We start from the raw sequence: 115,832 nt of genomic DNA, 5'->3' as shown, positions 1-115,832 counted from the left end.
TTTCTCGTTGGTGAACCTTCGCCCCTGCCCCGTTGTTAAACTGCAGCTTCCACCAGCCGCAGAACAACATAGCCTGCGATGGTCAGGGATAATGGGAGTTGTAGTCCAGGAACATCTGGGCTGAGTAAAGCTGGATTCGAATGGGGCAAGTCAATCCGCACAACCTGGCGCGGATTTCTCTCTCTGTGTGTGTGCTTGCCGTTGACTACTTTTGCCTGATGGGAAGCAGTGAAACTTGAAATCTCACGTTGTTTCAGTTTAGAATATCTGCCAATACAGATAGTGAGTCTGACTGGGTTTTGTCAAAATTGGCTCTGGAAGACATGCATGTTTCTGAAATTTTAGCTTTATTACGGCTAGTGGTAACCGAGGTTCAATATAAACACAGCTGCCACGGGTTTGGTGACAGATGTAAATCCAGGGTTGTGGAAAGTTTCTAGCCTTTCTGCCCAGAAACACTGAAATAGCAGAGAGGCTTTAAAAACAAATTTGTTCGCTGCTCACTATTATCATCTCCAGAAAATAAGGTGAAAAATAAGATTCATCTTCAGCTACCGTTTCAGTGTTTTGTTGTTGTTTTTTGCATCAGTGAATGTACAGAAGGCTTCAAGATGCTGGAGAAGATAGCAAAATTAGAAAAAAGGAAGCATATATACATTGACTCTAAAACAAAGAGTAACAGCACAATATAAAAACAATTTTAAAAACTGGCACAGGAAACTGCAGTGCCAAAGATCTAAGGTAAAGGTACCCCTGCCCGTATGGGCCAGTCTTGCCAGACTCTAGGGTTGTGCGCTCATCTCACTCTATAGGCCGGGAGCCAGCGCTGTCCGCAGACACTTCCGTGTCACGTGGCCAGCGTGACAAGCTGCATCTGGCGAGCCAGCGCAGCACACGGAATGTCGTTTACCTTCCCGGTGGTATGCGGTACCTATTTATCTACTTGCACCTGAAGGTGCTTTCGAACTGCTAGGTTGGCAGGCCCTGGGACTGAACGACGGGAGCGCACCCCGCCGCAGGGATTTGAACCGCCGACCATGCGATCGGCAAGTCTTAGGCGCTGAGGTTTTACCCACAGCGCCACCCGCGTCACCCGCCAAAGATCTAAAAACTACTAAAAAGACTTTCCTGGCTTTCCAGGGGTCTACCTGGCACTGAAAGCCCACAACATGAATCAGTGCCACGTGAGCCTCTCTGGGAATGGCACTCCAGAAACATGATTTGGTTGCAGAAACCTTACACAGAAGTTAGATTATATCCTGTCTTTATTGAACATTTACTTTGCTTGAAGGGTGGCTATATAACATTGAGCATTCTTCCTGATTTGCCGCTCTGGTGTCTTCCTGTTTCTTTTCAATGCATTTCCCTATCACTTTCCAAATCACAAAAAGTCCAGCTCTTTTTTAGAGTGGATTTGCTGCACTAGGGTGACTGAACCTTTTAATTAACTTTAATTGCAGAAACCTTTGGTATGCGCTCAACTCTTTCCCATGAAATACAGTCTGGAAGTGACCAGAATGACATTGTTGCTTCCTGGTCTGCAGAAAACCAGACTCAGTACAGCCGCTTGACTACAGCATTCTCAAGATAACTAGAAGCTTATTGTGGGGAGGGAGGTCGAACAGTTGAAGCAAGACCAAGAACATAACATTTAGGGGCTGAATCTGTGCTGAAGCTTAATTTTGCTTAACATTGTGAGAGACCACACAAGGCAAAAGCAGAGTAATTTAGAACCTACTGAGTTTCCACATGTAATCTTGCCAAGTGGACTGTATGTTTAGGTAGCAAGCAATATGTCACTTGGGTATGTGTAGGTTGGATATAATGAGTAAAATGGAAAGGAGTTATTTTAATGAGGAACAAAAAGACATACACACCCAAAAAAACCTGGTACCTAGGCATTAGAGGTTCCATGCATTGGCTCCCAAAGGATTAGAAGTTTGCCTCATTTCCTTCAGGGGCTCATGAAACCTAGCCTATGAAAGTTCAGAACCGGTTACTATCTTGGTGCTGCCCTTTAGTTTTAAGCAGATTACTCCAATAGCGCAAACATATCTTCTTGCCTGATGGAACGATCTGCCCTCTCCTCCCCCTGCATACTGTTCTTGGAGTTCTCCTGAGCCAATTTGGGAGGAAATGGGGATGCAGGGGGGAGATGTGGGGGGAAAGCACCATTGCGCTAGAGGAAGTCCTTGTGTGCTTCTACTTATGGGGCTTAGTCGCTGAATCCTGCCCATACTTTTGTGTTCTTACCTAGAGAGACTATAGATGGATTGTTTAAAGACTAAAATTAGGCAACAGAAGTAATTTTGAGGGATAGCCTCACATTCTGCAGTATATTTGCATGTAAATTTTAATATAGCCAATGGAAGTACTATAAATGGGGTTATTTTGTATTTATAACAGCAGTTTGGGCCTCATTGCTGAATGGTTTCGAGCTGTGGTCCCCGAGTGCCTTCTATATGGGAATGCAGAATGCTTATATATGCTCTGCAGTAATCACTTAATGTTTCCAAAAGTCATAACATAAAAAAGAGTCAAGCTATGATGTATGAACGAATCAAAAGTGTTGTGCTTCTGCTGATCCTATAGAACTGAATGTTTAAACAAAGAAATCAAAACATATGCAAACATGTTTTTCCATATTGTAAGATGTACATTAACGACAGAACTGACAACTTAAAAAAAAATCACCTTGTGTTTATCTGGGCCAAAATCAGGACTAAAGAACATTTAGGCAGGGCTTGTGCAAACATGATGAATAAATGGCAGTTAGGCAAGGCAGTCCATCTCCAGTATTTCTCCTGAGCGAGCTCTCACTGTTTTTGTTTAATACTTCATTTCTTCAAGGTTCCCCACATCTGGAAGCTCTCTGAACAATGTAAGTCTCCTGAGCATGTCTGTGCTAGAGTACAGCCAAAAATGGAATCCCCATCCCACATGAGAGTCTGATGTTTCAAAATTCATTTTCATCTCCATATGGAATGGTGGAAAATTTGAAATAGTAAACTTTCTTTAATTCAAAGACATTTGGGCTTGGTACATAACACGCATTTGGAAATTCAGAATCGTAGGGTACAATCCTACACTATAGCAGAGGTAAGGAAATGGATATGCCCAGTGGGTCAGGTCCAGATCTGGCTCACCCTCTAGGCCACCTTTTGACAGGTGGGTGGTAAAACATTAGCTCTAATCTAATCTAATGCATAACTGCACTGATTGTCTCCCATGATCCTACACCCCTTTGCCATGTGTGAATACTGTGTCTTTTCTGAACTGTATTGCTCCAACACTTTCCCAACAGCAGGGAGTGCTGTCTCCCCCAAATATGAGGCACTCCATTCCAGCCAATGGCATTGTTGACCAGTACAACTTTCGGGTTAGGGAGTCTTCCTAAAAAACAACTTTTGGGGTGCCCTGGTTTTACTTTTTGAAATATGGCAACCCTACTGACCAGTCATGAATACTTTTGCCTTGCAGGATCATATGGAACAGAACAAGCGATGGCTGGACACAGTGTTTCACTACAATCACCAAGAGGGAATAATAATAATAATAATAATAATAATAATAATAATAATAATAATTTATTTGTATCCCATCCTTCCCGGGCAAAGCCGGGCTCAGAGCAGCTAACAACAGGTAAAAATAGCACAGTGTACATAAAATCACACAATTAATTAAAATACACTCTAGAATCAATTCAGAATCAAATTAATGGCAACCATTGGATTAGAATTCTATGAAGATTACAGAAGGAGAGAGGGGGTCAGACTGTGCCTTGGCCAAAGGCCTGGTGGAACAGCTCCGTCTTGCAGGCCCTGCGGAAAGATGTCAAGTCCCACAGAGCCCTAGTCTCTTGTGACAAGAGCGTTCCACCAGATTGGGGCCAGGGCCAAAAAAGCCCTGGCTCTGGTCGAGGCCAGTCTAACCTCCCTGTGGCCCAGGATCTCCAAGATGTTTTTATTTGAAGACCGTAAGGTCCTCCACGGGACATACCAGGAGAGGCGGTCCCGTAGGTACGAGGGTCCTAGGCTGTATAGGGCTTTAAAGGTTAAAACCAGCACCTTAAACCTGATCCTGTACTCCACCGGGAGCCAGTGTAGCTGGTATGCCACTGGGTGAATGTGATCCCACGGCGAGGACCCCATACTCAAAGTGTACTCAAAGCAGACTCCTCACGCCTTCTGTGCATGCAAATTCAGGGGCTATATGCTCCAGCTACTTCCTGTTTCCCATTACTTTCTCAATGGGTTACTTTTCTCACAGGTACAGGATCTATCCTGTGACTGTTCTGTGCAGGTGAGGAGGCAGGCCACCTCTTGACCCACAGCAATGTCGAGGATGCTCCCAGCTGTTCCTATTTGGAATTGTTAAACTATCTGCTCTAGTCAGGTTCCTGTACCTCTGCAAGCTCCGTGACAGTTATGCAACAGACAAAGGTATCCTTAGCAAGCAGGTGGTGCTGTAAGGAATACTGCACCATCCATCTGTCAACCAAGCCACTGTTCAAGGCACAGGAGTCCTGCAGTCCTGACTGACTCACTCCCACATGGGCTTTTCCTTTTCAGGGATCTTCTCCATCCCAGATTTGACACTGCCATGTGTTTTTTGTGTTTCCTAAAGGTAAAGGTAAAGGTACCCCTGACCGTTAGGTCCAGTCGTGAACGACTCTGGGGTTGCAACGCTCATCTCGCTCCTTAGGCCGAGGGAGCTGGCGTTTGTCTGCAGACAGCTTCCAGGTCATGTGGCCAGTATGACTAAGCCACTTCTGGCGAAACCAGAGCAGCACACGGAAACGGTAAACGGAAGTGGTAAATAAGTGATCCCTCTCCCATACCCTAGTGTGATCTGGCTTCATCCAGCTTTACGATATGGCTCTCGATGGGAGGACAAGAAGCTTGATGGGCTGAGGGGCAGTGGTCTCTCCTCTTTCATGCACTTTTAGGTTCTTTGGACTTCAGCAGCAGGGCCCTAAGAGTGCCCAAGTGAAACAGGAGTTCCTGCCAGGATTAATGAGGCAGCCCCTACCACATTAGGACCAGAGATCCCCCTCAGCCACGAAGCTCACTGGGAAACAAAGCTACCTTATGATGGCATTGTGAGGTTAAAATGGGGTAAGTGGGGAGAACTCTGTATGGGACCCTGAGGGTGGGATTAAAACAAATGTAATGTGGGTTGTAGAGAAAATAGCCTGAGATACCACCAGCAGCCACCACTCCATTAATTTTTTTATAAACTTTCTGGGCAGATGAAAATGCCTGGTAGCAATCAACCAGATGTAATTCTGGGAATGATGCGAATTTGAGGCACTCTGCCCTATACTAATATTATCCCTGGGCTCCTTTCCTAAACCATTGTCCCTACTGCTATTTGATTATTTTCAAACTCCAGAGACTTGTCCAAAGTGGCAGGGACATAGTACGCAGTAATCAATCTTCTTTGGAATCTGCTGTGAGCATAATATTGAAAACCAGAAGCATTTATTGCTAGGTGCAGAAGTGACTATATGGGCAGTCTACAAGGGAAAGAAACCCCTAATTTTCTTACTCTTGGGTCTTGTACTAGGCCAGCCTTCGCCAACCTGGTACCCTCCAGATGTTTTTGCAGTGCTGATGGGAGTTGTAGTTCAAAACACCTGGAGGACACCAGGCTAGAGAAGGTTGTGCTAGGTGCATGCAATAAAATTTGCCTTTTGCCAAAGTTAAACAGCCATTGAAAGAGCTACATCCAGGATAGCGGGGATAAACAAGTAGAATAACAAGTACCAGATATTAAGCAATGTGCATTGAGTGAGACTGCACTAAGCACCTCTTGAGCATCTTGCCCCCAAAGGGGACATTCACCACTGAGTAATAGCTGCTTAGCACTTTAAAGTCCAGGGGGGACCTCTTAAGAAGGGGATGACCACCACCTCCTTCATGGAGAATGGTACTACCCCACCTCCAATGAAGCACTGATCACTCCCTGAACTCGCCCAGTCAACCCTCATTACTAGCTTTAAAAAGCTGAGATGGGCAAGGGGTGACAGTTTGTCAGTCACACTTTTTCAAGCAGTTTTTCTACATCCTCACATCACAACTGATCCAGTACAGATGAAGCAGACAGTTCACTGAATGCCTCAACTGGACTTGCTCTATTTTTTTAAATGAAACTGCACTATACAAGTATTTCAATAAATAAAGTAAAAATATCCAACTTTAATAAGAAGTTAGAGTAGCGCTCAAGGCAGCTACAACTGTCCCTTAAAAAAAAGGCAGACTTTCTGTGGTAAGAAGAAAGATAGAAGCAGCACAGGGAAAACACAGGAGGGTTACAATATTGGGCAATGTTGTGTGACCCCACTGTGAAATATAAGCACCTAAGGCAGGGCGATTCCACACTCAACACCTGTTGTGGAAGCAGACGAACTCCCAGCTACTCACTCCCTCAGCCAGAAAATTTTCTAAGATCGAAACATTTGCCAAGATCTCCATTTCATACGTTTTTGTTCTGAAGGACAAAAAACTATCAAACCAACTCCCAAGTGAGGGCACCAGAGGTTGGGCCCTTCCCCTTCCCAAGGCACATGGTTATTGATATTTGGTTCTTGCTTTGCCAGATCAAAACTGGTGCAGCCTCCTCAGACAATCCCTATTCCTAAATCAGGCCATCCTCTCTCCCATGGGGTGGTGGCAGGAGTGGCAGTTGAGCTGTATCAGGAAGGAGGGGGACCTGCACCCCTGCATGCTGACTCCATCCACCCCCAAAAGTCCTTTCTTCTCATTAACTCAGGGATCCTGTATACAGGAGAGAGAGAGAGAGAGAGAGAGAGAGAGAGAGAGAGAGAGAGAGAGAGAAGCCCCCTTTTCACTATTCTAATCCCCTTCCTTCTAATTAGGGCCTGCAGCCCCCTCCTCAAGTATGTTTCTCTTTTTATTAGGGAAACAGTTGCCAACTGAGGCAGGAAAACACCCGCCTACCCCTTTATCCCCTGGCTTGTTTGCCTCCAATTCATTCCTGGGGCCCGGTTGGCTGGGGGGAAACATTCCTATTTCCCTCAGTCTAAAGAAAAATGGCTGCTAATTAGTGGCATGAATAGCTTCAACCTCCCCACCCGCCCTTTACTCACCTGCTTGTGAGGAAGAAGCTTAGCAGGCATCTGACCATGAAGAATGCCGGGCAATGGCGGAGAAAGTGCATTAAAAAAAACCTGAGCGTAATAATACAAAAGGTTAGTGCAAATATCACTTCTGCAGCTTCATGCAGCCTGCTGGCATCCAAGGAATAAACTGGAGTGTCACACGACATCATTTTGATAACTTCCGACAAGCACTTTGGTATAATCATGTTACTTTAGGTATCCTATCCTCTTCTTAATACTGATAGCAAAATTAACAGGAAAATAAGATTAAAGGATAAAAGCTAGGGCACTGTAATCAGCAAGGAGACCAATGCAAAAAGTTATCCTTTTTATAATCTATATTATTTTTTACTCTTGTATTTTCTCGTGCTCATACCCCACCTTTCTTCCATCGTGGAAGCCAAGGCTGTGTCACTTGTGGATCTGAGAAGGTCACTCATCCAGCCCTCAGCAGAGCCAGGCCTACTTAGCCTTAGCAGGGTAGTACCCTGATGTGACTTCAGGCCGCACCCTGAACTATGTGGACGTTATAGCTACTTCAGAGCTACTTCCACAAGGAAACATCTCTGTGGAAAGTCTCGTTAGTTCCCAGCACATCATACTGTAGTAGCGTTATAAATATCCTATCTCTGTGTGTATGCCTCCTAGAGGACAAAGCAGTGTGTGCCTCTGAACACATGCACAGACGTGCAGGCATGCAGTTGCACACACAGACACGTCCCTGGGGCCACACAGTGGGTGGTTTTGGCCTGGGAGCGGAGAGCGCACGCACAAGCACACACGCACCCCTTGCCCCCAAAATTGCAACTCCACAGTTGCTTACTCACCACTCCCTGTCTGTACGGAGGAATTGGAAGTGTTACCTAAGCCAGACTCACTGGGGTGCCTCACCCACAAACCAGCTGACTTCCTCAGCAGCGCTTCAGTCTGCCAGATGGTTATCATGGGAATGCCTCACGCTGCAGACAGCAGGGTGTGTGGAGGGGGACTTGGAGCAGGAATCCATTCCAAAAATTCATAATAATCATTACCTTTTCTTAAAGCAGCTTCAGCATGACTGGACGAGCCAAGGGGGGTGGAGAAAGCATCCTGATCAGGGTGATTCATCCAGCTGGTTGGTACCCGCCTCTGCTCCCCCAGGCCCAATTGATGGCTAAGGGGCCATCAATCAATCAATCACTGATCAGCAGCTGAGATGCCTGTCTGTGCCAAGGAACCCAGTGAGGGACTGGATTTCTGATGTGAGCTTGTCTGGAACTACAGGAACAATCGCTTTCTCTCTTGCCCCATTACTGGGTGAGACTCCATCCTGGGAGGGAGGGGGCTGAAGAAAGCGGAGAGGGAGAAAGAAAAGATGTGCCCACTGTGTCTCATTTCCCAGCCAGACCCAAAATAGAGTGCTGTCCCAACATGTAGGAATCAGAATCCTGCTTTCAATAAATCTTGCCAGTCTTGGCAAGATTTGTGGATCCTTTAATGTGTAGACCCCACCCCCCACCTCGCTACTTGCCAAGAAGATTATTGGATTCACATGAAAAACATAATTAACACCAAAAATGGCTTGGGGAGAAAGAGAAAGAAAAGCATGCAGCGGTTGTAAGTACACTTATTTGGAAATAAATTCTATTGAGTTGAATGGGATGTGCTCCTAATGTTGAGGACTTAGGAGGGAGAGAAGGACTGGAACACACACACACACACACACACACACACACACACACCCCAGAAGTGGATGGGGAAAATAAAGTAACTCCCCAAACTCCATTTTGGTATATGGAGATTTATAATATAAAATAACATTTTGCACAAAAATTAATAGGAATTGCTACTTATCTATCCTAAAGTCAACAAAATTCAAGGTAGATGTTAAATTCAAAATGAATTCAATAAAAGATGGCTTCCTGCTAAGACTAATGGGCTTTTGGAACTCACTGCCCCAGGACATGAGCAACTGTTTAAACAAATGAGGTGAAGAGTAACTGGATGGTGGCAGCAGACGGAGAGAAAAATGCTTGCAGCCCAAAGAACACTAGAGGGCCTTATCCATGTACATATAAATATAACTTGCTTAAGTATTTTAATGTTAACTATGTTGGAGCTGTATACCTGCCAGAAAGCTATGTTACCTCGCACAAAATATGAGTAAGTTTTTAGTCATCTAAAGAAGTTTAGCGGACCATTATTTTCTTTCCACCTGCCATAATGCATAACAAAAAACTCCAAGGAAATTTTGAATTAAGCCTCTGTTTGGGGAGGGCCCCTCTCCCTGTTGCTAAAATGTTTCCATCTGACACATTGGACTAAATTATTATTATTGTGGAACGCCCTCCCACCAGATGTTAAAGAGATAAACAACTACCTGACATTCAGAAGACATCTGCAGGCAGCCCTGTTCAGGGAAGTTTTTAATGTGTGACATCTTAGTGTATTTTTGGTCTTTGTTGGAAGCTGCCCAGAGTGGCTGGGGAAACCCAGCAGATGGGCAGGGTAAAAAAACAAAATATATTATTATTATTATTATTATTATTATTATTATTATTATTATTACTTGAATCTAGCAGATAGATGATTCACACAACCAAACTAGGAAAGGGGGGGGGGGGCTCTCCTTGTTTGGTAGATTGACTTAGTATACATCCAAACCAGGGCCTTATATTACAAACAGTTTACATTGCAAACGTTTGTAAAGATCTGACTGTAATGTGTGCAAGTTTGGCACATTAACTCCTTCACATTCCTCTTTTTTAAGTCATGGATACTCGTTGCTATTCTCCTGCATGTAATCCACACCAGTTGGTGGAGCTTTTCTGCTCCTCCTCTCAATTCTCAGCCCTCCACTATATTTTCATGCTCTGGGCATCTGTGCAGGTATTTATGTACCTGTGTGCACACACCTTTAAAAAGAATAAATCCCTGGAAGTACACAAGAACAAACATCACTAGCCTTAATTACTATGTTTCATAATGTGCAAAATTGAGGCTTTGTTGTTGTGGTGGTTAATTGGGGGCGATATCCATTTTCATTTCCCCTTTCCATTTCCAATACTGAGATCTTGCATAAGAATATTTACCTGACTTGCATAAGGCTTGCATAAGAGTGATGAAGATGTCTTGCATAAGACCTCCCTATTAGGTTGTTTTTTTAAATGTATATGCCGCATACAGTCTCTAGAATAATCCCTCACACATGAGCAGTGTGGAGACAGTTCCTCCAAATCGGATTGTTTCAGTTTGGGATTTGCTTTCAGCATGCATCAATCAGTGGGAATAGACATGCTTGTATCATTTGGGCCACCTGAAACAAATGAGAAGCAAACAGAAATAGGAGTAGAGTGATAAGGGCCACCTACCAAAGTAAATGCACTAACAAGCATCCACAACAGTGGTGACTTTGGATGTACAACAGTGGTTTTTCCATGTTAAAAGTATGAGCTGACATTTTGATGCTGACAGCATCAGTGGCAGCTGTGAAAAGCATGCATGCACAAGCAGCACTGTTTCCTCAATACTCCTTACTTGGGAGCATGCCTGAGCTGTGAGGATTTGAGGTGAATGACAGACATCATTGTACACTATCGGATGCTGAGCCAGTCACCTAAGCATGGTGGGGCTGCCCTTGTCAGAGACCGAAGGCCTGGTTGTATGAAACATGGAGTTTCTCCACCCTGCTTGACGGTTCCTGCGGTGTCCTCATGGCATCAAGGAGCATGAACTCTGGAGCATGGATTCTGTGTCAAGGGAATCAAAAATGAATGTTAAATCTAAGACAGGAAGGAGGAGGAAGAGGAGCACAGATGCCTGCTGCAATGAGCTTACATTGAAGCAGCATGGAGAGTGGAGTGGGGCAGGTAGGGCTGGATAACAGAGGAAGGGGATGAAAGGGATAAATGTGAACACGTGCAAAAATACCCTGATTTTGAAGATCAGATTAGTGGGTTCAGCAGGGCTTCTAACTTTCAGCCCCCTTGCAAAAAGTGCTTCTGGCTGTGTTGCCATTCCCTCCACCAGCCCATGTGGATGGATTGCACAGCCAGCTTTCGCAGTGGGCTAACGGGAAGGACACTTCCTGCATTTGCATTTCTGTGTTGTGGTGGAACCAGGAGCACAGGAAACTGCTCCGGACAGGCCCTGAGGGAAGACTTCCACAAGGCTGTGTCTCCCTATTCACTGGGGGTGGGCATTCCCCTCACCCACCACACTCCACGCCTGATCTTTCCAGGCAGTCCATAGGCTAAGCCAGCTGTTTGATCTCTATGGGGGAACAAGGAAGGGCTGCTCTGCCTCCATGTGTGGCCCTCGCACTGGGCCAAATTACTTTAAGGTGGGTGAAAAATCAATTGACAATTTGTTTGGAAATAGTACTTAGTTGCTCCCTGCCAACTTGGGAGGCTGCACTGAGTGAGGCCGTGCGAGGGTTGGTCACTGACCAAAGCTTTTACCTAACTATGATTACAGAGCAACAGGAAGGGCAGTGATCAAAACGGCAAAACAAGGTTGTAATTGTGCAATTGCCAGCACTTTAAATAGGGCTGTAATTCAGGAGATGTTTGATAACATTTTGGCAACTGGGTAGATATTTTACAGATGGTGAGCATTTAAAAATCTATTGTAGAGAAAAACAGAGTAAAAACAAAATTCTATCATATAAAATATGAGCAGGCTGACTAAACTTTATTGCATAAGCTGCTCTGTGAATATTGATATTGAAAGGTGGCATAGAAATTTTAAAAATAAAATAAAGGTAAGGAAGGATCAGTGTGTGCGTATGTGTCTGGGGTGGTTGCAGCATGGATGCCTGAAGACAAAAATATGATGGGTGTATTGGTTCTGTCTCCAAGAAACAAAGAAGAAAACACTGAAAGGGTTTGTGGCAAATAGAGTGTGCCCAACACATTTTGGAGCCTTGCCTTTTTCAGAGAAAAAATATTTTGTTCCACTTATTGTGGTAATTTACAATAAGCTACCACAATGAATGGAGCAAAATCCTTTTGCCCCTGAAAAAGGAAGAATGTGTTGGGTACACTACATTACCCATAAATCTCATTTTGAGCAAAATTCCTGAGGAGGCTTTGAACTCTTTGGTGGTGGTTGCTTTCAATTCCCTTGGCATTACCCCAGCCTTTTTCCTGATCTGTGTCTTGCCTCTTCACAGGCACGCACTCACACATCTCGGGTTAATTATGTTTACTCAAATGGCAGAATAACTTTCTGCTCTGGACAAGTGGACAAGTGGTAAGAAGCTGGACTTTCTTATGGAGTGATAAGTGGTCAAAGAAGACGAAGAAACAGAGATCAGTAATAAACAGATAGTTCTTGCAATGTTAGTGAACTACCACATGTACATACCTGCCATGGACTCATGATAGGAAATTGTCAGGACAACACTTGAACATGCTTACTCAGAAGGAAGCCCCAATGCGTTCAGTGGTGTTTGCTGTCTGCTAATCAGAATACTTAGGATTCTTACTTTGCATCATAGATTAAAAGAGCATTGTCGTGACAGGCAGTGGAGGGCAGAGGGAAGAGCTACCTATGCCAGCCTGAGTTCCTTGGAGAACTCAGAGCAGGATAAAACTCTAGGTAGATAAACAGCATGGCCATGCAAAATCCCAGCCATGGTCACTTAGCCCAGTCTACAATGTCATGCATAGAATAAGGCTAAAAGAATTATATGCAGCATCAATTCCAAGGATCACAATACTGTATACACCAGAGGGATTAGGTCTTCTGTCACTCTTTTTTCAGAGCTGGTCAACTATTCTGAACATTTAAAATGTGGCCAAGCAGCACCACCTGCAGGTAAATCTGCAGTATAGTCGACGTCCCAAGCAATGAGAGTTTACTATGGTCCAAAGTGGATCTGCAACACTGAGGCCAGGGACACATCTGCACGTTTAAAGCACTATTATACCACTTTAACAGCCATGGCTTCCTCCAGAGAATTCTGGGAACTATAGTTCATCAAGGCTGCTGAGAGTTGTTAGAGGTCCCTATTCCCCGCCCCCCTGCCCAGAGCTACAATTCATAGAGTGGTTTAACAATCAATCCCTTTTCACAGCAGCTACTGCTTGCTTTATACAATAAATAGCAACTACTGCATGTGTACTGCTGTGAGTCATCCCCACCAGGATTTTCTTTATCACAGAAACCACTGATCAGTTTTAATCACTTAAGGCACTGTACCCTTTGGGAGATCTACCACTCTCCTCGGATCTGATGAAAAGGAGAAAATAGCATACTTGCATGTGGATGACCTCCACCAACAATTTCATTCTAGACAATAAAAAGCATGGGGGACAAAACTGAACCCCACAGAACACCTCTCATAGGAATGAAAAGTAGCCTCCTAGCACCTTCTGGAATCTGCTTTCCAAGAAGAAGTTGAAATACCACAAAGCAGTGTCCCTGATCCAAACTGGCAATCTAAAAGCAGGTTTGTCATCCTGAGTTGTCTGTCTTCTGCTCTCTAACCATTGTCCCAGACCCTTCATATGCAACACTTCCCACTAAAACTGGCTATCTATTCAGTGGGACAGGACACCTAGGAACAATTGTGTCAGCCATCCCAAGTCGATTCCAGATATCAACCAGGCCAAATCAGCTGGAATTTGGATCCCATTGGATCCAAAAGCCTCCAAGGGGGAAAATATTTGCATAGGTTCCCTGGCATTACAACATTTCAAAACTCTTGTTGCCACTTGTTGCCAATGGAAAAGGGGAATTCATCGTGGAGAAAAAGCTTGCCTTGCCCCAAACCCTCTTTTGTATGTTCCCCGCTCCTCTAGCCAATCCTGGTAACCCCACATTAGCCAGCCAGGCAGCTAGAGGAAGGAGATGAAACTCCAGGAAGCGTCTGAGGCACCAGAAGCAATTGTCAGCACTGGTTGCATCACTGCTCCTTTGACAAGACAGCCATCCCTGAGTACTGTCTTATTTTGCACAGGATAACATGTATGGGAAGCCAGCCAGTATAACCTGGAAGTTCTGTCAGTAGGCAGCTTGATGGAAGCAGGTGGCTTGTGGGTGCATTTATCAATTAACATTAAATGGTGAAGGACAAGAGGACTGGGCAAAGGCTGCAAGACTTCAGAAGAGTGAGGAGTAGCTACATAGGGTGACATTCACTGTGGTTGCTCTTTAGTGGCAGATGCCACTATATGTGCAGGGTATATAAGTACCATCCGCTTTCCCATTTTTAAACTGCCATAAGCCAAGCCACCTTTCAACTGATCTCTCTGAAATTTTGACAGCTTGCATCCTAAATCTTCCATTCTGACTTTTTTTATAGCAACAGGATGAATCATATCAGTTTCCCTAAGAAACAGCATGCTCGTGATTTAAAGAATAATGAAGCTTTTAATATAGAACCGTTTCCATGACTATATACTATATGGATGAACACTAGGATGCCCACACAGGCTTCCTATAGGGCTGGGAAGGCCTCACATCAACATTCAGCAAGTGATGCCAGTGTCCTAAAAATGTAAGGAGAGACCTGCTGGCCAGTGGCCCATCTACGTAGGCCACTTTTCCATTGTCTCTCGAGATAGACGGATGCCAACCAAGTTAGTAGCCAATGGTAGCCTTATCCTCCTACCTTCTATATTATTCCATATTTCACAGAACGAAATCATACCCCTTGAAGCTTCACTGGAACATAGGAAGCTGTCTTATACCAAGTCAATTTAGCTCAGTACAATCTATCTATACAGACTGGCAGTCTTTTCCATTCCTACCTGGGTATGACAGGGATTTTAACCTGGGACTGTCTGCATGCAACGCATATGTTCATATTGCCCTGTAGCCCTTCCCCATATGGTCTTCATCCCACCCTCTTCGCCTCCATGTGCCTGGAATCCTTCTGCCATCATACCTTCAACAATCTGTTCCAACATTCAACCTCCCCCCACCTCCCACTATAGAACTGATATTTAATACAATATTTCAGCAATCAACTCACTTATCACATTACAGAGAAACAAGCAGATTTACAAACAAAATTACAAACAGACTGAATGACAGGTGGGTGAGTTAACCCAAGAGCAAGGTGTGCATTTTGATTCTGGCAAAGCTTCAACATTGGCCTGAGCCTGGGAAAAACTAAATTGACCAACAAAAAATGAATGACTTCAAAATGCTTGGGAAACTTTGATGATGATAAAAATGATTCACTTCCAGAAGCTGTGGGAGAACTGACACTCCACACATAATCCAGTGGAAGTATTTTGGGTTACGTTGGACTAGAACTGAAATTCATGAAGGCATGTGTCAGGCATGTGCCGAATACTGTATTATTCTTGTTGTTTATTTAATTATTTTATAAATGAAAATAACCCCATGTATGTTCCCTTTTGGTTAATTCTTTTTGTTGCATTTTATAAGAATAAAAATATTGGTTTAAACCTGTATTATTTTCTTTTGATAAAATGCCTTAATTTATTGTCCTCTGTCATCCCCGGTGTTGAATATGGGAATTCCCCATATGCGCTCCCCTGAAAAGTAACAGATTAAATCCATACCCACCTCATTGCAGGTCCAAAATATGTTCCATGTCAAACCTGGAGCAAGACCATTTGCTTAGATCAGGGGGCACCAGTGTGACCACTGTGCTCATCAGTACCTCCTGTGACACCTGCAAATTGTCACAGTTAAAATATGCTCAAACACCCCCCTCCCCATGAATCCTATTGCCTTTCCTGCTCAGTTCCTGTCTGCACTGACTCATTCTCTCCTGCAATTCCTTAAACAGGCCCACATTTCTTTGGATGTCAGTACTGGACATCCACCTTCCTTTCCATTCGGAACAGAGGAGAGGTGCAAAGAGCTTATCTCTTTGAGTGAATGGGGTAGTGGCTGATGTAGGATTCTTTCTTCATTTCTCTGCTGATGGGGCTGTATGTACCCCAGCATCATTTTGTGGTTCTCTTTTTTTGGTTGTTGTTTTTTTGCCATGGCAACCTTTTTGCATTATGCCATGCCCCTCTAGGCAGTCATTTTGTGTTATGTTATTATCCTGTGGCAGCGTTTTCTGACTGGTACCATTTCTGACTGGCGCCTTTTCAAAAGACAGCACTTTTTCAAAATTCCAATTTGCCTATTTGTCCAAAAAGGTTGACTACTCCTTGGTTTAGATATGTGGCGGACCATAAATCAGTACCCTCTTACATCCCAGATGGTAACCTTTTGAATATTAAAAATGTTATTAATCACTCCTCTCTGCACCTACTTCTTTCTCATGCATATTCAGTTCCTTCAGCTTTTTCTCAACAACAAATAAACTGGAAAAGAACAAAGAAATTGGATTCAAACAGGCCTGGTCAACAGCATCATGTGTGCCAGAGATCTGTTTTCCCCACCAGAGGGCAGTACAGAAGTACCAAAGTGATTCCCTGCACCTAATTTTTACTAACTGAAGTTCTCTCTTTGCTTAGCTGAGTAATAAATTTGACTCTAGAATGGACAGTGATCAATGGGTGTGTCTGAGTGTGCCAAATATGTTCTTGGTAAAGGCTCATATAATTTGACATAGGATTCCTGTACAGTACTTTTTGAAACTTTGCTTACCACTCTACTTTCCCCCTTCTGCATCCCCATATGCCCGCCAACCCTCTTTAATTAGGGCAATGGCCAAGAAGCACAGTAGGTGATCTTGATCCCCCTATCTCAGCCTGTTCTACTTCATGGGCTTGTTGAGAGGATAAAAGAAACCCAGAGCTCTTCGAAGGAAAGGAGATTGTATCAGGTTGGTAGAGGTTGATATCCAATCAGACATGGAGTATATTTTTAATACACATTTTTCTCAGGGCTACTGAGTTTGGAAACAGAGCACATTCTGTGAAATTATATTTTGCCCACAGAGGGGTGTTTTTCAGGTCTGGCTTTTTGGCATAGTGCCACAACATGTCTGGGAATGAGATACAGGTCAATTCTATAAGCTGGTGATGAAACCAGTGTACATTTAACTTCGGGTATTGAATGGGTAGCCTCAGGTTTATTTGCTTGTTTTTAACTACATAAAATGGGTATTCCTAAAGTTTTGAGAAGGGTCATGGGACGGTTCTTGTGTTGGCATAAGCACAGATTTAAGAGTGCACCAGAATAGTTTACACAGTTCTGATTAACGGTTCTGTTCCCATGATGGTTGGCACATTTACCACAGTTTTGACAGCACCTCTCATCTGTTTGGTGGAGTGTGATGTCCTGAACCCGATGAAAACCCAGCAAGAGAATCCTTCTCCATGTGTGAAAGTGACAATCTTTGATTTGACTAATTGATCTTGGTGTAAGAATCCTAAGTATGCAAATTTTCAAATTAAACAGGACTCTCCTTCTTGCAGTCTGGGTGTATATACTGTTATAGAAATTGGGGGGAATCCCCCTAAACCCTAGAAATTAGTAAATGCTAGGATTATGGGTTTTTTGTGATATGCAGGGGAAATATAAGCTGCAAGGGGGTTCCCGGGCTGCCTTACACAACCCAGTCAACAACTCCTTGTCCCAGGTAAGACCAGAGACTGGGGATTTGGAAGGTTGCCAGGGTAACTGCTCTGGGGGAGGGCAAGGGGCTTCTGGGAAGAAGAAAGAGGAAGAAAAGGGGAGACAGATCATGGTGAGGGTGAAGGAAAAACTGCCTGCAATGATCTGGGTCATGCTGTAAGATCTGGACCCCCTCCACACAGACACCCAGGATGCAATTAGGCGAATAAACCCTATTTCTTAAAGCATGACAGCCTCCACTGTATCTTCTGTTCTCTAAAGGGACACAGACCCTGTGTGGGTGCCTGAGATCCCATGTGCTCTTGCCATGGACTTGGCAGAGAGAGGAAGAGGCACCTGACTGGTTACAAATGTAATTTAGCATCCTGTTTTCAAAGATTTTAGCACTTCAAATGCAAATTGTGCTGGCTCACAAGAATTAAATACAGTTGTAACAATCCCAAAATATCTCCATTCAACTTTCAAAAAGGTGTGGTAGGTAAACAACTCCTTGTATTATAAGTAGTTAGGTGTCAGAGGGAGTGGCCATGTTGGGAATTACTGAAATAGCTTCATTAGACAAAGCATTCCCAGAAAGAATTGCATTCCCAGCCTGACTAAGAGTTCTGTGTGAGAAAGAGGCTTACATACTCCAATGTAAGATGATCCAGTAGAAGATAACACTGTACCTGCTTTGTATTGTGGGTATGTCTACACAGCAGCCGCTACAGCCAGGCATATGACTGGTTGTCCAGGAAATCTCCCTGGAAAGGACAGGCACCATCATCCCAAAAATGCTGAGACGACGACAGTTTTTGCATACAGTGGGCTGGTTCCACTGTTCCCTCAGTCTCCCCCAGCCATGTAGACACACAAACGGCTGGCATAGGCAAAACCCTGCTACACATTTCTGTTATTTAGACCACATGAGCTCAACAGTCAATACTATTAAAAGAATAGCTTTGTGAGCACAATGACCTTACTCTCCAGATAAAGACAATAACATTTATACAAGACACATTCTCCTCATCCAGTTTCTGGCACCTCCCGGTTTCTGTGAGGCCCAAACAACAGCAGGGCCAACCCACCCAGCCCTGGGCCTTAAGATAAAGGTGCAGCATCTGGAACAAATTTCTGTCAAGTCTCCATAGGTTTTGTGGAGAAAATCTACCTGTCAGGGAATAGCTGTGAGTCAGGGCATGGCCAGTTTTGATGTTGCCCAATATGAGGAGGGTGGAGACCATTCCAAGGACTGTGCACCCTTATTTAAAATGATTTGACAGTCCTTATTTTTAATAGGCATATTCTTCTTTTTTTAAAAAAAACATTTCTTGTATACTAAAAAGAACAGATTAAATAACAGATTTGTAAGCATGAATGCAAAACAGTTTGCACACGTCTGCTGCCTTTGGACTGAACTACATGAGATGAAGCAGATTGGGGTCGATTTTTCTCAGCAGGGCAAATAGCATCAGGAGGGGATGACCGGTTTAGCTCAAGGAAAGGGATAAAAGAGGGAAATGGTTTAAAAAGGCCCCCCTTCATTCTAATTTGGGACTCCAAAGGTGGTTTTCATGAGAAACAGAAACATCAGGAAAACCAAAACACAAACCTCTTGTGTCTTGCGTAGTTTCGCACCAAGGCCCTGGGGTAAGTTCTAATGAATTCAGTGACGTTTACATTCATATGTTCAGGCTGCACAACACCTATTAGACAGTTAAAGATAGAGAATATTTTGCTGGAGCAGATGCTGTCTAATGCTAGAAGGATGTTTTGAAAATGGCTGCATGGTATGTAATTTGCTATGTTTTGCAGTAGATGATGTTTGTGTTGTTATACCTAAGGTGAAAAAGTGAACAAACTTTTCGTAACCTGATTTAAAATAATAATTATACCAGTCCTCACTCACTTGTGGGCTTTGAAAAAACAGGTACGTGGTTGAAAATGCAGGTTTATTTAAAAACCTTATCGTCCCACGCGACCAGAGAACACATCTCAGCTTCTTAAGCAGCAACTAGACAAGAAGAAGGGAGAGCTGTTACTGATTTCCCAACAGATTTAGAAAAACAGCAAATGCAACCATGGGAGAGAAGAAAATTGGGCCTGTGACACAGGAAGAAGAAGACAAAAGCAAAGCAGAGGAGGGAGTCCCCAGATGAAAGTAACCAAGTCACAAGAACTCAATGTAAAGTGATATGAATGTAAATATTATTTTGGAGATTTGTTTCACTGTCTACACATACCAATTTGTTCAGAGAATTATATTGTTGTTCACATAATGGCTTTGGCTTGTATCTTATATTTATGTTTATATTAATATCGCTTTAAACTGGGTTCCTGTGACTTCATCTTTTTGTTACAGGACGAAGGAGGACACCATATGTTTTAATCCATGAAGTGGCAACAGCAGCTGCGTAGGGGCAGAAGGAGGAGAATTTTAACAGGAAACCAGATGGAGATGGGAGAGTATTTCCCTTCTTCAGTGCCCCTCCTGATCTGAATCTCACCCCCCACCAGCTGCATTTATCATTTTTGAAAATCATGGGAGATCCAATTGTGAATCTCCCACCATCTCATTAAATCTAGCTCTTAGTTTTACTTCAGTGTTCAAAATGGTCGAACTCACTACTTTATTCCAGTGCACTTGTCTTGTACAATTCCCCCAAAGGGCTCACATCTTTGTCTGGGGTAGCTGTTCTTTTCCCACAACTGAGAAGCAAATAAAAGCAACTCCTGGACTTAGGTGACTCAGCACATTCCAATACAGTGAAAAGCAGGTTTTCTCTGGACTTCCTGGGCCATTTGCCTGCCTAGCAACCAGGTACTCAAACAAACAGTGCCAGACAGGACCTACCTGTGTCTGACCTGAAGCAGCTGGCTAGCAGGCCTCTTTTTGAAAGGAGTGGCCGGCCAACTGTGCCAGAGGCTACAGTACAGTCAAATCCCATTCATGGTGAGGTCTGGTTACACAATGACAGTATCCACCACACCTTGACCTAATAAGTTAATCTGAACCCCTAGCATCCACATGAAGACTGAGCTGTTCACCAGAGCCTGTGTTGTTAGGGGGGGAAACTGGCCCTTATAGTTTGATCCTTTGCTTCTTGGCCTTTAAAAATGAAGCTGTTACTACTTCTGCATAAGCCAGTCACTGGGGATACAGATTGATGGGTTCATTTCCATGTGTTCCACTCCTAGAATGTTGGGACTATTGGGGGGGAAAGTCCCTGGAATTTAGAATGAAGTTCTGGGAGCATCTGTTGGTTGAATATGCTGCATGAAAGAGGCCATTGAAGGTGAGGGAATTCCCCATGGCTCAGGGAGCTAACCTTTGATTTGTGTTGCATAGAAAGTAAGTTGTATATTGGATATAGCAAACTTCAACTGCTCCTGTCCAACTGATATTTTATTTACTCTGAATGTGTTGTTTTCTAAAAAGATTTTGAGGAGATATATAAAATAATGACAATGAAATTGAGCCTATTCCTCCCTGCCATCCAGCTTGTTCCACCAGTGGAGGTACAAAGCATTTATAAAAGCTTTCTGTAATTTATTACAGGAAAATATGATATATCAAGTACAACATCTGAGCGACAGTTCCGTTATCATCCCAAAAAATAAAAGTTGTTTCATACAAAGGAGACAGAGACAGTTATGGCATCTGTAGTTGCAATGTTGTTCTTTAAGTCCTGTTTGTTTCATTGGTGTATGAAATAAATTGCTACCATGTAGTATAAAAAACGGGGACGCGGGTGGCGCTGTGGGTAAAAGCCTCAGCGCCTAGGGCTTGCCGATCGAAAGGTCGGCGGTTCGAATCCCCGCGGCGGGGTGCGCTCCCGTTGTTCGGTCCCAGCGCTTGCCAACCTAGCAGTTCGAAAGCACCTCCGGGTGCAAGCAGATAAATAGGGACCGCTTACTAGCGGGAAGGTAAACGGCGTTTCCATGTGTGGCTCTGGCTCGCCAGAGCAGCGATGTCACGCTGGCCACGTGACCCGGAAGTGTCTCTGGACAGCGCTGGCCCCCGGCCTCTTGAGTGAGATGGGCGCACAACCCTAGAGTCTGGCAAGACTGGCCCGTACGGGCAGGGGTACCTTTACCTTTAGTATAAAAAACACACCTGGTGTTTCCTTACTGTTCAACACTTTAAACATACTGTCTCGCCAGAGTGGTACATGCTCTGGTTATCTCCCACTTGGATTACTGCAGTGTGCTCTGTGTGGGGCTACCTTTGAAGGTGACTCGGAAACTGCAACTAATCCAGAATGCAGCAGCTAGACTGATGACTGGGTGTGGCCGCCAGGACCATATAACTCTGGTCCTAAAGGATCTTCACTGGCTCCCAGTACGTTTCCGAGCACAATTCAATGTGTTGGTGCTGACCTTTAAAGCTCTAAATGACCTCAGCCCAGTATACCTGAAGGAACGTCTCCACCCCATCATTCAGCTCAGACACTGAGGTTGTCCCCCGAGGGTCTTCTGGCAGTTCCCTCAAGGCGAGAAGTGGCACCCTCCCTGTGGAATGCCCTCCCATCAGGTGGCAAGGAGATAAAGAACTACACAACTTCTGAAGGCAGCCCTTTTGTATTATTATTATTATTACTATTAGTATTAGCAATTTTTTCAGCTATAGCCCATCTCTATACATACCTATTCACCCTGGTTTTTGACACTTAGGTGTATATGTTTAGGACCCACCTTATTTCTGTTGTTTTATTGTTGTAACCTGCTGTGGGACCTTAGGCTGGAGACTGGGAAATTAGTAATTTATCATTATCATCATAATGCACCCCATAGTCGCCTTTGACTGGACTTAACCATCCAGGGTTCCTTTACCTTTAACTAACTCCACTGTTAAACCATGCAAATACATCCAAGTTTGGATGATGAGCAACCTTGCTGCTATCAGTATCCAAATGTGTTCTTTGGTTTGTTTGTTTCCTTCGTATTACTTATACTAGGGACTATTTGGAAAATGCTAAAGATCATAAGAAGTTGTTTGGATTACATTAAAGGGGAATGAGTTTTATTTATAATGCTTGCTGTTCTTATTATTCTAAGATGAGGTTCTATTTCCATTTAAAAGAAAAGACAACATTATTTGTGTAAGCGCAAAGGGATGATCCTGCCCACAGAACAGCCAGTTTCTATGAGGGCTTGGGTCATTACAGAACCATCTCCCACAACTTGACCAGCTTTTGAACCTGGCCCTTGTTACTTTTGCAATCTCCTAGCGGAAAAGTGACTCATATAGATGAGTATATTATACTAAGCAATGTTTCTGAGATAAGCGAGATAAGTGTCAAGGAGCCCTTAGCTGCCGTGCTTTGACACAGACTGACAAGCATGTATAAGCATTTCTCTGAGTAGATGCAATTATAACTTTCAGTAACGGGTGCAATTTAGAAGGTCGGTTGGAGTGGCAGTTTTCAAGTGATAAGCTGATTGCTTAACAGAAAGTGCATCGAAGTATTAAGAAAGCACTGTTTATGGTAGCTGATTATATGATAGTGCTCAGGATTTCCTATGACACACCCTATTGTCTACAATGAAAACATTCACTTCAATGTAGGAGCACCTTTCCATGACCAGTCCAAGTAAACACATCTCTCCTGCCCTTTGTCCCTTGTGGTAGGTGAGCCATGGTGAAGAATAAGGCAGCCAGACTGCTAGCTGGGGCAAGATAGTCTGAGCATATAACAACAATCTTGGCACAACTGCCCTGGCTACCAGCTAGTTTGGGGGCTCAATTCAAAGTGCTGGTTTTGATCTATAAAGCCTTATGCTGCTCAGGACCCCAGCACTTCAAGGACTGCCTCTGCCCACATGAACCTATCTGGACACTGTGTTCATTATCTGAGGCCCTTCTCTATGTGCCACCTTTGAGGGAAGTGCAAGGGATGGCAACATGAGAACGGGGCCTTTTCAGTGGTGGCTCTCTGCTTGTGGAGGAGTGCTTTCCCCAAGGAAGAATGCCTGGTGCCGTGTGAGAAAGATCAGGCTAAGAGAGTGTGACTTCAAGGGTAAGTGGAGATTTGAACCTGGGTCTCTCTCTCTCTCTCTCCCTGCTCAGTCTCAGTCTGACACACTCATCGCTACACTAAGAGCAGGTTGGGATTGGAAGAAACAAAAGAATCAAAAACCAGATATTAGATACAGTGGTACCTCTGGTTAAGAACAATTCGTTCTGGAGGTCCGTTCTTAACCTGAAACTGTTCTTAACCTGAGGTACCAATTTAGCTAATGGGGCCTCCCGCTGCAACTGCGCTGCCGCCACGTGATTTCTGTTCTCATCCTGAAGCAAAGTTTTTAACCCGAGGTACTATTTCTGGGTTAGCGGAGTCTGTAACCTGAAGTGTCTTTAACCTGAAGTGTCTGTAACCTGAGGTACCACTGTACAACCCTAGCCTGGATGGAACCTGTCTACCTCTGATGGAAACCAGGCCTTTCCCCCTCACACAATGGAACTCTCCCCTACCTCTCTCTGCCAATTGACTGTAAGGCTCAGGCTCCAGGCAGGGTGCCCCCAAGGCATTCAAAGCAGCAGCTGCAATTTCCCAGTGCCAACATGACCAAAGTTGGATGGGCTGGACATGGAGGTATTACCCCCTTCTTATTCAGGTGTCACCATGTCACTTGTGCTGTGGGTCAAGGGGGCGTTGATGTTCCCGGAACAGTGTTCCACGCCGGCGCTGGCACAAGGAGGATCTCATTCCACACCCCTTCCGTAGTGCATGCATCTTCCAGGCCTGAGCCAGGCTTTCCACCTAGGCAAGGGTAGAAACAAATCCATTATATTCAGGCCAGTGCTGGACAGGAGTGAAAATAAGTGGGATCCATACCCAGGTGGGTAATGCAGCAGAATGGTGTCTAAGCAGGAGAATTGAGGAGGACACAGTGGGAAGCAGATGGAAGAAGTAGAGATGGCCACTTCTCTTCCCTCAGGGGCCCTGAGGCCATCACCTAATAAACCAACAAACTCTCTTGGTCTCAGAACTCTACATGTGCTCTTGTCCAGGGTTCCACTGAGCCAGTGATGCTTTCTTTCAGGATATTCTATTCTGTTCCTGTATCCTCATCCCTTCCACAACTTCCCCAGTGAGTTAGTCAGTATTCTGTGGTCCGGCCACTGAGCATTCTCAGTCGTCACAGAGCTATTTTAGGTCCCACCTCCCTAAAGGTTCCCCACTCCCCTAAAAGTCTTATGTACTTCTGCAAACCACAGAAAAGGCGCTTCTTCTCTGCCACTAATTTTAGCTAATTAAATATGAAAAGAAGGATCAAGCGCTCTAAAGACAGGGAGAGACATGTGATCCATGCAAGCTGGTGCAAAAAGTTATGACTGAGGTGGGTAGCCTCTCTCACTGGAATCATTTGGTCCTTCTTGTTCTCCTCCTCCAGCGTGGTCAGCTCACTTGGTGACAGCAGATCCAGACGCAGCCCTGGCACCACTGTTGCCGCCACATCGTGCACAGTCCTGTCTAGAACAGCCTGCAAGAAGGGAGTTCAGGATCAGCACAGGCCAGGGGAGAGGGGCTGCTGACAGACCTGGATAAGCAATCATGCCACAAGCTGTCCTAGTTCTGAACTGCTGTGATGCAGCAGAAACTCTGGGGAAAGGGAAGGAAATAATTTTCAGTTCCAGGGAGTGGGTCACCAAACAATGGGAGATGTGGAGTATCAGAGAAAGGCACATCAGAATTCCTGGGATCTAGTGGGCCCTGCTCCATGCTCTTGCAGCTGGGTAGAAATAGGGAAAACCCATGTGATGGGGGCACCAGTGGGAAAATCCCCGTGTTCTCCTGGATGTGTCTCATCTCTCTTTCTTAGCTAAGCTGGAGCTACTTGCTTTGTAGGCAGCTTTTGATAAGAACATAGGGAAATTTGATGGCTGTCATTTCACTGGGGCAAGTGCATCATAGGAACATTGGAAGCGACCTTATGCTGAGTCAATAGTGTCTAGCTCAGTGGTGTCTACCACACGGACTTGCAAGGGCTTTCTAGTATTTCAGACAGCAGTATCTCCCAACCTTGCCTCAAGTTCTCAGGGACTGAATTTGGGACCATCTGCATGCAAAGCAGTTGCTCTATCCTACAACCCTTTCTTATCTGCTTGGAACACACTGTGGCCTAGATTCTGTTGGTTGCTAGGTGGTTGGCTCTAAGCAAATTTACTGAAGGAGAGCACTGGACTGGCTCAATAGGTTTAGAACATTGCAGCTGTGGTGCCTGATTGGCTGGTCTGAAAACCAAGATTCTTCTATCTTGGAGCCAGGCCTGGTGGTAGTTAAATGAGGGAGGTGGACTCAGTGTGGGTGAGAGAGAGAGTTAGAGCCCTAACACCAATGCTATGGAAAACCTGCAAATGACTGTAGATTAACATCTGCTATTAATGTGAAGTGGTTTGCTGGTTGTACATTTATTTTCCAACCACATAATTCTGTGGAAAACGTTTTATATACTCAAGAAAGGTGTAAGTTGCTGCCTTTGGCCAATGGGTTGCAGTTATTTTTATTATTTAGGTAATTTATATACTGTTTCATTCCTCCAAAAACTGTCTGAGTGGTTCCCAACATTATAAAAATATCGCCAAAAAATACGACACAGAACAATTAGATCCTCTTAAACATCAGTATAAACTAAAACAACTAACATATGGAGACAATAATAACTACTAGCTGACTGAAATACAGAAATACAGCAGAGACAACCAGCCCCACCCACCAACTGTGCAAGCCTGTATTTATATGGAGCATCAGCACTCTCACTTCTGTTGCTGCCTCTCCAACTTAAGAGGGGCAAAATTATGCACTCCCTACTTCCACAGCAACCTGCTATCACCAGGGAGCATCCACAATCATTCCTTCCCTACATGACTTTTTCAGCTCTATACATCTTCCAAGAGAACCCCGCGAGTGGGATCCTCAATCCCTGCTCCCTTTGTTCCCTTTTCTCACCACGTAATGAGCACTTACGGATCCAACATGAGCCCATTCCCGAACAGCACGAATCAGCTTCACCTCATCGATGGCCAAACAGTCACTGCGCAAGATAGTTTGCATTGCCAGTTCCGACAATTCCAAGAAGCCACGTGTCAGCACCACGTCCTGGGGGGAAATATGCAGCTCATCTGTGGAGTGGAGAGAACTCCTCTGTCATTAAAAAATGGTGGCCACAGCTAAGGAGTAAGGTACCCATGGTATGTCCATTGAGAGTTTAGGGTTGAAATAGTTACTGTAGGTCTGCCAGGTGAGATAAACTGCATTAGAGTCCTCTTCCTACCATGATGAAGCACAAAGACCACCACCCTTCCCAATTGCACCGAGGTACTGAGAGATGATGTAATCTGGAGGACAGGTCATGTCTGCCAGTGGCACCCTGTTCCCTCCATAACCAAATCATGATACTGAGCCAGTATGGTCTGAAAGCACATGACACAGCAACTCTGGACGCCCTATATATGCCACTGTAATGGAAGCAAGGTGGGATATAAATATATCAAATGCACAAACAACACACATGGTCCTATAGGGAAGAGGTCTGATTAGAATAGGACCTCCATATCTCATGGGAAAACCTCTGCACTTGTCCTGTGCTTAAAGGTAAAGGTAAAGGTACCCCTGCCCGTACAGGCCAGTCTTGACAGACTCTGGGGTTGTGCGCCCATCTCACTCAAGAGGCCGGGGGCCAGCGCTGTCCGGAGACACTTCCGGGTCACGTGGCCAGCGTGACAAGCTGCATCTGGTGAGCCAGCGCAGCACACGGAACGCCGTTTACCTTCCCGCTGGTAAGCGGTCCCTATTTATCTACTTGCACCCAGGGGTGCTTTCGAACTGCTAGGTTGGCAGGCGCTGGGACCGAGCAGCGGGAGCGCACCCCGCCACGGGGATTCGAACCGCCGACCTTTCGATCAGCAAGCCCTAGGCGCTGAGGCTTACCTGAGTACAACTCTCGATGAAAGCCAGGCAATGCATCTGCAAATCCACCTGCCCATATGCTACAGCTGCCTGCCATTAAGAGAGTGAGAAGAAAAAATGATAAAAGGCTGTGTTTAAAGAGACAAAGCTGAGAGAACATAAGAAGAGTTCTGCTGGATAAGGCCAAAGGTCCATCTAATCTACCACTGTTCTCACACAGACCAACCAGATGCCCATCCATGAAAGAATGTTGGGGCTTTAGGTAGAGGTGAAGCAGAAAAGGATCGTGGGTTGGGAGTGACAGAGTTGGCTGCAGTTTGCTTTTCATTTCATTCTAAGTATTTGAACCTGAAAGAAACACCATCAAAAGTCCTCCCCTCTCCCACAATGGAGATACTTATGGCAGACCCTCCAAGTGTCCCTATTTTCCAGGGATGTCCCTGACTTAGAGAAGCCATCCCAGTTTCTGATTTGATCATGGAATGTCCCGCTTTTCCTTAGGACATCCTATTTTTGTTGGAGAAATGTTGGAGGGCATGGTAGGATGTTCTTATTTTCACTGGGAGAAATGTTGGAGGGTATGGAGTTATTCGAGCCCCAAGCTGCCTGAAGGCAATCCTGTATAGGGAAGTTTTTTTAATGTTCAATGTTTTATTATTATTATTATATATGTTGGAAGCTGCCCAGAGTGGCTGGGGCAACCTAGTAAGATGTGTGGGGTTATAAATAGTAAAATTATCATTATGGAATGGGACGTCCCTATTTCCATCAGAGAATTGTTGGAGGGTATGTTATAGGTAAACTTGGGAAAGTCTCTGCAATCGATAGATCCTTTCCCAGAACCAAATGCAAGCCTGTGTGTTCTAGAATAGCAAGGTTCCTCTGGAAATCAAAGAGATGGGGCCGAGAGCTGTTTCATATGCCCATTCTATATAATGATGGGGATATCATAGGATTCCTACCTTCATTGTACTAGTCTGAATTACTCATTACAAACACAAAACCTGATTTTGCGCCCAACCACAAGCTGTCTTATAACGTAGTTTAAGTAACAGAGTTCAAAATGACCAAATGTGTTTGTGATTTGGTGTTCAGTGGGTTAATACTGCAGATGTAGAGTAGAAATTTTTCCACTACTACATTTTTCCATGGAATCTTTCTCATTTCTAAAAATGCATTGTATCATAAAATTAATTTGGAACGTAACAAAATGACTGGGCAGTTTCAAAGCTATAACATTTTTTTAACCCAGAAGTCTATACTTCGAAATATATATAGATCTAATCAGCACCTCTTGGGGGCAGGCTAAAATTAGTATATTAATGGTTTTCAATGCCTTCATTCTCTTTTAAAAATGTAAACAATGAAAGAGAAGCATATGCTAACTGAATTGTCATCTCTTAAAATATTTACACGTCTTCCATAAAAAAATGCAAAGCTTTGCTTGAAAAATATTTTTAAACGTAACATTTTAGGCTGCAATCCTATGCCCACTACTTGGGAGTAAGCCCCGCTGAACTTGGGGGCTTGCCTTGTACTGTGCTCTTAAGCTCTTGCCTTGTACTGTGCTCTCAATCAAGACCTGCCCTTCTCCTAAAGGCTAAAGTCCCCAGCCCTCCAAGACAGGGTCTCAATGCAGATTGGGGTCCCTGGGCCTGTAGTTTCCCTTTAAAAAGCCAGTCATGCTAAGTGTGTGAATGGCATTTCACCTAGTTTATTCCACAATAGGACTTACTTATAATGAAGCATGTGAAGGACTACACTGCAAATGACATTAAAGATATGTGATGGTACTGAGGAAATTGAAAATAAGCTGATTGAGGGGTAATAGGATGTGGTGGATAGCTCACTTCACCAGTGCAACACCAAACATGCCACCACAATGACAGAAAGGCTGCCACAATTCCCTGGATACACCCCAGGAAAAATCTACCAGCATATCTGGTATGGTGGAGAAAATGTGCTTGATAGCCTTCAGAAAAGCATTCTACGTGGTCTGTGTAAGGCTCAGGTATTAACAGGACATCAATGATAAACATAATGATAGCAGCCATATTATTTACTTTCTATAGTCCACATACATCTACATTGTACACTGCTTGAAGATAAGCATCCCATATGGCATTTGTCTAGCTACTAATGGAAATAGATGCTGCACCAGATGGACCTTTGATTGAATCCAGCAGGGCAATTCTTACATCCCTTCGAAGAGAACATATCCCAAGTAAACAAAGCAAGGAGTATCTACTTGCACTGAATGAGGCAAGCAAGCATGGTGGGTTAAGCTTATTCGGATTGCTTCTGCTAACATAAAGTAGGCAACCTGAAACTGTGAGATGAGATTAGTTATGATCTAATAACCTTTAAGCATTCAACTGAAGTCACAATCAGGATGGGTAATGAAAGACAAAATAGTGGATTTGTTCCACCTTTTCAATTGATGAATGTAAAGTGGGGGATGTAATGCTCACTAGTCATTCTAAGTTGGGAGAGACATGGGCCTCCAATCACTCAGGGTTTCTCTCCCTAATTCCACCTACCTTCTACATAATGTCTAGTTAAACACATTGTGTGATGTTATCAATATAGAAGTGTGACACTGTATACATGGTCTAAAACATAGGCCAAGTTCTGAATTAACGTCTGCAACAGGGTCACTTTTGTGTGTGTGTTGTGGTTTATTTTTACTTTCTACATGAACATTCATATTACTGAAAGGTCAAGCACGGCCATCTCTAAAGACAGAACTTGCAGGTATCGCCTCAGTAAAACCAGAAATGCATCTGTGGAATGTGCCCTTTGTATCACTATCTGAAAATCCAAATGATATCAATCTCCTGCAGAGCAATAGAAGCATCTGTGGATTCAATGCTACAAGGAAAATGATCAGTCCCCATAGAAAGTGATGATGTCTGCTTACTCTGCTGATTCCTATGGGGATAGAACTAGCGAATATTGTGTCAGACACATCCCAGGCTCAGTGAGCACAAACTACAGGTGGGAACTAGGAGGAGTAAGTTGTGCAGTTAAGCAAGAAATAAACAATTTCTGCTGTATGAAAACAATGTGTTTGTGGCAAACCACATTATCTTGCTGGTTGCTTTCAGGATACACCAGCCCCACCACATGGCCAAGCCTGCAGCTGGAAACTAACGATTCCAATTAACGGCACCAGCTGACCACTGTAAACAGCCGTCAAACCACATGTGACCAGAGTAGCAACATTGTTTTTCCACTATTATCAGACAGAGTAAAAGGGAGAATGCAGTAGAAACTATGAGTTCCAGTCAACCCAGCCTCCTAAAAAGGGGGAATTCTGACACATGGGTATGGCTAGCCCACTACATATGACACCACCAAATCTCATGTCTCCTACAGGAACTGATCCCTGTATCACATGGGAACTGCCAGAAGCAACACTTCACAGATATGGAATGCTTTCCCCACCAAGGGGCATAGGCAGGCATGGCCAAACTTGGCCCTCCAACTGTTTTGGGACTATAATTCCCATCTTCCCTGACCATTGGTCCTGTTAGCTAGGGATGGTGGAAGTTGTAGTTCCAAAACAGCTGGAGGCCAGGTTTGGCCATGCCCTTCTTAGAGATCAACTAGCTCAAGTTTGTACCCCCTACCCAATTTGGCAACATGATCCATTCCAGCCTTAGGGATTCCTATATTGGTAGAAATGCCTGGTTCTTCTAAACAGAAAATTGAAATGCAACTCAACTGAAAGAAGCCACTTATATACATAGAACAGGATGGAGAACAACTGGATGAGCTGTATCTTGAAAGCTGACACAATGGGGTGCAAATGTATTGTCCAGCTGTCTCTGGTGAAATTAACTGTGTCTCTCCTCATTCTGTAGCCATTACATGTCTAAGGGTTTTGCCTAGGGCTCATTAAGCTTTGGGTGTCAGGTCAATGAAATGCATTCTGTGAATACCACAGATGTAACTCAGCCGAGAGAGAGATATGAGGTGGGGAGATTATCTGTCTGCCTCCACTCCAGTTGGATATGGTTCATTTCTCACCACAGCCTTATATAGCTGCCTGTATTTGACGGCTTGTATGGGAAAAGTGGTGTGAACAAGAGTTATGGGTCCTCCTGTGATATCACTGATGAGGAGTCTGTGGCCCTCCATATATTATTGGACTCCAGTTCCCATCAGCCACAGCCAGCATGGCTAATGGTCAGGGGGTGATGGGAGTTGTGGTCCAACAACATCTGGAGGGTCAAAGGTGGTAGGCACCCCTGAGCTAAAGGCATGAGGGAGAACAGAGCAAATCCTGTGACAAATCAGGAGTCAACCAGCCTGCTTTCAGAAAGCATGCAGTTTTCTGTGTTTAGCAGAATCAGTCTCTCTGTGTATGTCCACTTGAAGAACTCTTGTGGAGGAAAGAAGTGAGAGATGCCAGCATGCTTCCTTAAAAACTATCAATGAAGAAGCTGGCAGTAGGCATCCCAGTCACACCAACACCTCAATTGTTAAGAAGCAAAACAGTCATTCCTCTACCCACTGCCCAGGAGGAATTTCCCCCTCCTGATTTTTTCCTTTTCCTGAATTTTGTGAATGAATGGAAATTTTATATTTCCAAATCTTATCATATACTTAATGACTCAACGAACCTCAACTTTAAAACACATTTCTGTCCAAAGACTGAAAGTGCATGTCTTGTCCAAGGCATCAACATTTGTGGAGCAGGAGACTTCAACATCCTCTACTAGAGCAAATCAAGCTGCTTCCAAACTGTCACTATTTTTGAGTGAGATTCAGTCACTTACTGACAAATTTAGGTTATGCAGTTAGCAAACCACTTTTTTAAATAAAAAAAATACCCAGACTTCTTGTGGTATGGAAAGTGACAGGGCAATGCAGCAGAAAGTGCAAGATAACAATCACTTGACTCAGTTATGTATAACCTCCCTGCAAACAAATCAGAAGCAGCTAACATTGAATTATCTCCACTCTTTGTGCAAGCAAACTGAGATGAATGCTCAATAAGCAGGTCTGGGGAGATAACTGCAAGGAGTGCTTTGTCATGCGAGTTAACATTATTTTATATTTTTGCCCACTAAACCTTGGGTGTCTGCACTCTGTCAGATGGCACATCTGTGAAAACAAGAAATGTTTTTCCTGTTTAACAGCCGGAACCATGTGAGTTTGGACAACAGCTTTGCTGCAGACCTGAATAATTGCTTCATGGTTTTCATCTCTGGAGATTGTCTTTGGAGAGGGAAAAAAAAAGCAGTAGAGGTGCTGATGCAACTAGTCCCAACATGGTTAAGATACATTTAGGTCTATGAAGCCCTAAATGGTTTGGTGGAACCATGATACTCGAAGGACTGCCTTGTCCCCTCACGTAAACTGTCATCATGTTCATCATCTGAGGCCTTGTTCCATCTCCAAGTGCCCTCAAAGGTACATTCAGTTGCAGAAGAACCTTTTTGGTTGCAGCACCCATATCACAAGAACACCTTCCCCCACGAGCTTCACTTGGCTCCCATTCCTATAGTTGTTTAGTGAGATGTAAAAACTTTTTGAAAAAAATCTCCCAGGTGTTATATCGGCTCTGGGTTTTTTTAAATACTTGATTGTGTTTAAACTAGCTTCACCTCAACTTAGTCTTCTTGTCTATTTGTGTTGCACATTATTATAAATGCAAGCTGCCTTAGGGGTCCTTTCTGGGGACCAAAAGGCAACAGATACTTCATTTTATAAACAAATAAAATGTTCCCACAGTACCAAAAGTTAAGTATTATTATTATTAACTGGTAATGGGGGTGGGAGGAGAGAACTTAAGGGGAATCCGTCCTGTCGTAGGTGGGAGAAACCTAGCCTAACAGACAGATATGAGGGAGTTTTGCACACGTCATCATGCTGATGACATTCTGGTAAACTGGGTTGGACCTGGCCACAAAAAGTTCATCAACAGCGCACGGTGAGGCTTTACCCTTTATCTGTTCTCTTTTTGCAGCAAAACAGGAAAAGGGAGGGAGTATCTGTGAACCCACAACTCTGTTTGTAACTAGTACTGCTTTCACTCCCCAGGCCAGGAGTCCTCGTTTTAGTCTCACATCCACCGACTCTGCCTGAAGGTGGGGATGAAGCTAACCTAAACATGAGCATGATTAAGGCTCCACATACGTTGATAGTGATCAATTAGTATTTGGACCTAAGGTTTTATGGATGTGTACTGCAATGGGGAGTGGGGACTAATATGGCGCTGGTGCTGTGTCCTTCTGCTAGTTTGGTTAAGAATACAGTAATCCATTAGCTCTATTCACAAAAACAACCTTTGCATGCAGAATGTGACTGTGACTGCTGATTCCACCTATGGTGTTGTGTGTCCTGCCGACTCTGACTCTTGACTTTCATGGATCCCAAGGGCAGGTTCAATCACAATACTAATTAGGGGGAGGAAAGGGAATTCCTGACTCAATTCAGTAGGGGTCTACTCTCACTCCACTGAACATGGTGTCTTGGGTTGCCTGGGCAGGAGTAATTTCCTTCTTCAGGCCTCCATGTTCAATGCAATAAGATTGGGAGGGCGGGGCCACCACACGATGATGGAGGTTACAGCCAGGAAGTGCAGATAGATTTGATTACCTTCTCACAGGCAAGGGGAAAATCAGAATGTCTAACCATGCTTTATCTAGGCTGGAGGGTATGAATACACTGTGGGGGCCACATAAGTGCCGATTCCGGACCATCACCTGCATAAGAGGTGATTGGTGCACAGATAGTGCTACCAGAGCACGGGTTATCTATTCAGTGGGGTGAGAGTATGTACATACACTGTACTGGAATAAATCCAGGATTCCCTTTCCTTCCCCTAATTAGTATAGTGATAGCCCCTGGGCTACAGAAATATGGGTCAGTGGCTCATTCAAAAATAGCAGCAGCATCAGTTGGTTAGCCTACTTTAGCTCCACAAATTTCACAAATGCCCTTGGGAAAACAGCAACTACAAAGCATGCATTAGGAAACGGGTGGGGGGGATATTTTTAAGGGTATTTGTAAATTTCTTTCATTGTGTCTGAAATTTTGCAAGATTCCCATATAATTTTATTGAAGGGCAAGGTATAAATATCTTAAATAAAAAAATAAATAAATGTTAAATAAATAAAGGAATGCACATTGCCGCAGGATATTGAGAAGACCCATCCCCCTCCTTGAAAATTGGGGGGAGGGCAAGGGCCCTCGCCTCCCACCAGCTGGTCCCCCTGTTAGGGAGTTACTGTAGCTCTTAGTGATATTATTTTTTTGTATCTTTTTTATAATTTATGTGGAAATTGTTGTGTACTTTGGTTGTGTACTTTTTGATGTTTTATTTATTGTTTCTGACTACTTTTGCTGTGTTTTGAACTTTTTCATGTTGTAAGTCGGCTTGAGCAAGGTTTCAACTGTAGAAAGGTGGCATACAATTAAATGATTATGTATGTATATTTGGCAGTTTATACCACACAGAGCTACAGCTCCCGGCACCCTTAACCAACTACAGGCCCCAATATTCTTTGGGGTAAGCCATGTGCTTTTAATGTGCTTTAATTGAATGGTACTGTATATATTCAGCCACTGTACAGCTTGTGATGGTCTTATAACCAACACCAACACCTGCAGTGTGGAGTGGTGCAAGCGGACAAGGGAGAAGCATGGAATGAGGATGAGGGTGCATTTAGAACATATGTATTTGTTGCATTCAAGGTTGCTACCTTGACACACCTTTGGTCACAGTTTGCCTGTAGCCTGCTATCATATCACAGTTATAATCATAACAGGTTATGATGCTATGTGATCATGATATAAGCGAGAAGCAAGGTGGGGGACTCAGTTTGTGACAGCAAGCACCTATGAAAGCCAACAAGACTCAACAGTGGAGCATCTCCAGTTATCCTGGGCTCAGAGCCTAGAAAGGCATCACTACAAAAATTTACCTTTTCGGGAAAATAGTGACCCTCCAGAAGATCCCATCTTCACTGACCACTGGCCATGCTGGCTGAGGCTGAGTAGAGGCTGGCCCATTAGAGCAAATGGTCCCACCATCTCTCAGCCCCACCTGACTGCCTTCTTACTTACAACCAATCCACTGACTGTCAGCTTTCTCCTCCTTAATCTTAGTATTGCCCCTAGTAGTACTTAGGAGGGATGAGGATGGGGACACAACTAGCTAGTGCCACCTTTCATAATTGGTCCTGCCTCTGCCTACTGTTGGCCCTAGTAGTCCCAATGGATACCAGGGACCACTGCTGGGGCTGATGGAGGCTGGGAGTCCAAGAACATCTGGTGGGCCACAGAGCTTCCACATCTGCTTTATTAAATTCTTATAGCCGTGGCAAACTATATCAGGCGAGGCCTATTTGAGACCCTCATGAAATCAGATTACTGTAGTAGAGAATACAGTCGTACCTTGGAAGTCAAACGGAATCCATTCCAGAAGTCCGTTCGACTTCCAAAACGTTCGATAACCAAATCGCAGCTTCTGATTGGCTGCAGGAAGCTCCTGCAGCCAATCATAAGCCGTGGAAGCCTTGTTGGACGTTCAGGTTCCAAAAGAACATTCGCAAACCAGAACAATCACTTCTGGGTTTGCGGCGTTCGGGAGCCAAAACATCTGAGTTTCAGGGTGTTCGGGATCCAAGGTACCACAGCAATGTTGTTGCTGCTGCTGCTGCTAATTGCATTTATAGCCCACCTTTCCTCCAAGGAATGCAAAATAGCATACATAGTTCTCCCCCTCCCCATTTTATCCTCCCAACAACCCTGTGAGTTAAGTTAGCGTGGGAGATAGCAATTAGCCCAAGGTCATCCAGTGAATTTCATGGTCAAATGGGGATTTGAACCCTGGTCTCCCAGGTCCTAGCCCAGGACTCTAACTACTACAACACACTGGCTCTCAATGTTTTATCAATGTTTGATCACAGAAATGGGGTGATAGTATTTGGCCTACTATGTCAAGGATCTAGCAATCGAATGCTGCCCCAGCCTTTGCCAAAGATTTTACAGCATGGTAGTTTCCTTCCCCTTTGGGTGCAACTGATACAGCACAGAAGGCTGGCTGCTCCCTGAGGCAAAGTGAGCACAGACCCTTTTGTTGCAGCTCCTCATCCTTCTGGCCCATACATGCTATATGTGGGGTGGGGGCAGGGGAGAGGATGCACACAAAGAATCGACCAAAAATAAAGGAAGCGTCTAGGCATTGTTGCAAAGGAAACCGGGCACAACAGGACTCCCCTCCCCTCCCCATTTCATAATGCCTGGTCACCAGCTTAGAGTGGTTTCTGGTAGATGCCAGAGTCCCATTTACCGGCTGCTCCTGAACTTCAGCTGCTAGATTTGGCTTGTGTGTGTCAGCTGGCGTGAAATCAGCCCGCAGGGCTCAGTGTCGGCCTCGAAGGGGCAGGTGCCGCCAGAACAAAGGCTGCAGCACTACGGGAGGCCTTGCTAAGGTCCTGTAAAGAGAACTCAGATGGTGGAGTGGGAGCTGGGAGAGTAAAGTTCAAAGAGAGTATGGTTCCTCCATTGCCCTGAAAGGGGCAGCACAATCTCTAGGGAGATGGTAAAGGAGGGAGGGCACTACAGAGGCAATACAAAGCTGGAAAAGGGATTTTTATAGCAGGATACATTTCTGGTGCTCCCTCACCAGCATATGCATTTGGCCAGTTCCTCTTTCCAAAACTTTAGTCTCTTACCCACAAAATCTAAAATAATAATATCTGCAATAAAGCTGAGAGAATATTGGCAGCTTTTTTGCTCTAACTCTGAGACATGCACTTCTCATGCTGATGAAATCTGTTCCAGAGAGGGTGATTAGGCTGTTTTTTCCCTCCATTTCCAATAACAGAGGGGCAAAAAGAGCTCACAAACTGAAATTGATGCTTGGATATTTTTTCTGCAGATAAATGAAGATGAAGGTTGAAGCTGTAATAGAAATTTTATTGATACCAAGCCCTGGGTGATGTGTTGCTTTTTTTGTTTTTATTGCTAGGAAATAAATATGTAAAAATAATATACAAGCTGCATTCATGAGGTCTGTGGTGGAGTGGGATAAGCTATGACAATTTCTTCTGTTTATATACCAAAAGAGATAAGAGTGTACGTATTGCCAAAACAAGAGTAATATTAAGCCTTTGCTTCCTCGTAGCACCAAAAACCTTCTATAGCTTAGCTAATGAGATCCAAGAATAACTATTGCCCATTAGGAATCGTCTGCTGGTTTTAAATTAGTCCCAATTAATATATCATCAAGGCACTGTTGCCACTTTCCTGAGTGTTTGAAGGCCAGAATCCCATTGGGCTGATGGATCACATGGGTAGTATCCATGCCAACATCCCCGCCTCACAGAGATAGGCTGCCAAAAGAGAAATAACTACAGTACTTACGTTCCATTTCAACAAATGGAAATACGTGGCTTTAAAGAAAGTAGATAGGGCGCTCTTAAAGAGAAAACATTACCACCTCAAATCTGAAGCTCCATCTGCACTATACATTCAAAGTAATATGATATCACTTTGAACAGTCACAACGAGCCCTCATAGAATCCCAGGAAGTGTAGTTTGTTAAGGGTGCTGAGAGTTGATAGGGGGCCCCTATTCCCCTCACTGGACCATCAAGAAGGCTGGACCATCAAGAAGGCTGATCGCCGAAGAATTGATGCTTTTGAATTATGGTGCTGGAGAAGACTCTTGAGAGTCCCATGGACTGCAAGAAGATCAAACGCATCCATTCTTAAGGAAATCAGCCCTGAGTGCTCACTGGAAGGACAGATCGTGAAGCTGAGGCTCCAGTACTTTGGCCACCTCATGAGAAGAGAAGACTCCCTGGAGAAGACACTGATGCTGGGAAAGATGGAGGGCACAAGGAGAAGGGGGCGACAGAGGACGAGATGGTTGGATAGTGTTTTCGAGGTTACCAGCATGAGTTTGACCAAACTGCGGGAAGTAGTGGAGGACAGAGGTGCCTGGCGTGCTCTGGTCCATGGGGTCACGAAGAGTCGGACACGACTAAACGACTAAACAACAACAACAACAACATTCCCCTCACTGAGCTACAGTTCTCAGAGTTCCCTGAGAAGATGGATTGGTTGTTTAACCACTCTGCAGCCTGCCCCCAATCACACAAACAATCCCATGTCTTTTATATATTCATCACTGGAGTTGCATATCTTTAAAAAGGTAAAGGTAAAGGTACCCCTGCCCGTACGGGCCAGTCTTGCCAGACTCTAGGGTTGTGCGCTCATCTCACTCAAGAGGCCGTAGGCCAGCGCTGTCCGGAGACACTTCCGGGTCACGTGGCCAGCGTGACAAGCTGCATCTGGCGAGCCAGCGCAGCACACGGAACGCCGTTTACCTTCCCGGTGGTAAGCGGTCCCTATTTATCTACTTGCACCCGGGGGTGCTTTCAAACTGCTAGGTTGGCAGGCGCTGGGACCGAACGACGGGAGCGCACCCCGCCGCGGGGATTCGAACCGCCAACCTTTCGATTGGCAAGTCCTAGGCGCTGAGGCTTTAACCCACAGCGCCACCCACGTCCCTTTGCGTATCTTTAGAACCAGCCTAATCTGAAGGGAATCTGAACTGTTCAGCTGACTGACAACAGGATGTCCTAGGAAAGGTCTTCTGCCCCTTCATTTAAATTAATCTAGGTCTCTAGGATTGACAGGCACTGGGAGGAGGAGGGAGAAATGCCACTCACCTGAAAGGCCTCACAGGCCTGATCCACACTCAGTGTGCCCTTGATGAATTCAACACATAGCTGAAACAAAAGAGGTTGAGAATCAGACTGTGCAAGACAGAATCTTGAACACGCTTGTAGCACTAGCAACAACCCAACACTTTCCTGAGATCTACAGCATTTTTGGAGCTATAGCCTCTCCAATTTGGAACAGGAGACCTACATTGCTGCTTTGAAAGCTGTTCTCTGAACTTTGTCTCTGTTCCAGTTTGACCTTCAATGAGGTTTTCTAAGCAATGGCACTGTGAACTGAGGGCTGCTCCACATATTGCTGCAGAGAAAACAGACTCTTCTTTCTCAGTCGCACAAAACCCAGTGCATGGCCACACCCAAATTGCCTTCTCTAGCCATTACAGGTAAATGCTTATAGCACCTATGTAATCTAAGGGACATCCCATGCCACAGGGAGGGAACTGAGAGCCAGTGTGGAGTTATTGTTAAAGTGTTGGAAATGTAAGAATAATAAATAAACAAACCTTTCCCCTTACCCTTCTATTTGAAAAAGAATGGACTAGTAAGAGCAGTACACAGTTTTTCTTCAACCAGCCACATTTTGCATTAGGTGGAGCTTAATGGGCAGCCTTGGAGGCAGGTTTTGGTAGGTGGAGCTGGGTGGGAGGGTGATAGTTCTAGCCCCTATGGTTTATAAGAAAAATTAGTAGGCTTTCTGAACCATGGAAATAAGGGCTGCTAGAAAGCAAAGTTTATGCCATTGCCATTTTGTGCTTCTTGCTGCCTTGGGAATTGACATCTCTGCATTTGTATAGTCAGAGAGATTTCAAAGTTAAGCTTCATCACTCCCATTGTGGAGTCTGAGCAGCAGCCTGACCTGCACTTCAACCTTGGCAGCTGCTGCAGCAACACTGAAAGACTGTCTAGAATTTTGCAAGGCAATCATAAGCTGGACGTTCAGGTGAAGTATACCAAGCAAGTGACAAAAGAGTAATGATTCAAAAGCCAGAAGTGAGATAAAAATAACAGTAATAATAATTAACAGCAGCAACAACAACAACAATAATATCCTCATCACAACAACTATAACTATTAATAAGAGATACTGGAGCAGAGATTGCAGGACTGACAAAACCAGTGAAAGCTTTTGAATTTCATTAGTGAGCAAAGATTGTAAGATAGGACCATGTGAAGGTCATGCAAAGTGGAGTGATGTCATCCCTGTCTGTGACACAGTCACTCGGCTCAAAATAACCCCTCTGTGCTTGCAACTGAACAGTGATTTTCAAGTGCTAATGGGTCAAATCACACATCATGTATTGCAAATGTCACTTTTGCTTTCTGACCCAGATGCATACTACTCAATCTCACCCACACACTTACACCAGGGCTACATGAAGTGGAAAAGGATTGCAGACTACATGCATTACAAGGGAGTATGTGCATGTTGTTTTTAATTAAAACAACAACAGCAACCAAAAATAGCATTCCCTAACAAGGTAGATATTCTGTAGAATTACAAATATCCTCTTGGACAATTTAAAGATTTGAAGATATAAAATTCAGTCTAAAACTAGGCTGGGAAATAAATTAGGGGTTTTTTTATTGGAGAAGCCAGGACATGGGACCTTCTGCATGAAAAAAACATGTGTTTTACCACTCAGCTATGGAAGGTTGCTGACGTTTTCTGTGGCGGTAATAGGGGATTTACAGGAGAGGATGTGCCACCCCACCCCCCATGTCCTGTCCTCAGAGTTCGTCTGCCAACTACAAAAAGAAAAATGCTCCAAACCTCCCTAGCACTTTTACAGAGATGATTAACTACAATAACAGGTTACCGGTACTTCCTGAATCTTTAAAGAAGAGCAAAGAAGAGTAGGCTTTTAGTATAGTGTCATTATGGCCAAGGGGACTAAGAATTAAAAATGAACCAGCTGGGCATGTTTCAGGATGACCCAGAATTTAGCGCCAAATGAGTCCCAGTGTTGAATAATGAGCCTAGAAGAACTAAAGCAAAATTGGCAAATTGGATGGATCCGTACAAAGCTAAGTCACATGGGACGGATTAGTGTGAGAGAGGTTAACAAGTAAAAAATGACTGTTAATGGTGGTAAATGGCTAACATAATCACCTCAGTAGTGAATCCATGAGATAGAAGTTAAAGTGAATACATATTTAAGCAGTACCCCATGCACAGACAGTTAATATCAAATTTTGATGATGGTGGTAGCTGGCTAAATTGTATCCATACAAATGCTGTCATACTCTGTTCTAAAAACGATCAAACTGGCATTGGGGAAATCTACAGAAAGTTGGTGCAAGAAAGACCACTTTGCAAAGATAGCAGACAAGTGGACTAAAGGCCAGTTCAGTCTGCTAATAGGGAATTTTGCCACCATCCCTAATCCCAGCTTTTTTTCTGGAGCAAGGCACTGTCTTCCACTCCCACACTTTGTGAGAAACGCAGTTGCTACTTGGCTTTCTACCCCCACTCACACTCTCTGATTTCAAAGCTATAATTAGTTTCCTAGCAATGAGCAGAATGCCAGCAGATTGGGAGCAATAAGTGCAGCGCATGCAGGGTTTTCCCCAAGGACGGAATTGATGAGCGTGATCCTTCCGCGCCTTCGTTATCACTGCCAACTAAACATGACACATAATAGCCAGGAGTGTGGGATTCTCTCTTTTTCAATGACAGTCCCATTCACTGTGGTACAGAATGAGCCAGAATTAGCTTTTGTTGAATCACATACTTTCATATTCACCATGAAGTACAAATGGAAAAAAAAACTCTCATTGTCAACTGGTCTTCAACCAAGGAAGCAGGCTGGCTAAACAAATATATTCTCTTGCAAAAGAAATCCTAGAGGGAACTAGGATTTAATGCTGAAAATATTAAAATTGGAGTCAAATGGAACATAATGGAATTGAAATCAGAAATAAGTGAAACACTTATTTTATAGACAAGGATTTAGGACCAAACTACACAGTTGATTACATGGTAAGTTTGCAATGGAGAAGTGACAAGGGAGGGGGTTGCTGAACCATTCCTCTTTATTTTGTTTTTCACATCTACTCCCTCCGCTAAAAGAGGTTTAAAATGCAACAGAAACATTGAATTCTGGTCCACACACACACACACACACACACACACACACACACACACCGTAAAATGAATGCACTTTTCAGCATTTAGCATGACCCTCTTTAAATTCAATAGTTTGTCCTCAGTAGAGCATGAGACTCTTCATCTCAGGGTTGTGGATTTGAGCCCCACACAGGGCAAAAGATTCCTGCATTACAGGGGTTTGACTAGATAGCCCTTGTGTCCCCTTCTAACACTACAATTCTATGTTTCTGTTTGTCAAGGAGCAGTAACATGACAAAATGGAAAAAGAGCTGTAGAAAGCTGATGGTAGACACTAAATGCTACACAGCACCTTTTTTTGAACCTTGGATCCCCAAATGGCCAGCAGTAAGGATTTTCTGAGAGTTGATCCAACAACATCTATGAAGCTGGGAGTTCAGCAACATTGGACAATGGAAAATGATTTAAAAATTATTAGACAACATTGCCAGAGGTCATGTAAAGAAAACAGGATGTCTTACAATAAGACACATCTGGTTTCTTTTTGAGAATGTGCTTTTGCAGTACAGTGACAGGGAAATGCCATGCATGTCTACTCAGAAGGAAGCTCTCACTAACTGCAATGAGACTTACTCTCAGTTAAGCAGTTCCACTTGGCTCTAGTGAGCACATTGCCAGCAGTACTCAGAATTGCCATGCCAGCTGATCAAGAGCAGCATTCCCTCTAGAGAACTGGAGCTGGCATTTAGTTGAACAGAGCCTAGAAAAGAAAAGAAAAAAACATGCAGACCTTCTAGACATGGGAATAAAAACTTGGATAACCTTGGCTTTCACTGTCCTTATATTCTCTCCCAATGCTCCAGCTGTGGCTTCTACTTTCATGATTACCTGGAATTGTATCCTGATATCCTGATGATCTTCCTACAACCCAACTCCATACAGCCGGTATTTTGTAAGCAAATCAGAATGAATTATCAGTAAAAATCAGGCAGAGTCTAATCCAGGGGTGCCCAAACTTTTTTCAAGGAGGGCCAGATTGATGGACTGAACATGCGTGGGGGCCGACCAAAGTTACCACGGGGGTTGAATTAAATCGACTGGCGCGCCAGATTAGGCCCCAAAACAGCCTTCGGACATGCCTGGTCTAATCTGACCACTGTGTTGACTCTGCACAAGCAAATCAGGATGAGTGCTGAATAAAAAAGGTTATCTGAAGGACACCATAGAGATGAAATAAGGAAGCAGATGCAACTGACATGTTTGAAAGCAGAACAAATAGCCAAGCTTTAATTCTGATGTATGGTTATCATCAGCATAAAATGATCTAACGACATTAATAGCTTCCTCTCCAAGTCACAAAACTGTGTTTAGAACTGGAATGGTGTGGGGTTTTTTTTAAACTGTCAAATTTAAAAAGGTAAAGGTACCCCTGCCCGTACGGGCCAGTCTTGACAGACTCTAGGGTTGTGCGCCCATCTCACTCAAGAGGCCGGGGGCCAGCGCTGTCCGGAGACACTTCCGGGTCACGTGGCCAGCATGACATCGCTGCTCTGGCGAGCCAGAGCCGCACACGGAAACGGTCCCTATTTATCTACTTGCACCCGGGAGTGCTTTCGAACTGCTAGGTTGGCAAGCGCTGGGACCGAACAACGGGAGCGCACCCCGCCGCGGGGATTCGAACCGCCGACCTTTCGATCGGCAAGCCCTAGGCGCTGAGGCTTTTACCCACAGCGCCACCCGCGTCCCCAAACTGTCAAATTAATGCATTAGAAAAGTTAAGAGTAGAAATAAACTCTTCTGGAGAAGAGTTTATTAGAAACTACTGATCACATCCCTCCTTCAGCTTTTTCACACAATGACAAGAGCTATTAGAAGCTGGATACTTGATATTTGATAGGTCTCGTGCTTTCTGCCTTTTAGAAACTCTTGAAATCAAATAATTGACTGTACACACAGTATCAGCCAGTTCACACATCAAACCTTACTCCTGTTATTGCCGCTGCCAGGGGTGAAACAACCCAAACAAACAACAAGCAATAAGTCAAGGACAAACCTTGCTTACCCATTGGCAAGAAAGGGATGGGCTTTCTACTGAAGATGTTTCCTCAGATACCTGGGCTCAGGGTATACAGTACAGTATATTGTAGGTCTGTATATAGTGTTGGTTGGAATGTGTGAGAGCACCAACAATGGTCACCACAGAGATGTTGCAATGAGGGACACTGTGTAAGGAGAAAGCAAACCACAATACGAATAGGTCTTTAAACAGGGTCATGACCACTACTGCTCCACTCCAGGAAGCCGTAAGGCAACAGAATTTCCAGTGTATTCCACAACAGAGCTTTCCTTCCCATTTAGTTGGTAATCAGCCCTTAAGAAGTCAGTTTTTAATCATATTCTCAACACAGTGGAAATTATGAAAGCATAAATGACAAAGGTCTCCACTAAGAGGAAACTGTCATGTCACTATGGCAGCCTTGCACAAACTAGCTGTTTTTACGACAAAGAAGTGAAGGACACAGGGAACCTTTTACAACCCCATGTGCTGCATCACCTAACTACAGTAAATGAAGAGATGACATTAGCACAGTCTTCCCAAAGCACTTGGTACTTCACACTGGTTTGTTATTTTATGCAGTTGACTGGTCATCATACAAGGCCACTTTATCCCAAATGGTGTGAATGCACCTATCACCTGACTCATTAAGAGAGAGAGAGAGACAGACAGAGTAGGCCAAAGAGGTATTTATTTATTATTATCATATCCCACCTTTCCTCTAAGGAGCTCAAGATGGCAAATACGGTCCTCTTACTCTCACTCCTATTTTATTCTCTCAGCAGCCCTGTTATGTAGGTCAGAGTAAGAGATGATGACTGGCTGATGGTCAGGCCAGTGAACTTCATGACTGAGTAGGGATTTCAACTTGGGTCCGCTCAGTTCTAATCCATCACTCTACCCACTGGGGAAAGCTTTTTGGGCTGCAAAGGTGAAGACTGGGAGGCAACGTCTTGGAAAGTTAAAGAAACTGACTTGGGGAAAGAGGAGGGACAACACATCAAAACATTGCTGTAACCCAAATTTGCTTGGGAGGAGAAGCAGAATACTGTGCAGAATGGCCAAGGATAAATAGGTATCCACAACAGCATGTGCAGCAACTTGATGGTGCGTATTTATCCTTCATCCCTGATAACACTAAGGACAGAGCACTTTGGGCAAAGTGAGGCAGGGAACATGCCCTTCTTTCCTGCCAAACTGGATTGATGCTAAGGGACGAATTCCCTTCCACAGCAACTTGGTAACAGAAATCCCTATCCTCCTATAGACAGTAGCTGCAATGTACATAGGTAGTGGGAATTTCTGCCAGCCATAGAAGCTGTCTGTGCCAGACTGGAGGAGGAGCCAACATTTATGGATTTTATAGCTTATTTTTTTAAAAAAAAACAGCTGCAGGAGCATCTATGCTATGTCATGCCAGTGCAAAGGCAATCTTGTGACACGTGAAACTCAAAAGAGCAGCTTTTGGCATACAGAGATGGAGGAGGTGGAGAAAGAGGAGGAAGAGAGATGGGAATTGTAAATGCCTCATCCTTCCTGTTTCTTCATAATATCGGCAATGCACAGGCTGCCATGGTTGCATAAGAAAACTGCAGCTGAACGCAGCACCCAAAATAGAACCAGTGCGGCAGAGATTCTGGAGAAGTTGGGCATTACTCAAGGCTTGGTTACGGCCTGAAAACAGCCACTTGCATTTAGATGCTGAGCTTTCTACAGATTCCAGCAAAGGAAGCTGGGGAGGCTGGCAATGAAGTTGATTTAATTGTATTTTGGTACACACATTAGCCGTAACAGATCCCAATACAAAGTCCTAGCTTGCATGGGAGTATACAGAGCACTTTCCTATATTCATTCACAGCACTACTGTATGCCCAGAGACTGCTATGTGCTCATCAGATAGAGTGTGCCCATCGGAGATGCAGTGCAGTGGAGTTGCTAGCATGTTGCATTAGGAGCAGGGAGGCTCAGGTTCAAAATTATTAGGAGAAAGAGTAGTTCAGTGGAGTGGCCTCCCTGGAGAAGTTGTGGACTCTCCTTCCTTGGAGGTTTTTAAGCAGAGGTTGGATGGCCTTCTGTCATGGATGCTTTAGTTGAGCTTCCTGCATTGCAGGGGATTGACAACATGACCCTTGGGGTCCCTTCCAACTCTACAATTCTATGATCCTATGATTACTTTTCAGCCTAACAACAGGGTTGTTGTAAGGATAAAGTGGAAACCATGTAAATAAAAAGGAGAGGATCCCCAAATATAGGTAACAAAAGCCAAAGCCACAGGAACCCAAGTGGAAATGAGTGATATCAAAAATAATAATACTTAGAACATTAACAGTTGTGCATATGAACATGTGTAGGTATGTGTACATAGACTACCAAATACAAATAAAATGATCTTAGCCCTTTCTTCACCCATTGGAGTGGACAGGCAGTAGACAACTTGGAAAAACATCCAACTGTACTGATGTTTACAACAACATGCACATGTGAATTGAAACACAGCAGGGAGGGAAGGAGGAACAACCTCACTGCTTTTTAAGCTGGTAATGTGTACACAATACTGAATTAATAGTAATTTAGGCTAAGAACTACTATTAAAGGCACAGGTGCCCTGTCCTCCTTTGCATCTGGTCACGGTCACCCTCCATGTTTCCTAAAGAAACCACCAACTTTATGTCTGAGCCATCTGCCATGGTTTCAGGCAACTTGGTGATCTTTGTTCAAAACAGGTCTTAATCAAAACACTGTCACACACACTGCAGCCCTAACTGAAAGACCAGGAGAGGTAATGATTAACCAGTAAGTATGAACATGCGAAAGGCATGTCCAAGAAGTGCATTCAGCAGCACTAATGGCTTGGAAAGGGGATAAAACACACTACAGCATAATACGTAGAGGCTGGGGAAGGGATGGTGATAGGTAACTACAAATGTGGCACAGCCAACAACACTTAATAAAAATCAGTTAAGAAAGCTTGGGCAAATCATTCAGGTCATGACTATTTGCAAGGATCGTTCAACAGTGGAACTGACTCCCTCAGAAGGTGGTAGACTCTCCTTCTTTGGAAGTTCTTAAGCAGAAGTTGGATGGCCACTTGTCATGGATGCTTTCGTTGAGATTCCTGCATTGCAGGGGGTTGGGACCTCAGGGACCTCAGGGTCCCTTCTAACCTGTGCTTTTTTCTGGGGGTACACAGGGGTATACATACCCCTAAACATTTTGTGAATCTAAGTTTGGCCTCCTTGAGGGGCAGTATTTCAATATGAGTAGGAAAATGAGAGTAACCCTAAACATTTTTTTTAGAAAGAAATAATTCAGGGAAACAGAGTTGGCTCTGTGCAGGATGTCCATGTAGAGGGAGCATATAAAGCACAGATTTGCAAGGCAGTATGGCTAAGGGCAGGGACGTGGGTGGCGCTGTGGGTAAAACCTCAGTGCCTGGGACTTGCCGATCGCATGGTCGGCAGTTCGAATCCCCGCGGCGGGGTGCGCTCCCGTCGTTCGGTCCCAGCGCCTGCCAACCTAGCAGTTCGAAAGTACCCCCAGGTGCAAGTAGATAAATAGGGACCGCTTACCAGCGGGAAGGTAAACGGCGTTCCGTGTGCTGCGCTGGCTCGCCAGATGCAGCTTGTCACACTGGCCACATGACCCGGAAGTGTCTCCGGACAGCGCTGGCTCCCGGCCTATAGAGTGAGATGAGCGCACAACCCTAGAGTCTGGCAAGACTGGCCCATACGGGCAGGGGTACCTTTACCTTTACCTTTATGGCTAAGGGCAGCAAGCAGCACTGCTATGGGTTTGGGGGGGGGGGTAAACTCAAAGGCAAACCATGCCACAGAGAAGGTGTGAAAAGTTCCTGCCTTTGTGATCCTAAGCCCTATTGACAACGTGGTATTTAATGTCAAAGGTTAAGGGCCTACAAAAGTGATTAACAGGGTAGCTTATTAGGAAAGGTTGTTTTTGTTTTAAAGGAAAAAAGCTGTTGGGTTAAATAAAATTGCCACCTTCTTTTTCTGGCAGATTTCCTGTGACAGACAGGCAAAACTTCACAGGGTGAATTTCAACTTGCCCTTGAGCTGTCATAGGCACCATGTCAGAAAAAAGTTGGCATTTGTATTGTGAGATAAAAAGGCTACAGCAAGGAACCATTTAACACAGAGTTGATTAGGAGCCTGAAATCTTCAGGCAGGGCTCGTGTTTGATAACAGGGGCTTTTATTGCAATGACTTCTTGGTGCACATCTGGTTAAGATGATCCAATTTTGTTGACCAATATCCTACAATGATACTGGCCTTCATCTGATTCTTGACTGGAATAGGATGGACAGATCAGTCTATTTCTATTCCACATCTATTTCTCATGTGTTTACTCATTAGTTTGTTCCTTCCTGTTTCCAAATCAATCTGTAATAAAAAAAAAAAAATCCTTGCAAAATTTGAATTTAAATACATATCACAAAAGAGTTACAGTATTTAAATACAACTTTCTTGCAATGTACATATTTCTTGAAGTATTTTTTATCACAAACTACAGGAAGTGTGTTTTTTTTGCATTTTGTGGGTTCAACAAGAATTTTATAATAAAACTTGGAAAAAATGTGAAGGATAATTATCCACTGGAGGCTGGTTCATTTCAGCAAATTGGACATTGCCCCACAAACCTCAACCAGCCCCCAGTCTGCCTGCCTTCTTATTTACAACCAGTCAGGCGGGTGGCTCTGCCTGTCCTTGGCCCTGACTCTGCCTCCTATTGGTCCCTTGCCTGCTCCGACGTGCACCAGCCAGTCGCCACTGTTGTGTTCCAATCTTGGCATTTGTCCAGGAAGTTCAAACAGTTCAGTTCAGCACACACAGACTGAATAAAATTCTCATCCATTCCCGGGCTGGAAACCACAGCCGGAGTTGCTTATTTGGAAACTAGTCAGACCATTCATGAAAGGTGACTGTACATTGCAATTATAACTCAAACCTCTTCTCATTGTGGTTGATATTTCTGTTGTAAACAGAAACCAGTAGTATAGTTCCAATCACCTGAAGCAGACATGTCCATCGCTTGTTTTAGAAAGTGGTGCTGGTGGGGAATACATAAAAGTAATTTCAGACTTTCAACAGGTGGATACACCATTCTGTGTTGAAGTCATATACACATATCACATTTTTTGCTTTTTTGTCTCGTATACCCATTGATAAAACCTCAACATCCATAAAGTTTTAGACTCCACTAGTTGTCCCCAACCAACCATACTGGAAACACAGGCCTGCAACCCCCAGGAAAGGACAAGGTATGCTGCTATGATTAGAAAAACTGTAATGTTTAGGCCTACTATCAAGTTACCTTACTGGTACTGCAACTACAAGAGCTGAGAAACAGACTCTGAAAAGTGAACATGGTATCTGAAGTCACACTAGACTCAGCACTCAGGAATGCAGTGCAGAGGGACTGCCTGGCCTGGCACATGGCAACAGACTGGATGATCTCAGTTTCCTTTCCCACCTCTGTGGTCTGGAGCTCAGCAAGCTTCACAAGAAGCAGTTGGACGGAAGCCAGCTGGCTCTAGCTACCAATTTCTAAGCCCTTAGTCATCCTCAGCTTCCCAGGAAAACCCCTTTTCCACCAGATAGGTGTTCCATGCTAGGTATTCCTTTCCTCTTGTGCTACCAGCTAAGCTTCTGCCCCATCATGCCCACATTCCTTTCTCACTACAAGTGCCACAGGAGCACGTTTTTGGTACTGCTCATCTCATGTGTCGCCTCTTCCTAACTATAATGGGTTCCTGGTCTGGCCCGCTTCCTTTCCTGTGTGCCTGCAATATGTGATCTACTAGCTATTAATTTGTTACCAAGGCAATGTGGTAACACAGAACAGCTGAAAAACCACTGCCCTATGGTCCAGTTGTGGTTCAGTTCTCTACACAAATTTTCCAGAGACATTTGGCTGACCCCTGTTAGAAACAGAAAGTTGGAAACTAGATCAGGGGATTTTTCATATCTGTAATAATTTTGGTACATGCACTTTGAAACAACTTTGCTAATGTGCTCAGAAATTTTTATCTGAGTGTTTATTGTTTAAATTTTAATTTTATGTAATTGCTTCATGTAATATGCTCCAATGTAAACCAAGTTGTATCTGAAAACAACCATGTTAAACAGTTTAAATATGAAAATGAATAAATACAACACCCATCCCACACACACAATGCAGGCCCCTTATTTCATACCCAACCAAGTAATTCTTCTTATATAAAACCTGGTATGTCCAGCCAAATAAACATGTACATGAATGGAACATATTTAATAACCTGAACCTTAACTTTACCTTCAGAGACTATGGTCTGCACCTATCAAGTAACCACCAAGGAGATGACCTTCGCAGTAATAGCATCAGGTTATGGAACCTGGATACCACCTTTAGCATCAGTTTTGTCTGGGTACCACTTTTATGGTGTTTTCAGTGACAAATGAAGACCGCTCTGTTCATCCAAGCCTTCAGACAATTTATGTAGTCTGGGCCTCTCAGTTTTTCAATCTGTGTTTTTCAGTTTGTGCCTGTTATGAGCTTTTTTGTAAATTTTGTATTTTGTGGTCTACTTTATATTTACATATGGTTGTATCTTCCTTCCACAAGTGGAAAAGACTCTTACCCATGTAATGGAACTTCCCTCTCCTCTCCACCCTCTCATGCTCCCCAAAAATCTGCTCCAGAGGGCTAGGGGACACTCCAAAATAGATCTGGGGACAGCAGAAGGAGAATCGGAAAGGGAAGAGAAGTCCATTGCACAAAGAGAAGTCCACACACTCAGCACTGGATATAACATGTTGTGTTTTCTTATTTATTGTAATCTACCCAGAGAACTTTATATTATGCGGCAGCATAAATATGCTGAAAATAAATTAAATAGAACATGTTGCCATTACCAGAATGCAAATTAAGCACTGGGAACACTTATTACTTGCAAAGACTGGAACAATACAAACAGAGCTAAAAACGTGAGCCTCTTTGGGGTCAACTGCTCTGGCTTACTTGTATATCCTCAGTGTATCAGTTGCAGGAACTCTAATGGGTTTACCCTAGTAGCCTAGGAATGCGGCTTTGTTTATTTAGCTTTTATTTCTGCAGGCTGGTTATGCCGATGATATTTCCTAAAAATAACACTCAGATAACCCCACGCACCTTCTGGGAATAGCAGGCTGTGTTCTACTACCACCATCACCACTCTATTCTGGCTCTGGAATGGGAAGTTATTATACTAAAAGCAAAGGCCTGGGAGCTGGGGGCGGGCGCTGCTAAATCATCACAGAGCACATGGGCCCCAGCCAGCTCTCTGCAGCTGCTGACCTGCAGACAATGAGCAGCTTGGATCCATGGGGCCATGCCAAGGGGTTGTATTTCCAAGACCTCTTCTTGGGGAAAAGCATAACAAAGATTTGCTCCAGCTCATGGCTGGATGGATTAAGGGGATCTCTGTTCCTTCCACCCTGACTAACTTTGATTCAGAACAATCAGCTGCATCCCCTGCTGAAGTGAGGGCAATTTTTAGCTTTAGTCTGGGCTTTGCAATACAGATCAGCTGTTCCTAAGTCCTTCTGCCAGCATATCCCCCTCCCCATCCCTTGGAGCAAAGAGAAGCTTTGGAAGGGTGGCATTTAAATTGGGAAAACAGCAAGGGGAGAGGAAAATTAAACCCTTTGCCCCCAGCATCATGGTCCTGATCCCCATCTGCCTACCAGCTTCTTTTACTTTAAAAAATGAAAGAAGGGATCCTGATGACAGACCGTGCCACATCTAATTTGATGAGTCAGTGCATTTTGTGGTACCTTTAAGGTACACTTAATCCAGGGGCATCTGGTCTGCTAATCTTGGGAACCATTCCCCTTTACATACTATGGACCAGCCTCAGCATTCTGAAGACATGGTATGTGTGTGCATGAAACGGAACCAAAGGACTGATGTTTTAATTCACTACTATCCAAACTGTGGGCAGAAATCCCAGAAAAGTCTGAAGCCACAGGTGTGATTTCTAGACTTGAGTATGTTTTTGTTAGGTACATCCCACTCCCCTGCCCCAACTCTTTCAGTATTTCTCCCAGTTCAAAAGGTAAGGCTTGCAGGGAATTTCCTTGATTATGTTTTGCACAATTGTGCAGATTCTGCTGTGCTCATTTGGGCAGATGGGCTCCATAATTTCCATGATGGGAAATAACACATGTTTCTTTTGAACTGTTTCTTTATAAGCATACACATTCATTGCTCATTAGGGTGTGCACTGGTGTAATTCTTCCAAGAGGGTTTTTTAAAATGCAAAACAAGGGTGGATAATGCATTCCTAGGGAAAGGCCATTTGAAGAACTTGTGGCCCTCCAGATGTTGCTGGACTCTACTTCCCATCCACCCTGGTCAGCAAGGCCAGTGAAGATGGGAGCACTAATCCTACAACATCTCCACAAGTTCCCCATCCACACACAATACACGCAGAGGCCTGGAAGAGGCAAATGGCCAGAGGCCTACCTAGAGGTTGGCTAAGTTGGCCTCCACCAAGGGTGCAGGCCCAGTAGGGCACAAAAATTGCACCTCTCCTTGCTGATACATCTCCTTGCCAAGGGCGCAAGGGAGCCTAGGTACACCTCTGCAAATGACCAAATCCAAATAAAAAGTCACAGATTTGGTGCCTCAATGGTCACCTAGTCCACCCCCTGCCAATGCAGGAAACGCAATGCCTTTCTGCTAGGGTGTCTCACCTAGAGCTATGATCTGAAGGAACATGATTTAGGAATCTAACTGATGCTAAGCAGGTCTGGGTGTGGTTAGCGTCTAGTTGGGAGACCTCCTGACAATCTAGACATGCTGCTTGAGTTCCACTGTGAAAGAAAGGTGGGATATATACTTTGGCTGTAGGGTTCAGTTTTCCCTTGCTCGTTTCATTTGCTGATTAGAATTCAGAATGCCCTGGGCACCTGATACATTTAGAGTGAAACCTTAGTGTGCTATGAGCTGTGTCACAGATAAATGCTGTTTAGCTTGCTGGAATAAGATAGGAGTGAGGAGTGTGTGTGTGTGTGTGTGTGTGTGTGTGTGTGTGTTCTGCATTGCTTGAACAAGGGGCTTGGGAACAAGGACTTCATGTTCTGTGAGAACCGTAGGCTTTGTGGCTTAGGTCAAGGGGACCAGAAGGACCCAGACTCTGGGGTTCTATTATCCCAGGTATAGGAGGGAAGTGAAATCCAATAGCATTAAAAAGCTGGCATCTACCAACGGGCTATCTGCTAACTTTTGCTGGCTTTTGTTGTTTCACTTTCTTTCCAGAAAATAAAATGAACGTTTCCCTAATCTGACTATTGTGATACTTGTTATGAAGTGTCTCTAAAACAGATAAGGAGAGGGGCATGGCAGTGCATTTTCCTGTATCTATGATCAATTGTTCTCTTCTGTTGTGGGTTACAGTATCTAGTGAAGCATTGTGACCCGCAGCTCTTCAACCTAACAGGGCAGCATGTCCCCACCTGGGTGGCCTTTACAGAATCCTTGCCTTCCCTAGCAGTGCAGAACAAGGAATGCAGCAACAGGTCTTGACATGCCTATGGAGTGGCAAGTAGGAGAGAGCTGCTTGAATAGTTCTATAAATGTACTGAGCCAGCTAGTTTATCTGTCCAAGTGGGCCAAAACACCTGCCATTTGTGCTGAGCCTCTTCATCAGACTGGATGTTAAACAAACAGGGGGAGGGGGGGAGGCTCTTTTGGTATTAAAGCCATAACATCTGCATTGATCAAAAATTCATTTTTGTTCCCCAGTCTCAGAAGGGGTATGGCTGTGGGGTGCAGCTGTGGGGGTTGTCCTGAAGAGCACCCGCACTTCTGACTTTACCACTATACCACTGAGTTTGCCAGCAGCTGCTGACCCAATTAATTTCACTCCTAAATAGAAAGCGCTCTCAATCTGAGGGGCAAGTCTGAAAGGGAGAGACTTGCATTTTTTTTCCTTCTTAAAAATGCTGTGTGCACACTTATATGGAGGTACATAAGCATTCATATTTTCATGATTTTGATTTTTCTAAAACAGCTGCAAAAGAACTCAGCAAGTGTGGGAGACTGTGATATAACTGCCAAATGTGCACATATGCACTGTAGCACTGCTGGCTACACTTCTGGAGGTTAGTTTTGATTTTTCCAGAATGCATTGAAACTGGGCATGAGTAGAGGTTTATAGGCAGTGTGGCTGCGTGTGTTAATTCCATCTGGAAATTGGCAACAGGATAACACCAGTCTCCTGATTTATGCTGAACCAAAGGAATTGCAGATCCCCTTAAAAACACACACACACACATATCAAGTTTTGGCCCTCATCATTATGCAGAAAAGATTGAAAATGTCAGGTGAGCACCAAAGGGTTTTGAAGGCCGTTGCCAAGACACGGATTTGAACATATTTAAATAACAGAAAGTATATTTCACTAATGTCAAGCTACTGTCAAAACAGCGTATGCAAAGGTTCGAGTTACGAAGCACTTGTATTTCTCAAGGCCCTGTGAACTTGTAAAGCTCAAAGGTATGCAGGGATGCCAAAAGTCCTATGCAGGGCAGTGTGGAAAGGTCCTACAAATAATCTGCTTGTATAAACATTTACAAGGGCCTGATCTCCTGGCAGGGGTTTCTCTCATTCCCTGTTTGTCACATCAGAAGCTGTTAACAACCCTGCCCCACTCTCAAAGGCATGCTCACATGTCCCTAAGAACATCAGATGTGTCCGGGAATGGAAGCTGTCTGCGTTCTCATGAGTTCCCAGCAGGACAGGTTGTAAATGATAATCAGAACAAAACGTGGTGTTAAAATCACAGGCAAGAAGAACCCAAGCCTCTTCCCAGATCTCTCTCTCTGCCGCTTCCCTGAAGACAAGGAGAGTCCAAGGTTGCTTCCAGATGCCGTTTTATTGAGCTTTCATTCCAATTTGTTTGCAGGAAGATTAGACGGCATTGTGTCAAGCAAATTTTATCTCACATTTTCCAGTGCATTTCCCCATCGCTTTTTCTTATCGCAAAAGGTCTGGTTTTGTGCAGCAGTTCCAAATTAACTTCAATGGTGCAACCTCAATTTGCCAGTATGTGATTAAAGCCCACCCCAAAATAGTGACAGTCCGTAAGCACCCTGTGTTTCTCCATGTAATTCAGTTCCATACTGCACAGGTACCTAACCCAGCTCTATTGCCTAATCTAACTAGCAGCCAGGATGACCTGGAACCATGTGTTACCTGCTCTGAGATCTCTGGAGGAGCAGAATACAAATGTGGCAAACAGCAGTGTGGAAAGCAGATGGCATACAATCCCCTTCCTGTCAAATTCCTATCAAAGTTGTGGGGGCAACCACACCAGGGTGATATTAGGTTTGGTACCCAAGGGGTTTGCAGCTTCCCTTCCAGCTGGATCCTAGAAAAATGAGGACATGCCTCAAAATGGGTTAGCGAGTCATTTTGCCAGCTAAGTTATGGAAGAGTGGGTTGTAATTGGATCTGTATTTAGTTTTCAGCTTCGTAATTTATTTCATTTATGATATTTTGTTTGATTACTTTATTGTTGTTTTCTATTTTCTATTTACCGCAATAACCCAAGGACTGCCTCTCCCTATATGAACCAACTCAGACCCTGTGATCATCATCTGAGGCACTTCTTCCTGTGCCTACTCCACAAGAGGTCCAGGTGATGGCAACAGAAGAACAGGCCTTTTCTGCAACTGTTTCCCGTTTGTGGAATTCTCTCCCCCGGGAGGCTCACCTTTTGCCTTCATGAATATTATGACATATCTTTGGCTAATTAAACAATCTATGGCCTTTTAAACTGGGGGGGGGGGTATTGTTTGGTTTATTATGCTATTTTTGTGTCTTTATATTGAAAACTGCCCTGTGATCCTTGGATGAAGGCTATAATTATTTAATTTAGACCAATAAAAGTATTTTATTTTTACTTTCCCATCCTGCAACAAGTCCCCCACATTTGCTTCACGCTTCCTCTCCAAACAGTTCTGCAGTGCTGCTGTTGCTAACATATTTTGCTAATTGATGGTTAAGGGGAATTATTCTATTCCTGATCTGTCCGTTTACATTCTGGCAATCACATATTGCCCTGCCAGTATCTCTGACTAGAACCTTTTCGCATATGGATGAATTTACAAAAGCTCTGAACTTCTGAAACGTGACAAAGGATAAAGGTAGAGAGAGAAGACCTTTCCACCTCCCCTCGTCATGGAATTTAACAGACTGTGCAAATATTTCAAGCCTTGTTTAAATAACTCTGAAGGCAAACAGTAGAGAGTCAGCGTGTAACTGGCTGAACAGCAGATAACCTCAAATCAGGAAGAAAGCCTAAATCTGGTGTATGTTGGCTCCTATCTGGGATGAAAAAAGGGAAGGATGGATTTATGCAATAATTGGTGAAGTAGGGTAAATCCAAAGTAATATATTGTGGGATGTGTAAGGTACACACACAAAGACCACAAGAGGCTGTCAACTGAAAAGGCACACAAAACCACCATATAGATCCACCATTTGTCATATTCTTCCTAGAATTAAGGTCTGCCAGATAGATCAAGGAACCCAAAGCAAAGGCTGGGTTCACATTACCACCTCAGAATGCACTGAAGTTGTTGTTTTTCCCTAGTGCATTTCATTGCTCTTCCCACCCCCCACCAACTCTGCTAGCTATTCACATCAGCATGACTTCATTAATGTCAGATTCATTTCTGTTTGTGTTCCACCAGGGGGTGTTGATGGGGAGGGAGTGTCTTTACTCTATGCAAAGGTGCTGTCACTTTTGCTAGAGAAGAATTAGGAACAGTTTAAGGGCTCCAATCTGTGTTAAGCTGGTTTGAGAAACAACACATCAAACTAGTATTTTATAAGTACAGGATACATATGCATTTTGGATAGTGTTGTGTGAACACAGATTAAAAATCCAGGGTCAGAAATGCAGTGAGGGCACAGTAAATGGGAGTGTGAACACAACTGACCTTTGCTAATCACTATTTTTCTTCAGGTTATCATAATTCATTCATTATGGTTTTACTTCCCCACCATTAATTGTTCCCATTAGTCTTCTTGCTCTCCTCACACTTCCTTTTTATATCTACATAACTACCTCTCTACTGTGAGAAAACCTCAAATGAAATCCATCATGACCATCCATTCACAGTCATTTTCTAAAACTTTCTCTTCTGTTTAGTCTCTTAGAATTTTCCCTTAAGTGCTAAGACAATGGTACCGATTCCTTTTCAGTTGCCTTCCGTGAGATACCCTGCGCTGCATGTGTGCAGTCACAAGAATGGAGTTCCCTGCTATTCCCTTACAGCCTCAGATCCTTGTAACAGATGGGAAACTCCTAATAGTCACATAAGAGCTATTCCTGGATTCCTGACCTAGCAGGGAAGTGGCAAGTCATTAAATTCCCCTGTGAACTCAGTGTCCCGTGCTTTCAAGTCATCCGAAAGCAGCTGGGAAAATTTATGTTCCTGGCTAGCTCTCACTTGTCCTGTGTTTACTTTCCCCCACCCATTCCTTAGATCCTCTTTCTAACCCAAAGAATGTCACCACCAGTAAAATCACCCACACCAAGAACTTAGCTCTCCTCAAGCTCTGCTTACTTTCTCATCGTTTTATGAGTCTTTGCTGCTAAGTCTTCTCTGGGAAGGAAGTCAGGATAGGGATGGATTCTAGACAGTCCCATGCTGCTACAAATTTGGTGAAACATGCCTTTTCCAGGACACACCTACTAAAACACTCAGAGTCACATACACACATTAAAAAAACTGCCTAACAGAGGAATGTTAACACTGCAGGCCAAATTATTAATTGTTAGCTGCATTCATGCCTTCATTAATAAATGTTCTTGTTTCATTATGCACCATATTTTCTTCCTCCGTCTATATACATATCCAATGATAACAAATATACAAATGGATTGTGATGGCAGAGAATGTCATAAAAGATGCCTCCTCCATTATGAATCAAATTGTTCTATATACTTTACACATCCCGAACAGTGTCCCCTCTAACTCCCTGCCCTGCAAATGCACCCACAGGACAAGGCAGCAAAGAGAGCTCCTAGTGAGTAACTTGCTCCAACAAGGATTGGAAGAACTGGGGGGCATGTTGAACCTCGGCTTCCCATCCACCTCTTCTAAGCTCTGTCCCCTTTAGGAGAACTAGGGTCTCTCTAAGGAGTCACCTCTCGCCTGAAGAAACACACTTCCCCTGCACCCCATAGTACCTCATGCACACCCTGCACCAATGAACTGGCGAGGGAGCATAGGAGGCACTCAGTTCCTTGGGCCCAGGAGCAGCACCCACCTGGTCTGGCTCCCAGCAGGTGACCCTATAGCCTCTGACTCAGCATCCTGTTCACAGCTGGGGAGTGTCATGACCCTGGAGTCCCACGTTTCAGTGTAAGCAGTGCCAACAGTGGTGTGCATAATGTCAGCTTGCTTTGAGCGCTTTGGTTTAATTATTTGAAAAGTTACTGACACAAAGCAATCCTAAACTCACATTATGCCGGGACTGGGGACACACGGCTGCAATGCCAGTCGAACAGACGTTGTATCCATTGTGTGCTCAGACAAGGAGGAAAGGGAAAAACTCAGAGCCAGAAAAGACCACAATGGTGCATATGCTATCAGCATCCCTGGAAACACCACCACAGTCCACCAATCAGGGACTGCACTGGCATCAACATCCTGATGTGATGCAGATGTAGAAGAAACCAACCTGTGCAGGCCAAGATGAGGTAGGTCTTTAACAAATTCCAGGCTTTACAACGGGGGGGGGGGGGGACATAGAACGTGGATCAAAAAGTTGGCAGGGTCAAGCAGTGCAATGGGCCCATATCTCATTCTTCAGCAAAAACCAGTAACAGTTTGCATACAAAAAATACCAGCTGAGCTGCAGTGGTGGCTATGCCCACTGGGACTAGTAGAATGGAAGACAGGGAGGCCATCAGTAGATGGAGCCAGAGCCAATGGCAGGAAGAGCCAACTAATTCTGTTTCTGTTCCAATCTTATTCCCTGCTGAGTTCTGTAAAGCAAAAACTGAGGAAGCCCATAGCCAAGGCAACCCCCTGGAGTGGATGTAATTAAGAAGGCAGGCATTTGAGGGCTGTCTAAGGGCAAGTAGAGATTGTTGGGGGGATGGCATATTTGCCCTGATGAACTGGCCTCCACTGTCCAGATGAAGACTTGTTTAAACACATGAAATCACCCTGAATCAGCAATAGGAAAATCTAGTTATCAGTTTGGCAGGAAGATGCTCCCAAGCCGGACAACTGGAGGGGACCTGGAAGTTGTCCAAAATGGACACAAAGTCCAGTCAGAATCAGGAGCCGTCCAGATTAGATTTTCCTGATTAAGGCGAATTTTACTGGAGTCATTAGAACAGAGTTTTACAGTGTTTGGCAGCTCCTGGGCTAGCAGGAATCTGCCAATGTAAGGCTGCTTTGCTGACAGTACTGGCGCGGTGTATTTTCTTTCATGGCTGGTGTGAACCTGAACACTGCCAGTGCATTCTGCTTCCATGTCTCCTGTAATTTAAAGATAAGGCAAGTTCTTTGTTCCTAAAAGCAGAGAGTTTCTGTTTTGCAAGCTTTGTCATGGGGCTTCCCTACCTCTATTCCCCTCACAATTACTCTAGCTAAGGTTCCTCTGAAACAAGTGAGAAAGAACCAAGAAGAAAGGTTTCCTGCCTCCCCCCGCCCAACCACAACAGTGAAATCAAGACGTAATGTAACACAGATGCTTGAGTTTCTGTAGGCGGCTGCTAGAAGGCACTAGCTAGTGGAAAATAAACATCTAAGGTAGGCCCAACGTAAGGTCAGTTATTGAGTCCAACATTTCTGCCCACTAAACTTTAGGAGTTGAAGGGACAGGGATTCCAATTCAGTCAAATCAGCTTAGTAGTAGCTGTCCATAGCAAGCATTTTTCTTTCCATCTTTCATTTACAAATTTATCAATGATTTACCTACCACCACCACCACCACCACCATAGACAGGAAGACCCTAGAAAGGTGAAATACTTCCCTGAATTAATATCAGTGGCGTCATCAGAAGAGGATTTGGGGACAGAGTCCGCAGCCCTTGCTCAACAGAATGGTCAGGAAGGATCTCCAAATATGGGCTGCTCACCACATTTTGAAGTGAAGTAATGCATCCGAAAAGCAGATTGGGGTGGGGTAGTCCAAAGTTTAACATTGCCAGGTTTGGATACAGACAGAGCACACTGTATGGATCTGGCCTTCTAGCACCCACAGTTGTGGGATTCTCCTTTCATTGTGAAAGAGAGCACACAATGGAAGGCACGTCTGTGTGGGATCCACTGATAAGGATTAGGGGAATCTGGGTTCAATTACCAGCAGGCTATTTTAAAGCAGCCAATAACATGCCCTGCTGCATCCCAGAGGCTGTGTCATTGAGCAAAAACTCCTACATCCCTCACCCTGTAATATGCAAGCAGAAGTAATTACATTACAAATACATCTCGTGGAGAATCAACTTAAGTGACACAAAGCATAGTGCTTACCTTTCTGAGGTCATCCAGCCCATACTCTATGGATGAGGTCAGGACCTCCAGGGCCTACAGTCAAAACAAAGGAGTGATTAATGTACGCTCTCAGTACTTGACGCTCTCTGTTCTATCGGCAATGATGGCATGTGCCTGAATCCATCCTGATTTTCTCGGTCTTCAGCTTTCTGTAAAGTTTCTATGGGCAAAATTTGACTTGCACAATTAGACTGCTGCTCACACGATGGGACTTTGCCTTCCTACCCTCCCCCCTCCAGCACTCGTGCCACAAAAATATGCTTTTCCAAAGTTTCTCCCAGAGGTTATGATCTATATTGTGTCCTATATCTATTGCCCAGTGTGTAATTGAAACTTTAACAAGCTCGTCTTTTGTTTCCCATTCTAATAAAAAAATTATACATTTCAGACAGAAGTTTCTCCTTATTTTCTAAGAGTAGTTTTTCAGATTGTGAGCTTCGGTCCAGAAATCCATTCTTTCTTCAGTTCACATAGTTGGCAGCTGCTATTCTCTGCCCCTTTTAGGTTCATAATCATCACATTTTACAGATTAAGAACAAATTAAACCCTTAAATCCTAGAATCTAGGCTTGTCTACTAGAGCTGCTCCCCCTCTGCCCCCATCCTGGATAGCTGTTATATCTCTCCTGGAATTTCTGCTGGGCATTAAGGAGTGCGTATAATGTTCTTCCCAGCCCATGAAACATCCAGCCCTTCTCATGCTGCTGGGTGTGGCTGCTAAAAATTCCAAAGAATGAAAGCAACGTCCTGAGCTGTGTGAGAGAGAATAAGAGAAAACATTATAAGGATCAGATGAGTTTGGTGCAGCCAGCAAGAGGACAGTCCAAACTTCCCTGATGAATGTCAAAAAAATGCAGTTCATATACTCTCCAACTATTACCTATTTAATAAATCCAGACTCTACCTTATGTAGAAGTTGTTGCTGATGTAATGAAAAAAATGTACCTGATACCTGATTATGGTTTCTATGGCAAATACTCAAAAATCCATAGTTGAGCAATACATCTCTCAGGACCACCAAAATGTCACAAAAGCATGCCATATTGAAGAGCTATGGATTTTGGATATTTTTATGGACCAATATAGCAACCAGGGCTTTTTCAGCCAGAACTCACCGGAACTCAGTTCCAGCACCTCTTTTTCCAGAAAAATAGCACTGATTGCAATATTTTCCTTTTTTGGAGGGGGTGGGTGGGACAGATTGATGTAATTGAAAAACTGGGGGAAGGCAACATTTTTATGTCTCTTTATTTCTTTCCCCATCTCCAACTGAGCCTAGGGCTTGCCGATCAGAAGGTCGGCGGTTCAAATCCCCGCAACGGGGTGAGCTCCTATTGCTCGGTCCCAGCTCCTGCCAACCTAGCAGTTCGAAAGCACGTCAAAGTGCAAGTAGATAAATAGGTACCACTCCAGCGGGAAGGTAAACGGCGTTTCTGTGCACTGCTCTGGTTTCGCCAGAAGCGGCTTAGTCATGCTGGCCACATGGCCCGGAAGTTGTATGCTGGCTCCCTCAGCCGGTAAAGCGAGATGAGCGCCGCAACCCCAGAGTCGTCCGTGACTGGACCTAATAGTCAGGGGTCCCTTTACCTTTATTCTTACATAAAATAACCAAAGCTATTTGAATCTGAATTTGTTTGTGGTACAAACTCAGTCTCTAATCATTCACAGCAAGGAATGACAGAGGGAGGCAGCGAGATGTCAAACACACCATCTACTATGTCCTTTTATGATGACAGGGCTGGAATTCAACCTTCCCTGGAGGCAGCTCCTGACAGAGAAGCTGAGTCACAGGAGTGAGATGCTGCCAATACTGCAGGCATATGTAAAACCTGAACAACAGCTATCTGCTGATTAACACAGAAGGAAGTTTTTCCAAATCTTAAGGTTGCCCCTTTCTTCCTATGACAATATATTGATTGGTTTACAATATTTATATACTGCCCTTACTGAAGGAATATTTCCACAGTGATTGATATAAAACAAGGCTAGAATAATATATCTACAGATCAAAACTGAAACTTTTGACCAGCATGATGACAGCAATTTCTTTCCCAAAACCAAGCCCAGAACAGAATTCTGTGAATCTAGATCAGGGCAGGGGACCTGTGACCCTGCAGATGTTGTTGGACTCCCAATTCCAATCAGACCCAGTCCACATATCCTATGGTCAGGGATGGTGGAGGGCCACAGCTCCTCATCCAAATAAACAGCTTCATCCAGATGGAACTTTCCAACAAAGAAAAGGTCCCTGAATCAGTAAGAGAAAAATGTGGTCTTCCCTGCTTGCTAATGCACAATGGGGAAGAGGCGCAGACCAAATTATCTGTATTCTGCAATCACTGCACAAGTGAACAAGAGAGCCCCTATCATAAACATTTGTTAAAAATAAAACGTAAAATAGAGAAGGGTTAGTTAAAAAGAGGATGTGCCACACATATGACATTGATGGAGAGAATTGGATTTTGTGGTGCTCATCAGAGACTTTCCTTCATCTCTGCCAGTAAAAAAGCCTCCATTTTATGAGCTTGCTGCTCCATTTTAGGTGCTAAACATAATCTTGAAACTACTGCACTGACTCACAAGTAATTTCATTGCCTTACTTGGCTGCAGTCTCAAATCACTAGGAGATGCACAGATCTGATTCAACAGCTTTTAAATTAAGAAAAACCTAAGTAACAACCCAATTATGTGGAAGCTGCTAATGGTGGTTGATTAAGTCAGCATTCTTGCACAGACACCCAGCCCACATCCTCTCCCAGTTTCTAGATCTTTTGCAGTGAAAAGAGACAGGATTTTCAGAGCTCAAAGCAATGGCTCTGTGATACAAGACAGAGATGCTAGAGACAGGGCAATGCAGCAGAGGATGGAGCAAATCCAACACTAAGACACTGATGCTACTCAGCTTTCAAATATCACTACTGTTTTACTAGAACTGAGTCTTAGCACATTCAGCCAAGTAACAGCTGCATTATACCAGGGTGGTTGCTGCCCTTTCTGTGGTTGAGATTAAGTACGTATGTGGGGTGCATAATGATTCTTTCCAGGTGAATAGATTGCTATGAGCAGGGCCTCCCTCTCTCTCTCCATTATCAGCATAATCACTAACATATCTGTTTTACCAGATTGCCATTATAAATATAGCGCATAATAAGCAGAAGTGACTTACTTCAATCATCATCATCTTATGGACGAAAACATCATCCACCTTTGCTTTTTAACAACAATAGACTGTGTGGGTTACTTTTTATAGAGAAATATATATGTACAGTACCCATGATTTAAAATTGCGTACACTGAATCTGCAAACAGGACCAGCAGTAAAAATCAGACACACAATGGAAAAGGTTGCGGGGAGGACCTATTATTATCTGTCAAGACTCATGTTGGTAACATTTTTTACTTGATCTGCAAGGGTGACTTAAAAGGTTTGTGTTTCCTCATAAGCACATTAATAATACCATTTACTAATTTTAAGCCATTCTCCATTTACTCACTTCACTGCAAGCCAAGCCTGTACTAATACAAGTCATACTTACAATGCTGTTGTTGAGGGTGACATTATTGGTGTACAGATACTCAATGACTGCGAGGAACACCTCTGGCTGCACGTGGCTCAGGATCAGTGGGGCTTCTATCTCCTGGGGCTGGCTTAACATTGCATGGAGTGCCTGGCAGCGGGAAGTGAGGAGGCAGCGATGGGCAAAGATTTCCTTCTGCTCTCTGCCTACCAGAAATGTCACATCACTGTGGGAAAACAGGCAATGAGTTTACCATGCACACTTCTCAACACCCTGCCCTGCTCTCCCCTTTCTCCAGCTACTCTCCCCATTGAGAACCATCTTGCAGAGTTCAGCTGGCCTGTGCTCAAAGAAAATTTGCAGTAGGTGTGCTTGAATACATGAAAAAGGTGTCCTGTTTGAAGTCCGAACAGGACAGGGAACACATTTCTCCCCCCCCTCCCCAAAGAAAGGACAATCACATTTTTCTAGGGACAGGTGGCAACCCGAGTGCCAGATTTAGTCCTAGAATAAATGAAGCAGTAATAGTAATCCATCAAGCAGAGAGCCTTCTCTTCAGCACCGCATGAACAAAGACAGTCACCATACAGAAAGAATGGAGTAAGAGCTTCCCAGACAGAGGATGTGACATTAACCTCAACAGTTCTCATTTTAGAAATAAAGCATAAAGCACTTGAATGGGGCTTTTAATAGCACACTTGATTTCCTGCTGTTCCTCCTCAGTTTCAGCAAACTCGAAAATACACTATGTATTGTTTCCTGGGGTCGAACTACATGTTACAAGAGAAGAGCCCTGCTGGATCAGGCTGAAGGCCCATCAAGTCCAACATCATGCTCTCTCAGTGGCTAAACAGATGCCCCGGGGAGTTCACAAGTAATAGCACCCTCCCCATTTGTGCTGATATTCAGAGGCATGCCACCTCCAGAATCATGGCTGGAAGCCACAGGTAGCCTTATCCTCTATGAATTTGTTTAACCCCCTTTTAAAGCCTTCCATGTTTGTGGCCATTATTATATCCTGTAATACTACAAATTACACGTGTGGGTGCCTCTAATCTGATCCAGAACCAAACCAGGGGGGGAAATCCCCTTACAACTCCACCCCTTCAGTGCTGGGTTTGAGCTGCAGGGGGTGGGGAAGGGGGCACATACTGGAAATTTGGGTAAAAAATGCCCGAATGCAGGCACATCTATGTAGCTCGTGTAATGTATTGCTTGCTTTTCTCCACCCCAGGGTGACCTGGATGGGACTCTGAAGGGTGGGTGGGCATAGAGCCTGAAGTGGATCAGGAAGCAACAGCATGGCAAAAAGGATGAATAAGTTTAACACAAGTGGCTGCACATGACCAGATCAGCATGAAGTAGAAGTGGAATAATTTGGCAGTCTACATGGGCTTAAGTAAAGCAGCCACCTGATGCTTACTTCTGTGTTCCAAGCAGTGTTATGAATTGCCCAATTGTATATGTAAGGGCACCAGAGCTATAGAAAGGGCCTGCTACAGTTGCTTTGAGTCGAAGCACGGATGTAGGAAGATTTCCCTGCCACATTACAGTACACGGGTATGTAAACCCAGGTAGCCACAGCAGGGCCTGTTCTGTAACTGACTTCACTTCACTTCATTTTCCATTACCTTAGCGGCTTTCTCGCTGACCTCTATGTACGTACCAGAAAACTAATCTGCATTTTTGACTCACACCTGTTCGTAAAATGTCAGTTCCTCTGAAACAAAACAATCATCTCAGTTGCTAACTACACCAACGCAAACAGCCGCAGTAGCATATTATAGAAAGTATCAGTTGCTAAATAAGCTGCACTTTCCCTGAGCTTTTCCCAGCCCTGAGCTAGCACCAGTTGAATAATATCATGCAGGTGGCAGCCTTGCTGCAGGAGGGCAGGGGGACACCAACACTTGAAAGTAAAAGCAGGGGACACACATGTTCCATTGTTGAAGATGGAGTGTAAATTAAATCAGTATAAAGTGAAAGTACCACAAAATAGCATCCACTACTGTAGACCAAAGGAGGCAGCCTTCTGTTAAATGTCTTTTTATTAGTGGGAAGCATTACGCCTCTAAAGAAGATATTGCACTAGTATAATTTTTGTTATAATGATTGGTGATGATATTGTTATTGTAATAATAATAATAATAATAATAATAATAATAATAATAATAATAATACACCATGATGCTATGTGCAACTAATTAAGTCATAGGTGCTATCCATAGGAGGCTGGAATATTCACACAAGCACATTCATGGGCATAGCCAGGGTTGTTGGGGGGCAGGCCTTTTGTTAAGGGGCAGAACCCCAGTTTGCTATGTATTTCTATTGATTTTTATTGATTATGGGGGGGCAGCTGCCCCTCCCTGCCTCCCCCCTTGGCTACGCCCATGAGCACATTCCATTCAGCACCCTCTCACAATGGACATGCTAATGAGGAGGAGAAAATATCATTTTTTTCAATGACAACATAATATAGTTTGACAGCTAGGAAAATGCAGTATTCATTCAGCAATGGCTCTGAATCCCCAAGGAACAAATAGGAATCAACACTGTGCAAAACCAAACAAACCATCTCTCTGGAAAGACCCTCAGTGGAGGAATAAAATGGTCTCCTCATATGCAGTTGGGATAGCTCCTCATCAGCACTACTGCAATGTACAAATACAATCTGCTTAAAATCTCCTTGCAAATTTGGGGGACTTTTAAAAAAAAATTAAAGTGATGCAGAAATATGATGGATTGAAATTAAGTATGGAAAAATGAGAAACTGATAAAAACTGAAATTTCATCTAGAATGTAGAGGCAGGCTCCTCTATATTCAGTAACCACATAATGCAATTCTGTATGGTAAGCCCCTAGAAAAATCCCTTATATCCTGACCAAATTCTTCATGGGAAGAGAATCTTCACCATGCAATCCTCGATTGCTATATCTCTAAATTAGATATTGTAATTGGGAAATATCCTGTTTATTACAGATGAAAATCATGCAATGTGATCACTGTACCAGTAGCACAATTCGGATTGGGAAAGCATTTAGAAAAACACATCTTGATAGTTCCAAAAAGCAAGGCAACCCACATTGAATAAGGAGGGAAATCTCCACCTCAAATTCTGCTTAAGTATCAGCCATTTCTGATAGCTTGGAGGACAAAAAATGATTGTCGGTTCTAAGATGAATTAAACGTATGAAGTAATACTAAGAAACTAATTAATGCATCGATCCTCAAACTTTTACTCAACCAGCATTAACAGATTAGGGCATTAGCACAAACTGAAGCTCCAATTTTTAAATGAATTTCACAGGATTAATGCCCATCTCATGTTGTATGTAATATCAAGTAAGCAATCAAGGAAGTAGGGCTGAGAATCCTTTGAGAGAAGCCTAGCTTCAGTCCTGGGCCCATCATCTGAGGCACAGATGAGGTAACATGACATATACACAGAAGCTCAATCTGATCAATAAAACAGGTGAAAGCAGCTAATTGTTTCAAAATGTTGTTGTCCATGTAGCACAGTGATGGCCAAACTTGGCTCTCCAGTTGTTTTGAGACTACAGTTCCCATCATCCTTGACCACTGGTCCTGTTAGCTAGGGATGATGGGAGTTGTAGTCTCAAAACAACTGGAGAGCCAAGTTTGGCCATCACTGTGCTACATGGGCAACAACTTTTTGAAACAATTAGCTGCTTTCACCTGTTTTGGGACTACAATTCCCATCATCCTTGACCACTGGTCCTGTTAGCTAGGGATGATGGGAGTTGTAGACTCAAAAGAGCTGGAGGGCCAAGTTTGGCCATCACTGATGTAGCACCTCTAAACATAGATCAGAAGCGGGTTGTGAAGGGCCAATCATCACTGTCGGGAAATGGGAGTGTGCTCAGGCACTGCATAACAGGAATCAAGAGATAACAGGCTCTCCGTGCAGTTAAGAGCTATTACATGGAACCTTTTTAAGTACCAAGTTCCCGGTAAGTAGTACTTCACTCAAGAGGGTAGCATCTTTGGAGAGGATGCTTATGATGCATCTCTTCAATAACTATTACCTAACAAGTATCAGTATTAACACAGAAAATCCAGTGGATGTTAACCAGCAAAGGCATTCTTGGTACAGGGGGCTGAAGCCCTGAGTCTTTTGTACGGGCCCCCATATCTCCGGTCCTTTTGTGCAGGGTCCGCCTTTTTAAAATGCAGGATGTGCATCTAAGTGCAGCAATGGTTAGACCTGAGCCACCTACCAGCTTCATTTGTCTAAAGGTACCCTATAATATTCATGCAAGGTTGTTGCTGATCTGTTTCATGACCCTTTAAGTACCTAGCAACACTATTGTTAATCAGAGTGGTCAGCAGGACATGCAGCATGTTGCCAAAATAATCCCACATTTGTTGAAAGCAAGATGTTGGTGTGGACAGCTCACTGGCCTGGCCTGTAAATTGTGCTCAAGGCTACACCAGTGTTCCCCCCCCCCCCTTGTTTATGAAAGATAGATTCTGGTGTTACAGGGAAGGCAAAGCTGTGACTCAGAAAGAGGCAGATAACAAGGTGTAAAAGACCCAATGTGGAGTGCTATGGTGCCATGATGGGGATCCTAGCATGGACAGGGCCCTTAGCCTTGGGCAGGGCAATGGATGAAAGGTAGGAATCTGCCACTCCATACATCCCCAGCCCCTTGTAGGATTGCTCTGCTGTGCCCATCAATTGAACCAGTTTTGTCAACCTGGCACCTTCCAGTTGTTCTGAACTACAAGCAGGCTGGGGGTGATAGGAGTTTGATGGTCAAAACATCTAGAGGGCATCAAACTGGTGAAGTAAAGGCTGAATTGTATGATATTTTGGGTAGCCAAAGCATTCCCAACTGACACAATAATGCACAGCCAATCACTCATGCTGTGCCTCTGGTATATACGGTTTCACCTTTACTATCATCTCCACATGAACAAACAACAACAGAAAAGCTCATAGGAAGAGCTGACCCATGCCTTAATAACATATTTTGTATTCTAATCTGCTTATTTATTTCACACACAAAATATACCACTTGTTTGTAGAAAAAAACATCAGAGCAGTTTACAAAAAGATAAAGTAATAGACTTATCACTAAAAAGTTTACAACTGTGATTTAAAAACAAACTGTTCCAACCTCCCTCCCAATAATGCATACAAAAAATATTTCATCAGACTATTTGCACCTGGGTGCGAGGATAATTGTCCTTTCTTTGATAATTTTAAAACCTTTTTCAGATATCCCCTCCCACTTTTCATGATCCCTAAAAGCAGAGGATCCAAGATAACACCATCATATGTGGTATCATTCACCGCAGTATTTCTGTACTGCTTCCAAACATGTAACACTTCCCTGACAGTCATGAGCCAAATCTGCAAGAGAGATTGGCAGATAGTGGAGCAGGGTGGGGTCTGTTTCTTCTCTTCACAGTGACCCAGTATTATGAATCTTCCCAGCTCAACTGCCTGGCAGAGCTAACTTAAAACCTGCTCTCCAGTTTACCTCCCTGTTGTGGCCTTCACTCCCAGCTCCACCTTGATCCCCAGGCTCTCTTAGCTAGGTCTTCCAGCTGGCTCACCTGAACTGTGGGTTGTTGATGAGAGTCCTGAGGGCGGCAGCAAAGGCAGCTGAATCCCCTAGCAGGACAGCTGAGCAAGGAGAGGCCATAGTTAGGGAATGGGCTCCGGATCAGGATCAGGACCAGGCCTAGGAGAGCAGGGCAGCAGGCACGCTCAGGGGCTCAGCGGGGGCTTCCTTGGCCTGGCTGTCTGTGATAAAGATATAGCTGAGAGAAGTCACGGCTGGCTGGGCGCTCAGCTGCAAGGCAGGAATGCAGAGAAAGGCCAGAAAAGGGGGAAGCAACACAGCTCATTGCCAGGCAACAGCAGCTGCCCAGGCCCTAAAATCCAGCTGCTCTGGGAGGGACCACAGAAATCCTGAAGGGAAAGGCTTTTGTAAAAAGAGGGAGCAACGCGCCAAAACAGTCTGGAGAATGTGGAAAAATGAGAGGGTGGGGGTTAAATAAATAAGGAAAGGGGGATAGACTCATTCCAGGGGCTGTCTTAAGCAAGCAAACTGGACCTTTGTGTGTTGAGGAAACTGCCTGCATGGGGGGTTTTTTTGGGCGGGAGAAGATCAGAACCGGCTCAAACTTGGCAGGAGCTCATCCTTGGCATGGGGAGGTCACAGGACTGCCAGCTCCTCTGTCAGCGAAATGAAAATGACACATCTCTGCATCTGGTATCCTCAGTGTTTCTGCTTTGCCACAGAGTTGCTAAGGTCTTTTGCATAATTTCCTGAAGGCATATAGAAATGATTGCTTCATTGTCGCAGAATGCATGTGTGTGTGCACATGTGACAAAAAGAGAGATTGTGATGTGTTGAGGTCATATGACATCCACGTATAACAGACTCCAGCACTATCTTTCTGTCAGTAGTAGCTCAGGCCAATGCAGAGGTGTAGATTGGGTGGGAGAAGGTGAGTGGAAATGTTTAGGATCATAGCAACATCCTTAGGAACATATACCTGGCCAGGCACTCAAATAGTTCAAAGGCCTTTGACACTGAACATCCTGCCTGCTCTCAAAGGGCCAATTCTTAAATTACGGTACCTAATTGGTGTGGTTAATGTTTCTGTGGTTCCCTCCAGGCCAATGTTTTATTGTGGCCATATTTCGCAACATGTGAATTAGTGTCAGATATTGTTGTTGTTGTTGTTGTTCCTATTTTATTTATACCCCACCCATCTGGCTGGGTTTCCCCAGCCACTCTTTATTATTCCTCTTTATTAGCTCTGCAATACTTTATTAGTTCTGCAATACTTTCCCAATGCTACTACATTATTGCTATCCAGACAGCCTATAGCACAGTAAAAATGGGACAACAAACCCAGAACATCTGCAGGGAGTTACGGAATGTGCACTGATTGGAAATGAAGCAGTATGACCACCCCAAAACTTTTGCAGCCGTGAATAGCATTGAAAGCAGAATCATGTATAACCACCCTGAAAGCATCATAATGAGTGTACAATAAAATGGACGCCCTTAATTATTATGTCCCACAGCTGAAGTAATGTCTGAAGCAGGGATACCACTTGGGAGGAGGGGCAGATGACATCATAACTCCCCATATCCATGCCACAATGCTATCTGGCCCCAAGGAGAGGTGAAACTAGCAGTGACATGGGGAAAGGGTCATATTATCTGACACACACTCCTACATACACAGGCGACTTGTTTCAGCACCACCAGACCAGTGTGAGAAGTTAAATAAAACATAATAAGTGGCCCTAGTTAACAGCCCCTGTCACTTTTAGGAGGTAGCTCCCATTTGGTCTTTGCCTCTGTGATGCGAATGAGACACTGCTAACACCTACTCCCTCAGGCTTTCATTCAAACCCAAATACTGCCTTAAACTACCGTAACTGGCCTAGCTAATGGTCTGAAGTGCCAGTCCATTGTATCTGTTAAGGCACTTTTGAATGGGCAGGGGTTATGTAGTTCCATCAATGAAGCTAGGTTGGTCTGTTTGTGGATGGGAGCCTTATCAGGAAAGTCATATTAAAGGTGCAGGAGCTTAGCTCAATTTCTGAAACAGTCACTGGGCAACCCCACTTGTAAGTAACCTAAACCTATCCTTAGCTGAGGAGCTGCCCTACATAGGTTTCATGCTGTTGAAATAATATCTTTGGGAGACTGTCGGTCTCCACAAGGCCTTCTGGGGCTGAAGGCTCTTTAATCAAATCCTTAAGGTTTACTGCCCAAGGTACTGAAGCCTAGTTAATGTCTAAAGCGAGATGTACATTAGTGGCTTAAAGCTCAGCAACTTTGTTTTCCTGCTCAGCATTTCAAGTTGCATTTGCGTGTTGCTGTGTGCACCAGAGATACTTCAGGGACCTGTTTGGTTTTCCCACGCCTGCAACTCCACCATCCTAGAATTTATGAAGCTGTCATCTGACATGTGCAACAGCTGTCTCAAATGTACACCCCTCAGCTTTACTGCAAAGGGAACAAGACTTACATTTTCAAATCAGATGGAAGCTGGTTTGAGGGAAATAACACCAACAGCAGTATTTCCCAAGAAACTACATGACATATAGGAATTGTGGCGAATGTCATGTATCCCCGGCTTTGAATACCAGTGGTGAGAGTGCACTGGAAACAGAGTGAGCGGTAATGTGTACGCAGACTAAGTTAAAAACTGCTCTCTCCTATCCCTGGAACAAAGTGTGCAATACACTTCCATTTGTATAACTCTCTGCCTGGCAATTAAGTGCTGTTCCTGTCAAAATTGTTTTATTATGCAGGTAAAGAAAGCAGTCTGTGTTAGTCAGAAATCACCTGACCGCAGCTGGACCCCCACATCGCTTTATTTCCTCTAAAAAGAGATACGTGGAAAGTGCCTTTTGACTTCTACTTAAATGTCAGATTTGACCCGGCATCAGTGAACACCTTTAGCTTGGACAATAGATCAGACCTGACTGTTTGCAGGAAGTGGATGGCAAGTGCTTGGATGAAGGGTAACCAAAGCTATCACTGGAACCGATGGAGCCACAGGGGAGCTGCAACCATGGCAACCTGATAACATACGAATAGGTTCGACATTTGATCATAGCCAACTGTATACTTAATGGCACATTCTTCATGTATATATGTAAATAATAAAACCATGATGGGCTTCTTCCTTCTGGGGAAATGCACCAGAGTTGCACCAGTGAAGGAGCAGACAGGACTGAGCACCCCTTCACCCTGCAATTTATTTGCTCCAAATCACCCCTTTCTGGTGCTGCTTTGCAGTTAAGCAATAGGGCCTGTCACGGTTTCATTACATGCATTCACGTGCAGCTGGTAGCTAGATCATAAGGCTCTGTTGATGGCATCTCAACAAATTTAATCCGGCTTTGAGTAGCTTTAGTCAGCCAATGTACTTTTCTATTTTATTTGGGAATGTGTGTATGTGTCAGAGTGGCAATCTATGCATCATAAGAAAAGGGGACACAGATTTGCAGTGCTAATTTATATGCATGGATGCAATTTTTAAAAATATATATAAAGAAAATACATCTGCCCAACTTTGTGGCCTATGTGCCTACTTCCCACTGTTCTCCCTTCTTATGGTTCCTTATCTTTAAACCAAATTTGGCTCAGGTAGCCCTTGAAATAGAGAACTGTACTCTGCCAGCCCTTCAAATGGAGGAATGTCCCCTTTATGGTAGGACACATGGGCATCCGTGTTGGGGTGTGTGTGTGTGTGTGTGTGTGTGTGTGTAGACATGCCTATAATTAATTTTATCTAATAAATAATTCAGTGGTACCTCAGGTTACAGATGCTTCAGGTTACAGACGCTTCAGGTTACAGACTCCACTAACCCAGAAATAGTACCTCGAGTTAAGAACTTTGCTTCAGGATGAGAACAGAAATCGTGCTCCGCCGGCGGCACAGCAGGAGGCCCCGTTAGCTAAAGTGGTACCTCAGGTTAAGAACAGTTTCAGGTTAAGAACGGACCTCCAGAACAAGTTAAGTTCTTAACCCGAGGTACCACTGTATTTGACTAACCAAATAGTAGGAACTATTTCTGGAATACAAGGTACTCAGTAGGTTTTTTAAAGAGCCATGCTGTTCTGGAACCAGTAACAAACCTTGTAAAATAGACATATTATTATTAAGTTTCTTCTTTCCTTTCCATTAGGCACACTAAGGAAAAAGAGAGCAAATAAATGAAATCCAGTTGTTGTAACTGGCAATTCCAAAATAAGCCCATTGTGAGACGGTGTTTTGTCTACATCAGCAGGACTTGGGCCTACAGTGAGAATGAGGGTCAAACTAGAATTGTTTGGATGAAGCTCATGCAATTCGCAAGTCAATGGGAAGTGTGAGGAGCCTCATAACTGTGTGGTGGAAAGGAAAGAGAGACCTACACTCCTCTCTCTGCCATGGTACTGACTTCCCCACCACACCCTGCCTACAAAGATCCTATGCTCTGAAGCTGATCTTTGCTATCCATAGGAATCCTCCCTGATTGCCAAAGGTAAGGTAAAGGTAAAGGTACCCCTGCCCGTATGGGCCAGTCTTGACAGACTCTAGGGTTGTGCGCCCATCTCACTCAAGAGGCCGGGGGCCAGCGCTGTCCGGAGACACTTCCGGGTCACGTGGCCAGCGTGACATCGCTGCTCTGGCGAGCCAGAGCCGCACACGGAAACGCCGTTTACCTTCCTGCTAGTAAGCGGTCCCTATTTATCTACTTGCACCCGAGAGTGCTTTCGAACTGCTAGGTTGGCAGGCGCTGGGACCGAACAACAGGAGCACACCCCGCCGCGGGGATTCGAACCGCCGACCTTTCGATCAGCAAGCCCTAGGCGCTGAGGCTTTTACCCACAGCGCCACCCGCGTCCCTGTATTGCCAAAGGTAGGTTCACTTAAAATGCATACAGCAACTTCAAAGAGGGCACAGTTTTTTCAGGAGTGTGGCAGGAAGAGAAGGAGTTCCTGGGCTCCTCCAGAATTTCACATTCATGATTATTCGGTACTCATGATGCTACCTGGGCAGTCATACACAATCCCACTTTCAATGCTGTTTGAGGTTTTGAGGCCGTATGGCTTTGTTTCCATTCAGTATATATCCTGTAACTTCCTGCTGGTTTACTTTTGTCCTCCTGAAGTCATGTGCAGCTCCTCCAGACAGCAATAATGAGGTAGCTTTGGGGAAGCATCACAGAACAAACCAGCAAAGCAGAATAAACCTGCCACTCATGCATTATCATTGTGTCAAGGACATGTTGAAGAATATACCTTCAATCAAACACCAGTCTGGAGAGATCTACTCTCTCTCTCTCTCTCTCCCAAGGTTCCAAGGCTGCTGAAGTTCATGCAGTTAATATCACATCCAGTTTGGACAACAAGCTATATTCAGCTATGAACCACAGACACAAATAGGAAGGGAAATATGTGGGGTCAGAATGTATGACCTCATGGAGGCCCCTTGACTGAGAACAGAACCCCATTCGTTTGGCCTAGCACTTCAGTGGCTACAAGGGACATTAGGCCATAACCAAATATTTCCTCTGCCCACCCCTCCCCATGAAGCATAGAAGCATTAACTGCCACACACACACACTCTAATTTGTGCAAAAATAATGTGAGTGAGACAGTCTCCACGGAGACCATGTATTTCGGGTGGCAGCCTGCCCAGTCCTCCTGCAATGCCTTCGATGGCTTTCCCCATTGAACTGTCACATTAAACAGCCAATGATTTACCAGGGGAGGGGAGGGAGTTGAATAAGGCAGGGAGGTAGGGGTGAGGGCATTGGCAGGTCCTTGCAACAAGCCTGAGCAAGCTTTAGCAAGATGAAGGATATTAAACAGCTTCTACAGCCTATCTCTTGACCACGGATGTAGCAGGACTCAACTTCTATCAAGCCCTCTGGCCTCTGTGTGAGGCTTCGTTGCTTCCAGGTAAGATAGGCCAGATGCGAACATCACTGTGGTCCATCTCTATAAATCACACCTTTTGCTGACTGAGCAAAATATTTTCCTGATGTTTTCAATGATTTTCTCGCATGCTCTGGCACTCGTGTGTGCTGTGCACACAAGATCACTTAATGGGAATTAATTACCCGTAATCACATTTTAGTCATCCTTTTTGCTTAATCAGTATCAGGTGAGGTTAAGCATGCGCCTATTTTTCACCTAATGTGTATTTGAAAATGGAGGAGGGAGATTTATACTGTTCTGTTTAGTTAATCTGACCTAAAATGCAAAAGGTTACCAGATGGTTGTGAGACTTCCATTACTTTCAGTTGAAAGACCCAGGGCTTTTTTTCAGCCAGAACTTGCCCAAATTCAGTTCCAGCACCTGTCAGGTGGGTGCCATTGCCATTATAAGAGAACAAGGGAGGTGTTCATGGTGTGTTCCGGCACCTCTTTTTCTAGAAAAATATCATTGGCCATGGGAAATCATTCCTTTCTTGTTTTTCTGTGGTTGTTCAAATAAAGGGCATGGAAGTCAGTTGAAAAAGTAATAGATCTGTGCTGTTATCATGTAAACGTTTCCTTAAAAGATAGGATGCTGTTTCTAATCAAATTAGCCATATTTTACTTAATTTCCTAACCTGCTCTATCTCCAAGAGCTTAAGGCGCCTACAGTCCTACAAAAATGTTATTATAACTATTCTATGCCAAATAAATCATAGGATTAAATAATAATAAAAATTAAAACTGGGTTTTTAAAAATAGCAAAGAAAGGAAAGGAAATCATGTCTTAATTTATCCCTACATAGATGTGATCTCTAGTATGCATCCTCACTCCCTTTCAGGCAGTTTGTAGTATGTATTGCTTCCAATCCCAACAGAAAAGAAGTGAAGAAGGCTCTGAAATAATTTTGCAGCTGTTCTTTCCACTCTTCCTTCTTGGTTTTAATGTCCCTGGCAATGACCCATTTATTCCACTTCCTTTGATGTTTTTTTTCTTAAGACTCTTGCCTCATAGAATCTGGAGTTACAGACTTATTGGAAAATCTCAGTTTTCATGTGTAATTTTTAAACGTAATAAAACTACTTCTTAGCCTTTTGAGCTAAAGGTCTATTTCCTGCAACGATTGACTAATTCCTTAGAACTCGGCTTGCACCAGTATTCTAGAAAACAGCCAGTTTGGGGATGCAAGTTTCAACCAGAGAAGCAATGGGCAGGACCTGCTTTCAACCCCCGCTTCCTAGAACCACTCTCTCCCCTCCCCAACACTTTTTTCCTTGATGGACAGATCCAGCCTCTGCGCTTGGATGTGGTAAACCAGGGAAGGAGTCAGTTCCTCTATCCCAAGTGCCATCCCTTTCTTTCTTTCATCCATCTGTCCTTTCTTAACATATTTATCCACTGCCCTTTTGCCCAATAATGTGCCCCCCTCCCAGGGCAGTAAACCAAACAAATCAAGGCCTAAATCTCAATAAAAACATGCAAACTTAAAAACAAACCTAAAATAGCAGCAAAAAGCATCCAAAAATAACTGCATAAAGTCATGCAATGACATTCTCAGATACTCTGGTCACACAGACATTTGTACGTTGCTGGTTTTGCCTGGTGTTTGAAGGAGGGAGTCAACATTTTCTTTTTGAGGAATGCTCAAACTTTTGTCCAGATGAACAAAGAAATGGGTTGCTGGGAGTACAGTGGCCCTAGTGAGCAGTAATGTATCAATGTAATTTAGTTTTTCTTTCCCTTGTGTCCCAGGAGTTGATTACTACTTAGGCATGGCAGAGCGGCCTCAGGTACTGTCCCAGGAAACTCTAAACCAGATGATGTCCTCAGAGGGCACAGACACTGACCATCCGAAGGCAGGGCCTCTCTCTCTCCCCCTGCACTCCCAGTCAACAGATATGGCACCCAAGCCACTACTTCGCTTGCAGAGTATCGAAGAAGGGAAAGCCCCCTTTCCACCATCCCGGAGAAGCTCCATCATGAGCATCCTCAATGCTCCCTTTCCCAGCAGGAGGAACTCGCTGGCTGCTGGGGGAAGGCGGCTCTCCATTGGACCCTGGATGCATTGTGGCCGAGTGAGTTTCTCTGGGTTACCACTCTTTGAGCCCATGCGGGAGGCGCACTATGAAAATAGCTACAAGACGAAGCCAGATGAAGGCTGCAAATTTAATGCCTCCCAAGTGCAGCAAGTTCTTGAATCTGTCCTAGCCACCTACCTAGGGGATGCCAAGTATAACCCTGCAAACGGTGGGCAGGTGGCCAAGAACCTGTCAGACCTCATCCGGAACAGAATCAAAGAGCTGATCCCACCTCGCTACAAGCTGGTGTGTAATGTCTTTCTGGGCCAACAGGCCAACCAAGGTCTGCGCATTGCTAGTCAATCCCTCTGGGATGTGGAGAACGACAGTTTTGCATCTGCCACTTTCACTAACTCATCACTCTTTGTTGTGGCCACAGTTCATGGACTCTATTTTGAATGAGCTTGCTTTGCTGATCCTAAAGTTCCTTCTCCCTTACCTGTTGTGACAAGCTAGCAATAAAATAAGTACATAATGTGACTTGGGTAGTTATTACCCATATTTAATTTAAGCTGATATGAAATAGTTGAAGAATTTAATATCCGTAGTATCATTTGTCAGATAAAAACGTATTACAGTACAGTTGTATCTTGGAAGTTGAACGGAATCTGTTCCAGAAGTCCGTTCGACTTCCAAAACGTTCGAAACCAAATTGCGGCTTCTGATTGGCTGTAGGAAGCTCCTGCAGCCATTCAGAAGCTGCGGAAGCCCAACTGGACGTTCGGGTTCCAAAAGAACATTCGCAAACCAGAACAATCATTTCCAGGTTTGTGGCATTCGGGAGCCAAAATGTCCGAGTTCCAGGGCATTTGACAACCAAGGTACGACTGTAATATGAAATAGAAGGGTTCTGATGGCTCAGGAGCTATTAGTTTCTATTTAGCTTAACTTTAGGCTGCTTATTTACCTACACATAGACAGTACAATATAGAGAGAGTAATATATTCTAGCATCAATCTAATTCCCAAAGACATGAAAGAACCATGAGTGCAGTGAAAATAGCTACCAGCGCAGTTTTGCAAACACTCAAAGGAGTTTACAGAGCATTAAACTACATAGATTCTACAGCAGTTCTCAGGCTTCTGCTTGTGCAAGATGTTGTGTAACCACTTGTGCAAGCAGAAGAACATTGGGAATCTTTTCCACAAGTAGAAAGGTATCTTTCTTCATGCACAAGTTGTAAGAGCCTCTATCTATATCTCCCTATGACCAAATACAGTTGCTTATGGAAAACATGCATCTACTGATGATTCAGTACATATCAGCATCAACTTCATGAGAAAAGTAAGTACAGAAAAGGCATGAAATATTCATAAATACCAATGTATTTCCATCTACTGTATAGTGTGGAGATGACTCAAAGTTAGGACACTGGCTTCAACTGTAACAATCCTGGATTTGGGTGCCTGTATTTGCCATGAATTCTCTGCAAGGTGCTGTAAGAAGTTACAGGCTTACCGTAATTTAAACCCGTTGCTAGAAGATACCGTTTTTCATGTGGGTGTGCTTTGAACAGTTTGTATCTGTGCAATTATCTGATTGTGCCAGAAAAATAATTCCATCTATCAACCCACTTGCCTGTACAGTTGTTTCTTAGATGAATAAGAAGAATCTCCATGAGACTTTTTTTCCCTTTTGGTAGGTATGAGGGTGTGGAGAGGAGATGGAATGGACTAACTCCATGACCTCAGGAGGCTCTAACATCTCAAGCCATCTTAATAAGCTTTTCACATAAACTTTGCTGCAGCCAACATTCAGAAAAAGTCTCAGTGCTGATTAAGAATGACAACTTTCTTCACCCTGATAAACATTTGGCAAATCAACACACAGCAAACAAAGGCTACAATCCCATGTACACTTAATGGTGAATACATGTACAGTGGTACCTCGGGTTAAGTACTTAATTCGTTTTGGAGGTCCGTTCTTAACCTGAAACTGTTCTTAACCCAAAGCACCACTTTAGCTAATGGGGCCTCCCGCTGCTGCCGTGCTGCTGCTGCATGATTTCTGTTCTCATCCTGAAGCAAAGTTCTTAACCCGAAGTAATATTTCTGGGTTAGCAGAGTCTGTAACCTGAAGTGTATGTAACCTGAAGCATATGTAACCTGAGGTACCACTGTACATATGACCAAGCATTAAATTTAACAAACCAATCACCACATGTAGGAGGAAGTGTTGGACTAGGACCTGGGAGACCAGGGTTCAAATTCCCACTCAGTTATGAAGCTTTCTGGATGACTTTGGGCCAGTCACCACCTCTCAGCTTAACTTACCTCACAGGGGTTTTGTGAGAGTAAAATGGGGAGGGGAGGACCATAAATACTGCCTTGAGCTTCTTGGAGGAAAGGTGGGGTAGAAATCAATAAATAAATCCAACAGGGCTCATCTTATGGAGTCTGCCATTGTTCAGTTGTACATGGTAATTCAATTAAATACATGCACATTTTGGCTGTTGCCAGTCTGAGAATGACCTGAGGAGAACCCCCTCAGTCCAGTTCAAAAACAGCCAGCTCGCAACCTTACACAGAGCACTCCTGCCCTAAAATAACTCCTTTCCATTTTTTACAACAGCTGCCCCATTTCTGCAGACACCGGATATGCTTCAGTAAGCCTCTGATGGCAACAGCACCAAGAGAAGGGATGTCAGGGCACCAAACAATGCAGGTGGCTTTGTCTAACGCACACTGTTGCACATGACCTCAACCCAGAGGAAATTCCTTTGCGTACTCATCAAAAATAGTAGTGAAATAAGAGGCTAGAGGTAACAAGGTGACAACAAAAGAAGAAGAAGAGTTTGGATTTGATATCCCGCTTTATCACTACCCGAAGGAGTCTCAAAGCGGCTAACGTTCTCCTTTCCCTTCCTCCCCCACAACAAACACTCTGTGAGGTGAGTAGGGCTGAGAGACTTCAGAGAAGTGTGACTGGCCCAAGGTCACCCAGCAGCTGCATGTGGAGGAGCGGAGACGCGAACCCGGTTCACTAGATTACAAAAGCAGTCAGCGAAAGGTGGGAAACATACACCAAGTACCTCCAATAATTCCTAAAGGGGGTTCATTTTGGACAGGTCACTAGAGAAATCCTGCACCTACTATACTGTGATTAGGTGCTGCAAATGGTACCCGTTGACTATCAAAGAACAGCAAAAATCACAAGCAACAATAAGGACACTTTATGTTTGTAGACGGATTTTTTAAAAGAACAACCCACTAACACGACATCTCAGCTCAGCATTTCATTAGCTTAGTCTATGTAATGTCTAAATCAGTTCTCACAAGTAGGAACATCCCAGCCACTTTCAAACAGCTGCAAGAGATTTCCGTACTGGACATAACTTCATGCTTGAACCAGCCTCCAGCCATGTTGCCTGTGTACCGGGAAGTCCCCAGTGTTCATGCTCTGCCTAGACCAAAATAGCCTTTGCTTCTGTTACTCATGTGCTTTGGTAACCACCCATTTGGATAACCGCCATGCATTGTACGCAGGATGCCTTTGAAACTGTTCCAGAAACTTCAGTTGGTCCCGAATAGGCCTTCAAGATTAGATGTTTTGATCACGTTACACCAGTGCTCTCTCATCAGCACTGACTTCCAGTCCATTTCCACTCCCTATTTCCCATCCCGATCTGGCCACAGTGATCGATGCGACGGTCACCTCCAGGCTTGACTACTGTAATTCACTCTACGTGGGGCTGCCTTGAAACTGTCCTACAAACTCCAGTGGGTGCTGAAAGCTGCAGTGAGGCTCCTTACGGGGTCCCTGCCATGAGATCATATTCACCCAATGCTTTACCAGTTGCACTGGCTCCCAGTGGAGTATAGGGTCAGGTTCAAGGGGCTGGTTTTGACCTTTAAAGCCCTTTGTGGCTTAGGGCCCTCTTATTTACAGGACCGCCTCTCCTGGTATGCCCCACAGAGGACCTTAAGGTCCATGAATAACCATAGTTTAGAGGTCCCGGGCCCTAAGGAAGTCAGACTATCCTCCACCAGGGCCAGGGCCTTTTCAGTGATGGCTCCGACCTGGTAGAATGCTCTGTCCCATGAGACTAAGGCCCTTCAGGATTTAACCTCCTTCCGTCGGGCCTGTAAGACAGCTATTCCACCTGGCCTTTAATTTGAATTCAGCCTGATCTTTTATTTCCCTTCTCTTCCCTCCCCCCTTCCCTTTTATGAAGATTATGTGCTCCGAGACCCCACAGCTAATTCTCCCCTGGCCTCCTCGCTGGCCCAAGTAGGACTAATTCGGCCAGCTACCCCTGGTGACTATCTAATGCTTATTAGATGGATTTTCCCCAAATTGATTTCTGAACTTTGAATTTTATTGTTATTCATGTTTTTATACTGTATTTTATGCTGCTTCTACAATTAAGTGTTTTAAATTTGTTGTTAGCTGCCCTGAGCCCAGTTTTCTGAACCGGAAAGGGTGGGATATAAATAAAAGTTTATTATTATTATAATTCCCAATTCTGTTTTTGATCTTTAAATCCCATTCAATGGCTTCCTCCCAGACTCTGAGATCAAGTTCAGAGATCCCTTTCCAGGTGACCCCAACAAGTGCAGTAGACAGTTATTGGGAAGAGGGGTTTTTTGGCAGTGGGATCCTGACTGTGCAATGCCCAGCAATGCACCTTTCTTTGATTTCTTTAGCACCAGGTGAATTTTGTTCCCCAAACTAAGTATATAAAAGAATCTCTTTTTTTGCTGCTGCTTGAGCGGAAGTTGTTTTTTATTATCTGCAGCTAATGTTGTATTGCTAGCTAGCACATGAAGTATGTCTACTGTCTATGTAGGTGCACACCTGCCAAGCTTCCTCTGGGGACATGCTAATATATGAAGCAGCTTTCCATAGCATGAATATGTTATAGTAGTCTCTAGACCAAGGAAACATTGATACAGCTTTCTATTTGCCTCCCCGGCAGCCCCAATGAAACTCCTAGCCACCAATGAGACACTTACAAAGTAACCATTGTTCTTTTGCTTTTAAATAAAAATGAGTTTTATTGTAATCAAGACAGCTGGGTTTTTGGAGACATGGTGTGCAATGATTGACAAGACACAGGTGCAAAATAAATAGCTCATAAATACATAAATAAATCTTAGGATGTTCACACCATTTAGGCTCCATAGCTGGACAAATAGTCTTGTCAAGTTCAAAACATTAAACTGGCAGCTTCCAACGAAGCCGTTCAAGTCTGTACCATGGCAATTTACAGAATCCCTCTGCTGCATCTTGGAATGAAAACAGCTGAGAAAATGAGGCAAACAGGGTGTTTCACAGTCTCAGCACAAAAAGAAAAAAAAAAATCCCATTTGCCTAATTAGTGTAACAGTTCCATTACCCAACATGTACCTTTGCAGCCTCGAGTGCTTAGCAGCAGCAGCAGCAGCAGCACTAGGTGTTTGAATTAACCCTCATTTCAGGCTGAAGATTCAGCTATCCTACCTCTGTTCCTCCCAAATTAAAGAGCTGTAGCAGTTCTTTCCCTACCAATTCCAGAAGGCAGCCAGCTGGCTCTTCAGCTAACTACAGTCCCCCAAGGATTGTGGTAGTCCTATCACAGCTAAAGCAGGGAAGCAGTTTGTCTGATCTTGTGCCTCTGCAGCATCCGTTTCTGCTGCCCTTCTTAGCAGCGCAGCCACACCCAATTCACAGATTTCTTGTTTGGTCCATGAGTCAGAACCAGCCACGGATTAGGCAAGTAATGCAACTCTGAGCAAAAAAACCCAAAAAAACTGCATTCCACGGGAAGGCAGCAGTAGTGTTGCAAGAGCCTGAAATGGCTCACAACAGAAATCACTTGATTTAGCCAGAATACATGAACTGGACTCACAGCCCTTTAACCCTTCAGACTCTGAGATGCCAAGATCCAACAGCAGATTTGGCATTAGGCACTGGACAAAACTCAGAAAACTTTTTTTCTTTTAAAAAAAAGATTTGCTATTACCCTCACTACTTGTTTCCCATGGAGTGTATGTATCACAGATTCTCCTCTCCCCATGAACAAGCCAATGTGCATAACCATCTGTGCAAAGGCCACACAGGAGTAAAGGCAATTATCTCTACTCCTCCTCTCCAATGTGGACTGGAGCAGTCATGTCAAAGCAAGTGAAAAAAAATCCCATTTCTTTAACAATAACAAAAAGTCATTAGGTGGCTAGCATCCCAGAAGTTGATGGATTCTGAAGAAGGGTTTGGCCCAATCTGAGTGCAGTTTGGGTTTTGAAGTTTTCCCTTGTAGAAAGGCATGTGACTAAGGAAGAATTCTGATGTCTCAAGCGTTGCCTTCTCCTGCACCGTTAACATCAAAGCTCTTGGAAGAACAGAAAGGGCCAAGGATACCAGGTGTCCACCCTGTAGCCTTATGCTTCCACTCGCTGTTGAAGCAGCTTGAGGATGTATTTGAGCCGACGCTGGAGCTCCGGTGAACAGCCAAGTTCTGCAATGCTGCTGAGCTTGTAGGTGTAGGAATTCCTGTCACGGTTTATGTAGGTGAGGAGGCAGGTGTGGTCGGGTTTGCTGAAGATCACCTTGGTATGATCATTGTAGAAGTTCACCTAGAATAAAGGAGATGGAACACAACATTTAATACTTGTGCCTCTTTCTGTGTAGCACTCCTTACCCTTTGGGACTCCCAACTCAATTGGGTTTAGCCATCAACCACAGCCTGCACCTAGGTATCTGCTAGCATAGCCTTAATATGGAGGGTAGTTTTATGCCCCCACCACAGACATCTGCATCTAAGTGGAAACAAAGGGCAAATTGCTGAAGGGGTAGGAATCCAGATTTAGAAAAGGGCCTATGGGAATCAGATAGGTTTCAGTATTTGTAGAGGTGCTTTAAAATGGGTTAGAATTCATAATTTCAAGAAACCAGCTGCTACTCAAAAATAGCAGAGTAACCATAACAAACTGAATGTGCTCTACAAAGCAGATAGCCCAGCATCTACTTTCAGCTTAGCATCCACATTCTCAGAAGCACTCCACAGAAAGCTTCTTTCCAAAGCAAAAGGCAACACTTCAGATTATACCCCACACAATAGTTATAGCAACTGAGCTGAGGTATGGATATGAAACACCAACATGTGCCACCTCCATCAACAGGTAGGACATAGGGCCTACGTAATCTGCTAAAAAGACTGGGTGCCATTATTACCTGAAAGGTTCCATTGCTAAAAAGCATCAATAAGGCTTGATTAGTCTTCACCCATTGTAGAAGCAACAGTGGAACCTGTCCAGTCTCATCTATGCTGGGTAAGTCTCCTCCCTGGGATTTTTTGGAGGGGGGGAATGGAGAGAAGGGAAGAAAAAAGAGAAATTAGAGAATCATTGGCACCACATGACTGGCTTAGTCCTAGCAGTTGTTTTTCCGTATAACTTTATCCCTAACACTACTGCCAAGCCAAAGGAGAAGATAAGTACCAGCCAAATTCAAGGAACATGAATTAGCACATCCATTTAATGGATCATCTCTGCTTTGGGAAAGGAAGTCCTACTCCATCCACCAATCGAGACTTTTGAGTACATGAAGTAGTCAAAGATGTGAGCAGGCATGGCAAGGCAACTAGGAGTGCAGAATCCAGCAGTAAAGAGCCCACCAAATACATGCTTTGGTGTTTGGAGCCACGAACCAAAGTTTGGCCAATATGATGAAAGCTTCAGTGCTTTCAGGTGTATCCCACAAGACCTCAAGGGAGGCTCTTCCTATGAACCTTGAATATGGCCAAACATACTTGAGAGCAAGGGGGGATTGTTCTCTGCAAAAACACAACTCGTGTTTTCTGCATCGAGTCGAATCGTCAGCAAGCCAATGCAACTAACTCTGTACACACATACCAACTATGTCAAGCCAGGCAGCTGCTCACCTTCATTAGATGCTGTTCCATATATGAGGCAAAGTACTGCAGGACACCCATCTGCCCCTGCAGCTGCTCAGGGACAGCTGAAGCCGGGAAGGAGAAATGCTTGCTGTTTGTCAGGTTGTAATGCACTTTCCTGAAGGGAAAGAGAATGCAGTTAGCTGCAGTAGCCAGATTGTAGTCATAAAACTTTAGTTTCAGTTTATGAAAGTGGTCTATCTGCTATGCTCCAAAAAAAACACATACCCTTAAAGGTTGTCTGTTCCTTATTGAATCAGACCTTTTGGATCATCCCAAGACAAACCCCCATGTGGGCAAACACAGACTGTCCCCACCACCATAAGATCATAAAGATAGGGCCTGATTCAACTAAGTGCATTCAGCTAGCTGGAACCAGTGCAAGGGTGCCTGCTATTGCAAACTGGACTTGCCCTCCTCTCCTCCTCAATCTACCCCCAGAACACACAGGGAGAAGGGAGGTCATTCTGCCTGGCACACTAAAAGAATACTTGCTTTAGCACAATGTTCAACTCCTCCCATAATCTAGTCCTCTAGCCTTGCTCCAAGCAAGGGAGGCCCCTTCTCCCATGCTTGTGGGTTACTCAAGAATTTGATCCATACAATATCTTGCAGTCCCCCTCACCGCACCAGAAGGTGGCTAAGTAGGACCTAGTCAAGGTAGGCCATGACTACACTTCCACACTTCCCAACCTCAAAACCCTCCAGGAAGTCCGTTTCTTCCACTCACTTCCAGTTGGCAGAGAGGGCCATATGAGTTCCATCGTTGAAGAGGACACCAATGCTGTGGTTGGAGAGCTGATAGCCGAAACCATACTTGTTGGAATAGTCCACCCACTTGCTCACCCAGACAAAGTGCTCATGGCAAGCCAGGGAAGCAGGATTCCTCTCAGCTGGACAGGGAAGAAAGGTACTCATTAAATAAAGCTAATAGGTTCAAACCTATTTCAAAAGTGGTACTGAAATGAGGTTGAAAGAGGAGAGGTCATGCTTGGGATAGGAACAGAATCAGTCTCATCTTTCCTATCCCCAGATGTTGCAAATTAATCATTGGATTACCATTTATCTAGATAAATAGGTAGATGGACACACACCCCAACCCTTAGTTTCTGCATTCCATCAGGATGCTACCTAAAAGGAGGTGGCCCTTATTCTGGATGACAACAAATATCAGGTTACCGAGACCCAGGGAGCCTGTTTTAAAAGCCTCTTTAGCAGGTTAGAGGAACTAGGGCTGCACCTCTCCTGCTTCTCCTCCCTAATATCAACATCCAAGACAACAGTTCTTCCATTTGTCTCTAACCATCCCAGGGGTTGTGATACTCCCTGAAGCTTAAGTTACCTGGTGGCATGACAGATAGACAGTTCTTCAGAAGACCAATGGCTGACTCAATGACAGATGATGCTGTGACACAGTCTTCAAATACTAGTGGGTGGGGGAAAGAGGGGAAGAAGATAGTTAAGCTTTCACAAAATCAGCTTACATGGGCCAAGCTCAAGAGATTTTCTGCTCCTGAAGCTCAAAATTCAAACGGGAGTGGGAAGAGAAAGGCTGAAGAACTTGTTGACCCCTTGCCCCCCTGTTTCTGGATTACAACTCTCATCATCTCCAACCACTGGCTATGCAGTCTGGGGCTGAAGGAAGTTGGGGCCCAACAACCTCTGCAGGGCCACAGCTTTCGCACCCTCAAATTAAGCCACTTCTAACATTAAAACCTACAGGACCCAGCCAAAAGGCCATCAAACCCAGAATAGAATTCATTATCTAACCATGAGCAGAAATGAATTTTTTCAGAAACAATGGAGGATGTGACAGCAATGGCCCTCCCCAATTGTCTCCAGTATCCAGAGTTACCCCACCTCTAAGAATGGATTTGTTGTTCAGTTTCGATGACTGATAGGCATTGTGAGACTGAACCTGCCAGTTCAGAGTCAGTCTGCTCAAGACTTAAACTGCTTGTTGGCCCTACTGTCCACAATGAAGTGCTTCTCTGCTTTGCTCTTGAAGGCCCTCTACCACACAGGGACTAGTCCTGACAGACAGCAGATTCCATCTGACCAAAATACACTGTTAAGGAGGAATTGCTAATTGAGACATTGCCACTTCTCACCTTCACAGCTGCTGCTAGCCATCGTCCCACGAATAGACCTGGAGATAGATTTCTGTGAGCCTTCCTCTGCTACCGTATCTACTGGGCTAGAGCCGGGACTCTGACCATTCAAAGGAGTGACCTAAGGAGACAGAAAGTCTGATCAGCACATAGCAGGGTAACTTCCTTGTTTCCCTTTCCTTCCTCTGAAAGCCACAACTGAACAGCCAAGTTCCTGCAGTTAGTTTACCTCATTCCCTTCGACAGTTTTGTGGCTCAGTTGCCTACAGATGGAGGTCTTCACAAGGCCTGTTACCAGCTTGGAGATATCATCTCTCTCTTCTGAAGGAGCCTTCTTAACTAAAGTAAGAAGAATATGAGTTAATAAGATCCTAACACAAAGTCAACAGGACAGGGCTGCAGATATTGCTTAAAGTAGACTCTGTCAAGTACATACATCAGGGGTTAGGGACTGACATGGGAGTTCTAGGGGTTGCTCTAGCTTGGCCACTTAGTGTTTATTTAAGGTTCCAAGTGGCAAGCCTCCTTTCCCCATATTTTTCTATTCTATGCATCAGGTGGTGAAGGGCTGCAGTGTCTAGAGTTTATTGCCAATCCTAGTATTTCCCAGTTTCCCAATCCTGCGGATGAAGCATCAAGGGAAAACTAGTGGCTACCTCCAGGCAGGACCAACATGTTGCTATTGGCCTCACGCCTTGCTTGTGTGCTTCCCAAAGGCATATTGTTGGCCTTGGCAGGAACCAAACACTGAGCTAGGTGACTGAGCAGGGCTCTTATTAGGCAGAAGTGTGAGCATAAGTTTTCACAGGGGCTACAGTCAGTTCCCAGAACAAGAGGTCAACGTGCAACTTACCTTTTGACTTCCTTTTCCCAAAGAGAGTCTTTGTGACCTTTACAAACAGGCTCCTGGCAGGGTTGGGGGGGTTCAGTTCCGGCACCATCACACAGCTGCTGGGCGGGAGCTTATCAGGCGTGTATCCCTTGAAAGTTGAGGAAACTAATTAGCGAAGCTGAGCTATGCATCAGAACAGACTGTACACAATATACTGGACCAATGACAGCTTCTTCTTCAAGGCCCTATTGCCAATTGACAGGATTTGGCCACATTCACAAGTTGTGCAAGTCCTCTAAATCACATGCACCCTTGGAAAGGGTGCAATAATAACCAGGCAGCATAGAGCAAAGATATCTGAGGATTGTTAAGCGATAATTAGAAGCAGGATGTAATTATCTAAACTGCAATCCAGGCAGGATCCCAGGAGCTAACACCCATATTAATAGAACACTGCCATTCCAATAATGGTGGTGGCCCAGTCAGACTCCATATGAATAGGAAGAAGTTATCACCCCAAGAAAGAGACATCGCTACTTCTCACTTTACAGCGTGTTGTGTAGCCTAGCTTACTACCTTGGCAGTGACATCGCTAGAACACACAGACAAACAAACAGACACACAAGATTGCTGCTCACTTTGGTGAAGAACTCATGGTCCAAGATCTCCTCCAGCGTGAAGCGGTCCTGGGGGTTGCGTTTCAAGATGCCAACGAGCAGGTTCTTGGCTGGTAGGGAAAGGAAGGCTGGGAGCGTGTAGGTGACATGCTTGATGCATTTGTAGGTCTCCTTGAGGTCAGAAGTCTCAAAAGGGGGGGTCCCACACAGCAACGTGTACCTGAGGGGTGGGGAGAAGAAAGGTGGCAAGTGGTGAATTCACTCAGTGCTGAGGAGACTCAAGAATCGTTCTGGCCTAGCAGCCTGCCCTTGGCAGCCTCCATGAGCACATGACTCAGCAACAACTCTGGAGGAAGTCTGACAGGCGGCAACACCCAGTTAAGTGCTCCCTGTAATGAAGCTCATAAGACACTGCTGTCGCTTCAGGTGCTTGCAGACCGGAGGCACATCCGGAGAGCCAGTGACAGCCCTTCCATGTGATCAGAGCTAGCAAGCCAAGCCTCTCTAGAAGAGGTTCTGTGCCTAGCTGAAAACTGGGAAAAGGAGAGAAGGAAGGATCTCCCCTTTGCAGTCACCCGGTTCAAGGCTACTCTTCCCTCACCCCCCAGCACTCAAGATAAAAATTTCCATTTACTGCGCTGTGAAAACTTAACAGGAAGCTGTGGCTAACCAGGGCAAAGACAACTGAAGGCACAAACTATTTTTTAAGACGACACTCCGGAAAGCAGCCGAATAGCACCTGAGCCAAATAGCCAGCTGTGAACCACAGGCCAGCCACTTTTTCCATTTGTTCTAATGAAATTGTCAATAAGATTGTAAAAGATTAGCAGCAGCTTTGTGGTGTTTTGAGTTTCATTAAATAAACAGATTTGTCCTTAAAATAGACCATCTTATATATGGCCCAGAAATACATATAAGCAGTCATTTTGGGCAAAGCTTTATGGGTCTAGTTGCAGTCAAGCTATGCTAGCAACATATGCTCAGCATACAAGCATTTATGTAATACTCAGACCGATACTTCCATTGCTCAGGGGACCCAACAGGTAGCCTGAATTCCACACTACTATCATAGCCAAGAGCACTTAAATTAAATTGGCAAAGCCCTCAGCTTTATCAACCACTGAAAAGCTTCAACTGCTACTTTCCCTCTTAAGATGCCCTCAGTGTTTGTGAGCTTCATCTAGTGCAGAACATGGTGCACTACGCTGTCAAGCTGACACAAGCGCTTCAGCATTTGTAAGAAGCAATAGGGAGGCAATAAGCACTTAGCAAGGAGCCCTACAAAGCTGTTTGCGATTTGATCCCAATATACTTGAGCAAACTGATTCCTCATTCCACCAATCTCCAATAACCCCGACTTCAATTACCACCTCTCTGTTTAGAGCCCCAGACAGAGGGATATGCAGTGGTGCTCTGTGGCTAACTAACAATTTCCCCCACAAAGCCATCAAGATGCTAAACATTTTTTGAGAAGAGGAATCCTTTGTTTGAAGCAAGGTGTCAACAGCTGGAATTTAGGCTGCTTGGCTGCATGCAGACTTGGCTTCATGCATTTAATTTCATCGCAGCTTCTCTTTAGGGTTCTTGCATTTGCCGCCCACTCCAAGCTTTTGCTTGTAGCCTATTATTTTTTGTACTTAATCTTCAACAAGCTTTAAGTTGTGCTAGGCAGCCTTTCTCAACCTGCGCGTTCCCCAGATGTTGTTGGACTACAACTCCCATCACCCCTAGCTAGCAAGGCCAGAGCTTAGGGGTGATGGGAGTTGTAGTCCAACAACATCTGGGGACCCACAGGTTGAGAACCACTGTGCTAGAACATGCTGGCCAAAGAATCCTGCTTCCTCCCATTTAGCTATACAAAAAGAACTAAAAAGCCAAGAAGTTGCAGCACTGAAACAGGCCTGCAAGAAGCCTTCAGCAGGGGGAAAACGTGCTTTGGACTTACATGACACAGCCCAAAGACCACACATCTGACTCCGGCCCATGCCCCTGTCGCAGGAGTACTTCGGGGGCAAGGTAATTGGGGGTACCACAGATAGTCCTGGAAGCAAACACACATAGGATCATTAGTTGGGTTACAGCAAGGATTCCTTGCCATGCCAGCAGTACAAAAAGGGAAGTTTTGGCATAGGAAATGCTGCTGCCGGAAGAGTAAAGGGGAAAGGGTATGCCTCAGTGCATGCAGAACTCTGTCCCAGGCTCAATCCCTTGGCTATCATGGACAAGTGGTCTGGCTCAGGGCAGCTTCGTCTGTGACATCTTAAGATCTGCTACCATAGACCATGCCAAGCCACGCCAACCTCACAAAAGTTTCTACAGAAATACCACTTTCACAACATCCTCTCAGATTCATTTCCTACTGCAAAGATTTAAGCTGAGTAAACATGTACCTGGGGAAAGTTACAACATGCGTTTCAATTAACCACAGAACCCTATTTTTAAAAGGTCTCTTTTTTCCCTTTTTTAAAGAGTTCTACTGTCAGACGTTGGGCGTCCTCTTTTGCAATAGTACAGGCTGGATTATAGTTTCTTAACTCGAAGCAAACAGTGAACAAGGTTTATTTTACTACAATAGGATCACAGCTGATCAAGTAGGTAACAAAAACCCTGATCTGACAAGATCATTCTGCCAGTTTTCAAGGCTGCAGCCGAGGCTCTGACTGGCGCATCTCACTGTAGCCCCTTTTCCAGCCCCCTGGTGCCCCTGCAACATGTGAATGAACCAACCAATACCATACTACTTTGCTGCGTGAGCCTCCCTGTAGCCTCAGACACATCTTTCTGACTAGAATCTCAATAGTACTGACTTGGCTGTCCCTTGCACCTATACCCACTCACTGCTACCCTATTGTGTGTAAGAACCCTTCCCCATCCAGAACTCCTTTCTACGCTGTATGCTTGCCCATCACAGTTACAGCAGCAACCAACACTTTGCATGAGGCAGAAATCCAATATAAGGTTGGGCATTGTTTCTCTCTGCTGTGCAAACATGAGGCTTCTGCCTTAGACAGAACTGCACACACAGTAACTGCTTTGTTCCTTTCACCACCAAGTTCCAGGCTGAAGCAAAGGAGTATTTCAAGTCCAGTGTCCCTGTTGTGCTCCAATTCCCCCTTCCCCAAACGCACACAGCTGCAAAGGGGTGTGTGTGGTGGGATAAACAGGCCAAGGAGACACATAAGAGAACCTCTTTACTCTGGAGTAAGCTAGGGCAACATTCAACAACGAAAGAGCATACAAAAGTGATCCAGGCAACATACAGAACATCAAGCTACCTACTTTTTTCGCTGGTCTGCAGGCTCCAGTCTGGCAGCCAAACCAAAGTCTCCAACTTTCAGTTCCATGTTTTCATTGACGAAAAAGTTACCTGCAACAGAAAAGAAGAGGGCTCTAAATGTCAAACATTGCGCAACTGTCTCAGCAGTTCCTCCTCTAGATACCTAGAAGACAAAGCTGTGCTTATTCCCCGCAGAGCAGCATTTCCTGAATAGGTATCTAGAAACCCAGTTTTTGTATTTTTAAAATGCAAGTTTCTAAGATACAAGAAGATTAGAAGGTTACTTCAACCTCAACAATACAAATTCACTCCCAAATGAACAAGCTATGTTGCACATACCCAGTTTCAGATCCCGGTGCAGGATGCCCTTAAGGTGGAGGTATTTCAAGGCAGAGATAATCTGTTTGAGGTAATATCGGACCTCTGCCTCCAGAAGCGTGTGTCGGGATTTCCAGATATGTGCCAAAGACTGCAAGAGAAAAGGTTTGGTTACAGAGATGCTCTTGCAGCCTATTATTAGTCTAAGAATGACTAGTTGTCCTGGTGTATTGCAAGCAAGAACCAGGGTGGTGTAGTTGTTCCAGTATTAGTATTGGAAGCACCATATTCAAAGGACTCCTCAGCCATGAAGCTCACTGGACAATGCTAAGACAACCTCCTCTCAGGTTCAAAATAGTGGTTTGGACAAGTATTCCAAAACTCTCACACACTTGTCTTCCACTATCAGATTCTCCTCCTCCTCCCATCCTAAACCTCTGAATCCAGCTAGGGATGCGCATTCATGTTTTATGGTTTCTCTCAAAATAAATCTCTTTTCAGGGTCTAATCACAAAGATTCCAAGATTTGCTACAATGTGCCCTTTATACTAGAGGCTGGTCATGAGTCCAAGGGGAATTACTAGACCTCTCCCAACAGTTATTCCAAAATGGATGTGAAGACTGCAGATTTAATCATGCAAGGCTTACAAGCAAGCCGAATGAAGATAAACGAACTCTATTAAACATTAAGAAATGCAACTGAAGTGCTCCAAGAAAAGCCTCTAGATAGCAATAACCAGTTCTGTTTTAGCAAAATGAAGTTCCTGTGTGAAATCCTGGATCCGATCCCAATTCCTTCTATACAAGCACTATTCCGACAAGTAATCCTTGCAGGGCAGTTTTATATCAAGTTTGATCTATCCCAGAGCAGCCAAAGCCATTAAGATGCCAGTGGCTGACTTACTGTGTTTACAGGGGTTTGAACTGCAAACAGAGAACAAGCAGCTAAAATAGCATGACTGTTATGCATGGCAGCTGCAGCTTCCATGCCAAGGGCACCTGTATGACAGATTCTTATGCAAGCATTTGTGGCGCTGTATCATGCAAAGCAGGAGTATCAAATGGCAAACAGCAAATGTGCCAATTCAGTATCGGTAAGGAAACCTGCCTGTGAACATTCCTACATTCCCAAGGATGCTGAAAGAGGTCTGCCTGACCTACATGGTCCCCAGCACTCCTGGGAAATGTCTGACAGCAGAACTAATTGCCACTATTACAGGTCCTACTGCTTTGACACAATAAGAGGCATTCTAACCCAGCAACTCCCTGTGCTGCAGTAATATATCCCACCTTTTCCTACCATGTCCAGTCATAACAGAAAACCACACTTTCATCCATTGTACCCATGGGAAGCATCCAGTGGATGATATATCTCGTATAGGCAGAGGCCTGTTGTTCAATGCAAACCATTCTACAGGTTCTACTTCTGCTGCCCTTTGTTCACAGTGCAATAAAACATTGAGTCCAATAGAAATAAAGTATGCCTGATGGGGAGGTACAGGTTCCCTGTAGAGAAAGAAAAGTTGGGACTCACTTTCCTGCTGCAGTGCTCAAGGAAGATATAGATGTTCTCCGTATCCTCAAAATGATGCGAGAACTTCACAATGTGTTTGTGGTGCAGGTCTCTGTGCAGCTCGATTTCATTGATGATCTGGAAGAAGCATAATCAGAAAGAGTTGGTAGCTAGGACATGGCCAGCACCCCAGCTATCCTCATTCTGCCTGGGACTAGGGAGCTACATACCTTCTCCCGTTGATGTGGCTTGGCCACTCTGCTGTGAGGAATGACCTTCACTGCATAGGTCTTGTTGCTCGAGAGGTCTGTCACTTCATAGCACCTTGCAAATCCACCCTGCAAACCAATAAGGCAGCAATTAGGAGGGTGGGCTAAAGAAAACTCCTTTCTTGTCCTTGATAGATTAGCAACTCATGGAAGCATCTCGGGTTTCATTTCCCCCTGGCACCTGTACCATCAATTTGGCTTCTTAAATATAGGGGAACCGTGGTCTTCAGCCCAAGTGCTAGGACTGTATTTGCCACCAAAACTAAGTCAACATAAAACACTAGTTGAGGATAGATTTTAAGGCTCTTCTTTTAAGATATCTCTAGTTACTGGAAGAACTGCCTGCTTTCATTCATGCGTAATGGGTATCAGAAGAGGAGTCCTTAGTTCAGAAGGTTGGTTCTACAGCATATGCTGTATATACAGAAAATCTCCAGTTAAAAGGCTCATAAGTGGTAGTGGAAAGACCATTTTTTGCTAGAGACCCTGGAGGTCTGATGCTTGTCAATGGTTGGGCTTTGGACTCAGGTTCATGTGCCTGCTGCTTTCAACATACTTAGCATTCTCTCAGATCTTCGCCTAGAACTAGACACATCAAGACCACAAAAAGCAAGGATACAGGATTAGGACGGGATCCAATTCAGATCTAAGTAGGATGAGATCACAGAAAATGCAATTGCCGCATGACTAACAGCATTCTAACCTGAAGTGTGAGAAACATCTAACATATGCCTGAGATCACTGCCTTAGCACCTCAGGCAAAGTATACCAAAACAGGAACCCAGCCAGATGGCAAGAACTAATGTGAACTCACCCTTCAAGTCCTTTAAGGATGGACTACTTCAAAACATGGTCATAGCCACTTAAGCACAGTAATATCTCAACCATGGTGCTAAAGAACAGACTCAATAATCAACTCAAATATTTCACGGGCTTCCAAGTTTTGTTTAAATGAGAGGGATCCAGCATCATAATTTCAAGTTTGGGAAACATGCCCAAGACATTTCTTTCATTCCATTCCATTCCCTCAGTGACATTGCAATATATTGAAATTATAACCTAGGCCAAGTGTATGGCTCAATAAAATAAAAGCTCCATTCCAAGTCAGGAGGGACAAGTTTGAGGAACTTGAACAGAGGAAGTCCAGCATTTGTGTCCTGCCGCTTTGGATATTCAAAATTTATGGGCAAGTTTGTGTAACTTGAAAACCAACTTATTTTCTTAATGGTAAACAAAATATTCTCCTAATTCAAACATTTGAACATGTTATGTAGGGAAAACATTCCATTTTAAAGAAACAGTTCCACTTCTGACTATGGTTTAGCACATTCTCCAGGCATACATTTTATTTCATGTTACAGCTCTCACTATCCTAGGGTTTGTGTCTGTTCCTTTGGGTTTCCCCACACCCACTGTCGTCATGCTTTTTTTAACAGAATATGGTTTAGTTCTTCTCACAAGACAACCAGCACTCAAGGAGGACTAGAGACAGGTTTTTCCAGCTGTAAAGAAAGTATATCTTTGCTGCAGCCTACACCTTACCTAAAATAAGCCCCACACCTATACAACATCCTGAACAAAGAGAAACCAGTTTCTCATAAAATCCTAGCTTGGGCATCAGCACAGAAACAGCTCTGTCTGGTATTGCCAGAAAGGATCTTTCAAAGAAGCAGTAAGAACAGGGGTTGGGGGAAGAGAGAGAATTATACACACTGCCAAATTCGACATTAGCTCTACCGCGTTTGGAAGTGCCAAGACACCCCCATACACAATGAGCAGATTTTCCATATGACACATCACATTGTTTGATGTAGGGCAAAAGGAACCAACCGACGCACCCCTCCTTCAAAGCACGATCTTCGAAACAATGCCAGCTTTGCTCACCAAGAGGAGAGATTTCCAGTGGAAATGCTGCTGCTTTCCCCCCACCCCCCTACTCTGAAACCTGATTACACAGATTGCTCAATGAGCAAGGTGGTTTTGAGCCAGGGGGGAAAAACTGAATCAGAAGAGTTCTAAGGCAAAAAAGAAAAATATATGCGCAGTCTGGGAAACCAGTGTTTGCAATGCATATAACCAGTGCAGCCATGCAACATCTCAACAACTATTACCACAGTGTTGCATTTGTTTTACTGTTCTAAAATGTTCTGTCATCTACTTTCCTTTCTAACTGTCAACAAAAAAATTGCATCCTTTTGCAGACTTTGTTACTAAATCAGCTGCTGAGCAAAATTTGCATTTGCCAGGGAATGATGCTATAGAATGGAACAAAGGATGAATGGAACCCTGAAGGCCCTGCTCCTTTAAGGGAACAGCAGACAGAAGGCCCCTTCTCCAATCACTGAAGTCCTTGCCTAGAATCCATTTGAGCATCTTTAGCAGGGGTAGGCAACCTAAGGCCCGGGGGCCGGATGCGGCCCAGTCACCTTCTCAATCCGGTCTGCGGATGGTCCAGGAATCAGCATGTTTTTACATGAGTAGAATGTGTGCTTTTATTTAAAATGCATCTTTGGGTTATTTGTGGGGCATAGGAATTTGTTCATTTTTTCCCCAAAATATAGTCCAGCCCACCACATGGTCTAAGGGATGGTGGACTGGCCCACGGCTGAAAAAGGTTGCTGATCCCTGATTTTTAGCAAGCTTACATGGCTTCGCAACAGTAAGCATCAGATATGTGCTTATTATTATTATTTGGATTTTATAAACAATGTTATACAAGTATGTATACCAAGTTTCTCATGTCATTTGTATATCACAAAAATAGCATAATAAATGTGGAAAATACCTACAACGTATGTTTCAAGCAGAAACAGACACTCACCACCCTTCTGAAACCTCTATATTGCAGATTAGCAAGCCTCCAACAGCAATCTACTGCATGAGGTTTTTGCTAAGCAACCTACAGTACTTAACACTCCTGGATAAACATGAGAAACTGTCCATTCCCCAAGTTGTCTGCTAAATTTCTTTTACATTTAGGCTCTACTGTTCTTCCAAGGAGGTCACAGTAGCATAATCTTAGCCCTGTACAGAACAGTTGGCAGAGAGTATGACCAGCCTAAGGTCACTCAACAAACTTCATGCAAACAGAATTTTAAATATGGCCATCTTCATCCCATCCCAGCACTCCAATCATGATATCACACTAGCTCTCTAGGTGTAAGGAATGGTGGTCAGCTATTGTTGACAAACTTTCCCCAGCACCTACTTTGTTGAAGTAGGACTATAAATAATGCAGATTAAGTAATCTAAACCACCAACCATATCCCCCCCCCCCAAAATCCCTCTGGTCCATGTTGTACAAATAGTATAAGAATTCACTCAGGATATGTTACGGCATCCCAGAACATATTCACTGAATTAGACCAGTAGTTGCAGTTCAGCATCTGCAAGAGAACCCAAAACCTAAAGAAACCCACCAGAAAACGGCTTACTAGTCGCCAAAGGGCTAAGAACAACGATTTGAACATCCGGTCCCAGACGTGCTTGACTCAGTCAAATGGAATCATAGCTGCCCTGGAGAAGTCCTAAGGGATGGCCTATTATAATTTTTTGGGAAAAACAGCAGCCATTTCGCGCTTCCTATTCGTTCTCTCTCCCTCTCTCGCACCCCCCCCCCAAACTAAGACCCACTTGGGTAGCGTAACCAATTCTATCTAGATTCTAGTCTTCTTTAAAAGCTCCGGTCGCTTGTTGGGACGATTCCTCATTTGGGGGTGGGTGGACGAGGAAGAGCGCACTAAAACACGAAGTGGGGGAATGAATGACGAGTAGTTAAATATTAAAGCCCCATCTGCACCCGAAGCCCCACACAAAACGAGATGGGGGGAGAGAGAGAGAGAGAGAAAGAGTCGTGCCTCGACATGCCTGCCTCGGATCAAGCGGGAAGTCTTGGCGGGGGAAGGAAACCCTCCACGCGAGCACATAGAGAACGAGAAGAGGGAGAAAGGGAAGCGGATGAGGCGCTTTTGGGTTCCCTATCGCGACAAGCCGCAAGTGCTGCTGTTCGTCACCCTATGCGAAAGTCTCCTCCGCCGTAGCTCGCGGGTAGCTTTCGGGGGGTGTCGGAATTGGCCCTTAAATCCATGATCCCTCACTAGGGCGCGCCAGAACCCAGCCCTGGCCGCACACGCTAGAAGCCGGCCGGCTCAGACTAAGAAGGCAGCGGGGCTGGGAAGGGAGAAATTCCTTCGCCCACCGCTCTCCCAAGACGCCGCAGGTACCTTTCCAAGCAGGCGGCCTTTGCTGTAGGATCTGCCGGAGACCGGGTCGGTGATGATCCGCGTCGGTTCGGCTGGCTTCGGCTGCTCTACCCGCTCGGATTTGGGCGAAGCGACCGCGGGAGGCGAAGGCTTGTACAAATCCGAGCCCACCCCAGGGTCGCCGAACGGGTGCGGCTGGAGGAAGCAAGCGGGCTCCATGGCTAACGGGGCCCACTTACTGCGAGCGGGCCGGCCCTCTCCCCGGTACTCTCTCCCCGCACAAAAATCACGTGGCGCCCCGGCAGTTTCGCGCGCGCACGCTGCCTCTACCCGCGGCCAGGGAATCCCGCGGCTTTTATCAATGAGCGCGGCAGACGTCACCGGCTAGGGAACCCTCCCTCCAGCCAGGGGGCGGGGTTAGTTTTTTAAAGCAGCCGCTGCCCGCTGGGAGTTGCGTGATGACTTTCTTTTTCTGCAAGGCCAAGGGGAAATTCGGAGGAATGCATGAAAGGGAACGAGAGAGATAAAAATAGCTTTTCTTCGCTCACTCCCTTCCCCCCGACCGAGGCCTTGGAGTATTAACAGTGGGAGAGGCAGGCAGACCAATGAATCAAATCCAAAGTCGGCTTGAGCTCGGTTTTCCTAGGACAGTGAACTCTGCTTTGTTTCTTTCCAACCCCATGAGCTAGTTTATGCTGTGGGGAAGATCCTCAGCAGTTCCTCATGTGGCTTAGTAGGGTTGTTTAGTAGGGCTCGGGAAGGGAAAGGGAGTGAGAGCGACCACTTGGGACATTGTCCTATAGTTTATGTTGAGAGCACCATCTGGTTTTAAAACTAATTTTCAGCCTTCTCCAACTGAACCGTGCTGAACTGGCTAGAGGAGTCTTCGTCAACCTGGTGGCCTCCACCCGCTGTTGAGCATCAGTTATGCTTGCTGGGTCTGGTGGGAGTTGTAGTACACCTGGATGACATTTTGGACTCCAACTTTCATCAGACCCACCCAGCATGCTCAAAGGTGATGGTTGGCAGTCCCACAGGTTCCTCATTATGTTAGAATTTGCAGTCCTCCTTTATTTTAGAAGTTTGACCTGGTATAAGGCAATTCCCTCTGTTCCAGGGCCGCCCTGCCCATAAAGAGGTCTGAGACAGCCGCCTCGGATAGCAGAATCCCAAGGGGTACTGTGCCTTCACAGGTACTGTGCCCACCTCTGCCACCAATGCCAGAGAAGTGAGGAGAAGCAGCTTTGGTTTCCCGGTTCTGGTGAGATCTCACAGACCTCTCACAAGCTCTCACCAGAACCCAGAAGCTGCAGCCATGTCACCCCAGTAATCAAAGGAGGGTGGGAGGGCAGCACTTTCCCATGATGTGGCCCAGCTATAGTTACATCATGGAGAGAAGCATTATAATCTGCTAAAGTCTACACATCAGGCAAGCATTAAAGGAAAAGCTGCACAGCTGAAAGTAACTCTTATTATGAATCTAAATTTGTGGGATTGTGACCTGACAGGATGCTTGATTCCCCATATCACAAGTGGAGTACCTGTGTACTCCCAAAATTTATCCATCCTGTGAACTAGGATTGCATATGATCAGTGGCGTAGCGTGGGTTGTCAGCACCCGGGGCAAGGCAAGTAATTTGCGCCCCCTGACCCGTGGATTTGCGCCCCCTAACCCGTGGATTTGCCCTAACCCCCAGATGTTGCGCCCGGTGCGGCCGGCCCCCCCTGCACCCCCCACGCTACGCCACTGCATATGATGACTGTGGTGATTGTAGTAATTGAGAGACTTTTCCGTATAAGAAACACTGGGGTGGGAGTTGGAAGATGATCCCTGGAGAATCTATGAGTGGGTGGAGCCTGACCAGCTGAAGGCGGAAAACTAGTTGTTTTAACTTCTATTTAATAAAAACTCTCTTGCTTCAAGATATTGAATGCAAACTTATTGCAATTGCCAATGCAGCTTTAAAACAAAACTAAATTATCTGCTCTTTTCAGCAGGGCTTCCAACTTTTCCAAACACCTTTGTAACAGTGCCTTTAAGAGCAGTTTGGTGTGGAAATATTAGCTGGTGATGATGTTCATCTCCACACCTTAAAGCTTCACATGCTTATTTATTCACAGATCAAGTTACTCCTGCCACACAATAATAGATCAGGTACTTGGGAGGGGTGTCAGTTGGAAACTCTGTTTTAAATAACTTATTAGTTAAACAGGTAGACAAATTTAAAAGAAGCTCTTTAAAGTCTTCCCCACGCAACTTACCATCTCCCCTGAATTTATTTTCCAGATGTTTGCATTTGTTTTCATATTAGAATGGAAAATGTAGCCAGCACTTCTCTTCCTCTGTTTTAATTGTCCTATGGCTATTTTTGCCCCACCCCCACCCCGAGGAATTCAGGTGGGTTTGGAATAGTGGGTGAGTTACTAGGTATCACACCATTTTCCTACCCAGTTTTTTCTGTCCTTTTGTTTGTTCTGGCGACTGGAAATAGTTATTTTGTCCCTTAAAAAGTACACTGAAGCAACAACACAAACTGCCATGGCAACAGTACTATGGGGCCATCTGGAGGAGGTTCCTCTTTGTAAGGAAACAATTTTAAACACGAAAGCACCCAAAAATACGGTAAGTTGGGTTAACACTTTGAAACTTGTGGGTAGAATCCTGCATGGCATATATATGCGAATTAGCTCCTCCATACTCCAGACATGATATATATGTAGCCAAAGTGTACGAATTACATTGTGTATGTGGCTTCTTTTTCTCTGCTGTGTAGAATCTCAGAATTGCCTATTGGGCATGCCCAGTAGATACAAAAATGTATGTACAGTGGTACTTCGGGTTAAGTACTTAATTCGTTCCGGAGGTCTGTTCTTAACCTGAAACTGTTCTTAACCTGAAGCACCACCTTAGCTAATGGGGCCTCCTGCTGCTGCTGCGCTGCCAGAGCACGATTTCTGTTCTCATCCTGAAGCAAAGTTCTTAACCTGAAGCACTATTTCTGGGTTAGCGGAGTCTGTAACCTGAAACGTATGTAACCTGAAGCGTATGTAACCCGAGGTACCACTGTATACATTGAAGGCAAATATCATGTGTGAGAGTGCGGAGGAGAATAGCTATACTTTTCTATGTAAGTGGAACTCATTTCAAAATACACTTGATGTCTGCAGATGAGAGTCCATTTCCTTTATTTGTTTGCTGGTTAAAACAACCCCAAAAACTAAAAAAATATATGTGCAAAATAAAATTGTGTAGAAAAGAGCATTGTTATTTACTGTTCAAAGAATAAAACAAATGAGAGATAAGAAATTACTGGAGCTACCCTGCTTCCAGTTTATATGCTGATATTTAGATTCTGCCCAGCATCTTGCTTAGCATCCTTCAGGATATGTTTCTTCCATGTGCAGTTTTGCCTCTCAAACCAGATCCTGGGCATATAAAGTCACACAAAAAATTGGGCACACCTGTTTTCCTTTGTGACTTTCCCCCATGATGCTCATGTCTGAAGATATGGGGAATCAATGCACCTTGTCATCTAATATACTATAGCAGAGATTGACAATCTTTGGGGGGGGGGGCAATGGACACATTTGGAGCTTTGAGAAAGTGTTGTGGACACCAGTCACAGAATGGCTGCCATGAGGCTGTGGCATAAAAAAATATACGACTGCCACATCTAAAAATGCAGAAAAAGATGCTGCCACAAGATTGCATGTTCCCATCAGTTGTGGTGGCAGTGGGCCGGAAGGCACCTACACCAGCCACTATTCTGTGAATCCAGAAGGAAACTCTTTGCACCTGAGACTAGGAGGGAGGGGTATCCAGCTTTAGCATCCAATGACATATTCAATGTAAGAGAGGCTGAGCCAAGGCAAACAGAAACTAAGCAGGAATAGCAACTTCTTCTGCACTGTAGATTTTTGAGGGGATATTTACTAAGACCTTTTGTGGGTATCATGGCCTTTGCTGGTGGGCACACAGGTACCCGTGGGCACCCCACTGATAACTTATCTCCTACAGAATCTGGACTTGCATCAGAGACAGGAGTTACTGGGCACCTGACAAGGCCCACATCCCTGCTGCAAGCCCACTGCCACACTCCAGGCCTCATGGCCCTCCTCTGCAGTGTCGCTGTCGGTTCACCTACCCTCTCTGAGCAATGCAAGAAAGAGGACACAGAGCAGCCTCCTCCACTTCTCTTGCGCTCTCCCCTCTGAGCAATTTGTGCAGACTGGGTCAGAAGGGAGAGAGTACAGAAGTGGGGAAAAGCCAGGTGGGGGTGGGGGAAGCACCAGTTGGCTAGTTTTTATAACATCATCAATACACCACCCTCCCCAGTCGCCAGAGCATTTTTTTAGCTGTTTAATATAACATGAAGAAAGAAAGAAAGAGAAAGTTTTGTAGAACAAAGCAGGCAATCTACCTGAATCCTAAGTAAGGCAAGTCTAGTGGTTGAACCAGCTTGCTGGTATGGATGTTTATCGTGTCTACTGCGAAGCTATTCATACCACGGGTGAAGGACCAGTTATGGCTTCTCTTTCATCACTGTCTGCTTTCACATGGTGGCGGGGGAGGAGGAGGATGACAGCATTGTTTGTCCCTGCAGACATGTTGTAATACCAAACCAACTTCTTCATGGTGCCAATGGGAGTGGTGGTTTTATGTGTCTGTCGATGCAGTACATCCAATTTCTACAATCCATTTGTGCTGTGATCTTTAGCGTGTGTTGGGTCCCTACCCATCTGCATGGCTTTCAAGTGACCGCACAAGGCAAGTGGGGGTTGTGGCGTTCGCAGAGACAGCTTTCCAGTATCAGTACTTCAGAACACCCCAGAAGCAAAAGTATGCACATGTTCTAGGGAATGTTCCTGCTTTTCCAGTTATACGTAGAAACACTGGCCTAAAAGTGCCAGATGCAACTGTACAATACTTTATGCCACCTAGAGGCAAAGGAAAAGCACATTGTCAAGTGCCTTACCAGTTGCATTGGCCAACATCCCTGCTTCTGCACCACAGAGGCCCTGTCCTCCTTTGCCCTGACCATGCAAATATCCTTTAAGAGAATAGTCTAAACCTGTGCTGGTTTTGTTGCAACGACACAGTCATTGGAAATGATAGAACTATTTAAAAGTCCCTGTGTCTATCACCCTTGCCACTGTGTTTAGTGTAAGCAGAAGGAAAATTATCTGTAGAGAGCCACTTGACCTTAACTTTTGTTGTCTGAAGTTTGTTCAGTTCTCAGAGAACCTCCCACCTGCATGGAGTCTGGGTGCTTCTAGACAGCTATTTTCCAGGGGGATTCAACCACTTACTGCTAAATTCAGGCTAGCCAATTGCAGTTGATTTGGAACTCTTGTGCAACAATCACACTTCCTCAGGAAATCAGACTTTTTGCTATAGGGAAAGTGATGGGAGAAATGTACTGGCTAACACTTGATTGAACCATCTAACCTGTATACAAACAAACAAGAATGAATGCTCTGTAATCAAGCTGTCTGGAAGTGATCCCAATTTCCAAACTATTGCTCTATCTCAGTTCTCCACACCTGGGTCAGAAAGCAGTGTGAATACGGCTATTTTCCCTTTTCTGGACACCTCACTCTTCTATTCAGCTAACTTAGTGGGAAAACTCATGCAATTATAGCAGCCTTTGCCATCCTGGCACCCTCCAATAGACCACACCCTCCATCAACTGCAGCCAGCAGGTGCTGACTGGGACTGATGGGAGTCATAGTCCAAAATATCTGGAGGATGCTAGGTGAAGTGTGTTTATTACAGCATGCAATCTACAGACCTGTATGGAGGGAAATGGAAGGTAGCTCAGCCATTTAAATATGTAATAATAACACAAAATAATGGCCACTCAGTGAAACACTTGAGGAGATACCTTTTCTGAATGCAATTTTTCTCACACTGCCTGAAGAAGCAGGTTCATAATGTTACGAGATGAGACCCCTTCCAACCCCTGGAACCAACAAGTGTTAAAATGAAGCCAGGCTAGCTTCAGGTAATTGCCTGGGTGATGAGCCATAAAGGAAAGGGAAAGGAAAGGGAAAAGGAAAAGGAAAAGGAAAGGGTAATTAAGAGAGCAAAGAAGAGGGGGGCTCTGTGCCAGATTGGCAAATGAGTGGGGCCTTTTCTCCAGCTCTAATATAGTTAGAAGGAACAAAATTTAAAAATTCCTTCCAGTAGCATCTTAGAGACCAACTTCTTCAGAAGTGTGCATGCACACGAAAGCTCACACCAATGACAAACTTAGTTGGTCTCTAAGGTGCTACTAAGGTCCGTATTGTAAAAGCCATGGTTTTCCCAGTAGTGATGTATGGAAGCGAGAGCTGGACCATAAAGAAGGCTGATCGCTGAAGAATTGATGCTTTTGAATTATGGTGCTCTTGAGAGTCCCATGGACTGCAAGAAGATCAAACGTATCCATTCTTAAGGAAATCAGCCCTGAGTGCTCACTGGAAGGACAGATCGTGAAGCTGAGGCTTCAATACTTTGGCCACCTCATGAGAAGAGAAGACTCCCTGGAAAAGACCCTGATGTTGGGAAAGATGGAGGGCACAAGGAGAAGGGGACGACAGAGGACGAGATGGTTGGACAGTGTTCTCGAAGCTACAAACATGAGTCTGACCAAACTGCGGGAGGCAGTGGAAGACAGGAGTGCCTCGCGTGCTCTGGTCCATGGGGTCACGAAGAGTCGGACACGACTAAACGACTAAACAACAACAAAAGGTGCTACTGGAAGGAATTTTTTTATTTTGTTTCGACTACACCAGACCAACACGGCTACCTACCTGTAAATAGTTAGAAGGATAAAGCCTAAGTTTTGAGGGCAGAGATAGCTGTGATGTGCCCTGTGATTTGAGCCCTGAAGTAGCTGTTGGTCTACTGAGAACTCTGTGAAATCCCAAGACAAAGAGCCATGCAGGTGGAGGTTTCTGATTCTGGGTACTGATTTGCTGCAGGGATCCTTCCTGCAAGTTTTGGCAATGGTTTTTGAAATGCTGCTAATTTGTGCTTTTTGCATGTTTGTGGTGATGTGTAGGAATTATTTTGAACGGTCTCTGTGTCTTTGAAAGCTGCTTGTGCTGCAGTGGCACAAAGGAAAGAATGAACAAGGCCTTTGGGTAATGTAGCTCTGGTACTGAGGTTTGTAATCCTGGCTTAAATATGTCTGAAACCCATCATATTAGGCATGCAAGTGTGGGGACCAGGTAAGCTATTTGGATACAGAACTGACTACAATTGTGCACCAAAGATCAAGAAGGCCTTTAGAGATTCTGACAGACTGAGGCTTGCTTGAAAGGAATAAGCTGTTACTGTACTGGGTTGGGTTAAAGGTGTAATTGTGTTTTATTATCTGTTTCTGATGATGGAGAAAAAATATTTCTAAAATATTTCCACCTGAAAACTTTTTGCAATATATTTCCACCAGGGGTTGCTGCTGACCCAGTCCCAAAGCACAGGAAGCAAATACTGTACCAAGTTTCCACCCAGCAATGAATGAGCAATATTAATGACAGGAAGGCACTGCCCTCTGCTGACCAATCAAAGGATTGTACAGAACTTTGCTTGCTCCTTTCTTCCCAGATGAGATTCATTTTGAGCAAGTCTAGCAAAAGTCACACTTCTGTGTGGTGTAGCTAATTAATTGCAAACACCCAGATAAATTACAGCATGGGACGGGTTTAGGATGTGGAAGGCAAATGGAGCTTAGCGGTTTCCTGTCTTTTGATATCTGTTGTGGGAATGGATGCGTTCCTGCAATCTTTGTTTCCAAGGCAAACAAATCCTGGGGTGAGGGTGACAACGTCTTTGACAAACATGAGATTTTTTGCTAGGGTTGCCAGCTTCTCATCAGGTCCCTGTAGCTTTCCTTTTAAGACCGGCTTCATGTGCGGACAATAGAAGATGATAACACATTGTGAAAGCAATGAGGAGTCTTGTGGTGCCTTAAAAATCTAACAAATTTATTAGGGCATAAACGTTCATGGACTAGATTCCACAATATTAAATGCATAAAGTGAAATCCTAAGTAGACACGTATATATGTATACACATGGGTATAGAGGGGAAAAAATTGTGGGTAATGGCTTCAACCTGTAAAGTCTGAAATAGCCAGAATTGAAAAGCCTGCATTTAAAAGGGCTTTTTCAAGGGGAGTGTGCAGGAGGGCAGGCGGGCTCCAAGTCAGAGGGGAGAGGCACAACCCCCCCCCCCCCGGGCCTGCATGCTTGGCAGTAGCCAACCTGGCCAAACCCCAAGTATGCCCTTGGGAGTGATATAACACTGGGATGGGGTCCACATTGTACTCTGGTGTGGACAAGCCCTTTCTTCAACCCCCAAGGTTAATTCGGATCTCCAAATATTTTTACAGGGATTTTTAAAACTACCAAAGTGGGCATGGGCGTAGTCAGGATTTTTGTTTGGGGGGCAGGCTTCTGTTAGGGGGAGAAAGAACCTCATATTTGTATTGATTTGTATTAATTTAGGGGAGCAGGTGCTTCTCCTGCCCCCATTGGCTACACCCATGAGAGTGGGCTCAAATTTTATTTATAGCACAGGAGGAATCAATAGCATTACTATTCCTGATATAGTGCAGTTCAGTACAACCATGCCTCTGACCATACACACCTGCAAGGTAAATTACATGGGTCAGTATTATGAACCAGTTGTATATCTATCTACACATACCTAATGTGTAGGCACAAAATCAGATTGTACTGTATCATTCTCACCAGTAGGGGGAAAACGAGGCAGTGTTATGCAGATCAGCTGATAGAAACGGTGAAATTGTTATTTCCTCCTCAAAATTCAGATTTTAAATTATTATTTACAACTTGGAAACAATCGCATTTTAAAAGTGTCTTTGGCTGAAGGATTTGCTATGACATGTTTTGGGGGTGGGAATCATTTCTTAGGGACCTATTGCTCAGAAGGGCAGACAAAACGGAGGCTGATGAATGAGAAACAATATTTCACTTACGAATAGGAACGATAGTCTAACATAATATACCTATATATATATTACAAACGAAGAAAGGCGGAATGTTCTTAAGTAAAGCATCTCACAAGACAATTCTATCTCAAGTAATGCTCACTAAATGAGGAGAGGATTACTACTGGTGTGCGTGTGTGCTAGGAAAGTCAGAAATTGTACCAGTGAATACACACAGTGACATCCTTATATCTGTGGTATCCTATTGCCAGTGGAACCCTACTGCTCGCAGGACACTGCCAATATAAGGTAGTGCCTAGGGATAAGTTTTAGTGCCTAGGGATAAGCTTTCAAGCTATGTTATGTGAGACCGGTGTGGTGTAATGTTAAAGCCCTACACGGCTTTGGCCCAGTATACCTGAAGGAGCATCTCCACCCCCATCATTCAGCCTGGACACTGAGGTCCAGCTCCGAGGGCCTTCTTGCGGTTCCCTCACTGTGAGATGTTAAGCTACAGGGAACCAGGCACAGGACTTTCTCTGTGGAACACCCTCCCATCAGAGGTCAAATAGATAAACAACTATTTGACTTTTAGAAGACATCTGAAAGTATCCCTGTTTCAGGAAGCTTTTAATGTTTTAATGTTGTTGTTTTGCCCTCCCCCCCCCCAGTCAGATGGGTGGGGTATAAGAAATTTATAATTAAAATTATTGTTATTATTTTGAACTGTGACCTGGAAGACCAGCGCTCGAATCCTTACTCAGCCATGAAGCGCACTGGGTAACCTTAGGCCAGTCGCTGTCTCTCAGGCTAACCTACCTCAGAAGGTTGTTGCGAGAATAAAACAGTGAACAGAAATTCATGTACACCACTTGAGCTCCTTGGAGGAAATGGTGGTATATAAATTAAATAATAAATGTTGGCAATAGCCCTGGCATAACAGAACTGCAGGACCATAGGCCTCACCTGTACATAAAGAAAGCACTTCATTGAAGTTTTCACCATGCAACCTAGATATTATTTTAAAGGTATCTTATATCCAAATCGGCATAACATTACCATGTTCAGCTCAGGAGACCTGAAGCTATAACTGATTGAAACAACAAAGCAGCAGGAGGTTATGTGATCCCCTAACAATTGTGAGTGACACAACAATAATGTGCAGGCAGCTTCTTCATGGGGGAGAGGTCATGGCCAGACATTGGACCTTACCCCTGCACGTCTGGAAGGACCTGTTTAGCAAAAACTGCCCATGCTCTTGCTTCACCTGTGTTTGGAAATGTCATCTCCTTATCTTAGGCTTGTTTCGAAATGTCACCTCCCTACCCTAGCCAAGCAAACACAAGAGTCCTCACCAAAGCTGCAGTCTTGGGCCGTGACTTTGGGGCAGAAGCCCAGGGGACTCCTCTGCAGAGTGAGAGGAGCATAACACCAATGCACACTGAGAGGATGACCTCCAAGCCATCCTAAATATCTTCACAGAAGCCTATGAAAAGCTTGACCTACCGCTCAACATCCCCAAAAAACCAAAGTGCTGCACCAACAAGCACAAAACAACCCCTCTGTAGTGCCACAAATCCAACTCAATGGTGAAATATTGGGAAATGTTGGTCACTTCTCCTACCTGGGCAGTTACCTTTCCACAAGGTTTCTTTCTCTTGAATGAAGTACAGAGTGTTTGAGGAGTGGGACATTCGCAGGGGAACCAAAATGCTTGTTTACAAAGCTATTGTACTACCAACCTTACTGTATGCTTGTGTAACATGGACCACTTATAAATGCCATCTCCAGCTCCTTGAAAGATTCCATCAACAGTGTCTCCGAAAAAAATTTACATATCACTTGGGAAGACAAGCGTACTGGAAGAAGCAAAGATCACCAGTGTCGAAGCAATGATTCTTCAACATCAACTTTGTTGGACTGGTCACGTTATTCGGATGCCTGATTATCGTCTTTCAAAGCAGCTACTCTATTCCAAAGTTAAAAATGGGAAGCGTAATGCTGGTGGTCAAACAAAAGAGGTTTAAAGACTCTCAGGACAAATCTTTTAAAATGTAGTATAAACACAGACAACTGGGAAACACTGGCCTGTGAGCGCTCCAATTGGAGAACAGCCTTTACCAAAGGTGTCATGAACTTTGAAGACACTCAAACTCAGGACAAAAGGGAGAAACATGCTAAGAAGAAGGCACATATGGAAAACTCACCGTGATCAACTCCCACCCGGAAACCTATGTCCCCACTCTGGAAGGACGTGTGGATCCAGAATTGGCCTCTACAGTCACTTATGGACTCACTGTTAAGACCATGTTCATGGAAGACAATCTTACTCAAAGAAGAAGACTTAGTGCTGCATTGGATACAAGTCACTAGGTACAGAGTTTAAAGTTACCTAGCTGTAACCAATAGTCTCAGATACAAATGACAGCACATCAGTTGTGTTGTGAGTAACAGGCAGAGTTGAGACCCTCTCAACATCAGACCCTGCATATAAATAATTATGCCACCACCTCTACCCATATGCTGGGCCTAAAACACTGAGACAAGAAGCCGGTGGTGTTGAGATGAAGAATAGAGAAATGGAAGGTGCAGTGCTCCAGGAGTGGATTATCTCAACTAGGACAGAAGAAATTATAATCTACAGAGCTACCAACTTCCAAGATAAAAATTCAGACCCTCTTGCTCCTCTTGATTCATGCTAGAAGGATAAAGAACACATAATTTGGGTGAGCAGATTGGCCCCTTTGGAAATGCAGTGATGCAGAGGCCAGGAAAGCATCCTAAGACTTCATTGGGCATTAGGTATGAAGATGTGGTGCTTGCTTCTTTAAAGGTACATTGTGTGTTGCTGCCTCAGTCATTTGCACTGTTGGGATGACTTGCAAACAGTTCTGTATCTCTAGGTCACTGACACACCTGTGGGACAGACTCACAACTCTCAGCCTCATCATATTCCAGGTTCCCACTTCACCCGTTCAGTAATTCCTCCAGGAAAGATTCCAATGCCACTTGCAGCAAGTGCTTCCATCTCAGAATGTTTCATAAGTTCCCATCCAGGAATTGTCTGTCACTACCTAACAGCTATTTCCTCGGTCACATCCTGAAAGGGGAAGTTCCTCTGGGCTTGTTTCCCCTTTTTCTGCACACCACTTTTTTGGTTTTCCCCCTGAAAAGTCCCTGTTGTGCCTGTTGCTATGAGACTTGTATTGTTCACAGGGTGCTGGTGTACCTATGCTAAACTAGTCTTTGCAGAGCTCTCCGATGTTCTCTTGATGTACATAGACTTCTCTTTGTTTCTGAATCTGTTTAGATACAGTCAGTCTCTTCTGCTGGCTGATCTACATAGAGTACTTAATATTCCTTTGCTGGATGGTCCCATCATAATTCATTCAGTAGATAAAAGACTTCTGATTGTGGGATAAAACTGATATTGTAGAAGAGAAGTTGTCACCAAGAACCCAAGCAAAGTTATTCCAAACAGAGCCAAAAAAACTTCCTGATTCTACTTTGGCCCTCCTCTAGGCCGATTCCTACAATGAAGCATAATTTCCCCCCACTGTTGTGTGAAAGCTCTGCCCTGGCAACCAACTCAGTCATGTTGGGATTGGGAAGCCCTGCCTCAGGGGTAGAGATGCTCTGGCCTACAGGCCAAATGCAGGATTGCACTCTCTAGGCCAGGAGGGGCCAACACAAAGCAGCCACTATGCTGCCTTCCCAAAGCCAGGTAAGTGAGGCACTGGGCTTTGGAAAGGAGGTGTGGGGGCTCTGGCAGGGTCCTAGAGTCCCCCCTTCTCCTTCCCAAAACCTAGTTAGTGCTTTCCCAGCTTTAGGAAGGAGCTGGGAGGACTCTAGGACCCTCCCAGAGCCTCATGCCACCTTTCCAAAGCTCTGCTATCACTAGGAGGAAAGGTTTCTAGGGAGTTGTCTTGACCCTGTTATGTTCAATGCAAATTTTGCAACTGATCATGGCAAGATCAGGAAGATGGCTTAAGATTTTGAACTGCCAACCTTCATTTGACATATACCGAACATAAAAATTGTGAAGCACCAGTGATCTCTCAGCAGTCTCATAAACCCAAGGCTGTAACTGAGGATTGAGAGGATCAGAGTGTTTGGTAGCTGGATCAACCCCACATAGCACTCACACACAAAATGCAATTATATAGTTTTAAAACAACCGGTTGTGAAAACATGATGGAAGCAAGCTTTTGGATTACACATAACTCTTACTCAGTCTTGGAATTAAAGCTAAAAGATGCCAAGCGATGCAGGTTCAGACCCTCCAAGTGTCCCTATTTTCCAGGGATGTCCCTGATTTAGAGAAGCTGTCCCAGTTTCTGATTTGATCCCAAAATGTTCCACTTTTCCTTAGAATGTCCCTATTTTCATTGGAGAAATGTTGGAGTCAACATTGGAGTCAAATGTTTCAATCAATCATTCTTTACACAAATTGTGTAGGTTTGCTCCAAATTTTGCGCTTTTGGATTTGTGTCACCTTTTTCTTCTGACAGATGACCCAAATCTCGAGGCACAAAACTAAAATGGAACTGGGTAAGCATATCCAAATAGACTTTTCCAGAGCAGATATGCATTGCTAGAGCTGCTGAGAGGCCCTAGTGGCCAATTAATCAGCCAGTCAGTTCATGCTCCCCCAGGTGCCTGCATGTTTCGCAGTTAAACCACTAGCCTAGGTTTCTCCCTGGGTAGTAAGAGTTACTACCCAGGCCCAAGGGGCCAATTAATCAGTACATCAGTGCATATAAGGAGGATTGTTTCTACCTCTTTTGGCTGGGCAAGAGGGAAACCCCAATGTTAATTTGCTTATATTAATAATCCGCTTTACGCTTGTAATTCTAAAGCCGAGTATTGTTTACTATGAGGTTGAGCTAACAAAACTGACCCACTCAAATCCTTCCTCCAGTTTGATGAAGGACCATTGATGAGCAGGAAGATGCATTGCAGAGACAGCAGGGAGGAGTATTGTCATGAAGGGAGTGACAAAAGCCAGATTTCCAGCAACTGCATGGAAAGCAAAGTTTTGGAACACCCCACCCACCCCTGCTACATTGGCAAATGCTGATATACCTGCTTCCAGAAGGGATTCAGGCAGGTGCAGCAGGTGGCGCTGTGAGTTAAACCACAGAGCCTAGGACTTGTCGATCAGAAGGTCGGCAGTTCCTGCGATGGGGTGAGCTCCCTTTGCTTGGTCCCTGCTCCTGCCAACCTAGCAGTTTGAAAGCACATCAAAGTGCAATTAGATAAATAGGTACCACTCCAGCGGGAAGGTAAACAGCATTTCCGTGCACTGCTCTGGTTCACCAGAAGCAGCTTAGTCGTGCTAGCCACATGACCCGGAAGCTGTATGCCGGCTCCCTCAGCCAGTAAAGTGAGATGAGCGCTGCAACCCCAGAGTCGGTCATGACTGGACCTAATGGTCAGGGGTCCCTTTAACTTTACCTTGCCAGTCTGTTACAGGAGCCAGCCACATGACATGGCCATCTTGCATCTCCCTTAACACGTGGGTTGCTGGAAGAGCAAAAGCCCTGTGGGCTACTGCCACTGAACTTGGTAGGGCAGAGAGAGAAACCAAATACAGAAGCTTAGAGATAAGGGTGTAGAGAGAGGCCTGGGGGCTGGAGAAAGAGAAAAGTTGGGTGACATAGAGGTGGGATATTTGCTGTAGTACTATGAGGTGCAATGAGGAGCAGAGGGTGTGATTTATTTGCAGTGGCGGGAGGAAAGAGGATGTATATTTGACGTGTCTGGGAAAGCAGCAAGTTCTGTGAATGGGGAAGTCATGAGAACTGCAGATGGGGAAAGAGAATAATAGTAGCACAAGTGAGGGAAGGATGCAGATCTTGTGCAAAGAGGGGAAAGAGTGCATTTGGCTCTGAGTGCAGAGAGAAAAGAGTATTCCTGTGTAAAGGAAAAGGGCTAGCAGAGAAAAGGAGCTGTGTGCAAAAGGTGATTAACAGGGGGTGGGGGTAAAGCAAAGCACCCAGAGTTAAACTGTAACAGAATTGCTTCTCCCTGGTTAATGTTGCAGTGTGGGATTCAGAATTAATAAATCAGTAAAACCAGGCTAGGTGGTGGATCATTGGAAAGGGACTTGAATTGTGCATGCTTTCGAGGCCATAAGCCATGGGGTGTCTATGTTCCTGCTGCGCTGGCTGGACAAACATCCTGGCATCAGGGCAGACAAATGGCCTCTGAAATCACTGACTCAGACAGGCCCCCACCCTCGCAGACACACCTGCCCCTCTGCTCACCTGGAAGTATAATTTATTTTCATGCACCTTCCTCCCATGTAAGTCAGATGTATAACAGAATGCCAAAGGCAAAACAAAAAAAATTCCTTCCAGTAGCACCTTAAAGACCAACTAAGTTAGTTCTTGGTATGAGCTTAACTAGAATGTAACTAGAATGCCAAAGGGTTAAAAACAATCTCTCTAGCCTTGTACAGACCACACTGAGTATCAATAGCTCTCCAGTGTTAGGAGTCCAACAACACCTTGAGGACCATAATTTCTCCAGCCTTGTTCTAAATCTCCAGTTCAATGTCCTGGTTCCCAAAGGCGCATTCCCTTAGAGGCAAAGGATCTAGTCCCCACAAGCAAGTTCTGAAATGAATGCTTTGGCTGTACTGCTTCCATTTATTCCCGTGAGGCTAGCTCAGTAAATTCTCTGGTGGGTACTGCTCTGGTTTCATAATGAGATAAGCCTTTATAGGCAACTGTATATATCATTTTGACCAGATAAGTGGCTTGAGGTATCCTGGTGAACATACCAAGTTGTCAAGCAGACAATAGGAATGCAAATATTATTACTGATGATGATAGTAATACAAAACCCACACCCTGAAAGCTGAAGCTGTAAACATGATACATACACACATTCATATTCGTTTGAATATCTAACATGAATCTAAAATATATATAAAAAAGATGAAGGTTCTATTGGATCAATTTCTCTTGGTGCAAACTTCCCAGTTGCACAGAACTCTTCAGCAGGTGATCACAAGGTGGATTTCGCAGCCTGGGTAAAGAACAGAGGCCAGGCGGCCAGGACGCCAAGAGAACCACGCAACATTTCTCTCAGCAGAGCCCAAATGCAAGGTGCGGGAAAGAGGTTTGTCCTGGCTTTTAGATGCGCGCAGCTGCCCTGAAATTCCAGTGTGCTGGGTGAGCGGATCGTAGCGTTGAGGCGCCTGCCGGCTTGCTACTAGCCCAGGCGAGGCGCCGTTTGCAACAGTTCCGCGGGGGCCACGCCCCGGGGAAGAAGGCAGAGCCAAGTATTGCCCGGCGGCAGAGATCGCGCACCGCCAGGCAGCCCGGAGCGCCCGAGGTATGGAAGAGCCTTGAGAGAGGCTCCCCGCAACGCGCCCAGAGAATGGGACGGGACGGGGCAGGTGAGTCCTGGACATCTGCAGGGCTGGGCGCGCCACCCTCACCGCCCTGGGCGAGGCGGGTGGGGTTCGCCTAGGGTTCCCCTTACCCCTCCCGCCCGAGAGCGCCCTCTTGCGTTTCTTGCTCCCTTACGAGCGTCCGTCCAGCGCAGCCGAGATATTGGATCAATGAATCAGTGGGTCAATGAGACTTTGGGGCGAGGCGGGGGGGGGGGGGTCAGGTTGTATCTCCACCCATCTATAGGGGGAGCCCTCGTCTAATCCCCACTACACCCTAAGAGTTTGGGGGGTGGGGATCGCGCGCAGCTGCCCTGCTCGCCTGTGTGGGAAAAGCGAGCTGCGTTGTTCCCAGGAGCGCTGGCTGATCTGTCAAGGGGGAAAGCAATCTGGGACGGCGACGAGGGTCTCCTTGCCATTTCTTGGCTCGGCCCGAGGTGGTTTGCCATGAAGCAGAGAGAAGATGCCCTCTGTTTCTGACCTTGTATCCCGGGAGACCAGG

At 44.5% G+C, this 115,832-nt stretch overlaps 4 protein-coding genes across 6 annotated transcripts in view; 2 read left to right on the top strand and 2 right to left on the bottom strand.

The window, feature by feature from the left end:
- Positions 1 to 19,533: 19,533 nt before the first annotated feature.
- Positions 19,534 to 70,348, bottom strand: BTBD19 (BTB domain containing 19). 2 transcript variants are annotated; one of them, XM_077928780.1, is made up of 8 exons: positions 70,007 to 70,346; positions 64,438 to 64,645; positions 60,882 to 60,935; positions 39,209 to 39,268; positions 27,535 to 27,603; positions 26,572 to 26,703; positions 24,962 to 25,087; positions 19,534 to 24,363 (listed from the first exon to the last, which is right to left on the bottom strand). In XM_077928780.1, exons 1-8 carry the CDS (start codon positions 70,093 to 70,095, stop codon positions 24,229 to 24,231), a joined length of 873 nt encoding a protein of 290 aa, XP_077784906.1. In that variant the 5' UTR covers positions 70,096 to 70,346; the 3' UTR covers positions 19,534 to 24,228. The 2 variants fall into 2 exon arrangements, with proteins under 2 accessions (XP_077784906.1, XP_077784907.1); XM_077928781.1 differs by lacking the exon at positions 27,535 to 27,603 and having other exon boundaries at positions 70,007 to 70,348.
- A 5,359-nt stretch (positions 70,349 to 75,707) lies between these two features.
- On the top strand, positions 75,708 to 78,457 carry DYNLT4 (dynein light chain Tctex-type 4). The gene is made up of 2 exons (XM_028732024.2): positions 75,708 to 75,880; positions 77,652 to 78,457. The coding sequence occupies exon 2, from the start codon at positions 77,672 to 77,674 to the stop codon at positions 78,377 to 78,379; it is 708 nt and encodes a 235-aa protein (XP_028587857.2). The 5' UTR covers positions 75,708 to 75,880; positions 77,652 to 77,671; the 3' UTR covers positions 78,380 to 78,457.
- Positions 78,458 to 82,940: 4,483 nt separating this feature from the next.
- PLK3 (polo like kinase 3) lies at positions 82,941 to 99,321 on the bottom strand. Of its 2 annotated transcripts, none has more exons than XM_028733635.2 (15): positions 99,011 to 99,321; positions 94,749 to 94,856; positions 94,540 to 94,656; positions 93,027 to 93,156; positions 92,690 to 92,777; positions 91,356 to 91,451; positions 89,432 to 89,630; positions 88,815 to 88,941; positions 88,191 to 88,300; positions 87,962 to 88,082; positions 87,193 to 87,276; positions 86,581 to 86,743; positions 85,839 to 85,968; positions 85,130 to 85,240; positions 82,941 to 84,531 (listed from the first exon to the last, which is right to left on the bottom strand). In XM_028733635.2, exons 1-15 carry the CDS (start codon positions 99,206 to 99,208, stop codon positions 84,337 to 84,339), a joined length of 1,977 nt encoding a protein of 658 aa, XP_028589468.1. In that variant the 5' UTR covers positions 99,209 to 99,321; the 3' UTR covers positions 82,941 to 84,336. The 2 variants fall into 2 exon arrangements, with proteins under 2 accessions (XP_028589468.1, XP_028589469.1); XM_028733636.2 differs by lacking the exon at positions 99,011 to 99,321 and adding an exon at positions 98,207 to 98,345.
- A 15,816-nt stretch (positions 99,322 to 115,137) lies between these two features.
- The window catches only part of LOC114599074 (uncharacterized), a 13,168-nt gene continuing 12,473 nt past the window's right edge, over positions 115,138 to 115,832 (top strand). Inside the window, exon 1 of the mRNA XM_028733633.2 lies at positions 115,138 to 115,336. Coding sequence (XP_028589466.2) covers positions 115,318 to 115,336 — 19 coding nt within the window. The 5' untranslated portion in view covers positions 115,138 to 115,317. The remainder of the gene's footprint in view (positions 115,337 to 115,832) is intronic.

This window comes from Podarcis muralis, chromosome 5 (genome assembly GCF_964188315.1).
Source record: "Podarcis muralis chromosome 5, rPodMur119.hap1.1, whole genome shotgun sequence".
NCBI lineage: Eukaryota > Metazoa > Chordata > Lepidosauria > Squamata > Lacertidae > Podarcis > Podarcis muralis.
This window is presented reverse-complemented; position numbering and strand designations above follow the sequence as displayed.

Bases quoted from the DNA above. Each gene is read 5' to 3' on its own strand.
- BTBD19 (XM_077928780.1), bottom strand. From the start codon at position 70,095: ATGGCCTCTCCTTGCTCAGCTGTCCTGCTAGGGGATTCAGCTGCCTTT. The intron at 60,936-64,437 runs GTAAGTATGACT...TTTTGACTGTAG, and splicing joins TCACCCTCAACAACAGCATT to GCCCTGGAGGTCCTGACCTC. The intron at 26,704-27,534 runs GTAAGCCTCAGC...ATTTCCCCCCAG, and splicing joins TCATCGAGAGTTGTACTCAG to GACGTGGTGCTGACACGTGG.
- DYNLT4 (XM_028732024.2), top strand. From the start codon at position 77,672: ATGGCAGAGCGGCCTCAGGTACTGTCCCAGGAAACTCTAAACCAGATG.
- PLK3 (XM_028733635.2), bottom strand. From the start codon at position 99,208: ATGGAGCCCGCTTGCTTCCTCCAGCCGCACCCGTTCGGCGACCCTGGG. The intron at 94,657-94,748 runs GTATGTAGCTCC...TGCTTCTTCCAG, and splicing joins AGCCACATCAACGGGAGAAG to ATCATCAATGAAATCGAGCT. The intron at 86,744-87,192 runs GTAACTTAAGCT...TTCCCTGTCCAG, and splicing joins TCTATCTGTCATGCCACCAG to CTGAGAGGAATCCTGCTTCC.